Source organism: Mugil cephalus, chromosome 12, assembly GCF_022458985.1.
Source record: "Mugil cephalus isolate CIBA_MC_2020 chromosome 12, CIBA_Mcephalus_1.1, whole genome shotgun sequence".
NCBI lineage: Eukaryota > Metazoa > Chordata > Actinopteri > Mugiliformes > Mugilidae > Mugil > Mugil cephalus.
This window is the reverse complement of record NC_061781.1, coordinates 7,179,092-7,323,270: the sequence shown is the minus strand read 5'-3', so window position 1 is coordinate 7,323,270 and position 144,179 is coordinate 7,179,092. Positions and strand designations below refer to the sequence as shown.

The 144,179-nt window shown below is 40.2% G+C and overlaps 3 protein-coding genes across 3 annotated transcripts in view; 2 read left to right on the top strand and 1 right to left on the bottom strand.

Moving 5' to 3' along the window:
* The window catches only part of tmem177 (transmembrane protein 177), a 3,048-nt gene extending 1,777 nt beyond the window's left edge, over nucleotides 1–1,271 (bottom strand). Inside the window, exons 1-2 of the mRNA XM_047601984.1 lie at nucleotides 1,182–1,271; nucleotides 1–52 (exon numbers count right to left, since the gene is read on the bottom strand). The exon at nucleotides 1–52 is cut by the window's left edge and continues 205 nt beyond it. The gene's annotated coding sequence lies outside the window, so the exon portion shown is untranslated. The remainder of the gene's footprint in view (nucleotides 53–1,181) is intronic.
* Nucleotides 1,272–13,074: 11,803 nt separating this feature from the next.
* On the top strand, nucleotides 13,075–31,494 carry mrasa (muscle RAS oncogene homolog a). Its single transcript, XM_047601000.1, has 7 exons — nucleotides 13,075–13,384; nucleotides 22,886–23,145; nucleotides 24,655–24,808; nucleotides 25,853–25,952; nucleotides 26,700–26,779; nucleotides 27,985–28,062; nucleotides 31,044–31,494. Exons 2-7 carry the CDS (start codon nucleotides 22,953–22,955, stop codon nucleotides 31,132–31,134), a joined length of 696 nt encoding a protein of 231 aa, XP_047456956.1. The 5' UTR covers nucleotides 13,075–13,384; nucleotides 22,886–22,952; the 3' UTR covers nucleotides 31,135–31,494.
* A 32,331-nt stretch (nucleotides 31,495–63,825) lies between these two features.
* Nucleotides 63,826–115,314, top strand: pth2ra (parathyroid hormone 2 receptor a). The gene is made up of 13 exons (XM_047601132.1): nucleotides 63,826–64,437; nucleotides 71,434–71,533; nucleotides 75,006–75,116; nucleotides 75,619–75,743; nucleotides 77,627–77,724; nucleotides 81,148–81,331; nucleotides 85,590–85,743; nucleotides 91,468–91,528; nucleotides 92,018–92,084; nucleotides 101,302–101,396; nucleotides 103,583–103,721; nucleotides 111,410–111,451; nucleotides 112,317–115,314. The coding sequence occupies exons 1-13, from the start codon at nucleotides 64,372–64,374 to the stop codon at nucleotides 112,701–112,703; spliced, it is 1,629 nt and encodes a 542-aa protein (XP_047457088.1). The 5' UTR covers nucleotides 63,826–64,371; the 3' UTR covers nucleotides 112,704–115,314.
* Nucleotides 115,315–144,179: the final 28,865 nt, after the last annotated feature.

Below are 144,179 nucleotides of genomic sequence, written 5' to 3'. Positions count from 1 at the left end.
AGTTTTTGTCCTCGGTGGCGAGCTACGTGCAGAAAGCTTCAGTAGGTAACATCTGTGAAGGAGATGGAGCGTACGTTCGTAAACAACATGACGGGCAGAATGTTGGTGGGGAAAATAAGCAAATCAGCGCATTTAACAACTGGTGGGAGTACGTTCTTGCCGAACTGTCAGACTTATTAAACAACTCTTCCTCCACAGCTTAATGACCATCTGCACCTTCAAGATATTCCCCATCAGTATTGCAGGAATTGATCTGATTTATCGTTTCATTCATATTCTCACTCTATTTTTGTTTTTCTGTCATTGCACTATTGTTATGACACTGCCATTATTACTATTATTATTATTATTATTACCAGATCACGTAGTCCAATTTTCCAGAGCAATTTGTTTTTCTCAAATGCAAATTATCAGCATTAACGATATTCACAATGCCCACTGGGTATTCAGCCTTCACCCCTTCTACCGCGTACGCGCTTGTGTGGCTATAAAGCATGTTGAGTACTAATAGGTGGAAAAGCAGTATTTAATTATAAGGCCATTTACCAACATCAAAATGCTCTGCTGCAGGGTTTCCTCTACTCCGAACATATCGTCTGCATGCTTTGGATAATAATATACACAGAACAAGGCATAACATTATGACCACTTTCCTAATAGTGTGTAGGTCTCCTTGTGCCTCCAAAACAGTTGTGACTCATCAGAGAATGGGTCCCTTGGGTTGAGGGGAGGGTCCTCTGTGGATCATCCCACAGATACTTGATCAGTTTGGGATTACTTCTCCCGTTAGTAGTCATAATGTTATGCCTGATCACTGTATTTAACAGGGGTGTAGAAGACGGTCCTTGCAGCTTGAAGAAGCAGCTCTCTCCTGCCATCACAATCATGCTCTCTGCGGCACAGCCTTCAGTGGGTGAAGGGCTAATTCATGAGGTATCCAAGCAGATGGTGGTATGAAGCTTAACAGGTCTAAAACACTGTCACCGTTTCTGTTACTCGTTTCAAATCACCACACCGAGTTATAATGTCTCATAATATCTGACTCGGCTACAAAGCACATTAAGCTGAGCGAAACCGTACCAACAATTAAACACAAGATATGAAACAGTTCTGCACCACTGGAGGCAAATAGAAACGGGGTTTCTTTACTCTTGAGCCATAGAAAAGAAGAAAACACTTACGCGTTGTCCGCATCATTACAAGGACAGCTGCACGGCATGAAAGTTACATGACAAACGACGATAGCCGTAAAGTACTTTGGCTGCCGTCACGGCCCTTCACGACAATTTTACGACAGTACGGTCGGTTTTATTTATTTATTTAGTTAGTTAGTTATTGGACTGAATTTTTTTCCATTCTTTACCAACAATAATCCTTTACAGAAGGCACGCAATGCAATGATAGAACAATAGATAACTAACGAAGAACGTAACCACAAATTAAAATAAAACATGGGGCTAGCAAGGCTTCTGGAAAATGTTCAAGTCCTTGCAGATTCCAGATTGGCTGCTTTACTTTTTTCAGTCCTTGTAAAAGCCTATATAATATAATGAAGCAATTCATCTTGGGTGTCCTATCTGTCCATCTGCACTTGTGTATGAAGACTTCCAAACAAAATGACGAGGTTGAGTTTTTTGATCAGTGCTAATGTTCGAATAAAATATTACATCTTTTAAGTCCAAGACGATAGATGAGCTGGTCAGCGTCCTAAAATAAAATTCTATGTCCAACCAAAACAAAACGCCAAAACACAAGCACCTTCATAAAATAGGTGACAAACTGTTTCCTCCTGTAATTTGCACAGGACAGCGCGGTATGTGCATTATGGCGCATGGTGGATGTTTATGACACAAGTATTTGGATTAGTGATGTGCATTTTGTCTCTTTTCTGGGAGCCGGCTTTTTAACCACAGCTCACAAAGAAGAGCCTCCTTTATTTAGTACCTATAGGGGCTTCCTTTGTCACCATCTGCGCATTCTGGGCTGTTGTACGTGTGCCATTGTGGTACGCGCGCAGGTGTAAGTGCACCAACAAAAGGAATAACAGCAAAAAGATCAGAATATTTCCTTCTTTCTTTGTGCTGATTTATTCAAGACACAATAATGCGTTTCCATAAACTCGACCGTATGGCTTCCACAGTGTGCTCACCTACACTGGTTAACCCACCTGACCATATAGACAGAAAACCACAAACCTAAACATACCATCATACAGAAATGTGCACAAACACCCACAAGAAACTGAAACTGAGCAATGTGGCTCTTACAATATCATTTATAGCCTAATATTTTACCCCACCACTGCAAATACATATTACATTCAATGTTTTCATGAGAAGCCTAATAATTGTCTCATTTTGTACAGTTATTCTTTTACAAAGGCATTCTTACTTTTAATATTTCAATAAAATTGTAATGAACAAAACCCTGCAATTAAATAAGATAAGATAACATAAAACAGTGTTCAAGAGAAAAACAAATATGGAAAATGAGTATGATTATATATGAAAATAGTCTATTCACACAGGTATAAAAAATATATGTACATGTAGTTAGGAGGAATATGGCACATTAACGGGATATATCTGTATATAAATATATGTATATATCCACACAAGCAAAAACAGAACCAAACTTAGTAAACAAACCGTACTCAGTTACTCAGTCAGCCACAGTGTCCGTCCCTCCTCACATGTGAAGGCCACATGACGTGTCCATCAAAACAAAGTTCTGCCTGTGTCCTCACGCGAGCAGAGATGAACAAGCAAAAGGAAAAAAGAAAACAAAAATAGTGGGGAGCCGGCTCTCGATTCACTGCCAGAAATAGCCTCTTAGAGGCGGCTCTTTTGCGCATCACTAGTCTGGATTGTGGATAACACATGTGAATTTATTTAAGCCTTGTGTGCTCTTGACACGGTTTTCGATGAAACAGAATATAATCAGTGAACGCTGTAATTACAGAAATAACTAAGCTAAGCTACACTAAGATTAGTTCTGCCCGCTGTGCTGAATGTATGAAGCAGTTAACCATTAAAGCCACATGCTGAAAACTGAATGCAATTGTTAGGTAATAAAGATTCACACAAATTGAGTGTGAGAACGAATGGTTGTAGAAGATGAGATGAGATGAGAGGAGATCTTCATACATAAGCATAGCCAAACCAACTAACCAACATAATTACTAACTGAACTACCAAATGTATACAAAATACAAGTGTCCTTCCCTGACTCTCTTACCACACACGACAAAACAAACCTGACTCCTCACTCCTTCTCAGCTGGACTGTGGTGGTAAATTCAGATCTGACATGTACAATACAGTGAGAGTACGGTTCAGCTCTTTAGAGTTCACGGGAAAAGAGGGAAAAAAGAGAAAGCGTCTGGCTTCTCCAGCAACCAGTTGTTTTTAAACCAGTTCTTTAAGTCTCACAGTGTAGGTACCAGATCTGCTCGCCTTACCAGTGGTGCTCGACCTGAGTATCCGGCGCTTTTATTTATTTTTATTTTTTTTTTCCATTTGTCTGCATTTGTCTGCATAGTTGAACACCACAGGGTGTCAACATTATATGAGGTTCTTGCAGCTGAAAGCTTTATTACTTCAATGCGTGAGTGTGACCATCACCAGCCCTCCCTGGGAACTGTCCTGTTCTTTATTGAGTGTAGTGACCTTGTGTGGCAGGGAGGGCAGTCCTACACCTCAGTGAATAGAGGGGGAGAACAAAGGACAGAAAAGATGTAGAAGGATAGACAGTGGAGGAGAGGCATGTGGTGCTAGTAGGAACTAGTGGAGTGTAGGGTTCTGTGCTTCCCAAGTCACCTCACTCAAGTATGACTGGGTACAGTCATCTCTGGAGAGATGAGAGAGTCCAGGGGGGTAAGGGTGTCTCAATGGAAGGAGAGAAGTCTGCCATAGGGCACGTAGTGATAGAGTGAAAACAATAATCCAGCCCTTGATAGCCGGGACTCATCAATTCTTCTTGATGTGATCCAGCACGGGCTGGCAGGTGACAACACACATGCATGTGGGCATTCCCTAAATATGAGTGAGACCATTACCAGGGCCCAGAGTCAGGTCAGAAACTCCACCCCAGTGTGGGGCGCATGGGTGACAGGACCAGAGAACCAGAGAACGGGGCAAGCCACACCCCAGCGCAGATGGTGAGCGACGACCAACACCCCCAGACTGACCAAGCGAGCACAAGCCGGTGCGGGCCAGAGCAGCCCCCCATACCCCCCACACCCCTCAGCCACCGCAGCCCGATCCGGCGCTTTTAGACGATGTCACGACGAAAGGGATGTTGACGCTGTGTCTTAGAATTGGTTGGACAACAGGAAGAACTGGAAGAGAGGTTAGCAGTTAGCGGCTGTTATCGAAGCAGAGCAATTTATTGGTTTTCTTTTGTCCTTTTATTCTTTGGATAAATTGATAAAAGCTGTATTTTTATTTAATTTTTTTTTCAGGATAAAACCAATTAAAATCCTACTACACAAATGAATGGATTGAACTCTTTGATCTCTTTATTTTTTATGATAATGTGCTGTCATCATATGTTTTGTCATTTGTGGAAAATTAAAAATTATACATAAAAAAACTTAATCGAGCTGTCTCTTCCAGACATATTGTGAAAATTAAATTAAACTTGTGTTGTTCAACCACAAACCGATCTTGCAGTCGGAGTTGAACATGTGTGTGGAACCAAACATACAGGGTGAATATATTGTTGATCTGGTAGTCTGGTACTTACACAGCAACCCCTGCAGGGAGGGAGCACGGTAGCAGACAGACACTTGCACACACGACTCACAGTGACAAAGTATCCTTCTACTAAAGAGATCGGAAAAAACTCTAACGGAACTTCAGATGATCCCTAAAACTAATCAGTCTATTCAACAAACTCGCTGAGTGGATCAATTACGTTGATCAGCAAATGCTTTTGATTCTTTTAGAATTTACCAGCATCGTGTCACTACTTCAGGGATGTCATCCCAGGTGTTCATGTTGTTGTGAAGTTAGTACATCCATATCCCAGCTGTGCCTCCCTGAACCACAAATCTGGTCAAGTCAGTTATGATGGGCAGTGTTGTTTTTCAGAATTACTGGGGGGGTCTGACACCCTCTTACATGTGAACCAGATGTTGTAGCCAATACCTCCTTCTCCAGCAGGAGGTACTGAGCCCCTGTGATTACACAGTACGTTTTACCCACAAAGAAAAAAAACAAAAAAACATGTCCTCATCTCTTAAATGTTTTCTGATTGCATTGTTCTATGGCTAAATCTGCATCTTCTTTCGGTGCCGCAATACTGGTCTCTTCCTCTTAGGGGAAACTCCTCACCTACAGTAACTTCTTTGTGTCCTAAAATGGATTTTTAATGTCCCCATCTATTTATATCCAGTTGCCCTTCACTTCATTGAAGTGTTTCTCCCTTAAAGGACGCAGGTTTTCCATTAGGACAGGCCTCTGCAGCTTCTCTGTGTTGTTAAGAATCTGTGGAGGCAAATCTAAACATTCAGATGTCTGATTTGTTCAAGCACTGAATCTTGAATTTCAGGTATTGCAGTAGACAGACAGTCTCCGATGCTCAAGTGCTGCTCAACTATGGGAGGAAATCTATTAGCTAAATGCCTCGTTGTGCCTGTACATGTGCGTTTTGGTGCAGTTCACATCACAGTCAGTATCACACGCAGTTGGTCTCCTCAGCTGAATGTTGGTACACGCTGCAGCTGGATGTAGCATTTCTTCCAAGTCACTCAAACGTTCCCATTAAAGCAAAGGTTTTCAACCGCTCAGCTTTGAACTCTGTGATTCTTTGCACACATTCTCCGCACACATCACTGTAGCTGTGCCCACGTCGTGAGCAGATGAACTGAGGTCATATGGCAATCTCTGATCAGACTCAAGGAAATCTGGGAGAAGTTGTCATTTCTGTATCTTGGGATTCTGGCAGTGTGGTTTCATCAAATACTCTGAGCCTTGAATCTTCCATTACGAGGTATTGGAAGTCTGAGCTCTTTGTACAGCTTGACCCGAGGAGGAGCTTACTGCCTGGAAATTTTGAGCCCTCTAGCCCGAGAGCTGGAGAGATACTGATGTGCTCCGATATCAGACTCCTCATAACACAGGGTAGTTGGCTGTGGTTTGAACTTTCATACATCTTTCTGCAAGTGGTTTTATGATGTCAGGTTTCCAGGTCTGGTATTGCGGCACTATTTTGGACCTGGTCTGACCGGACTAGATGCAGACCGTGGAGGCAGTTAAATGACCTGTGTGGAGTAGACAGCTGCACTGGTTAAAATAAAAGCAGACTGTACTTTTTTTGAAATGCCTTCTGTGTTGGCATGGCGTTGACATCTTCAGCAGCCCTCATTAAAGCACAGCGTACACTCATCGGGCCAAAACATCATGCTCCGCAGACTCCGCAGGCGAGACCTGGAGGTGCGCCGTGGTATCTGGCACCAAGGCATTAGCAGATGATCTTTTAAGTCATGCAAGTTGTGAGGTGGGGGCTCTGTGCAGCTCATCAGATTGAGGTTCGACTGGACAACTTGGACAACTGCACCCTGTGCGTCATTTTTGAAGCATTTGTGCATTAACCTGCTGACTGATGCCACAGCCATCGGGGAATGCCCTTTCTTTGAAATTGGTCTGCAGCAGTGCTTAGTCAGGTGGTACATGTCTAAGTAACTTCCACATGCATCACTCTGCCCTGCTGCTTTCTTCCCATAACCCCGCAAGTAAGTGATACACACCCGCCTAGTCACCCACATGACGTAAACAAAATCATGATTCATCAGACCAGACCACCTTATTCAGTTGCTCCGCGGCCCCGCGGCGGCTCTGATGGTCGCGTGTCACCACTGCAGGTGCGTTCGGGAGTAGACAGGGGTCAGCATGGACATGTGATGGACTGTGTGTAACTCCCAACAGAAGTGAAATATAGTTTTTAGCATGATTGCATGCAAGGATCTTAGAAAACCTATAAGTTCTGGCCAGTTTTTGGCCTTCTTTAATGCCATACAACTTTATATGTTAAGGAAATAGCCATAGACCCCATAAAAAGAGGATACAAGACTATCAGTAACCTGTTGTTTTAGAGGAACATGAACAGCAGTAAACTAATTGCGATCAAGCAATCTGGTTGCTCAATTAGACATTTAGAACGTGCTCAAATCAGCATTACAGCACGGCTGACTCATCAATAAAAATATTGCTCCGCCAAGTCTGTGACAACATTGTATCCATCTCCATGGCAACACTATAAATGTCAGAGCTGGAGCAGGAAACGGCTGAAAAATACGCTACAAAATGGATCGGTTTGTTGTTAATTTCGATTTATTTGGTGGTCTCAGTTTCAATGAATGGAGGAGGATGAGAATAACCAAAAAAAAAAAAAAAGAAACCGCGTTAAAACATGAACGTCAGCTCAAAGTTCACTCATGTGGGACTAGAAAATCATTTCTGTTGCTAGGTCGTTACTAAGGTTCGGATTATTTGCTGTAGTGGTGAACTAGGTTCCATTACACATAGGAGTCTACTGGCATGACTGATTGTGTTCCAGTTATTAGTCAGACCCCATTTATTTCCATGGAAACGAGAAGCACACTCACAAAAAACTTTAAATTTTGAGAGCAAAAAGTCCATCAATATGAACATATATTTAATTATACGCTTTATTTTGTTGGTAATTGTTGTATAATTGCAATATTACCCTCGAGGGTAATATGGCTTAAACAGAACGCTGTCAGAGCATAATAAGTATTAATAAGTAATAAGTATCACCAGTGAATTTATAAAGAAAAACACAAATAGGTTAGCCAGAGCAGGGTCCACAGGTGACTACATAATCACATCATCTCAGCGTTTTCATATCGAGCAGCACACACATACGAACACAGTACCTGGTAAAATACGAGATACACCAACTCTTACTAGACAATTAATACTGTACTCATATCCCATCTCAATCCTCTACTGACTGCTTCATTTGTGTCCATCTTAATATTCATGTTCTTTTTCTGCTGTGTATTTGACAAATGGTGCAGCACAAGAATTTTCTAAAGCCTGAAAGAAAAGGATCTATTGTACATTGAATAGAAAATATCGGTTCACTTTTTCCAGTACCACAGTATTTTTATTTATTTATTTATTTTTCTTCTACAACCCAATACCCAAGAGTTTCGGTTCCAAAAAAGAAAACCTTTCCATCAAAACTAATTTAAATAACTGGGCCGTTTTAACCTCTAGAAGGGCACTAAGACCACGTCTGTGTGTCTATTCAAAGCTTTGCTCTGTCATGCATCACATCATGTATGTGCTGCTGAATATCTGCTCACGTGCCCTTCAGTACCTGTTGGCAACGTTGGCTTTTTTTAGACATTTAGTTGAAGCTGATTGTGTATTTATATGCAGAGACGATACAGGCGGATACACACGGTTACACATGGATACACGCGTTTCTTGTACTTTTTTTTTTTTTTTACCATTTTACTTTAAGGGTGTTTTTTCTATTCTGTAAGTGTTATTTAAATGTTTGCATATGTATGTGTGCCTTTATGCTGAGTCTCTGCAAAACTTTGCAAAACTTTGTTCTCATAATGACAATAAAGACTAAGATTGGAGTAACATTTTGAGTAAAAGAGAGAGATAAAGGTCAGTTTCAATGAATGCTTTCCGTTGCATGTAAGTGAAGCAGAAGGAGGTCAAAAATATCCTGCAACCTGCCGTGCATTAAAAACAGATTCTTGCCACAGGCGCGAGGCTGTCACGTAGGAGAGGAAGTGAAAGTTGTGCACATACTAGTGAGAGAACTGTCAGTACCTCGTGATGATCTCCAATGACAATGACTAAAAAACTCAAAGCGCAACTGCAGGAGACACAGAGCAGTCGAATCGTGTTCGGAGGATTTTTCATCAACGCTGGAGCCTTGGGTGAACAGAGAGATTTTGATGGCGGATGCGCAGCTGCCATCGTTGAAGTGAATGTGCACTGGGGTGTGACAACCTAACACGTCGGGTGTAGCTGTAAGCTGCAGAGCATCAGCCCCAGTTTCCCCGAAAATATGTTTTGTCTGTACAGCTTAGCCCAAAAATGCACCTAATGTTGTACAATAAAGATTTCCCTGTTCTTTTCTTCGCAAAGAGAACCCGTTATCCTCTCTAATATCACCAACATCAACCTTCGCGCTCATTTCACTCCATGCACCTGAAAAGATATTGTCTGCAGGATCTGCAGAACCCTAATGGCCTGTCACATACCAAGACTAGAGCTAGAAATAAAGCTAGCTTAGAAAAGAAAACAACATTTAGATGGTTTAAGCACAAAATTGGGAGAACACACATGAATGAAGAGGCCAAAAACTGCTTATTAAAGACCAGGGTTTCATTTTATTCGTGGCGATAGAATCTGTAACAGTTTTACATTTCTGATCTTCAGTCAAATGAAGCTGTTGGCAGGAAACATAAAGACACTTTGAATCTCAACGGAAACCTAAAGTATACTGTTCAGAAGGAAAAATAAATTCTGGATTATACAACTCAAAAAGCGTTTTTGCATTAACAATTTATTCATTTTTAAACCACGAGTGAGTGAGATGTCCTATCTCTGACATGTGAATACGGCAATTTGAGGAATTTTCAAAGAGACCATTGAAAATGTTTGCAAATTAGAGCTCTGTGCAAAGCAGACCGTGCTGTGATAGCATGAGACTGTGCTTAACCACAATGTACAGCACCACCTAGGCCTAGTGGTAGAGACTAATATGGTAAAACTGACAGCGTGCATGCGTGTTGTGATGAAGTCAAATGGTCTGCGCCTGGTAGAAAGGAAGAGCTCACTACTGTCTCCATGGAAACAGGCAGTACGCACCTTTAAGTGTGTGTGACATGTAGGCTATGTGTTTTAGATGCGCAATAAACTTCTGTTCTATTGTATTCTGTTCTACCCCTGGGTGTTTGTGTGCCATTATCACAGTTCACATCATACACATCACTGTGTCAGTCCTGTGACTGTCTAGCAGCAGACTGCAGCAGTTATCAACGCGTTTCCCAGTCAAGAGACAGAGGATGCTGCAGGTTGACGAGGACACACGCAGAGGTCAAGGAGTCTACATTATGTGCATTGGGTGCAGATGCGTCTTAACACGCGGATGCATGTGCACACACGTGCAGTCATTATCGGCGCATCGATACCGGCCGACAAACAGACGTCAGTCGTGTTTAATGATCCGTGACACTGAATGTCAGCGACGCGACATCTGCGAGGTGAACGCGATGAACACTGTAGCTTTTTGTTGCGCCCTAACAGAAAAATCAACGTACAATTTGTTCAAATTATGCGAGCGTCGGCTCTCCCAGCCCTCATGAAAGGCTCGGGCTGCACTCTGCCTGACCCTGCCCTCCATGTACCAGCAGATCCCCACGAAAAAAAAAAAAGAAAAAAAAACGAGGCACATGCAGGAGACACAGAGCAATCAATTCTCAAATTAAGATTCCGTCAACTCGCTGCCCAATCTAATGGAGTGACCTCTCAATGAAAGAATAAATCAATGGCCCAGTCAATCAATTCACCACCTCTTGATTGCTTCCAACAAGTCATCCAGAGCCTAAATCAATAGATCCTTATGTCAAACAGGGCAACTCTGACTCTTTGATCCACGAAAACAGAATTCTCGTGCAGGCCTTGATCCTGTGTATCCAGTTTGCCTTTCATGTAACACTTTTTCTGACTCCCACATGTAAAGATGTCTAAAAAATGTCATCAACGTCCGATAAAACATTGCAACATATAGAATTTACTTCCAGACGTGTGGAAAATGAAGACGTGTAAAGTGCAGGCCGAACATTACCCTGCTCATGTTATCATGTTATCTTTGTAATTTGAGACACATTAGCATGTACTCACAGCCAGTACTCCAATAGCACTTGAGTACTTGGTGCAAAAGATGCTTCACACCCTCCAGCTATACAGAGTAATAGAACAATAGAAAGAATTTTGAGATATTTCTGCATCTATAGTACAAGCAGGCTGAGAGTTAGTTTTGATTTAGCCTCTTCTCTCTAAATTTGCAAATGCTAGTCTACATATTTATTGCCACATAAAATGTTTGTCAGGAGTGAGGACTGTGTGAGCATGCATACTAAGTACATGGCTGCACGTGTACATCTGAGTATATGCTTTTAACGGGAGTGTGGCTTTCCTGGAAGTACTGCGTCTAAATACATGGAGACGGCTGGCGTGGAAGGGCGGGGAGATCACTTCCCATCACTTAGTCACTTTTAAAACATCTAATGCCTGATTACTTACAGACGTAAGTTGAACACCACACTCCCTCGTCCTTGTTTCAATTAAATTATTTACCTCTTTCTCACACACTTACACGCATTTCTAATGGTTACTGGTAATGGACTAGCACATCGGCTACCAGTAACAACATGTGTGTGTGCATGTTTTTGTTGTTTACTTGCGTTTGCATGTGGCCACACTTCCTAGCAATGCTGCCTGCTTGTGTCATATTTCTCTTTAAATCTCAGTTAAGAAATACCGTGAGATATCAGCATTCTTGACTGGCAGTCCTCTGTTTCCCCCTAGGCTGACGGTCTGAGTAGGCTCACATGCTCGCACACAACCCCGTTATTACCAGAGTTTCTACCAGGGTTTCTGGGAAGCACTTCTTTTAAGTGGCTACTGTGACTAATTAATAAGTCGGTCAGTGGGCAGCATCTGGTCGAGTGAGGCAAACTGTGCCTTCAACGTCACACGGAACTGTGTCAGTTCTGACGCAAACTGATAAGCCATTGTGTCTGCAAACCCGTCATTGCAAGTAATGAGACGTTATCAATAAGTGCAAACTGAGAATGGATTCTAATCTTGTGTTTAATCTGTAAACAAACCATTTCAAGCAGTGGAAGTTCTGTCAGCGTGCATTTCAGCGCGCGTGGCTATACGGCTCACTGAAGTTTAATTGAGCCCTGAAGTGTTGGCCGTGATCCGTGATCTCAGTTCTGCACAACCTTTTGCCACCTTTTCATTTTGTGATGCACTCACTTTAACACGCAGTCCGGCTGCTTTTCTCTTGATCGGTCGTATCCTCGTTGGCTGTAAACAAACTCACATAGGCTGCAGTGTCTACCTTTGTCTACCTTTTGTGCTCGAAAAAAGACATGCCTAACATCCCTGCATCATATGACATTTGAATGAAATCTACATTTCATAGTTGCATTATACAAAGAAACAGATATATTCTCTCCTAAGAACGACTTTTTATCAGCTGCTTTTGCTTTGGGATTTTATGAAACAGTAAAAAATATCAAAAAAAAAAAAAAAGAAAATCTAAGAGGCTTACATTACTGCATGGGCAACTGTAATGTGGCACAAACAGGGGTCTTATCATCTTATAGGCTTTGTCCATGGAAATATTCAGTCACGTCTCAGTACAAAAAGATGGCGTAAATAATAATGGGATAATAGCTGCTTCAGTTTCTTGGTGCTGCAATTGTTGTTGCCCTCATTAATGTCTTCAGCAACACGTGTGCTTTTCCTACTATTAGCAGTGAGTTTGTCTGCTGTGAAAAAAGCTCAACACCTGGCTGCTTTTTCACCAGTGTCTTGAACCCTGTTGGTGAATTTGTCAGTGTATAAAATAACCTACTTACTACTTATCCATGTTACACTTTACACTGTTTGGCATGCATTGTGGACAACAAATGAAGATTTCACAGTACGGGTAAACACGTTTCTTTCATGTGCATGTGACAATAAACACTTGAATCCTAGTATTAATGGCACATGATTATTTGATAAAAGCTTTTAGGGGTGTGCTAAATGTATGAAACTGAACTATATGTTTGTGTGAATGGTTTAATGTCCTTAACAAACAGAGCCACCATCCTCATCATCTTCCTGTCCTTCGCTCCCCTGAAATTAGGAGCGGCTAATTAATTTGACAGGACTATCTCTTTAAAGAGGTCCGCCACACAAGGGAAGAAACCATTTCGCTCTCTACAAAAGGGGAACTCTGTCGGTCCTTCGTGACATTTCAACATCCGTACTCGAAAACCTCGCAATAAGAAAAAAAATAACACTTGACTTTCCGATTTGTCTTGGAAGTCGACATCCCATTGCACCGAAAACTAATATTTAGTCGATTCACGTCTTAAGGAGAAAAAACGACGGTCACCCCTTTGGGGCCTGTCTATTTATAGCGTCAGCTGTTGCGCTACAAAGATCAGCGACTCTACGTATTGTTTCGCAGACGTGGGCAGCGAACTCCCGTCTGTGGCGAAAGGGCGGCGGTGGTTTGAAGTCGGGAAAGAGGGAGATGAGGAGGAACATGTCGGCGTGAGGACGTCCCCGAATTGTGCCCCCCGGCAGAGAAGCTCGTATCGGGTAAGCGTGGTTTTGCTGTCGAGACCGAGGGAGGTCGTGAATGCGGTGTTCACGCGCAGAGCGGGTTTAACCCGCCGTGGACGTAGCAACATTAACCATTATCACCAACTTACTGTCAGCTAGCTACCAGTCCACGCACTACTTCGACCGGTGACAGCGCCGTGGGCTGTCGAGGAGGGTTAGCTGGGTTTAATAAAGCGCACTGACGTTTGCGGAATTTCCTTATTTATTCATTTTTGCTGCGAACTTGGAAGAGGGAGATGAAGCAACCCAAATCCGCTATTTGAGGGGCGGCTACTGTCGGTCTCCACACAGACACTCACGGACGGGCCTCGGCTGTGTATCTCATGTCTGTCAAACCCCCCCACCCGTGTTAGTCTTTTCTAGTCTGTCAGAATCCGTAAAAGCTCACAGACATTTTGTGTTTCACCATGGTATATTATCAACAGCTGTGTACACACACACACAGCACAGCACACAGGAGGGCAGGGGGCGCTCTGAAGAAGAGGAAAAATGTGCACAATGTGAACCGCTGGACGGAGGAGAACAGAGAGATTCTTCATGTATCAAATCATAGGAGGATGAGATCATTCAGAAGCACCAGTCAGTCTGCAGAAAGACGGACCAGCGCGCACACACTCGCAGAGGAAACCCAATCACTATTAATAGCAAAGTGAAATCATCAGATGGTTTGGATGTCTGGAGACAGACCCCTCTTTATCTTCCCATCCTAACTTCATAGACGTGCCAGTCCCTGCTGCTGCTGCTGCTGCTGATGATGATGATGATGATGATGGTGGTGATGAGGATGTTGTTAGCTGACTCCTATGTGCAGTGTTACTAGAGCCCATTTTTGACCTTTCAACCCATATCAATTATATTTTGATGACCAGTGTTGTCTGTGCGTCCTCCTCCTTGCCTGTGTCGTGTTACACATGTCGCGCAGCTGGCACTTATTAAACGAACCATTCCAGGCTGGAGCTTGCGTGCAATGGCGTCTCACCTAGGTGACACTTCACAGTGTGACTAAAGGTCGGCCTCGAGTGTGGGAAGAGAGAGCCGCGTCACCAGAAGGAGGCCGCCGTCGCCGGATAAATATAAATGAGGTGCTCATTAGAGGCGAGATATCTTCTGAACGTCTCAGAAGCAAAAGCCCACATGAAAATGCATCCGTATGAGAGGTAATCCACGATTTAGATGCAGCCCTTTACGATCGCGTCGTTAGCTACGTTTCCATTAGTTTTTCACAAAATAAAAGTGATATTTCTGAAATTTCGATAAAGCGCTTTGCACATGTTCCCACTGAAAGGTGTTCTGCGAATGAGCTGTAACCCTCATAAAGTCTCATCTCACAGTGTCCCATAAGTCTCTCCAGTTCTTCCTCCTTCACTTTGAGGAGGATGGACTTCAAATGAACTGGTCACATGACTCCCGTGTCATCTCCGGTGATGCCATTCAATGGAAAGTGTTTCCATTGCACTTTTGCTACAGACTTTTGTATCGATCCTTCTGAAAAACCACCTCATGAGAGCGTGAAAACGTTTCCACGAAATGTGAGAAGTTTTCTGTTTCCATTACCTTTTTTTTCCCTTTTTTTTTTTAATTGTGATATTTAGGTGTTGCTGAGGTTCCTTTTCTTTTTATAGTCACTGTTTTGTTATTTCTCAGTGACTGAATAATATTTGCATAGCATTCTGAGGAACAACTGGCTGCTGGTTGAGACTCAGTCATTTGAGTCAAAGCGTAGTGGAAAACCCAACCTCATTTTTAGAAAATGCCTGTCACTGGCGACTGAGCCTTACCCCCATGCCTGAATGTGTTGCAGTATCTCTGTTTTAACGTCGTTAACCAGATGTCTGTAATGGCTGGGAACAATGCTTTATTGAGTTACTGCTAATGTAAGCTTTATACTGGGATATGTGGCTGTGGATCAGATGATAAACGATGGATTCACAGATTGTTGCTAATGCATCTCAACATTTCCTATAGCTGCAGCTTCACACGCAAAAGCAATTGACAGACAAAACAAGTTGACTGTAGATGTGACTAGGGTTGCATCATCAGTGATGCCAAATATGTAAATATGGAGAGTTCATGGTGCTAGTCATGGTTGGGGGAAAAAAAAGCCTTCGTCTGTCTCCAGTCTAATCTCAATCGTCAGAGGTGTAAGAATTCTCTCGCAGTAGTAGAATCATCTCAACAACAGAGTATTTGCTGACTTTCCGACCTCATGTGTTGTTTCACACGAGGTCGACAAAGATTCTTTAGAGCTGCTCTCCATCGCATTTGCAGATTTTCATCAGCTCAAACCACGTAGATTTTTAATGTTTCACTTCAGTCGCTGATCAGAACAAGTCGCTTCAGTCAGACCTGAAGTTAGACCGTACTCGCAGCAAGCATGATTATTGATAATTTTTTTTGGTTTCAGTTTTCGGGATCACTTCCTGACAGCAGATCATCTTGAAATATTACAGAGAGTAATGGAACAATAAAGAGTAGCTATAGTGAGCTGTGAGATGAAGAGCTGCACATCTCTGACTTCTCAAAAGATGACACCTTTCACTCTGTCCTGCTGGTCTCAGACTTTTGTTGCTTAACAGCATCAAATCAGATCACTGTCGCTTACAGAATAATTGTGAAACGCCTGTTATTGTTTGACTAGTTTATTAAAATGACATTAGTGTTTTTATTTATTTCGCTGTGAGGTGTCGCAAATATTACGTCAAGATTACATAACTGGATGTCAGCCACATTCAAAGTGCATCAAAACGTAATAAGAAACAGTGAAAGGTATTTCTTCAGACGTTTGTTGAAAGCAGTGGCCGACATAGCATGATGATTTCATCATGATGCAAATTTATTTAAAGCCAAATTTTAATTTTGAAACTGATTTAGTTTATGTATAAGGGTAAAACTTCACAAACACACTGACAGTTGCAGAAGCAATTTAGCAATAAAATTAATAATGTATATGTGTGCATTTACTAGGCAAAGCTAATTTCCAACACCAGTGCCTATTTGTCAGACAACCCTGACAACTGTACAGAAGTATTGCCTGGTCAAGCTCATTTTGTGTGAACTGACTAATAGCCACTCTAATTTCTGTTTAATGTTTCATGTTTGACCATAACTGCCTGTGGTCAGCAATGTGTTATGCAGCATGTGCTGTAGTGATGAAGTAGTGTGGGATGTATTGGAGTTTAAGCTTTTAAAAATACAATCTTCCTTCCTCGCTGCATTTCTTCCTTTCTCGTTCATGGGTGGGGGCGCTTTTTTTTTTTTTTTTTTTCACAATAATCCGACTTAATCACTCACTCCGAGTTCTTCCATTCCTGGCAGGGGTTCACATTCCCAAACAGCCAGTGAAAGAGAGCCAAATGATCAGCGTGAATGAATGCATAGGTCAGAGAAGGACATGTCCAACACACAGTACAAACAGTACACTTCACCAGTTCACCAGTACACACTGGTGAACGTGTATGAATTGTGTGCGGAAGGCCGACCGATCCAGAGAAATTCTCACCCAATATGTTTACATTAGCGTGATAAAAATGAATTATTGCCTTAATCCGACTCTAATTGGACAATTTAAGAGCAGGTTAACGCGTTACTGGAGAAAGGCCATATTGACCTGCTGAAAAGGCACATATCGCCACCTAGTGTGGAGGAGGAGGAGGACGTGTTCCCGTCAGTTATTAGATTTTCTCCGTTGCATGTAAATGCACTGACTGACAAGCAGCGTTGTATTATGAAAAGACACTGATGGAGCCTAAGGCCAAATGGACGTTAATAGACTATGCTTTGAGACCGGAGGCAGCCAAGTTAGTCACTACTGGTGACCCACAATCATGTGACACGACACTGAGCCTGATGTGTGTGGGTGTTATAAGACTTGGATGGTCTGCTGACATTTTGTCACTTAATAACTTAATTTCATGTCAATTTCTCTTTCGGATATTTATGCATTTGTTCAGAACTTAGTTTTAATGCATGGCAAATTTCTACTAAAATAATCATCCCTTTGAAGTGCGTGCTCGAGAAAGTAAACGGCGACTCGCTGATGGTGTCCATGGGTGAACTCTCAATGGTGTCAGCCATAGGATTCCTAAAGAAGGGTTTGGGTTTGAGCCTGGATATTATTTGATCTGGTGCCCTATTTAAACAATTTACCACCGTATAGTTGTCATGAATGAGGACATCGGTTATGTAGACTTGTTTAATCAGGTTGAAGGCATGGAGGTCAGTGGGCATTGAATTGTTTCTGAAGTCGGTCTCAAGTGGCCATTGGTGGAAGTTTTTGGTTCTTTCCTTCATATTTAGGCCACAGAGGTGCACAGAGACGCATCTAGACACCGCACACTGACTTGGTGAAGGAAATGCTAGAAACCTCATCCCATAAGTTTGCAAAAATTTGAACAGAAATAATTTGTCATGTTCTTGAGTGAAATAATGATATCAATACACGTGGCAAATTTCCTACTATAATAACAATTTGGATAATATCTCCAAATTTGTTGCCGTCATAGAAATGTTCATTTATTGAATTTGACCCAGTTCACTTCACATTTGAACATTTTAAAGCTTTAAGGCATCAGTCACGGTGTTCAGTACAGGCGAGGGTGTGCACCACTGTGTCCCTCCTTACTGTTGCTGTGTGAGTTATGTTGCTGCTTTGTTCCCATGTGAAGAGGGAAATCCCTTTATCCTTTTCCCAGCAGCAACTAGACACTTCTCAAGAGAGCGGCTTTATGGGGACACCGTTAAGACAAAATATGAGGTTCAAAACACGATTACCCATTTCATGTGTAAATTCACATATAAATGGTCATAATGAATTTAGCGAATGATACAGCCTTTGAAATAAATCAGACCAACTATCAGGACTCAAAGGCTCAGACAACAGGAGAGTTCTTTCGGTTCAGCTCGGTTTACATTACAGCAATCATTTCTTTGAGATTGAAGGTAAGTGGCTTGACCAGTCTGGTCTCAGGTGGTTGCCTTCTGTTTTCAGTATCGTTTTTCAGTACACAGTTTGCGTTGTAGTGGTGAGTGGTGTTTCAGAGAACAACCCACCAAACAGACTCGCAGAGGAAAATTCTGACACGCCCTCAAGGTTGTGACCTGACTTGACTTTAACTAAGCTGCCCCTCGCATGACGGGGTGAAAACCGTGATTTGGCGCAAATACTGTGATTTCATGTTGCTTCTCAAGCTGTTGTGTTTATTTTTTTTATTTTTTTATTTTTTTTCTACACAGCCCTCAAATTCTCTGTTAAGGCCTTTTGAAATGGTGTTGTGGTATAGACACATACTTGGTGATTTGGTAACAGCCAGCCACGTATAACGTCATGAATTTGGCTGAGAAATTCTTTTCTCAACCTTACTGGCTGATGCCTTCTGACTGACTGATTGGCTGGTTGGCTTTGGAAAGGAAGGAAACATCTTCCTTCCCTCCATTGTGCTGGGCAGGAAAGGATGGACCTTAGCCAGCTGACAGCTGTTTCCTGGTGGATGAAGGAGGAATGGGTGCGTGGGTGGATGAGTGGAGGGGGCGTTATGCTAGTGCTAAGTCAATGTGAGACTTTTTTGTCTGCTTTTAACTGATTCTGCAATTTAATGAAAACTATAAATCTGAAGGTTTGATACTTTAGTGGAGTAGAACGGTTTATTTTTCCAGCATTAAGACTGTAGGGTAGATAAGAAGGCGTGTTTGCTGTAACCTATTCAGTGTACAATGCATCTAACAGTCACACACAAATGTTTCTATAGCGGAAAACCTCCAACTAATCTTTTATTGTAGGTGTTGCATGCTGAGCTGCAAAATCTGTCATATAGCACAAGCTATTTTAATTCGTATTAATTGAGGTAATACGGGACCTGTTCCTCAGGCTAATGCATCAGCTGTATGTTAAACACCCATATTTGTTTTCTGTTGTAGTTTATATAAAAACTTTTCTAACCTGCTGAAATACTATTGGTGTACTCATATTTGTACTAAAGTTGAATTGCAGTAACATGCAGTTTGATTTTCTGCATGAATACACAATACAAAATGTTTCCAAAAGAAAAATCTAAATTACATGAATATTTGGCGTTGCCACCATTTGCCTTCAAATCAATCCTTGTATGTACACTAGCACAAGTCAGGGATTTTGTAGGATCATAGACGCAGTGGTCGGCCAAGGAAACTTAGCAGATGAAAAACACATCAGGCTTATTCCCCTTCAAAATCAGAAGATGTCCAGCAGTGGCATCAGCTCAGAACTGGCAGAAACCTGTGGGACCCAGGTTCACCCATCTACTGTCTGGAGAAGTCTGGCCAGAGGTGGTTTTCCTGGAAGAGTTGCAGCCAAAAATCCATCTCTCTGACATGGAAACAAAGCCAAGAGACTCAAACTATGCACGAAAACATAGGAACTGGGGTCAGAAAAAAATGGCAGAAACTGCTCTGGACTTACGAGTCAACATTTGAAATATTTCACTGTAGCAGATAGTGAGAAATACAAATACTCATCCATCATGCAGTACCATCAGGGAGGAGGACGATTGGCCCTAAATCTACTCTGCAGCATGACAAAGACCCCAAACATTCAGCCAAGGTCATTAAGAACTATCTTCAGTGTAAAGAAGAACAAGAAGTGCTGGAAGTGATGGCATGGCCCCCACAGAGCCCTGATCTCAACATCATGGAGTGTGTCTGGGATTACATGCAGAGACGGGAGGATTTGAGGAAGATTACATCCACAGATGATCTGTGGTTAGTTCTCCAAGATGTTTGGTCCTTCAAAAACTGTGCACAAGTGTACCTGGAAGAATTGATGCTGTCTTTAAGGCAAAGGGTGGTCACACCAAATGATTTGATTTGTATTTCTCCTCTGTTCATTCACTGCTTTTTGTTAACTGATGAAAGTAAACTGTTAACACTCCCATTTTTGAAAGCATTCTTAGTTTACAGCATTTTTCACACCTAGTTATTTTTTCCTCTTTTATACTGTATTTGGGTTAACTGAGAGCAATGTGTAACAGTCTCTCTTTGTCCATGTGTGCACATACAGCAAAAAAAAAAAAAAAATAGATATAGATATATATAGATTAGGATTCTGAAATGCATCAATATTTCCTCAGGGGTGCAGAGGTTTCCACTTCAGGATCCACAGCTATAGACGATATCAATAAAACAGCACTCAAAAAATGTTGCTACTAGAGTTTGAGCTTAATCCACAAATTTATAATGGATCGTGAGTAGGCTAACTGAAGGTGGTGATGCACATCCCCACTGATTATGGCTGAACCAAGTTGAACTGAGACTCTTGAAGTCTGAACCGTGTCAGCGTTTGACGCAGTTGCATGAAGCGCTGTGCAGGGATCTGCTGATGAAGTTGCTGCACTTCGCTCACGTGAATTGCACGTCTGGAAACAGTATTGTCAAAATATAATGTTTCAGCAGAAATAAAACACGGACCAAAAAACAGGAAGCAGACTATGAAATAGCAGCGTCTGTAGTGACTCAACGCCACATTGTAACATTTCTATCAACTTTGTCCTCACATGGCCCTGCATCATTCTTGTGTTTTAAGAGTTCTGTCACCTTCTCCTCCCGCTCTCCTCCCGTGTCTTGTTCTTTTTCTAGCTGCTATAACAGCTTTGTGGCTCGCTGCGATGTGAGCTGTGCCATAACAGCACAAGATCGCATGTCAGATATTGAAGCCCGTGGATTTTAGTGGACCGTAAAATGTTATGCATTATATGTAATACAGTGTACTATTCAAGCTCCTCCCTTGTGGTGGGGTTGTTCTTTCACTACACTGAGCCTTGACTTCACTGTAGACGATCTTCCCATAACCCTCTTATGTCTTAGCAAGACGTTTATTTTTGTTTTGAAAAAAGCCATAATTGCATACTACAGTCGGCCATCATATTTCTCCGCTGGCTTTTGTGGTTATAAGAGAAGATGTCATTAGTCTCGTCTCTGCTTCTCGACCAACTACAGAAACTTAATCCGAGCAGTTTGTGGCTGCTTTCACTACTTAAATTTAAAATGCTGCAACATAGGGGGAAAAAAATGCTTCTCATATCTTGGTGGATCAATTTTTGACACAAACGTTGCTGCGTTTCCTCTTGCTGTCTCACAGTAGAAGCTGCTTTATATATATATTTATATATATATTTTTTTTTCTTTTCTTAAACTGGGCAAACTCCCAGCGAGCAAAACATAGAAGTTATGGCAGATGAAATGTTTAAAGAGAGGAAGCATATATGTATTGCTAAACATTTTGTTTCCTTTTATTTAAGAACCGTATTCATTGCAGACTAGCTTGTAGCGGTTCTAGCAGATTGTCTTTTTCGCCTGGCTTGTCCCACCGGTGCTTTGGAAGCACAGACAGACTTGAAAAAATGATGCTGCCCTAACATTTTCCCTAAGAGTGTGTGTTTCCTATGTACACTGCAAGATTGTTCTTTTCAGTCCACTCGATAAACACCACCGCAAAGAGGGATAGTAGTAGTGGAGTAAGAATCCATTTGTGAATAAAAATATCAATATGTGGCACCAGTGTATTGACGGCGTATATGACACACGCGTAACTAGAAGTATCTGAAAGATGACTGCAAACCAAGTGCAAGAGAGCGGATCAGAAAAAGTTCATTCTGCATCCGTCTGAAAGAAACAGGAACACAGCAGCGAAACACAACTTCAGACTAAAACTACACTGAAGCTACTGAAGCGCTAAAGGATAAATATATAACTAGCCTTCAAAGATGACACTTCCTCTTTAGATGCACTGCCTTCACCAGTGGACCAGTTTATTGCATCAAGAGTTTGGCCACCTATGATAATGCCGTATATCCGGCTTCGTTACAAATTAGTTTCCTGACATGGCGGGTAACTGTGATCACCTCTCATATATTGCATCCTGAGGTCCACCGCACATATTAACATTAAAGGCCAGATGCAAATCTGGAATATTTGCTCAGCTCAGTAAGACAGAGTTCCTGTATGGGAGGCTGGTAAATGTTTGCACCAAGACACTATAATAGAAGCAAATAGAAAAACACTAATTGCTATGTAGGAAAAAACAAAAAAAAAAAAAAAACAAGCAAAACTTTTGAATCTTCCACTTTTACAGGGTTATGTCACATTATCCAGTCATGAACAGCTGTCACTCAGCTTGTTGACTTTCTCCAGCAGGTGCAGCTTTGGATCTGAATTACTGTGAAAATACGCTGAACTTTGTCATTTGGCCTCTTTTTCCCTAGTTACACCATCTTTTTTTATTATTATTTCATTTTCTCCATCTTTCTACTTTGATGTAGCTCCTAGCTGCGTGTCGTCTCCATGGTGATGAAAAAGCAGCTGCAAAAAAAAAAAAAACCTTCAACACCTCTCTCCCTTGTTCTCTCTCTCTCTTTGTCTGTTTCTTCCTCCTTCCTTTTTTTTTTTTTTTTTTATTTTTTTGTCGCCAATGCCCTTTTTGTTTTTCTCTCCCTTTGTCCTCCATTGCAGCCAGGTGTGTCTCATCAGCCACCCACCAGCCTGCTTCCCAACCTTTACCGCCACTGTCGAGGTAGCCATGGCGACCAGCGCCGTGCCAAGTGACAACCTGCCAACATACAAGCTGGTGGTGGTGGGGGATGGTGGCGTTGGGAAGAGCGCCCTCACCATCCAGTTTTTCCAGAAGATCTTTGTGCCAGACTATGATCCCACGATTGAGGACTCCTATCTTAAACACACTGAAATAGATGGACAGTGGGCCATACTGGATGGTGAGTAGGAAATCAACTAGACCATATAATTATAAGGCAATATTTGTTATTATTATTTACTTCTAATTACCTTCCTGCGGTAATGGTTTTGCACCCTGGTCTGACTGTGGAATAGCAGAACAAATGACACATGTCTGGTTTTTGCTTGTGTGAGAAATTGTGGGTACCTCCATAATTTTATCCTTTTGCCTGGAAAGACTTCGGTTTATGTTGGAAACATTTGGCCCATCTTAAAACACATTAACATAATACAGTAGTTTATAGTTTATGGGAGTATATCATTCTCAAAATGGTTGGCTTTCATTATGAATTATACTAATAAGCTCTGCCAAGAGAAAATCTTTCTTTTTTTTTTTTGTGACAGTTGTTTCATAAGTGCAGCCAAGGCTTGACAGCAGCACTTACGCTAAGGTCACTGGGCTACACAGTCCTAGATCTACAAGTGTCTTACTTTGAGGGAAGTGCAGTGGTGGAGGTGATCACTGGCCGTGAAGCCAGAACAACTTCCCCATCCGCAACCTTTTAGTCACCAGAAGTTGGTGTCTGCTGGGAACAAAGATCTGCCAGGTCATTCAAATTGTTTGGACGGGTTTTCTGACCAGTTTACTATGGTCATAAACTTCATCCAAATGGGTTGATTTTTCTTTCTTTGTATCCATTGAGACTCAAATTCTGAAAAGAAAATTGAGTCCGACTGCTCCTGATGATTCAGTCACGTGGCTGAAATTTGCTCAATCAGTTTATTTTGATATGATTTGTTTGCGAATTATTTTTGTTGTTTTTAATATTAAATATTGGAAAAAAATCTAATGGATTGCTCGTTTTTTTTTTATGATTTTTTTTTTTTTTTTTATTTATTTTATTTATTTAGTGAACTTGCTAAATGGGCTGTTTAAGGCTTCTTTGTTGAACTTTGAGTGTAGATATTCTCATAGTCTCATCCATACACCACTGCCATATGCAAAGATCAGCAAGTTATTATAGTTTCGTTGTGAGAGACATTGGTCCGAGGGCTGAAAACACATGGGGCTTCCTCCCATGTATGGCTTCAGTTTGTTACTTTCTTGTTCCTAGTACATTCAGAATTTGAAATGGTTTCTTTCAGTTTAATGCTATCTGTGTGTCCTTGGACTCATTTGATGACAAATCATATTGGTATAGATGACGGCAAATTTTCAAATACAGCCCTGTTTTTATGGAGCATGTTCAGTTGGTCTGCTCACAGCAAGTACACTCTGCTCACAAATGTCGTACTGCAGATGGACTTGAGCAACGATGTCCATGTGGACAAGAAATTGGGCAGACGACCGAATTAATTTCCTGTGGACTCTTGGAAACACGCTTTGACTTTAGTTACAGCCGCTAAAGAGCAATGCAAGAAATCAGTTTTAAAATGCACAGTGCGATGTGCTCGAAGCTTATGTTAAGCACACGCTGTATATTATGTGGATGATGGTTATTTTGTTAAGAAATTGGATGAAATAAATCTGTGTTTGTACATCTGCCCAGTGCTGGACACAGCCGGCCAGGAGGAGTTCAGTGCAATGAGGGAGCAGTACATGAGGACGGGAGACGGCTTCCTCATCGTCTTCTCGGTTACAGACAAGGCCAGCTTCGAACACGTCGACCGATTCCATCAACTCATACTTCGGGTCAAAGACAGGTACGATGAAGCAGCACGACGGAGCAATGCAGCACACAGCATTTTATCCAAGAAAAAATACTTGGACGAAAAGAAATGTATCTAGGTATGAGTATTATTCATAGTCAGGTAGCAGTGTCATGTTGTAACACAGTACTTGTGTAACTAATGATGTCATGATGCCTGCTTGGTGGTTGGGTCTTTTCACTGAAAGACAAAATGTCTGATAACACTGACAATCTGTGTCTGCACAACTACGGTAAATATAGCAAGGCAAAGTTATCAAAAGAGGAAGTAGCCCTGTCAGATGTAGTAGACATTAACATTAGATATGGTGAAAAGCAGGTTTGACTGCTGCTTGTCACTATGTTGCAGCATGCATTGCATCACATTCTCATTGTTTACTTTATTTTGTTCAGATTTTGGAAAATCAGGATTCAGTCGTCGCTTTCATGTTGACATCTGCTGTGGTTTGGGCCCATATGTCCATGTCCCGTTTAAGAACAAATACAATACACAAATAAACACATTCAGACTTAAAGTTTGCCCGTCCCTGTCGGCTCACTTTGAGCCTTGCTGACTCAGCGGTCCTGATTCAGTTTTCTGTAAAGCTGTAATGTTATCGCATCATTTAGGACAAGATTGTTTTCCTTTCTTCCCTTCGCTGCAGACGGTTGGCAGGACATCAGAGCAGTTTGTTACGTCGTGAATCCATAACAGTCCGGAGAGAAGAAAAGAGTTGACTGACAACAGACAGTGAAAATGAATGTGATATGAAACAAAAATGGAAGTCGCCATCTGCTCCTATTTGGCAGTGTTCAAAAACTCAAGCTCATTTTTCTACTAGATTTAAGTGTGGCAAAAATCTCACACACACAATCTCACATCACAAAGGATGCTCCTTTAACCTAGATATGTGCTTGAACAACTGAGGTCTGCTTAAATAAGTAGTTGCCACAGATCGCTTGTCACTAGAATGTGCTCACCGACCAAAAAGCCGGTACGCTTTTATCATACTCTTTGGACTACATAAGATCTTCTGCATGTGTGTTTTTGTCCTCCCAGGGAGGCCTTCCCTATGGTGCTGGTCGCAAACAAAGTGGACTTGGTGCATCTGAGAAAGGTCACATCAGACCAGGGTCAAGAGATGGCTGCAAAACATAATGTAAGTAGCAAAACGTTTATTTCAGCACCTGTTTATGTGCAGCATACTGATTTGAAAAAGGAAAAATAGACTTATCTATTTATCTATGCTTGTGTTCACTACAGAGGCTGTATGCAGCGGTAGGAAAAGGCCATTGATCAGAGTTGTGTCTATGCATCTGAAATAATTCGGTCCAGAGTAAGGGCTTGTTAGAAGTTTAATTTGGCTTCCACAGATAGACTGCTTAAATTATTCATGGCTTAATCTCAAGAACACTTTGATGATACATATTCAGAGAACACAGCGTAACCATCGACACGGTAGAACCACGACCGAAGAGCTAAAAATGGAAAACTGTGTTTATCCCAATCTGCTAAATGTATAATTTCCATACAAAATCCGCCATTTATAGAAGATGAGAGAACACTGTCCAGCATCTGAAGCCATGGAAATCTAAACGAATATCAAAGTCCGTCCTTGTCTTTTCTGAAAATGGCACTAGATATCAAATAGTTTTTCCAATTAACGTAGTGTATTTTGTCAGGCTCATCCTTCAGGCCCAGCAGGAGCACTCAGAGTTGTTGAGTTCGCTTTCTCCATGTGGTGTTGAATGAATTTGGTCCTGGAAGATTCACCTCCCTCTGCTACACACATACTTGTCCTCTAGCTCAAGGGAGATGACTTTAACTGTTTTAACACGCACTTAAATCACACACTGACCAGAATAAATTGGACTGTCCTTTTCATAACTCTTCTTTCTTTCTTTAGATAACCTATATTGAAACCAGTGCCAAGGATCCTCCAATGAATGTGGACAAAGCCTTTCATGAGCTGGTCCGTGTTATAAGGTAACAACAGGTTCATTTATTTTCCTTCTCTAATGCCCTTGAGGTCTCTGCGTGAATTATTACTAGACACACATTTAGTAAATACTGTTAATCTGTGAAGGAGAGTAGTGGCAAACCTTTAAGATAATTGCATAAAAAGCTGCAATTCAACTATTACGTGCATCCCAAATGTGTAAACTCAACGGTAATTTCCTTTTTCAAACTTCTTGCAGCGCGTATTTGACGAGTGGTGTGACTCAGAGTGTAAAGCTGTTATGTGAACGCAGTGAAAGTGTTTTTTAGGAGGAGTGGCGAGGGACAGAAAAATCCCACAGCTATTTCCTGTCGTGTAATTTCAGAAGAATTTGGTTTATGTACATGTTTTCTATGTGGTCACATCCTGTCTTAAGTCTTGTCGGACCAATAGGCAACAAGTCGCCATGTTTAGTGTTTAGCACTTGGACTCAGAAACACGGCAGTAGAGGATTGGTGTGTTTTCATATCCATTTGTAAAAATAGCACCAGAGTAAGAAGCTCTCATTGTGCATCTGTGGCTGACTCACCAGGAAACAGTTCTTTCATTGTGGAAGAAAACTGCAAAGGGCAGATTAGTTGGTCAACATTGCCCTCTTGTGGTCAAATCCAGTCGGTCTCTGTCCTCTCTGGACTTCTCCGAACTATGAAATTATTGTAGAATCTATAAGAGGCGACACATTGTATTAATTAGTTCTAAGTTTCTAATTAATAACCTTTTCTAAAATCAAACTTCCTAGGTTTAGTTTTTGTCAAGAGAGGCCTGAGGCATTGTTGGAGCAGAAATCAGATGCTACAAGCAAGACAAATAAGAATGCTCTTTATTGTCATAGCAGAACACAAGTCGTACAGTGCAATGAGATTTGTTTCCAAAAAAAATGCAAATATTTATCATTTAAATCACAGAGGGAAATGCAGTATAAATATAAATAGATAATATGACTAGAATGTACAGTAAGATCACGAGGAGAAATACTTTAATTTGTTTAATTGCTTGACATTTACTTTCACAATCAGGCTAATTGTTTCCCTGTGTTTCAGGTCTTTGTGCTAAGCTAACCAGCTGCTTGCTAAATGCCTTCATTTAACAGCTTTAACTTTTTTTTTTTTTTTTTTGACGTTGCTTCATATCAGATGATTTATATCTGAAGTCGATCTGTTTTTCTGTCCTTTTTTCCTGTCCCCACCCACAGACAACAAGTTCCAGAGCGAAACCAGAAGAAGAAAAAGAAGATGAAATGGAGAGCCGAGCGCTCCACGGGCTCTCACAGGTTCCACTGCGCCATATTGTGACCTCCCTCGTCCTCGTCATTATTCATACCATACACACACCTGCATCGACATAGCTTTGGATGTCAGTGAACTCCCCAGCAGTTGATGACTACTGGAGCACAAAAGGGAGGGAGGGAGGGAGGGAGGGAGGGAGGGCATTGGTTGATGAGTGGCTCGATAGATGCTGAGGGTGAAACGAAACATTGGACTGGCTTCTCCTCGGCCGCTCTCGATGCCTCTCCCCTCACGTTACGATCCCCGTCTGTATTCAGCCCTCAGCTGCGTAGTCTCCTAACTGTTTCTCAGTCAAGTGTAATTTTTGAATTTAATATCAAATGTGGCACAAGAGTACAAACTCGAGGCGAAAACTACAGAAATCGCAAACACCTTGATACTGGAGCTTTGATTGAGGGAAGGAAACGGTGCCTCACATTGTACGGACCCCAACGACCTGCTATTCATTGCTATTCTACCCTCACACTCCTAATTGTGGAAGAGAAGCACCCGTTTGATCCCTGAAGTGTGTTCATCGCAGGAGCACAGGGGATGGACGCGAGTGGTGACAGTGGTTTTCGGTGGTGACCGTCGTGTCGTGTTGTCGATGAGTGAATTTCTGTGAGTGCAGCGTGTACCCCCGGTCATGTGACGGTCTGGTCGGAGAGGATGGGAAGTCGTGTTGTAGCGAAGGGAAAGGAACGTGACGAGAAAATGTTTGATATGGGTTGACGGGTGAATGCTTTGGCCATATCAGCTCGGTGAATAAGTGTTTAGACGTTGTAATTGTAAAGACGATTAGTCGGTGGTTATGCTTCGATGTAAATGTGACAGGGTTTATACCTCCTACAAGGTTTATTTCCCCACATGGACACAGACAGTACACAAAAAGCCACTTTTTCTGTCTGAGTATTTGAGAATAGTTATTGTTGACTTGGTTGCCTCTACGGTCATTGTCAGTGGTGTGTTGAGTGCAATCCTTGATCAGTACTGTATGAACAATAGTCCTGATATACTGTACACACATATATATTTTTCCCTTCTTAACAAATTAACACGAGTCTTAAAAATTTACTTTCCGTGTTTTTGTTACAAAGAATATAGAAAAAGTATATTTGTGATATATATATATATATGTATATATATATGTATATATATATATATATATATATATATATATATATATATATATATATATAGTGTATATATATATATATATATATATATATAAGAAAATCTAATTATAGGTGGCTATGGAAACAAATTCAATGCTGTTTTTACAAAAGCGGAGCAGAGATGTGGGATGCTTCATGTTTCAGAGCTGAAACGGGCTGGAGACACTGATTTGCACTGGCCACTAACCAAAATAATGTGATGTCACTTTATTTCAATCTTTTCTGAGTGCACCCAGTGTTCGCCAGATGACGGCTGATGGTTTCCAGCAAAACATTTGGGAAAACAGTAAAGACAGAACAATTCAAAGCACACGAATCATTAGTTCGATATTTAGTTTAGCACTTTGTCCACCAGGTTACTTGGTGCTGGTGTGCCTAGCTGCTGCTCATATAGTGGCTTCTCTACTCAACATCTACCAGAGTGAGCATGTGCATTTTGATTTTGTTTCAGATAAATAAAAAGTGATCCGTCACAAGGATCCCAACCTGGTCCAAACTTTCCACCCACTAAATAAAATCCAAACCTCTGGCAACACTGAGTGCACCACTGAATTCAGGACTAAGGACAGAGGGAAATACTGTAGCCCCGGGAAGACGTCCTCACGGGCTGAAAGCCATGTTAGCTACACACCACCGTCATAGTTGTAGGAAAAACCACACACTCCAAGCAACAACACATTCAAGCGCATCCATGTTTGTAGTCGCGAGGTGGAGGAATGTACAATTTAATAACCTGAGAAATGGCTCGTACTGTTAACTCACTAAAGTTTCGGTGGACGGCTTTCTCGTCCGGACGAACACCGACTCTTGAAGGAATACATTTTTGCACTTTTAATACGATTTCTGACTTTCCTATTGGCATGTTGTTTTTCTTTTCAAATCTGCAAGTGAAACGTGAGGCACGGATTAAAAAGAAGGAGGAAAAAAAAAAGGTTTGAATGTAAAAAAGGAATAACAAGCAAGAGAACATCTGATTAGTGTCATAACCCCGCGTGCCTGTGTATGCCTGTTGCCTTGGTGATGATTGTAGCTGAGCAGATAGGTTTGGATTCAATCATTCAAAAGGTTTTTACAGAAATATTACTCAGAACCAAGAAGGCTGTGTGTGAAACCTCTCATTTATCAAATGGCATACGAACTCACCTCAGCGTGGAGCGTGGAATATCAGTGTCTACTGGTAAAGGGACTTTCACGTGGAGTTTCCAGAGAATGACTCCAAAATACTGATCAATCGCAACGAAGCAACAGAATCTGGATCGCGAGGAAAAAGAAGAGGGAAGAAAAAAAATACTGAATGTGTTTGATGAAAACATCGCATCATGTATGTTTGATACCATTTTGTATTATTGATATGAATTGATAATTGCAAAGTGTTTTTTAAGCAACTGAATAATTTATTACTGTCTATGTTACCTCAGTGTGTCCCAGACCTGGACAAAAAAGAAAAAAGGCTTTTGTTTTGTTTTTTTATTTTAAGGGGGACTTTTATTGGGTCGATGGCTTTTTGCATTTGAGTCCCTGATGTTGTGGACCAAGACGAAGAAACAGAATAGAACTAATAAAAGAAGTAAAGACCTCTGCTTTACTGGAGCTCATGTAGATGGCCTCACAGGTGAGAGTGCAAGGGTCAAGATAAGAAGCCAGGAAAGATGTTTCCTCATTTCCTTCCTGGATGCTGGCTTCATATTTACTGTATAGACTGGTATCAGTCTTCTAAACTCTCAGCAAAAAAAAAAAAGGAAGGAAAGAAAAATCAAATGAGATTTCCTGTGTACCAGCCAGGTGACTCATGTTTGACTTCTTGGTTTTAGGTCCAAAATAGAGTTTGAAAATCACCTTTACCTGGATGACTCGGACCAAATGCTGATAATGAAGACAATTATGACCCTGGATCATATGTGAGCTACATGGAGCACTTTTCTTTCAAGAGGTAGCATTTTGTTGTTTCTTTTTTTTTTTTGTTTTTTAAAAAAATTAAAATTATGTAATTGATTTGTGTACTTCCTGAATCTTTGTCAGTATGTGAAGGGCCGTGTAAACTTTTAAGTTTGTACTACAAACGACAATGAAGGAGAAAAAAAAAAAAGAAGTTTGGAGTTGTGTAATGTTCATCATTTTTTTCGGCAGGTCTGTTGTGTTCTAACTGGCTGTGTCAGACTGAGGAGCTAGACGAGGCACAAACAAGCTGTGGCCTTTTTATCTAGCCTCAGGGGTCGATAATATTTCAATAAAAAAAAAAAAAATGCAAGTATTGTGACTTCACATGCTTGGCTGCTTCATGTCCTGTTGTTTATCTTCTATCACTAGGGCCGTGGGGGTTGCTTGTACTCATCTCAGGCGGGGTACATCCTGGACAGGTCTCCAGTCTATCTCACACTCACACCTAGGGTTAATTTAGTATCACCACTTAGCCTAATGAGCATGTCTTGGAGGTGGAAGGGAACCCATGCAGACATAGGGAGAACATGCAAACTAGACTCAAACCTGGACCTTCTCACTGGTAGGCCGGACAGACTCCTTTACCATTCACCACCACCTTATTAGTTTCACCTTTTTAGCTGTTTATTAATGGAAGTATCTAAGCAGCCAGTCACGTGGCAGCAACCCAGTGTGTTCAGTCACGTAAAAGTGGTCAAAACATATCAAAGCTGAGAGGAAACGTGATTGAAATGATTTCGAACGTGGCGTTATTGTTGGTGCTAGATGGGCTGGTCTCCCTAGATTTCACAGATAATGGTTTAGAAAAAGAAACGCGTCCATTGAGCAGCAGACCACGTGCTTTATTGATGCCAGAGCTCGGAGAAGAATGTCCTGGCTGCTCTTTGACGACGATGGGTTCCTCTAGCAGCAGAAATCCACGACGAGTGCCGCTCCTGTCAGCTAAGAATGGGAAACTGCAATTTGCAAGGGCTCAGCAAAATTGGACACTAGAAGATTGGTCTGGTGAGCCTCAATTTCTGCTGCGACATTCAGATGGCAGGGTCAGAATTTCACATAAACAACATAAAAGAATGGATCTTGTATGGGAGGTTCAGGCTGCTTGGTGGTGGTGGTGGTGTAATGGTGTGGAGGATATTCTCTTGGTACACTTTGGACCCCTGAGTATCACCTAAATGCCACAGCCTACCTGAGAATTGTTACTGACCATTATCATGCCTTTATGACCCCAATGTACCCATCCTCTGATGTCTCCTCCCGACAGGAACAAAGAATTAAGGCAGTTCTCCAGACAACAGGGCGTCCAACCACCCTGGTACTATCAAGGTATCACGGTGGCCAGTGGGTGCACATATTAGAATTCAAGGCCTGTGATCAGAGTGCTGTTAATATCTGCTGTGAACACAGCCACATGTGTTTCTAGAGTCAGCCTGCTTGTTCAGTAGAATCTCCCCTCATTAATCTTCAGAACCGTCAAGGTCCATCGAGTGTTACGCTCCAGACTGCTGAGAGCTCCAATTTGCCTCATTGATTTAAGTCCCTCCGGGAAGAGAGGAAGGCCGGCACACAGAACAGGTGCTGCATCTCTGTAATTGATTTACATTCATGTTCTCTTCAGAATGAAATTGGTGAGGAAGCGAGCTGCAAACTAGTGTTTGAGTTTGTTAAGAAGATCGAGATTATTTCTACCTTCTGGCGGTGAATCAAGGAGAACCGCGTGATCTCTCCTGCATCACATATCTCAGACACAGATAAGTGCCTCAGCCTGAAAGCTCATTTGATAAGAAAGTTTGTCTTCACACAATAAATAATTTTATTGAAGCAGATAAAAGCTAAAATATAAAACATCTTTACCAGACAAAACTGGAAGGTTTGCCTCCATCATGCAATGTGCAGGTCGTGCCACAAGAGGTCAGTGCTTCACTGGTTGATCAGCACCTGACACATCACTTCTAAACTCTAATCTCTGGACACTGGCCTTCAAAATACAGTACCGTGATTACCTGGTACCTCGCTCATGTTGCACCTCTGCCTCTATTGTTGCAACTCAACTTAACCCACACTTTGTATTGCAGTAACGAGAGATCAATTATTTAGTAGTGCTTCCAATTGCACTGACATGGGGGAAATACTGAGCTTCGCCACATGCTGGCATAACATTTCTGTTGCTCATGTACGTGGAATATTGTAAATGATGTTCTGGGACTAAAACTCTACACTTCACCAAAACAAAGCAAAACACTTATCAGTTCATTAGACACATGAATGCACTGTAATAAATGCATTGTAATGTAACAGTCCTGCGTTAAATCCTCATTTGCGTTCAGTAAATACTGAAACAACATCAGAAAAGTGACGGTTCACACAGTTTTGGAGGCATACATTTTCACTAAATAACAGAAAGCGCCACAAACTACATCCTCCAAATAATCAGCTGAACTATGAACTACTGTGAACTTATCTTTTCTGTGTCATTCAAGTTTTTTACTGAAGCAACCTTGTTCTTTTGAAACTATTTGTTAGCCGATAACTGACAGCGATAAGGCATAACATTATGACCACCTGCCTAATATTGTGTAGGTCTCTCTTGTGTCTCTAAAACAGTTGTGACTCAGAGAATGTGATCAGTGGGGGGTCTTTGGGTCCTATGGGTTGAGGGGAGGGGCCTCTGATAATCATCCCACAGATACTTATACTGACACTAATATTAATATCAGTTTGGGCTCTAGTGAATTTGGAGGCCAGGTCAACACCTTGCACAGTTTTTCATATTTTTGAGTTGTTCGTAAACAGTTGGTGTGTGCTCAGTAAGCCGATGAAAGCTGTGTGTACTGTTTAGGTGGAAGAAAACTGTTCTGATAAGAGAACAGCTCAAGGGACTGGTGCGAACGCAAGATGAGACCACATCGGGAGGTGGCCTGACTGCTTGTGGTCGCGTTCTTTTGTCCCCCTGGAAATATTTCTCTGTACATATGGATGCTGCCAGTGTTGGAGCTCTAATGAGAGCTTTGTGCAGCTCCCTTAAGAATTTTATGCTTCTGAAACGCAAAAAGTCCACTGAGGACTGCCACTGTGTCCTGAATGATGCAAGTGTTCAGCGTGGAGCTGATGAGGTCCGTTGAAGTGGCCACACAGTGAGCTGCCCTCTTGTGATCGGATCACTCAAGAAACCAGCAGTGAACACAATGACAGTGTCCTCTTGACATCTAACAGCGCTCCAGAAAGTGCGTGGGTCCCTGAATTTAGATGACGCCAGTGAAAATATGCATAAGATGACTTCAAAGGGACCAAAAACTAATTTCCCGAGATGCAATTTGAACGTCTGAGGGAGCATTTGGCACGTTAAACGAAAAATAAAATGATAAAGCATTTGGTAAGTCTTCAGGAAAAAGTGTTTTATTTTTAAAAGCACAAGCGCCTCATTTGAATAGTAATAAGCAGTTTGGGAAAAGATTCCATTCTATTCAGAATTAAGATACGTGATGCACATGAGTACACGTTCTGACAGGATGTGCAGCTGTTGTTGATGAAAAAAGCCAACAGAGTGACTTCCTCACGTAGTGTTCCTCACGTACAGCGAAGTAGTTTTAAAACGCAGGGTCTTTGGGCACGTTCATTTGCATTCACGTCCACATGGTGACACATGTGTTCTATTCAATTTCCCTCCTAGCCATGCAGACAGCCCCCATCCTCAGCTCCTGTCATACAGACACATACATATATATATATATATATATATATATCGCTCACTCATTTGTGCAATGCTGCTGTAGGCGCTGGTCTACGCTTGTTAGCCAGCTTCACTGCACTCCCGCGCAATCTCTCGCAAAAGGTGCCCGAGTTAATCAGCAGCGTTTCAGACAGCACAACCTCGTTGCTGAGTTCAACTTGAATCGACTCTGGCCCTCTTTTTCACGAGCCTTCCAGAGGAACCAATTTTTGCAGAATTATAAGGACATTTGCCTATAAGGGCCTCGCAGCCTCCATAAAGCGCAAGCGAGATGAAATGGATCGAGGGTGTGGGGAGGCAGATTAAAACAGCAAGATCGCTTTGAGTCGGATTCAGCAGCTATTCAAATCTTTTCTTGTGTGCTAAAGCTTTGATGTGAGGCAAACACACGCACACACACAAGAACAGCTGCTATGGCGTGAAGAAAATTGTGCCGATTTTCCACAACCAACTGTTTGTTCCATTGTTTCTGACTTGCGCTCGCACCCACTTAATAAGCTTGATTAGCATGATTTAAAAGGATTTTTTATTTTTTTTTAAAAAAAGGAAGCAATTTGAAATGGCAGATGTAACATGTCAGCGACTGCCAGAATTTAATGATTTTTGAGGCGGGCCAGAGCTACAGAAGCGGAGAGGGGAGGATGTCACCGAAGGAATGTGAGAAAGAGTGAGGCGTAATAAGGTGAAAAGACGCAACAAGAATCAAACGGTGGAGCTAGGAGGAAAGCGAAGTGAGATAAAAGACAAGGACAAAAGAAAAGCTAAATACCAGGATGTAAAAAGAAAAAAGTAAAGGTCAGAGTGAGAAAAAAAAACAGTTGCTGATCAAATCCAAACTGAGACAAAACAGGCAGGGTGGCAGAGTGACGGCATGGCTTTAAAAATCCCTTTGAGCCGCTGGGTGTCACCTCATTTTATTTCTCAAGATTTAAAAAGCGGCGGTGACGAAAGATAAAGTAAGAGACAGAAAAGCTGCGAGAAGCGCGTGCAATATGTATGAAGGTCAGCTCTCTCATCACATCTCGTGGCTTCGGGTGGTATCCAAACAGCGCGCGTATTTCCTGTAGTTAAAACATGCAAACCGCTGAAACAACAGGCTCCCTCTCGGGACATTGCGAAACAAATCACACAACTGGCCTGGAAGAACTCCAACGTCCCTGACAAAACACCCACCTTTCAAAGGAAGACTGACAGTCTTGTCTGTTCATTAGATTGAGAGCTCCCCTCCAAGGTTCTCCAGGATGCGTCCAAACAAATCGTGTGCCACACTGAGTAAACCTTAGAAAGCTATTAGCAATAATTTCTTCTGAAGGTGTGGATGATTTCTTTCCCTTTCTCTGTTTATTTGGTTTGATTAAAGTCTGAATTTATATCTCCTTAATAATACGTACAATTAAAAGACAATGGATGCATTAGAAACTTGAGTTGTCAAATTTACATTTAGTTTCACATTTCAGTTGCTGACCTTTTTTCTGAAAGAAAATTCCACCTCGTCTTCTCTTTGCTTTTAAATGGGATGTTATCTCAAAGCCGGAGTACTCGTTATTTGTTTGTTGTTGTTTTTTTAACACGCAGCATGAAAGTTGTGGAAATAATTGAGCAGCGCAAAGCAGTGAAACTGATTTGTACACTTTTTCTTTTATGTGTGTGTGTGTGTGTGTGTTTTCAACCCTGACCAAGAGTTATATCATGGCGTTATTTTTGTGCCACAATTGCAAGCAATTAATGGGAAGTTTTGAGCACAAAGACATGTTTTTTTTTTGCAATAACTCCAAATTGTATTTTGTGTAAAAGTTATAACCAAGCAAAAAACAAAGCGGATTAAGTGAACAATAATCAGTAGTGTGCTCATGTAATAATTTTTTATGCTTGCGTGCAATGCATTAACATTTTTGTTCAGCTTTCGCCACGTGCTCCCTCAAGGTTTTTCCTCAGAGATGTGGTTGACGTTCCACGCTCACTCATAACCTCTCGCTCTCTCAGCCTTGCACTCCCTGTGCACTCAACTCCTCCGTTGTCCGTGCTCAACATGGCACAGCATTACAACGTACCACAAATTCAACATGTTAGGAGTTGGACCAGGCAAATTCAGTTTGGTTGTTGCATTTTGTTTGTTGGTTGTTGCAATTAAGCGGCGTGAAGAAAGCTAGCTATCTCACCATACTGTGTAGGAACATGGCTGCATCAAATGATGGAAGGCGGCACACAGCGCCAGGTGAGTTATTTATTTATAACTAGTTTTATAGCAGCACATCATTGTTTATGATACTTCAGATGAAACTTTACATTATCCAACCTGTCCAGAAAAATATTTGCTAGCGAGAAACATATGCTAACCAACCTAGGCCTTATTGTAGCTAACAGCTAACAGCAAATGTGATGACAGAAATGGTGAACATAACCAGGGCTCTCAAATTTTTAAATTTAGCTTGGAGTAAGATTTTTTTACTTGTGAAAATAAAAAAATAACTTAAGCGATGAAGTGATTACCAGATTCCAGTTCTTCTTTGACAAGTGCATATTTTCGGGCATTTGTGGCTGCATCTCCATGCGCAGCTGTCCCTTTTTGAGACAAATACTATTAATTTTCTGATTGGCTGATTGGCCACTGATATTTTCTGATTGTCACGTCAATCCCACCTCACCTTGACCTGTGTGATGTTAATGGACTGCAGTGGAAAAGAAGCCGAGGGAGAATGAAGAGGAGTTACCCATCTGGTAGTGAGAAGTGGAAGAAAAAAAAGAGAATGAATAAAAAAGACAGTGGTAAGTGGAGCAGATAATGATATAAACATAACATTAACAGTAAATGACTGCTGTTATTGAACAAATGGTGTTACTTTGAGTGAGATCGACCTGTGCTCACATTAGCTTCGGAACGGGACCACTGCATAAAACTGACGCTAACGTTAATTTACTGCTGTTGTCTCCTTGGTACATTAGTCTAACATTAAGTTTGAACGTTAAGTTTGGGCGACAACAGACTCTAGAATCGCCTCTGTTATAAGGGACTGGATATTTCTAAGGTGCTTTTTTTTGATGACTCTTGTCTGCTAGCTCCAAAGTCTGACGACAGTCCACGCTTTTGCACAGACTAAAGTCAGTGCAGTGACTGTACCGGGCTTCTTCTCTTTGCCTTGCATGGAAGATACTATTGACAGCATAGATACTGCAGAATTCATCACTAAGCTAGACTAACTAAAAGGCTACTGGCAGGTTCCATTGAACCCCCAGACCCTCTGACATTTCAGCTTTTGTGACACTCGATCATTTTTTGCAGTATAAAGTAATGGCTTCCGGCATGAGGAATGCACCAGCCACTTTTCATCACTTGATGCACTTGGTGTTAGTGGATGTGCACCATTGCAATGTGTGTCTTGATGACGTAGTGGTGTTCTCCAACAGGAGAGGAGGAGTACCTCTCTAGTCTGATGTTGGTGTTTAAACGTCTTGCTGAAGCCTCGCTGACCCTTAACCTGGCCAAGTGTGAATTCAGAAAAGCTATGGTTACGTATCTGGGGAAACAGATGGGTCATGGTCATGTCTGTCCGGTAGATGTTAAGATTACAGCTGTATTATCCTATCCAGCAGGTAGTAGGAGCTGTTGTTTTTTGGGTAGGACTGGGTATTACCGCTGCTTCTGCGAGAACTTCTCGGTAGTAGTAGCTCCGCTCACTGAACTTTGCAGTCCTACTGTTCCTTTTGTGTGGAGTGAGGAACAGGAACATGCTTTCATTGCTGCCAAATCTCTTCTTTGCAGTGCTCCTGTTTTGGGCTGGAGGTGGATACTAGTTCGTCTGGAGCTGGTACTGTACTACTGCAGGATGATGAAACTGGTGAGGAGAGAGTGGCGTAAGCCACCCAGTATGCTACTACTGGGTGAAATTCAAACAGCACCAGCTCAACTATTTAACCACTGAAAAAGCAGCCTTTTGAAAGAGCTGGGATTTGGCCGGTCCAGTCTTCATGTCAACAACAAACTGAAAGTGTTAAAAAAAAAAGCAACATTGTGCCGCCCACCAGTGTTTGTCTGCAATGTACGTGATGACGTATGAGGGAGTTAAAAACAGGCACGCAGCTCTCACAGGGGGAGGTCCAACCCGGGGCTTCTGGCAATGTGAGAGTGCACCAAAGGTGAGTTGACCCGGGTCTGACCCGGGATTTATGCTGTGAAAGCTGTATCATTTATACAACCACAGCCAACAGCTGAAGTGCTGGGTCCTGCTGGCACAGGGTTATAACATCGAGGCAACGTTGAGAGTCGACAACGTGGTGGCTGGTGCAATGTGTTTCATTATTGTTAGTGGGGGTGTTTTCTTGTTGAGAGAGTGTTGAGAGGGCCATGTTGATGTCATCATGACGTCATTAAATTACCAGAAAATAAGCTCTCAAATAAGACCTGTGGCTCATTTTCTCTAATAGTTTGGAGGTTGGGCTAGAAGGTCCATCGTTCTCCGCTGACTCTGGTCTGTTTAGCCTGACAGCCAGATGATCGGCCCACTGTGGCTGCAGGTGGAGGTCTAAGCCTCCTCAAGACACCAAGCTCATGCTCATCATGTAGCCCTCAGCCAATCCAGTGGAAGGCCATTAGTGGCCCTTATAGTATTTTTATACTATAGTAATAGGGTTTTCGAGCCCCATTCAGTTATTACTTCCATAATGTCATCCGCTTCGAAGGGCCTCTTCAGACCTTCCATTAAGATCTTGCATTAAGATGACCATCTTTAGGTGTGGTCAGATGTGGCATTAACATGCATCTCCAAATGCTTCCACTGATCCTATCTCAGTATCGCGCTCTGTATGCAAATAAACCTCGATCATCTGGGGCCCAGTAGAATATTTTAACATCTATTGTCTCTAATGGATCTCTACCACTACTCCAGAGCCAAGAGCAACTCTGTTTTATATGTGTGCGTCATGACTTGGCACACATGCACTTCTTATTATTTATTGATCTCCACCCTGATGTTAGTGAATGGATAAGGAAAAACGCTGCTTATGTAGGAGCACCCCTGTTGAGTGTAGGTGTATTGTGTTTCTATAAGCAGGAATTCTGCTGTGACTCTGAGGCCAATCATGTGTGGAAGCTGGAGACCATCCACGACCCGCTGTAGGAGCTACAGGACTTATTCTCTCTCATTTTACATGTTGTTTGGGAACAAAGTATCTTGAAAACTTGATGTAAAATGACATCTAATTTTGTATTTGTTACTGTGGTGCATTTTAAAATAAATAAAATGTTTTAAGATTAACATTACCTCTTTATTTAATCATAATTTATTTACATGTAATAGGTAACCAAAAAAATATTTACACCATACTGCGGAAATAGTAGTAGTAGTAGCTAACAATTGACATGAGTAAGTTGATATCTAACACTATGCGCTAATGAGATTAACACTGGTTAGTGTTGAATAGTGTTAAAATTTAACCAGAATCAATAATAACACATTGGGAGTGTTAACATACCAAGACTTACCATACCACACATACCAAAAAGTCGACTTACTATTCAGATTTTTAAAAATATTTCAGTTTTTCCGAAAAATTGCAATGCCATCACAAATGCTGTAAAGGGTTAAAAGTCAGAAATTCATCAAACGTTTGGTATTTATGATTAAACTGAAGTGGATTAAAAGATTTATACAAAACAAGAAATTGAAAAAAATGCTCTTTTTAGAGCATTTTTGATGACACTTTTGCCCCTTAATGGTAACAGCGAAACAAAATCAGGTATGAGGGTTAATTGAGACGGACCATGCATTGTACCTCATTACACTGAGACAGTGATTGATGTTGTTAATACAGACAAGACTTGTCGAGTGTATTTGTGACTGTCTTTGATTAATGTATGTGTCATTCTTGTCTTATTGCTGCTGTTCTGAACCTCCCCTTGTGATCCTGAGTTTTTCTTTGGCAGAGCTGGTGTTATTTTTAATGAAATTAATCAAATCACATCAAATATTATTCATTGCATAGTTAAATGCAAGATAAGCTCTCTCATTGCAAGGCTGAGGTCAAGTGTCTTTCGTCTTTGACCTTAGCTTAGAGACGCTGTAGGAGGCTCCAGGCGGAGGAGGCTGTGGATGATGGCAGAGGCAGATGTTTCGGATGGTTGTTGAAACTGTTTCGGGGGTGACTTTTTGACTCTTGGTGCTTTGGCTGGAGGTTAAAGCTGATGATAGCAGGTGGACATTGGACAAAATGGTGGCGTAGGCTGGTAGGAGGCTGTGGGTGTAGGCTGGTGCTGCAGCTGGTCAGAGATAACAGCATGCTTCAGCAGATGCTGATGTCTTGAGGTAGTAGTTGAGCTAGGAGGACTTTGATTTGATGGTGTTTTTTTTATTATTTTGGGGCTAGATGCTGGAGTAGAGGCTGGTTGGATGGACCACGAAGATGAGCCTGCTGCTGGTTGGAGGTCGATGGAGACATCAGGTTTGTTTGTCTGATTCAAGCTGCAGGTGGTGTTTTAAGGCTCAGGCTGGTTTCATTCATGAGACGGCTCAGACTAAAGCTGCAGGTGGACAATGACTGGCTTTGTCGGTGGTTTTCTGAAGCAGTGGATGATTTGTGAAGGTTGAAGGTGGATGCTGCCGGCTGTCAGAGGCTGTTTTACAATGGCTGAATTGTTGATTTCTGTTGTTGACTTTGCAGTTTTTATGAGGACTTGAATTAGAAGTGACGTATAAGCTGTGCTCTATATTTACAGTGATCGGACTCTTTACTAGTACAATATTGTATATTTCCAACAATCACTTGTCCTTGTACTAGCATTTTCAGTTTTCTTCTTCATAATGATCTCTTACTGAAGAGTCCCCGAGGTTTTGGTTCTTCAGAGACATCCTGGTGGGAAGACGTCCATACTGAGACTCTTCAATCACCAAGAGCCTATCAGGCTTTTCTGTTGTCGTTGTCCTGGACGACCCATTGTTTCCCACAGGTGCTGCTTAATCACTCTAGCGTGCTGCAGGGATATAATTCAGAACTAAATTACAATTAACCTAATGCATCAGTGTCTATATATCACTATTATTTTAAAATCCAGTTGTATTTTACAAACTTACTGAGCATGTCATCCACTACAGAGTGGTAAATCTTCTGGTACTCTTCAACAGAGTAACCGTGGATCTTCAGTGGTGTGTCACTTTGTGTGTCTGTATCCACCATCAGTGGTGGATGACGCAGGCTTGGGGAACAAACTGAGAGCTTGGAGAACGGCTGCTGAAGGCTGAGGACTGCAGCACTGGGGCAGGAGAGGAAGTCTGAGGGCTGGGCTGTAAACCTGAGACCTGGAGAAGGTCAGGAGGAGGTGTGGAAGGCTGGGACCTGAGGTCGACCTTCTGGACCTGTGGAGGGTCAGCAGCACGTGGCTTCTGTTGAGGAGATGTCAGGTTGTGTCATACCTTAAATAACACACATTTCACTTTAGACTACTCACTTACACATATTTGTAGTATATGAGTATATACTCAGAGGTCTTCCACCACAGACTGCATTACTTTCTAACCACATGTTGGGGAAGGTGGATGGATTGGAACACAGTGAGATGTAAATGTAGAAATAGTGAATGACTGTGTCTCATTTTCTACTATTAAATGAGTTTGTTATTGTTCACTAGTGGACTCATATTATTCTACAGTGCAAACCAAAGAACTTGTAAAGGTCACTATCCTGGTGCAAATTACCATCATACGTTACTTGAATAGCTCAGATTGATTCGGTTTGTTTTTGACTGACAGCAGTCAGTGAATGAGTTACTAGATTTGTTCTGGTTCACTTGGTGCTACACACTTTGGCTGTCTCCAGACTGTTGCTGGCCCTCTTCCTCTTCCTAGTGTTGGTACGGTGTCACACTATAGTTGTACAGACACATATTTCAGTGTTAGAAGGGACAATGTAACTGATAGTAAAACAAATAAAATAATAGAAATAACAAAGGTGTAAAATAGAAATACAAGCCGACTGCAAATCATTCAGTAAAGTGAAAGTGAAGTGATTAAAAAAAGTGTTTTGTTGCTTTTTGAAAAACAAATGTTCATTTAACTAAATGAAAGAGACCGAACAGCATCTCTTCAGACTAGTCTAATCCAAACATGAACTTCCTGTTAAGACTGATCAAAGCACACAGAGATGAAGTGAATATTTCTCATATATTTGTGATAATTATTTTACAAAAATATATCAATATCAACATTAATGATTTTTAATGCACATTTACATTCAAAAAACAAGTGCAAGTTTGAGACACATGATGGACTGTTAATGTACTTCAGAAATCTTAGAAGTAAAAATCTGGACTACTCTGTTGATATCTTTAAAACATAACTTCATAAAATAGCTACTTTCATGTAGAGCCAAATGTTCCAACAGAAAGTTAATAAAATAGAAATTAGTCTCATCCTGTACCTGAACTGTTTCTCCTTAAATTAATTAATCTCCATTTCACCTTAAATATTGCACATGAGAGTTAGCTAAGGATAAGATAAGTTGTGGATAAGTGTTTTATCAGCTCAGTGTAATGATACAAACAACATGTTTCCCCTCAAACCCCAATATGCTCAGAGTCCCCTCAGATTCACTCCAGCACAAATCATACTTAAAAAATGATTAGATTTACAGTAAATTAAGACATTTCAGCTGTGCTGACTGTCTCTGACTTTATTATGAAATCCAAAGCTGAATTGTTAAAAAAAACTCTCACGATCAAGATGAAATGGATTTTGTCAGTCTGTCGGTCTCTGTCGCTGAAAAAGTTGTCACTGAAAATATTTGTTTTTCAGAAATCGGGGAGTAAATGCTAAAAGCTGCTTTTTCTTGTTTGTCTGTTGCAGAGTTTGTGTATTTTTTTTAATTTGTTGTGAATTTGTTGAAGCAACAGTGTAACATCTGAGCTCAGAGTTCTACTGAGGAACCTTTCAATCAGGGTCAGAGAATAATAATAATAATGAAAGTAATGATAATAATATGAGGATCCATGATGGAAGTAGAAAATAGAAGTCATTTGCTGTCTGTGTTCAGTAGGTCTAAGGTGGTTACCATTTTTGCCTTTCAAATGTGACTGAGGGGCATTCAGGTTATTTAACTAAATGTCAACACATTTAGCTGCTCATTTTATTCCATGTGTGGAATAATTCTGTCTTAGTTTGAAGTTTAATGATAAGGGATTAATTTATTCTCTTCTGGGCTAAGAAATCAAATGAGAGGGAAATTCAGAGCTGAACGGTTAAGTAAATTCAGTTCTCACACTACAAGGAAGTAATTAGAATTTAGAATAGAAAATCAGAAATAAAACAGCTCTCTGTTTTCAGATTTAGTCAGTTAATGAACTTGGCCTATGGGTAGAAAACAGTAGTTGCTCTACAGCAGCAGCAGCTACACAGTTAACTCTTCAATCTCCCTTCATCTCCATTTGGGATGGCTGAAATGTAGACATCAGTAGAGCAGCATTGTTGCTGTAGTTACCTAGCATCATAATCCTCAGCAGTCAGAAGTGAAGTCTGTATCACTTTGAAGGTCCTGGGCAGATGATACAACAAGCAAAGCTACCCTATTCAGCAACTAAATGCTGGAAATAACACAAACAGTTGATGCTCTCACCACATCTCCCCTTTGTTTGGTTTATTTGTATTATTTTGTGGCTATACTGAGTATTATGGATTTCTGCCCCTTTCCACACAGTTAATGGAAAACCCATCAGCTCAAACCTGTATCATTTGTATTCAGCAGGACGCAGCCTGACAAACACACACACACACGGAGAGTTTAGGAACAACTCAACAAACATGAAACGGAACAAGATGTTGTTGTCAGACACCACAGGACGCCCTCAGAAGGCCCAAGTCCATTCTCTGATGAGTCACAACTGTTTTGGAGCCACAAAGGAGACCTAAACAATATGACGAAGGTGGTCATGATGTTATACCTAATCTGTGAATATGCAGCAACATACTCATCCATTACTGTTGCCTCAATGACAGCATCTCTGTTAACATGGATTCTAAATAAAATGCCCCAGATCATCAAGGAAAATGTAACTTGTTGTTTTGTTTCTGTCCCTCCTGGAAGTATATGTGCTCCCTCCCTGCCTGCAGGGGTCGCTGTGTTTTCGTTAGTTTTTTTTTAAAGGCAGGGTATGTAAAATCTTCACTGTCCCCTCTGCCACCACACTTCTTGTTCACAGCCGCAGTTCCACTCCCTCCTCCTCCCCATGAACACGCTTAAACCCAGGCTAATTTTAAGCGTGAAGAGTCCGCCATTGAGCCTTCACTTACAATGGGACGTGAAATCAACTTATGTGGAGTAACCAATAGGGACACCCAAAACAGCATACAATATGCTAACAGGCTTTTACCAAAAATAAATTACATACACTGCCTTTGAGCTTCCTGTATGCCGAGCAGTGATTGAGGGACACTGAATAAAGAAATCCAACCACTGAGAAGTAGTTTCAAAGAGACTCAAAATATGTACTGAATACTATTCAGTCACTTATTCAAGCGTTAATCTTAAGGCTGACATGACAATCACAACATTTCAGTGACAGCTGGTATTAACACCAAGTGTTAATACCAGCTGTCACTCTAACAGTAAAATATGTGAAATAAAGTGCAACTACTGAGACGTATTGACAAAAAAAATGGAAAAACACAAATTATGTAGCTTTAGCTGAGAATCCTCACCTACTGAAATATTACGTCTGCGTTGCCGACCGTTGATTTTGACATTTTTCATCCATTTCTCTATGGTGATATGATATTGGCTGTCCAATAATTTTATTGGAGTGCTGTGGCTCTGACTCCACGTGAACTACAAACCTTCCTCACAGGTAGAAAAGTGTTTTACCCCATCCTCTTCTGCAGTACAGGGTAGCAGTTATAGAAACAGACACAGAGTAATCTAAAGCAAATAGGAGTGTAGCGGCAAAACCAGAGTTACAAATGTGAAGGTTCTGTAGATTCACTGTCTCTGGCAGTATGGTAGAATTACAGTGATAGTATTTCTGATTGTCTCTTGTGATATAAATGACATAAAGTTGAACTATGTGTTTCATCTCAGAGTACAGATGACAGCACATTATGTGCAGACCAGTTGTGTCAAAACTGATCTATGACCCTTTAACATAGGTGGAATGGTGGCAAATTGGATGGTGGATGGCCACATTGTGAAGCCGCAAATAATCTTGAATCAAACAGAAAAGGGGAGCTGACATAATGGATCAGATGGTTGATGAGTGAGACAGACTGTGGTGCTCTGGTACATCGTGTTGGATTTACAGCGCCTTCCCATCCACACTCTGTTTATATGACTAAAGAGTGTGTAATCCCACATGACGAGGTGCTTGGTAAACACACTACTGCTCCACAAGCACAGTGATCAGTCGTGAGTTGAAGTCTAAAGCAAAAAGGGTTACCATTAGAAAGGTTACATAATGCTTGACTCACACATGCGCTGTCACCTCAATGATCAATGATGTTGTTCTCAGTGTACACATGGGGGCAATATCCATTGTGACTGGGATCAATAACTTTAAGGACCTAGGGAAACAATGCAGAGTGGTAAGGTATTGACTTATTTAGACACTTTCAAGTGTAACATGGTTTATGGATCCCTGGACCAACTTTTAACTTGATGTATTGATGATTGTTTTCAGAGTGTTGACTTTTTCTTTATACCTGCTCCATGGTGTGGCTTGATTGGACGGGCATAACAAAAGTTTGGTGGTCTAACCTTGTTTAGTTCTGTTACGTTCCTAATTCGGTCTAGGAATTTAGCAACGCACACAGGGCAATCATGGTAGTCGAGTGTGGATGCGAGGGTTTATTTAATACAAAGTTAAGTGAAACTGCTTGAAGCATACACAGTGCAGAAGGATATGACCATGTGGTTGTGCCAGATAAACACAAGCAATATAACAAAATAAGACCTGACTAACAAACTTCTACAAAAGAAGGTATAATCAAAGTACATCAGTGACACCAACGAGTAATCCTAGAGTGTATAAACAAAAGGTTACCTACATGAGGTGGGTAGCTGGTGGCTGCGTCCCTTTTCATGTAGGCCCAAGGCAGTGATTGGGCAATCTGGGGCCAAACCAACCAATCAGCAGGCACCACCGGACTCCCCAGGTGGAAACCAATTGTGCAATCAACACCTACAGAAACAGGCACGGGAGGGGAGAGGGAGACGCAGAAAATACGCACCCTGCCTAGCATGTAATGTCCTCCAATCTGCAAATTTACTGGTTTCATACACCTCTTTGATTAGTACTGAACACTGTATACCCCCTGCTAAAATGGAGCTAGCTGGAAGTGGAGCAGTTGGTGGAGACCAAAAACAGAGCTAAAATGTGTTAAATATTGTATTTAACACCATTTAACTGTCACAAGGCAGAACAAAACACAATTCAATTAAATGTTATTTATATATACGAAGAGCAGGAGAAACAAGATAAACTTCTGTCATAGATACATACATCGGACTGAAGGAAATGCATAGAATCTAATAATACAAGATATAGCTGATGGTCTTATGTGACAGTTTGAGAGCATAAGAGGAATCATGGGCAGGTTGTTCATCCAGGTACAAGTGGAGAAAGTAGCAGACATGTCCTCAGTGCATCGTCCTCCTGCAGCCTCGGCCTATAGCAGCATAACTAAGGGATGGTTAAGTCCAGCCCTAACTATAAGTTTTGTCAAAAAGGAAAGTCTTAAGCCTGACTTTAAAAGTAGAGACGGTGTCTGCCTCCCGAACTCAAACTGGAAGCTGGTTCTACAGGAGAGGAGCCTGATAGCTGAAGGCTCTACCTCTCATTCTACTTTTTGAAACTCTAGGAACCACAAGTAAACCTGAATGTGAGGAGGAGGATTTTAAATCTAATCTAGGTCTAAAAGGGAGCCATTGAAGAGAAGCTAAAACTGGAGTAATATGAGCTCTCTTGTTATAATTCATGACTGCTCTTGTTGCGGTGTTTTGAATCAATTGGAGGCTTTTTAAAGAGCTATTTGGTCAGCCAGGCAGTAATGAGTTACATTAATCTAGCCTGGAAGACACAAATGCATGAACTAGTTTTTCAGCATCACTCTGAGAAAGGATGTTCCTAATTTTGTGGATATTACGCATGTGAAAGAAAGCAGTCCTGGTTACCTGCTTTATGTGAGAATTAAAGGTCATCCAAGCCTTTATGTCTTTAAGGCATGCTTGGAGTTTAACCATCTGATTGGTTTGATCTGGTTTCATGAATATATATAGCTGGGTATCATCTACTTTTATGCCAGACACAGGGAGAACATGCAAACTCCACCCAGAAAAGCCAGAGTCGAACTTGAACCCGGACCTTCCCGCTGGGAAGCATCAGTGCTAACCAGAGACCACAATGCTGCCCCAAAACTTAAAATAAATAAATAAATAAATAAATTGAAAGCAAAATGTAACTAAAATAAAATTATTTTGTCAGCCTTAAATACTATTAATTGAAGTTATTTAATTTAAGGTCTAATAACTGACTCCATTATCTTATATTGAGGAATAAAAGGAATAGTCAGGTTGCCTAAATGATCCGACAGCCCGAGCAACCTTGTATTTCACATGACATGGCCACAAAACAGCAAATGCAATAGGAAATGAAAAAGGCCGCAAATAGCAGGAGGTCTAAGGTTTACCACATCTTTGGGCTCTCAGTGTCTTCTGTGTGATGAGACATTTGGCTCCTGTAGCCCTTCAGTCACATTTACAGAATAAGGCCATTGAATAATTTGCTTGTTGGCTGGTTTGTTTGGACCCTGTAGTAAATTAACAACATTCTGTTACCAGACACCACAGGACACCCTCAGAAAGACCATGGCCATTCTCTGATGAAACTGTTTTGGAGGCACAAGGGAGACCAAAACAATCTTAGCAAGCTGGTCATAATGTTATGTTATGATTGATGTATACAGTAACAAGCTTCTTTGAGTAAAACACTGTGGTTTATCTCCACTGCAGGCAGAGGCAGGTCTAGGCTGGTCTGTGTCAGCATGTGTAATTTGGCACAGCTATTGTCCATAGTACTAATGCTTGATTGGTATAATTAGCCACATTAAAATATATAATGTTTCAAACTGTTTCAAAAGAACAAGGTTATTTTAATGAAAACACTGCCCTTATTAGATTACATTAACCTTCAGAAATAGAGCTTCTTGTGGACTGCAGCATCCTTCAATGAAACCAAAAATCTGAAAGCATACAGTAGCCTTCAGCTTACAACAAATAACACCCAATAATACTTGAATTGAATTGAATTGAATTGAATCCTTGAAGATGAGGATGGTATGGAAAATAAGTTCATAGTACTTGACCATATCTTATGGCCATATTTTCTGTAGTTATTTAATGCTATAAAATAGGATGTATGTGTATGTACTGAAAGCTGCTCTGTACTAAGTCTTGGTTTGCAAACATATCCATGCCGAGCCTAGGCTGAAGCCTCTGGAAGTCTTATACAACTGTTGCTTTTACTGAAATGACTCCAACGACACAATGAACACATGAGACTGTGTGTTTGACCTTTGGACCTACTGAGGGACACCACAGTTTATGCAGTCTACGTGGCCACAACATGTAGCTACAGTGTGGCTTAAAAGTATTTGTACCAAATACCAATGGATAATAGTTCTGTTTCATTGTTTTATATGGGATTTGTGTGAAAATCTGTTTTGAGTCATTGTTATGCAGAAAGTAGAAAAATCTGAGGTACTGGGGAGGTGGAATAATCCATCTTTGGGGAGAAAAGCAGCTGTTCGTGTCACTGGCTAGCAGAGCGAATAGAGAGCCCCAGTGAGTCATTTCATAGCAGTTTGAGGGGTGACTCACATTTGGGACTTTTATGAGTCAACACCTCAATAGGACGCATAATGTACACTGCCACACTATCATTTACTGATGGCTGACTGAAAACAGTGGTCATCTTGTTCCACTCGACCAGAAATTTAAACTTTTTTCTTTCTAAACCAAAGGGAAGATCATTTTCTTTGCTATGATCCTTCCTACTTATTCATATACATCAGTAAAAATACATTGTGCTAATTCTGACCTGCCTAGATATGTAGTCTCCGAACGTGAAGTAAATGTCTGTGATTAAACTGTCTCCAGACGAGCAGTGCAGCCCTATGATGAGACATGGGCACTCACTACCACTACGCCCACTCCCTCTTCTTGGATGTCGCTCCTGGAAATTGTCTCACAACCCACAAAGCTGTTATCTTTTATTCTCACAGTTTATGATAGTAAATTGACTTTAGTTCTATTTTTTCTGACTTATTATTCATTATATCGGGATTCATTATGTGTTAAGGAAATGAGACCAGAAGTGAATCGCTCTGCTACTACTAAACAGCACACGTTTGACAAATCTTGTCACTTTAACATTAAAGTGACTCTCATGCACAGCCGTCCTCCCACACAGTAGTACACTGATGTAACGTTCAGTTGTGAGAGAAAGTGACCCCATGTTAATTATGTTTTCAGTTTATGCCACAGACAGTTTCAGTGATGTGTGTGGAAATTTAATTAGGATTTCTGCCCACTACTGCTCCCATTTAGACAGGCTTTTTTTTTTTTTTTTTTTTTTTTACGTGCGACAAGAACTGTCTCGATTTTTAACGTTTAACTTGTTGCACCGTGGGTCTTAGAGCAACACAATTTCAACCTGCTGTATCTCATCTCATCTTCTATTCCGCTTAATCCTGCACTAAGGTCGTGGGGGTTGTCGGATCCCAGCTGGCATAGGGCGAGAGGCAGGGTACACCCTGTCACAAGTCAACCTACTGTATGTGTAGCACATATACGAATTGACAATAAAGCAATATAGCATGTGGCTCCAACTGTGACCAGACGCTGTGTTTTAATTGTGAATGTTGCCAGGACTGAACGGTGTATCAGTTCATACCGAATACTGGTATTTATTTTTGTTATGACCATATTTGTTATGATGGTCAAATGGAAAGGTCCAAAAAATGAAGATGCAAAAAAGCTCCAAAAAAATGTGCGGTGTTGGTTGTTTGGGATTTTTTTAGGATGACCAGACATCCTGGATTTCTGGGGACAGTCCTGGTTTTGGATGGCCTGTCCCCCATTTTAGTGAGAAAAAAAAATGTTGTGCACAAACTACAATTATTACAGTGGTCAGTCCATTTAACTTTTTTCTGAGCTGTGCCCAGATTTCCACGTCAGACACAGGACCATGCAAACCTGTTTTACTACTAGTGTGGAATTATTATGACAGTAAAATAGTCCATCCTTAGTCAATCTACTGCATTAATTCCTCTCTTAACCAGTAGAAAATGTTGTGAACACGTGATTATGCATGAAAAAAAGAACAACCATGATATACCGTCATACCATCAGAATTTTGAAAAATACCGCGATATACATTTTTGGTCATACCACCCAGCCCTATTGTCAGGGTTAAGTAAGTAAGCTCAATCAACAATCAAAAACAAAAGTTTGACACTTTTGGTATTTTCGGTACCACAATTAATGTGATAAATTAATGAGATCGATACAGACATGAAAAAAAGGAACAGGTTTTGAAGAGAGACAGCGCTTGACTGACTCGGATTCACGTTAGAAGCTGTAGCGCACCGACTGTCAGCCTGCCACAGAGTGGACTTTAGAGCAGTATTCTGATTAATCTTTCAAGACTACACTGGACCCCTGCTGCTCCACTCCACGGGCTCAGTGCAAGCACCCCGTCTCTTCCTTTTATCCAACAAATATGACAGACACAGCAGGCACATGGAGCACTGTAGAAAAGTAAATTCTGCCTAAAGCTCCAGAGACAGATGAACTTGTGGTAATTGGACTAAACAAATTGTAGATGCATCAACCAACACTGCAGCAGCTGCCTTACAGCTCTATTACCTCAGTGGTTCAATCTGAAAACTGGAATCACAAACCTGACGCCTACCACAGTTTTTACTTCTTCCTGGAGTTGTCTGATACTTTTAAAAAATTTAGAGGCAAATGGAGCTTGGTTTTCCTCACAGTGAGAATCAGAAAATTCTGCCAACAGTTCTGTCAAGTTGGCATTTTATAGTTATGTGACACTTTTTATTGTAGCATTTTGACTGACAAGACATTAGAGACATGGTCCTCACTCATTTGACTGTAGCACAGCAAGCCAACATTGGGGAGCTGTCACTGAGTGCCTGCGGCCCTATTTATGGTGAGGAATAGGCATTGATAAGATTTTATTGATACCGATGCCATTATCGATTATGCTTATCGATCTGATTCTTTATCGATTCCCTTATCAATTGGTCCTGTGAATTTTAGTTTAGAAAAAAAGTAGGCATTCATGATTTCATGTAAACAACTGAAATTTTATAGAGTTTCTAAACAAGAGATAAGAGCTTGTCTAAGAAACAAATAAGAAACTGGTCAGTGGATCCTCACTAGCACTGGTCTGCTGAGGCTGCTGTGTATCACTGACAAAAGCTTCAGCATGTTGGTGTTGTTGCCGCACTTGCTTAAAATTAATAAATTAAATTACAGTAGCATGTGAGAGAGGGGACCTAGCAACTGACAAATAATAACTGACAACAAAATTGCAGCTGAATAATGTCATCAAAACAAACAATGCCAATCTGACGACATATATTAACATATCAATAGCACCATCGGTAGTGTTCAAGATCTCAGTATATCAAATACTCAAGATCGAAACAACAACGTGACAACAATGAAAAACACAATGCACAGCTCATGCCATGAATGGCACACACCCAAGGTACAGCAATCAATACAGGAAGTCACCACACACAATATACCATAGCCAAACAGACATTTCAGCTCCACAGACAGGTAAACAGCTCTGTGGGGAGCCCACATGAGCTTGCCCCCTACACACCCACACAATTCCATTATAATTTAAACTATATGTAAACTACATTATCAATTCCATTTAGATTAAAAATAAATTAGACTTACCAAGCACCTTTTTACAAGCTCCCAGTTAACCACGTTTTCTGCTTAAACCACTCCTGGTTGAATTACCTAGTTTTGTCTTTTCCCTCTGAGAAATCATTGAATCCTCCAGTCAATGTGGTCCCAAACCTTTTGTTTCCAAATTCTGCTAAAGTGGTAAAGTCCTAAATCCTACACTAGCCAGGTAGTCTACTCGATTCCTCATGCAAGAATAAATGAAGTGTGAATTAGCCACCGGTATGTTACGTTACGTACATTAGTTGAGCTAGTAAGACGTGTGCAGTCCCCACCCTTGCTTCAGATCAGCCAATGAGAAGCACTCTGGGGCCCTGAACTTCAGGCCCCTCTACCCAAACTGATGTGTCCCACTGAGTGGAAACAGAGGAGACGGAGCATCAGGCACAACAAACTATTTACACACAACTACTCTATAAAAAAATATCTACAGAGGGATTTGCATTCATCAAATGAAAACTGCGGGCATTTTACTGGGGACAATGTTTATTATCTATTAACTTATGCGCAAACAAAATTTTTGACACAGGAAAAGCCCCTAATGCAAAAACGGTGCAGTAATAACATTATCAGTTGGCGGTGGAGGATGTCATCTTCATCGCTGCCATCCTCCACCGCCAATTGATGCAATTGTGTTTTTAATCAGCCACAGCCTTCCCCCTGGAATCCAGATCATCTACAGAACAGATGGTAAGCTCTTCAACCTAAATAATTTCAAGGCCAAGTCCAAGATCTTTCATACCTCCACTGTGGAGCTGCAATATGCAGCTGACGATGCCATCATCGCCCACACAGAGGAAGCTCTTTAGTGTATACTTGATGCCTTTGCCCAGGCATACAAGTGACTTGCTTGTTACTTGGCAGACATCGATAGTGAGGTATACCATTCCAGTCATTTCAGCTGTGTCAGTGGGGCCTTCGCAAAGCTTCGGAGAAGAGTGTTTGAAAACTCTGACTTGTGGCCAAAGACCAAGCTCCTGGTCTACAAAGCAGTCGCCCTGCCCACTCTCTTATATGGTGCAGAAACGTAAAAGCACTGGAGTCTTATCATCAGAGGTGCCAGCACAGAATCCTGAACATCTCCTAGAAAGATACTCCTGTACTGGTGGAAGCACACACCAACAGCATTGCCACCATCATCATTAAACACCAGTTGAGATGGTCTGACACACATCTACCACTGGTCAGCGAGCTTCTGGAAGTCAGTAAAAGACGTTCATGGACAATATTTGGATCAACCTAAAGAAGTTCCACATAGACAGCATTTCCTGGGAAGACCTAGCTAAAAACAGAAGGACTTTGAGGAACATTCTTCATGAGGGAGCCACCATCCATGAAGAAGATCTCCGCGTTTGTTGCCTGTAGTTCTTTGCTCTCATTTACTCTGTGTTCAGGCTTTAAGTTCTGTTGGATGACAGTGATTATCCCTAACACACTTTTGGGCCTTTTAGGAGGCAAGATCACAATAGGACGCATCCAAACCCTCAGTCAGTACTGTGTGAACTTTAATTCAACATGACATCTTTAGCATAAGATGGCAGCATCCAGAATTTTAAGTCTAGGTTTTTTCACTCTGTTGTTATCATACATAGCGCTAGTATGCAATTGGGTCACAGCTGCACACCCACTTTCAGACATATAATCTTCCCCTCATTGCAGAATTTTTTTTTACCTCTTTTGGGAGATATGTCATACTTCATCAGAGATGGCGTTGAAAGAGGGAAACGCCATCCTTTTGCCTCAATAATGATTTGATTGTACAGGACATATACTTTACATCTCCAGTTCTTTTGGTGAAACTATACTCATAGTCCAACAAAACGTTGTAGTGACCACATTGGAGGTGGTGTTTCGTACAATTCCATGGCAATGCACATCAGATTGGATGCTCTCTGTCGTCATGGAAACATCGAAGCATGCTGGTCTGCATTCATTTCCTTAATTTTCGCAGTGTCATTGTATTTAGTGGTGTGAATTGTTCAGCGAGCTGCACTCATTTCGAATGTGACTCCATTCAGCTTTCTTATTAAATCCCAATTTTAAAAAAACAACAATCAAATGTGTTTTTCATGTAACGGTGCTCTGCCAGAGATGACAAGAGGATCATTTTAGCTACTTCATATACTGCTGGGTAGTTTAATCTGTGACCGTAGATCACAGTTTAGAAGCTGATTGAGTTTTTTTCATTTAAATTTTTCTGTGTTAACATTGTATTACTGATGTGACTACAAGAATACATACACTACCTACCAAGTACAAATTTCATTCCATTGCATAATTTGTTCAATGTTACCAAAGCATTGCATTTTTGATACCTTCAAAACAGTATTTTATCATTCATGAAAACACCCCTCCTTTGTAATGATTTATAAATTATTACAGCCTGTCACTATATTGTGACTTGGGAATGATTACTATTTCAGCAGTGATTGACAGGTGAATGTTTGTTTGTCATATGTTTTTTTTTGATAATGATTCTTATGAAATCCATAATGATAAATGGATTTGTGCTAACAGTGTTGGTGGCATCCACAGCAGGCCGACACACAGGTGCAGATCTTCAAGTCCCACTTAATCAGTCTGACAAATGAGAACATTTTAGTGCTGTTTCTGCGAGGAGCCTTTTGTTGCGTAAGTTGAAACTCGGCGAAAAACTCAGCAGGTACCCATTCCTTTTTAATTAATCTAACCCTCGACTTCTCATCCAGCAGGGTTCAGTGCTGGCTTTGTGTCTGCCAGTTTAGGACGAGCACCAACGCCGGCTCAATCGAAAGAACAAGGTTGAATTAAATTGCTTTTAGCTGCAGGTAGCCATTTAGGCTACAGTACGTATGAAACCAGCTTGAATAAAAACTTGACTCTGTGAAAGACAGCGCCTGAACTATTTACGTCTGTTTGTCTTTGTGCTCCTCTCCTCCCACTCCTTCCTGGCACTGATTATTGGCATTGAATATGAGTTTCAGACCTGTGTGTCAAAGTTACATCACTTGTTGGAGGATGGTGTGGTTGAAGACAAATCAAAGCTGCAGTGTATATCGTATGTCATTCTCTGTTAGCTTTGAGTGAGGCAAACATTAAAGGGAGCATCACTAAGACTTGTCAGTAAGTCTATGCTGTATTCTTAGATACAGTTTTAGAATAAAAGTGTAGCAGTTCTCATGAATGGCTGGTGTAAAATTAAAACTTTATGCTTTAACATAACTTCCTTAGAAAGTATGTACGTACAGTTGACACCGACATAGGTAATTGGTTATTTTGAAAGTGTTTTTCTGAAATTAAATGAACTGCAAGACAAGCTACTTCATGCATTTTGCAAGACAACTCCACAATCCCTGTCAATTGTTTTGAGAGCAGCCACAATATTTTCAGTACAAAATCGGGATGGCAAATTTCATTCGATTGCATAATTTTGTGAATGTCAGCTAGCTACTCCATTTTTAATACCTCCGGAACATTATTTTATTATTCGATTCGTATCTCATATGGAGCATCCCTCCTTTGTAATGTTTTATAATTGATTGTACGTTCTTGGAAATATGTGCTGCTGGAATTATTTCTCATTATCTATGCAACAAAGGTGGTTTACTGTATTCGATGTACTGCTTACATAGACTGTATAAAGATGCATGGCAGAACTGCTCCTCAAAAGTGAAGCCAAAGCAAGTAAAGCTCCCCCTAGTGACTGGCTGCAGTACAGGTCATAAGGTCCACCTCCATGTTAGTGGATGGGACTTGTGTCAAATAAAATCGCTTTGGACACATTATATTTAGTACTAAAAATGTATCCATCTGCTAAAGAGGAGGAAATGGAGTTATACTGCAGCCAGGAATGTTACTTAAACATGTACCACCCAGCTAGACCAGACCAGGCACCCCCACCCCGTAGCAATGACACTCCCTGATGGCAGCAGCCATCCCCAGCAGGATGCAGCCTGACACAGGCACACACACAGAAACACTTTAGGAACAAGGACCCCAAAGGCCCCCACTAACAACATCCTGTTACCAGAAACCACAGGACACCCTCAGAAGACCCATTTCCATTCTCTGATGCGTCACAACTGCTTTGGAGGCACGAGGGAGACCTACACACTATTAGCAAGGTGGTCATAATGTAATGTCTGATCTACACAATTAGCCACATGAAAATATATATTTCTCCAAGCCCTTTGTTATTTTTGTATGTTTTATCACCAGACAGATACTGTGCAAGTAAGTGCCCACCTGTGTAACGCAAGTATGATAGTAAGACAGTGATTTCATAAATTTCATTTTAAGCAATTTTAAAACATTTCAGTAAATACAATTAAAGATAAATGTAAGTCTCTATTAATACAAACTGCAATAACATGAATGTATGAATGTTTTAAATACAACAACTGAATGGCTTTTTTTCCATCTCCTTTAAAAAAATAATAATAATATAAAAAAAAAATACACCATTTGTTCAAATTAGAAATCCCACCCTTTTATTTTAGTCCACCAAATTGCCTCTTATGTATTTTTTCCTATTCAGGTCCACTGAACCAATTGTGAAATCACTGTAACAGTTTCACAGATTTCCACTACAGGAGCTGGAGATGGGACAGAAAACACAGAGAAAGAATCGGCGGGAGAGCACAACAAACCACGTCAGTGAAAATTCAAAAAGCATTAATGGCAGCTTTGTTGAACCAAACTCCGGCGTAGCTTCATGAGACCAGTAGCCTGCTCACAAAGTGACACCTTTTTGAGCTTCATGTGCTTTTCTGCCTTAAGACACTCGCACATTCAAAATCCCATTATGTATTCCTGTGTTTATGGCTGACTCACACTCTGAGTCACGTGTGTCGTTTTTGGGGGAGTCAAACATCAGCACTGTGTTTCTCACATCTCCAATATGAAAGCAAAGTCTAAAATTAGCATGAGACAAGCAGCGTCCTTTTGAGCCAGACAGGCTTTTGAGCTGAACAATGATGCAAATGCATTTGATTGAAGCTGGAGTGGGAGGTGAAGAGACTGAACCAGCATGTGACAAGGAGGGAGAGTATGCAAAGTTGGCACTCGAAGCATATTTAATATGTTAAAACCTAAGTTAAAGCAAATTAACAATGCTCATGTCATGACAACAAAAGCACGCCTGTATCAGTGAAGGCTGTATTCCACTTAGGGGAGAAGTTATTGTACGTGCTGTCCGAGCTAGGTTAATGACTTAAGTCTAGAAGAGTCTGTAAATGGCTGTGTCTGTGTCACATCTCAGCGACTGTGTAAATGTGTAAAAGTGGAGAAAAGACGTGTCACACAGTGATGTCTTTGATCAGCAACACACAAACTGATTCAGAGACAAGATGCTGAGTGAAAAACTTTTACCGGAAGGTCCAAAGAGAAATGCAGTCAGCGTCAGATGCGCTTGTTCCACAAATTGTACATATACGACGTCATTAGACTGTGGAAGTTTTGACTCCAAAGAAATGTGTCATTGCTCTGGGAAAGTTACCAGCTAAAACAGTACGGTTTGGATTCTGAATTAAATGAGCTTTAGAGAAGTTGTAAGCAGTCACAGCAGGTGGCTACATATTGTACGTCTAGACACTTCTTGTGTCCTCATTGTGGATAGATTAAACTTGCCAACACCTTGACCCCGGCTTTGTGTCTTCGCTGAAGAGATCTCAAATCGAAAATAAAAATGGATGACTGTGTCCAGTAATTGAGCAGATGAAACATTTGCTTGTTAAAGAGTACTGTAATGAGGGACTAGTCATACATTGTTTTTCATGAGAGAGTCTGAATGCACCCAGGACTTTTTTTTTTATGTTTCTGCAAAAGTGCGTTCAGAATACAACACATACTGTCCCCTTCTGTCCCTCCTCTTTCTGTTCTCTCTCTACCATTTCATTTTGAGATAATGCTGGCACTCAAATGCCAATTTGACAGCTGCATGCCATCAACAGGATGCTGTTCACAATGTGATGTCCTTGCGTATTCGCTAAGTGCATTATCTCATTAATGAATCACCAGGCAAGCTCTGCCCACAACTGGCTAGTGCACTCTGTTTTGAAATTTGAAGCGTTTTATAAACAGTTATCAGCCTTTTAAAGAGCAGGTAAACAGGCACGGTTTTTACACAAAATGAATGCTCACAAAGCATGACAATTTGTGCTAATAACTCAGGGTCTGTGTCTTAAGTGACAACCTGATTACAGCACATGCTTGACACCATGAAAGGGAATGCTGGCAGACCCGTGTTTCATAAATGCTTGTTTTGTTATTTGAGCGGGCTGCTGCCTTAAAGCATACTTAGCACCACGGACACTGTGAGAACATTGCAGTGACTCACTTAACGTGAGACGTGAGTAGTATTCAGGTCAGGACAGCCTGTCTCTCCAAAATGCCTAAACATTTAGTTATGCGTCTGCAAAATTCTGTAGTGCTGTTTTTTTTTTTCAGTTTCTCTGTGAAACATTTTCTTTCATGAATAATGAATTAAATATAAACATGCCAAATACAGCGTCTTTAAGTTTAAAAAGTTCTTGCTTTTATTTTTTCTGTGATGTATCATTTGATGAAACTACAGAACCAGTCTGTATCAGCAAATCAACTTTTACAGAATATCAATTACTCTCACGTATTTCTCATGGTTTATATAAAGATGGGACGGTGGAACAGCTCCTCAAAAGTGAAGCCTAAGCAACCAGAGCTCCCCCTGGTGGCTGGCTGCAGCATAGATCATAAGCTCCACCCCCTCCATGTTAGTGGATGTTGACTATAACGTTGACACATGTTCAAGTGTCGAGTTTTTTCGATAAATTTAGTTTTTAAGTTATACGATGCTATAGAAACAGGATGTGACATAATGGTGACCGCTAGTCGCCATGCCAACACTCTGTAAAGTGGTCCCTTGGAACCATGAGAGTTGTAAAAAAACAAAACAAAAACAGGTACAGTGTATAAGCATCTGTAGCATTTCCTTTTAACTGGTGGAGGTAGAGGAGAGTGTAGGAATAATTAAACGAAAACTTGAGTGAGTCTGGAGGAAGTGTGTTATCGATATCGTGGCTCCCCCTTCAGACCGTGCTGTGCAGACTCTCCATAGTCACAAGATGACGTTGCTTGTACTCCTGGAAAAATAGCAATAAATTAGCCGATGCAAGGAAGTGGCGAGACGTTGTCCGTATTTATACAGTCTATGGCAAGTCTCTTTTGTAAAATCTGCTTTAATGTGTTATTCAACTAATTTTAACCTTTATGGATAAATGCAATCGGTTATGTCTACATTAATTGGCTTAGTGTTATAGAGGGTATGCACTGACGTCACTGCTGCCTTGGGCCACGCAGCCCTGAGTGGAAAAACATGGTGAAATGTATCAGTAAATACAGCGAGAGCAGGGAAAAATTGTGGATTATCAGATAAAATTTAGGACAACTGGACTCAACAATGATCTATATGAGCTCGTATAGATTTGGAAAAGTATATTAGCTTCAGTTTCAGTTAGTTTAAGTTAGTTGTAGGACATTTCATTATGATAACGCTAACACTAAGACGTTAGACGCTATTAAAGCCTATGATTCAAACTAATGCTGCTAATCTTCATGCTCAACTGTCACTTTTTGCCACTCAGTGGCTGTAACCACGGAGACTTCGGTAGCTGTGACGTCACGTGCATACCCCCTATATAACTAATTAAAAAAATTGTAACACAAAGTACACAAAATGGCCACCGAGAGTAGATGTGGTTTGTCAGGCTCCTCTCCTGTGTGCTCCTTTTGCCTAAAACGCCTTTTTCTCTTTGTGTTTTTGGCTCTGTACGAGACACTGGCGCAGAAAAACAGCCAAGGCTACAGTCAACCAAGGATAATGTTAAGAAGTATCTGGAAACCTGCTCCAAACAACCACCACAGAGGGTATGGCCCACATGGTTTCCTTATATGTGGCTGCTTGTCCTTTGTTTGGGATTGCTCCAGCTGTGTCTGGTGAATGCATTTCACTCATTTTATCTTCCACAACAAGGAGCACAAGGAAAGCTTTACTATAGAAGGCGCAAACAACAATGTGGAGACACTGAGACTGTCTATTTTTGGTTGCTGCTTTGTTCATGGCTTTTCTGTGTTCCTCTTAGCCATCAGATGTGTTTTTGAACATTAACTCACAGTATGCAACAGCCATACCCAAACTTTATTTTTCTGGACTTTTTTTGGACATGGATACTTGATCATCTACACAATAGTCTGGCAAAAAAGACCAGTTTCCTCTTAAGGGTCATACAATCAAACGAAATCAGACAAAAAGAGAAATAATAATAAATATTTGGCAAGAGACATCCGACTGAACCCTGGCCCAACCATTGCTCAAGAAATCAAACAGAGTAGGACTCTCTCTCCACAAAAAGGCTCTAACCTTTTGTTAAGGACTCAAGCACCTGTATCATCTCACCTCCTTCGGCAGCAGAATATATTCAAAGAAAAAATGATCCACGGCAGTTTCAATCAGTAAACCATGCAAGGGTGATTTGGGACCAGAGGATGATACTGGGGGGTCATATGAACACAGTATCAAAAGTAGAATCTGTTGAGTTTCTCCAGTTTTGTAAACTTCTCCTTTTTCAAAGTTGTTTTTAAGTGCTTAAATGGGCTGGCTCCAGAGGTTGTGTCTCAGTTCAGCAAAAAAAAAAAAAAGACAGAAAACAGTCCAACGATGAAAAGAGGTGCAATTAAGGAAAAGTATAAAATCACAGCAACATAGGGGCAGTCATTTTTCTCAGTGAAAGGAGCAAACCTCTGAAACTCAGGACTGAAGCAATTTAGCAGCAGCAGATATGTGAACATTATCAATTATTAACGATTATTAATATTTGTACTTTATCATTAGCTGGCCAGATATTTTAACTTCTTGTCAAATGTAAATCTCATCAAGTCTTTTTTTTAATCTTTGTTTTGTGTCATGTGTAAACCTCTTTACTGCACTGTTGTAATTATCTTATTGTATTTGGGACAAAGATTGCAAATTAGCAGAAGCTAGATGGATCACATAAAAACATGTACAGTGTGTGGAAAATGTTGCTTGAAACAGAGACTTTACTCTGCAGGTCTGCGGGGCTTTATACAGTTTTATACAGCAACCTTTTTGCTTTGATTCACTTTCACACTAATTCATGGTGGCAGCTGTTCTCACCAAGCCTTTTTAGCACTAGGAGGAAGATTGAAAAAAGTCCTTTAACACAGTCCCATACCAGCTTCTAAGGCCATAAAATGTTGTGTTTAGAGTGAAAAGTGGACAAAAACTCTTCGTTTCAAAAAAATATGGCTACTTCAGCTTGTGCTCTTTGATAAACATTGTTAATAAAGCTAGTAAGTTAAAGGTATAATGGGAAATCTTATGAGCCAGTCGATAAATTGTATGTTTGCGTTTCTTCCTAACTGCTGACTGGCCTCTACCACTGAGGCCTCTTCACACCATCAGCTGCCTCTCTGTCCTATTCTCATGACTTGTGACTGGATGCCAAGTTTTTTTTTCTTCTTCTTTTCGTTCTTTGTTCGCTGTTTTTAAATTTAGTATTTGGTACTGGATAGTGTTAAGTACAAATTAATAAGGTTCTGGGTTATTTGCTATAAGTGGATTTTTGTAGTCATGGTTCTTGATGTGATAAAAAGAGACAAATATGTGTTTGTTTGTTTGTTTGTTTGTTTAATGATTTAAAATATACAGAGCCAATGGACATTAATACACTTTTTTGTAAATCAGCCAGGGTAGCAAGTTGACTAATTTTCAGTCATAATAATATATTTATCCACATAAACACACACACACACACGCACACACATGTTTGTATGTCCATCTTTGTGACGACACTTGTTGGCATGATGCATTCCCTAGCCCCTTACCCTAACCCCAACCATCTCAACTAAATGCCTAAACCTAACCCTAACCATAACCTAATTGTAACCTTTACCCTAAAACTGAGTTTTAACCTTCAAAACAGCCAAAAAGTGAGGATTGGCCAAAATGTCCTCACTTGCGCAAATGTCCTCCTCTGATAGTATAAAACTTAAGCGGGTTCTCAGAAAGGTAGCTGTACAAGTACACATATTTTAGCTGCCAAAACATGTCCAAGATATAACTATATAATCAATATGGTCTTAAAGTGCAGCCTCTCAGCTGTAATTTGAGGGTATTTACCTCCAAATTTGAAGAAGGATTTAGGAATAACGGTCCCTAACTTGTGGCTGCATTTTTATTTATTTATTTATTTATTTATTTTCAAGGGACCAAAATAAGTAATTGGCTCATTTGACTGAAAACCTGTTTGTGGACTATTCCCTCATTAATCATTCATCACTTAAGCAGTTAAAAGGTCTGAGGTTGTTTCCAGGTGTGACACTTGCTGTGACCCCACAACATGAGGTCAAAGGAGATCTTAACGGAAGTGCAACAGACTATCCTTAGGCTGACAAAAGAAGAAGTTATTAGGAACATCCTTTCCACGCTGAATAAAAACCCCTTCATACAGTGTTTTTCACAAGTGAAATAGATTAAAACAATAAAATGACAGTAAACTACAATACCAAAAAATAAATAAATAAAATACAAAACTTAGAATTTCCGTATAGTCATTTAAGAAATGCTAGAGAGAAGTGGATTTTTTTGGAGAATTTCAATCAACCAGTCTTTATTTACATAGCACTTTAAAAACACACAGCTGCCCAAAGTGCTGTACACAGACATGAGGACAGATTTAACAAGATTGAAATCATAAAAACAGTCAAATCAAACAATAAGAAGCCAAAGTGCTATAGTATACAGACATGAGGACAGATAAAGCAAGATTTAAGCCATTAAACAGTCAAGCAGTGAAAAACAATAAGACCCAACATCTCAAACTGAGTTAAAAGCCAAAAGGGGATGGGGGGAAAAAAGTGTTTTAAGAGAGGATTTAAAAAGAAGAGGTGAGTGCGTGCGCCTCAGTCACACTGCTGCGTCTGTTCACCGTGAAGCCAAACAGCGCCTGCAATGACGCCCGAGGGTAGAGGACATCTTCACATCACTAATCATACGGTGGCCGTGAGGCAGGAAGCCAACGAAGGGTGAGAAATTTTAACGTGCCCGTCGCACGCGAAGTCCGCTTTTTGTGTGTTGCGCACAGCTCGGGCGCTCTTGGCTGTCCCCCCGCGTGCCACGGCGCTGTAATAGCGGGAGCCTCCGGGACTCAGCGCGTCTCTGCAGAGGCGGCGGCGGCGGTGCCACGGGGAGCGGTGTTCTTGAGGAGTCAGGTCTGGTCTGGAGACGTTTCTGGGGAGACGACGGGAGCGTCTGAATGGACCGGCGTGGAATATGGGGAATTCGGGATGCGATGAAGCGCGCTCTCCCACCGCGCTACACGGCTCCTGCTTGGACCGCAAGTTGTGGTGAAAGTTTCGTGAAGCTCTCACCCGGAGATGCCCCGACTACACCGGGGAGTCAACTGAACAAATAGCCCGGCTCGATATCTGCGCAGCTGGGGGAGAACGCGCACCGAACAACTATGGAGTTACTCTTATGGATGTTTGCCTTAAACTTTTTCCCGTGCTGGACTTCAGTTGACGCACAGGTAAAGAAACATTAACACACATTATTGGATCAATTTCTTCATTAAATAAACTGCACTGACATCTCTCTCCCTCTCTCTCTCTCTCTCTATCTCTCACCCTCTCTCCCTCTATCTCTCTCTATCTTTATTTTCTTTCTTTTTTTTCTTTTTTTCTTTTTTTTTTTGGTCAACATGCTGAAACATGTCTCATCTGATCTCTAGTCACATCACTTAAGCTGCGACAAACACTGTCACTTCTGCGTGGAGTTAAAGTGTTTCCTCCTGCCGTGCAGCTTATCTTCTTACAGTGTCTAGGGTTTATTTACTCCTCAGATACCGGAGGAGCAGTTACAGAAATGTCAGCACCCGGGGAGTGAACAGTGTGCTGATATTTTGTGCTTAAGCTTTTCCTGATTGCAGATTCTGGAGGCACAGCCTTCCCTGTCTAATCTGTTGAATTCCGCTCAACATTTGTGTTTCCTTTTCCAGAGAATGGTCGCCAGCGACAGCACTGCAGAAGCACGCTCTGCATTTCTGTCGGACCTAACTTGTCAGGAGCTATTTGTTCCTGATATTAGGCACAGCATCAATAACCATCATCTGCCAAATTGCCTCTGCTCGCTCTTGTTGGATGCCTAACAAACCACTTTACGTTTGGATAAGCAGCCCATATCTTCATATGATTTGAATAAAGTTAATAAAACAGCCCTAAGCAGAGGAGACAGTAGCTCATGTTAAGATGTCTGATCATTCATTTGTATGAGGAGTGGCAAGAAATCGTCATTGTGTCATCAAATGTCAGACATGCTATGCTAGACGTGCTATTAACCACTGACCCACAGATTTACTCATATATTAGCCGCAGCTTGGTTGTTGCATTTTGAGCTGAGGGCAGCACCACGGACAGCTCCTTCAGCACCAGAAATAATAAATTGTACTGCAAGGGAGGGCATGGACAACAATTCTGGTGTTTTTTTGTGTGTGTGTCTGTTTATTTTATATATACTAAATCTCTCTGTTTTTTTAACTTCAATATGCCTAAAATAGCTGAATCTGTGAAAGTAATCGACTTCCACTAGCATGTCTGTAGTTCACTGTGACATACAGGTAGTAATATAGGTAGTTTACAAATTCCTGTGGTGAACTTTTGCATTTGTGTCCATGCTTGTCTTGCTGTACCCAATCATCATAACAAAAGGAGAGAGATCGTTTTCCTGTACGGCTGCATCAATTTCATTCACGCTGTCAGTCTTTCCGTCTGTATTTTGTCATGGATGTCACTGTGTAGTAATTACGTTATGAGGCAGCTGGTTTCTAGTGAGGAACAAGATCATGCAGGTATCTTTCTTGACAAGCATTAAACTATGCACTTCTAGCCGTGCCACAAATTCTTCACACTCTGCATTAAATGTACGTACTCACTGTTCTACTGTGTTGTATATCTATATATATATATATTATTTTTCAATTTTTTATTAAGTCTAATTTATGCTGTGCAGTCTTATTTTTTTACACTTATTTAGGTTTTGTGTTATTGTACCACTGAACACAGAGACCAGAGTCAAATTCCTTGTGTGAGGTCACGTATTTGGCCAGCAAAGTCGATTCTGACTCAGACCAATCAGTGTCCTGTGAGGAAATACAAGGCGTGTTTTAGATGTGATGACAGTCAGCGAGAGGGGCTTGTGACTTGTTGTATTTCCTGATGTGCCCTCTCCTGCATCAAGTTAATCAGTGTTATGCTGCGTTCACACTAATTGCACATGGCAAATAGATACAATTCAGTCACTGCCCTTTTCAAAACTGTTTCCAAGAAAGACTTCTGGAGAAATATTACCCTTTATAAGGTGTAACTCTCTCCTTCGTAATTCCGCTCAATAAGCTTTATATGTCAACCGTGTCTACATTCAGTGTGTACAAGTGGTGGATATGGACAACAATTGGAGGTACACTAGATCAAATGCACCTAAGCTCATTGGATGAAACCGGAGTTAGTAAATCTGTGGTCAGTATTTATGATATTGAAAATGATTCATATCTCTTCCTATGTGAGGCAGGACAGTGGTGTAGCAGTTAGCAGGTTTTCTCTGGGTTCTCCAGCTTCTTCCCACCATCCAAAGACACGTTTTTGTTTTTTTGATTGGTTGGTGCCACCTTTGTACATCTTACGTGAGACAGAAATGTTAGAGTTTTCCAACAAACTGAGACCTGCAGTATTGCCACTTATCCTTGGATGAAAAGTCCTTTATTGTTTCAGTGCATATGTCTGTGAGCTAGTTAGTTAATCTTTATTGAGTGGAGAGACCTTGTGTGGCAGGGAGGACAGTGCTACACCTCAGTGAATAGAGGGGGAGAACGAAGGACAGAGAAAATGTAGAAGGATGGACAGAGGAGGGGAGGCAGGTGGTGCTGGTAGGAACTGGTGGAGCGTGGGATTCTGTGCTTTCCAAGGTTTCTGTGTAGATCTCTGGAGAGATGGGAGAGTCCACGCGGATAAGGGTGTCCCAATAGAGGAGCTAAGTTAACGACAGGACACGTAGTGATAGAGTGAAAGAGCAGTCCAGCCCTCATTAGGCGGGATTCATCAATTCTACTTGATGTGGCCCAGCATGGGCTGGAAGGTGACACCACACATGCATGTGGGCATTCCCTAAATATGAGTGAGACCATCACCAGGGCCCAGAGTAGATTCAGGACCCGGCCCCCTAAAACCACCACCCCAGCTAGGGAACACATGGGCACCAAACCCAGAGAATCACCACAGCCATGGGGCACGTAACAGCCCCTTCAATGTGTACTTGTGGTTTCTAATACAGTCCATTCACAAATTTCTTTCTAATGGCCTCATTTTTGCTTGATGACATTAAATATATAAAATGTAAATATACAATTCATTTCAGGGCACACAGACATGAAACACACACGTTTAAAAATGCAGTTTGATCTGTAACTCGCTGTCTGTGAATTCTCTTTGGCCATGGTTGTGCAAGACTCCCTGTAAAATATTGTGGGTCACGGGGGAGCACTTTCCAGAATGTAGCAGCATATGAGATGTTTCCTGAAATATGAGATGGAATCCGCTAAATACATGCAATCAGGTAGTGCAAACACCTACAGTGTGTTAGTATAATAAAAATAATGAATGCAAACTGTCACTTTATGCATAATGGTATTATGTCATTTAAATGGTCTAATGTGCTTAACACAATTTGTAAGATAAGGAGTTGCTTCTACAGCATTTAATCCAGTCCAGCTTCTTGTGCTGCAGTGTAGAAATTGCTGCGGAGAATGGTTGTTATTCAACGTATAGGACAGAAGTAAATTAATTGTTAATACATGCATATATATATATATATATACATAGAGAGAGAGAGAATTGTAATATGTTTGTGTGTCCTTGTCCATGTTGTCCATCTTGTCCATTCAAAGACTGTATTGTGAGCTCCTAGGCTATTAGGAAAAGCCAACAAGTCAAAAATTAGCGGAGAGACCAGACAATAAAATGAGGATTGTGGTTATGGATTAGAGATTCTTTGAGTAGTTTTGATGCTGGTTAGCCAACAGTTCACAGTTTCACGGATAGAAATCATTTTGTACTGTGGTCACTTTTCGTTAAAAAATGGCTTCTCTTGGTGTGATTATCATATCTGTTCATGAGCCTACCACATGCAAAGCCTTAGCTGAGGCAGTGCCTGACTCACAGCTCATTAAAAAATGAGCAAAGAGGTGGAACATGAGAGAGGTTGAGGCAGACGGTAGCACCAACGTAAACAGCTATCAAGGCCCCCCCCACCCTTAATTATGGGTAACATTAGCCGAGCTATAATTTAAATGGTTCTATAAAAATAAACCTCCATATAGTTGGGGCTTCAAGACTACAAGTTTATTTTTTACTTTTTATTTTTTATTTTTGTACTGGAGTGTAAAGATATGTATTTCTTTTGAAAAGTTGGGCATTTTAAGAATTGGTTCTGGGGGGGATTGACTCACTTTTGGAGCCAGCCTAAAGTGACCGTTTGAGGATTTGCAATTTTTGGCACCATCGTATTTGGCTTCATTTTTTAGCCACAGAGCTTGCCGCTTGGTTTCTCCACACTTATGACTCAGATCGAACTCAGATCACATTTTATGGCCAATCACTGCAAAAAGCAACTCATTTGAAACCTAATCACTGTATGAGGTTTGGGTACAAAGATAGTCCGGAGAAATGGTGGTTAGGTGATGATTGCTGCTTTGCAAAAGTTTGTTAAATAAACAAGATGGCAATCCTTTGCTTTCTGTTCTGGTTTGCTGTATCTTTAATTTATACAGATATAAATCCAGTCTTGATTTTCCTGCCTGCGCACACTGGACATGGAACTGTAAAGTAAGGCTCGAAGTCATTTCCTCTTATTAACACTATGTACAGTGCAATCTTGAGACTATCTGTAAAGAACATAATGGCTGGTTGTCCAAGCTTGACTTGAAACAACATTGTTATTTCTCTGGGCAGGCTGACAAGTTGTGAGATAACATGTATCTACAGTACAATAATATCTTTATTCAAATTTTCAGTGCATGAAATTGAATTGGGATAACCGGAATAAATGCCGGGTCTGCAGACAAACAGATTGTCAAAGCGTTTAGGCAGTGGGTGCAGTGTCAACTGTTACAGGAACTTGGTGCTAGAAACAAAACATTTGTTGTAACACTTCTGCATGTGACACTGTCGACCCAGCGGAGGCACAAAAATGTCAGGGTATTTCACAGACGAAGGCCTTCGTAGCAGCTTCCACCAAACAGTCTTAAACGCAAACAGTGAAAGGAGGGGAAGGTGGACATGGATCTTAGTGATTGGCAAGACTGAAAATGAAAGATAATCTTAAAAATTAGCATGGTAAATTAGAATTTACATAAATGAAAATATGCATCTGGCAGGGCGATAGAGTAATGTACTGTATGTACTGCTCTCTTTTAACCATTCAAATGGCCCTAACATCTAGAGTGGACAGGATGGACACTGAGCCTCTTCCGGACATACGCCCTGTAAGTCCTGTAGTGACATAACAAAACATTTCAGTGTCATGTCAGAGGAAGTGCCACACAACAGCGATGATCATTTTTCCAGACCACTTTCAACGTGGAGCAATGCTGATAACAGAATTAACATAAAAGGCTGATGCAGCGGCATACGGACATGCAGAGAGAAATGTAAATGGGTCTGCATTAACAGATCATGTGACGACTGTTAAAAAGAAAATTTCAGATCGTTGAGGAGTTTGAGTTTCTCATATCCGATCAGTCTCTTCCCCTTTTACAGGTGAGTTTTAAGAAGCCATCTGAAAACTACTATAACAACCTCAGCCACATTCCAGTTTTTATTTATATCAAATGCTGGATAAATGAATCCGGGAAGACTATGTCTATGCAGCATGTTTTTTTTTTGGGTATGAGCGTGTTCAGCATTAAGCCAGGTTCCAAATGAATCATCTGTGAATGGCCTGTGTATAACAGCGGGGTTCTCTAATAATGTGATGCAAAATTGATTCACAGTGAGACGAGGGGATGAACCATTATGGTGACCACCGATTTATCCTTTAGCGTCTCGGTTTAATGCTTTGGTTTAGAATTTGTTGCATGCTAATGATGCCGTCATCCATCTCAACTGTACTTAGATGATAGTTTTGTTAAACTGTCACAAAAAAAAACACCTAAACTGTCCCAGAATATTAGCTCAACATTTTGTTTATTACTTTAACCACCAAAACTGCATATGGCAGTGTAGTTATGATCAATCCATGACTCACCCAGCAACAAACTGCAGCACAGTAACTTACATCTTCTTTGAAGTCATTTGATGATGCCATGCAGTCCACTGATGAGGCTGAGAGAACTTTTCTACCCTTTAGAAAGTGACAGCTCCAACAACTGCACCAAACACTGTTATTTTCATTTACAGGTAACACGAATATGTACTTAGAAATTACATGAAGCCACATAAACATCTCTTTCCAATCTAAGGTCAATCAGTGAGATATTACGGTGATCTGCATATTTCTCCAGATTCGCGTGGCTTGTTTGTTTTAAAGAGCAAGATGAAGATGTGAGACACATTTGACAACTAACAGAGACAGCGAGGAAATGGTTAGCAGCCAATTACACTGGAAGCCTCAGACTGGATTGATTGCATCAATAATTTAGTTCTCAGTGATGAATAGACCTTAGTTGCACAAGCTTTTCTGTCATCACACATGCACATAAACCTGTCTGCTTATCAACTCACGCACACATTCTGTTGTCAAAAGGTGAAGCAACATGTGCTCTAACAAAACCAATGAAGAACAAAAATTTGTTCAATTTGTTCCAAAGAATAAACTATGGGTGTGTTAGCATATGGGATAAGAGACAATACAATCAATAGCATCATTATAACATGTTGTTAGTGTATGCAGTAATACACTACTAACTAGCATACAGTTCACAATTGACCTCTGTGCCAATGTAAAGCACAAGTCAAACAGCTGTTCGTCATGTAAAAGTTGTGGCCAATGTCACCTTTATGGTCATATGAAAGGTTTGTTTCAGGTTTGTATCAACAGAGCAGTTGACCAGGGCTTTAGCACAATGTCACACTTTAAATGATTAATCTGGGATTCTGCTGCTGATTTATAAAGCAACAAGACTGAAACAACACTAGAATATTGTGGGATGACAATACTCATTACTCACAATAGAAAACAAAAGTGTTGCACACAAACATGACAATGTGAAAGTTAAATCTGTGATATAATGTGTGGATAAATGAAACCGAATCGCACAAATTTCAACGGAAGAACTAAAATGAAATTTGTGATATAAAGTGTTTCCTGTTCCCGTCTGTCCATTGTTTTATTTGTCTGTTTCTCGGTTTATTTCAGTCATAGCTGTCCACCGATTGATAAATTGGCCTGAGCTACAGCAGGTGGCAGACGCAAGATCTCCCCAGTGCTGTTGAAACCTCGCGGTCAACGAACTGATCTTGTTTGTTGTGCTCCACAGATGGGGTTTGACGGCCCTCTCTCTGCACAGGAGCAGATGTACATCCTGTATGAAATCAAAATGCAGTGCTACCAGAACCTTTCCAACATGGAATCAACAGGTACAGAAGATACGGACAACGACTTGTCAAACTATGCACAGCTCTGTATGTGTGGAGCAATCTGAGTTTAGCTTCCGCTCATTTGAAAACAACACTATTTTAAATAATGTGCTCTGGGAACAATGGTGTAAAGTGGCTTTCAGAAGTAATGGCATCAGTAATTAATATTTTTGGATTACATTAATACAGAGGGCAGGAGGCTAAACGGGGGAAAAAATTAATGAATTTTTATTACGATATTTTATAAAGGGAGAGCAGAGAAATGAACCAGCAGGTTTTCAGATTTCATGGAGCTTCATGGAAGTGGTTCTCACATTGGACGTGTTGATGGTGTGTAGATGGGATGCTTCAGGTCTGCTATAGACTTTTTGTCTGCTTGTAAAGAAGAGATTTCAAATTCAAATATTAACTACTTCAACAGCCTAAACAGCACACACATCTTTACATATTTACACTATTTATGTTATGCTGTCAAATCCTGGATAAATGAATACATGAAGACTACGTTTATTAAATATTCTCCTAATAATCTATGGATTAACTATGAGACAAGGAGACTTATAGAAACTCCGGATCTTTCCTCTAGTGCTGTCAAAATTCAGTCTTTGTTTGATGCTTTGATTTATAAACCATAACATGCTAAATTAATGATGCCATCCTACATGCGGACTCAGTATTAAAAAGACATGTCAGAAAGGGATCTGTGGGATCTAGGCTAAAGTCGAATTAAAAATGTTTACAACTCCTACTTTAGGAGCCACATTTAAAAGAAATGTGACCACGTACTGCACAAAACCTGAGATCCATATTACAGCCGTACTAGCTAGGTTTGAGACAGCTGATCACACTGGAAGTCCCGGACTGCATCGATTGCATCTATAATTAGTTCTCAATGATGGTAAAACCTTTCCTGCGCACACGTTTGTGTAATGAAACGCACCATAAACTCATCTGCACATCCACTTATACGCACAAGTTGTTGGCCAAAGGTGACGGAACATGCGCTCCAAGAAAGCCAGCGTAGAACGAACACTAAGCATATTCAATTTGCTCTGAAGACGTTAGACTGCGAGCATGTTAGCATACGGGAGAATACTCATTTAGAGAGAACAATACAGTGAATAAGATGTGTCGTACATGAATATGTATGCTACGCAAATGCTATTCTTCACATCAAGCCTAGAGAGCTAATTGAGTAGAAAATAGGGTTCTGAGGAGATTTGAGGAAATTTCTAGAAGATTCCCAGTGGAAATAATGAAAGCTGTTTTCTTTTTGTCTTTTTCTTCGGGGGATTTAAACCCTGAAACCTTTTCAATTCAACAAAGCTGCATACACAACATGAAATTATCTATTAAAATAGATTAATATTCCAGTGCTCCTGCAGATCATTTCAATTAAAAACAACAAACGATGGGAAAGTTGTTAATCATTATAGCAACAATTAAGGGGTCTGCTCTGTACTCCATCTGAAGTGCTTGCTGGCAGGTTGAGCAACATCCAAAACATTCACACACACTTCATGATGTGATAGCTCAGCTGTGTGGAGGTGAGAACGTAAGCACTGTTTGAATTTCTAGTTCCTTCTCCTCCATTATTTATTCCTCATGATTTGCTGTTGTTGTTCTTAGCAAACAACTATATGCTCCAAACCCTCCAGCAACTTGTTTTCGTTTGCGTCCAGAAAAACACTGTCAAACCCCGGGGGCAGCCACTGATCCTTCGCTCCGAATGTTTAGAGCTCTGCATATTTCTGTTTGTCGAAACTGGTATTTTAATGTAACGGAGCACAACTTGATGTGATGTGTCAGAGAGAAGACACAAACAGGCCACGGATGTATAGAGGCAGTGAGACTGTTTACAGTTTTCCAGTCTCTCAGGTGTTTCCTCACGTTCCTGCACAGGCATCTACTGTATAAAGTCTACAAAGAAAAGTGCAGAGAGCACAAAAAGCTCAGTTTACACTAAGAAGGGAAACACACAGACCTCTCCCACATTGCAAATGAACTTTCAGGTACTTTTCTCTCATATTATAAAGATCGACTTAGGCAGATATGGCAGTGGTAGGTTCATGTCTAAATCTGAGTCTGAAGTAGAGTTTTAATGAATAGATGCATTTATATCTTCAGTGAATACCTAACCAAACCCATTCTCCTCCAAGACCCAATGTTCCAACAATCATGCTACATAATGTAGGTTCTGCATTTTGCATCTCTTCTAGCGACGTAACTCACAGTGTATACACAATTCTGTATTGCCCCGTATCACAGATTTTATCTCTTATTAAAGAGAATTTAATTTTTTTCATGTAAAGTATTACAATTCAAGACACTTTCATGATGAAAAAAATTTACATTTCAAACGAGCGCAATAAATACCATCTTTAGTTGAGGTTTTCTAACTGCAACCAGTAAAAAATTGTCAGACTAGCTGTGATGAATCAGAACAAATAGGCTAAGTATAAAATAAACTAAAATACACTATGTTGCCAAAAGTATTCGCTCACCCACGCACAAACTTAAGTGACGTCCAATTCTTTACCCATGGAGTTTAACATGACGTCGGCTCACCTTTGCAGCTATAAGAGCTTCAACTCTTCTGGGAAGGCTTTCTACAGGGTTTAGGAGTGTGTTTATGGGAATTTCCACCATTCTTTCAGAAGCTCATTTGTGGGGTCAGACACTGATGTTGGACAAGAAGGTCTGACTTTCTGTCTTTCATTCACAATCTAACTCATTCCAAAGGTGCTCTGTGGGGTTGAGGTCAGGACTCAGTGAAGGCCAGTCAAGATCTTCCACACCAAACTATGGACCTTCATGTTGGAACAGGAAGGGGTCACCCTCAAACCGTTCCCACAAAGTTGTGAGCAAGGCTTGTCCAAAATCTCTTGGTATGCTGAAGCATTCAGAGTTCCTGTCACTGGAACTAAGAGGCCAAGCTCAACTCCTGAAAAACAACTGCCCCAAACTTCACTTTGTCAACCTCCAAACCCAGGTTCATCTGTCATGTTGCCAGACGGAGAAGCGTGATTGGTCACTCCAAAGAATGCATCTCCACTGCTCTAGAGTCCAGCGTGTTGCTTTACACCACTGCATCCAACGCTTTACATTGCACTTGGTGATGTATGGCCACAGGAAGTTTGGAGATCTGTAGTGTGGAATATTTAGCAGTGAGGAAATGTCACATCTGGTCTTGCACAGGTGGCATCCTATCACAGTACCACGCTGGAATTCACTGAGCTCCTGAGAGCCACTCATTCTTTCACAAATGTTTGTAGAAGCATGCCTAGGTGCTTGATTTAATACACATGTGGGCATGGAAGTGATTGGAACACCTGGATTCAGCTATTTGGATGGGTGAGTGAATAGCTTTGGCAACATAGTTTATACATGGCTTTAGCAAGAAAAGCTTAAATGACCGCTGCCCAGGCACCAGATGGAACTGTGTGTCGACTGCCTCTGCTTCTCACTGCAGATGAGGTGTGCCCTCCAGACTGGGATGGTCTGATTTGTTGGCCGCATGGCACCCCAGGGCGGGTTACCAAGGTCCCCTGCCCATCTTACATCTATGACTTCAATCACAAAGGTAAACAGTTTATTTGTAAGCGGCTATACATATATGATAGGGAATATAAATATATATAAATGATTCTTTCTGTTTCTGCTTTAAGTATTCTTAAGCATGACTTACTTTATACTGGAGCAGCACATTCTGAAACACAAAAAATGTATGAAAGACCCAGAGGTCTTTGTTTAAGCTTTCTTCCCTTTATTAAATTTGTTAAAGTAACACCATCTGAAGTCACTAATGAGACTGAAGGCGGGTGGAAATATATTGGGAATTACAGTGAGAGAAGCGCTGATGTAAAGGCACAAATCCAGAATCCTGAAACCTAAGTAGCCAGATGGTTTTATCATCTTACACTTTACACGCTGCTCACCGTGGATGTGCGGGGTATTTGATTGCTCCACGTAGAAAAGCACAGGGTTAATTATCTGAACTTCTTGTAATTACTTTTATCTGTGTGCAGTGTTTCAGTAATAACTTGTGCAAATGTTGATCATCAGTTAAAAGCATGACTTTGCAGGACACGCTTACAGGAAGTGTGATGTCAACGGTTCGTGGGTATTTGTGGACCTTTGGAACAAAACATGGACCAACTACTCTGAGTGTCTTCGCTTCCTCCAGCCCTTCAGTGACGAGGACGGGAGAGTAAGTGCGACTGCAATATTTACGGGCCAGCTGTCGGATGCACAGGTTTAATTTAATACATGGGAGAGTTTGTCCATCTCAGCGCAGTGTTATTTGTTGTTAGAAGTTCATGCATAGAGCTTCCATTCATGATTTTTAGTTTCATAAATGAAATATTTGTTGACAGACGTCTGAATAAGGGACAAATTTGATGTAGCGTGATGGGGTTTTTGTTATTTCCTACCTCTGTAATCATCTTCCAACATTGTATTAAACAAGAAACAAACATTTATCCTGCCTCATCACAGGTACCACCTCCTCAAAATACACAATTTTGTACTGTAATTAAATAAAAAAATAAAAGTCGAATATTTGATAAAGAAATACTGCAGAAAAACTGTGGGTGGTTGATGAGTGGAAAAGAAAAAGCAAACAGGCAAAGAGCTATGATTATCTAGTTAAAGCCGTGTTAACTTTATTTTGGCCACTTGAGGACAGCAGAACAAGCTGTGAACACAATGCGCTGTATTATTGTGTCTCTTATAAAGCTGATATAGCCAGTGTGCTGGAAGACAGTCAGACAATCATTTGGAAGAAAGCAGGAACATTTATTGACCTGATCTCATTAATTCAGGTAATGAGTGTAAACATTTTGTCAGCAACCTCATACAGCGAGGCCCCCAGATGAAGGTCCAGGTGCGTCTAGATGCTGGGTGAGGGGAACTTTAGTTGAGACCCCTTTGACAACCAGAATGAGACAGTGTTGCATGACAGAAAGACAGAGTCGTAGGTTGCACTGAATTTAAAGTAGAGGTGCCTTGGGACTGACTGTCTCGATCATCGGACAGGAGTTGTGATGGAACTGAGAATTAAGGGATTATGACAGCTCAAGAAAGAAGACGTGCCAAACAGAATAGAGCAGTGGAAATAATCCAAACTGATAGACAAACGTATTGACATTTATTGGGAGTATTTCTGTGTGAGGTGCCTAAGTAACGGTAGGTCTAATAGCCATCAAATTGCTGTTATTTGTTTCGTCTCGGCATTGGTTTCCAATAAATCCAGATAGAAATATCAGGCTTTTAGGTAATTGCTCCTCCATGTTCACCTACTGATTACTTCAGCTGTCTGCTACTCGGTTTCTAAGCAGGAAATAAAATTGAGGACCTGAGATTTAAATTAATTTTAATTTAAGACCTTCACAAGGCTCAATTTAACACAAGTCTCTTGAGTATGGAGGAGGGAAACTTTTAATTTAGATCATGGCCCACAAGAAATCCCTATGATGCATGATAAGCCTCTAGCACTTGACTTTCTTCAGCTTAGAAAAAATGTGTAACCTTTCAGCAATTTGAAAACTGTTACTGTTTTATAAAAGCACACGTCATGCAGGCAGAATATAAAATCACTTTGGAGAAAAGATAGGAAACGTCACCTTTACTGAATACTGCGAGTAAAGGTTTGAATATTTTTGGAAGTGACTGTACAAAGAAATGTACGAGTATGCCTTCACTCTTATAGATTCATCGACTGTTCATTTTTCTTTTGAGCCTCCAAGAGACAAAGACAGTTGACTGACTGTAGAGAACTAAAGCCATCTCTTACTCATGGCATCAACTGAATCTTGTTACAGCTCTGAGTTTGGCCGATTATTGAAAAGATGATGTTACCTGAGACTTTGGACAGACAGAGGCATGGCGAAAACCCCTGAAGGGATTTCTAGTTTTGAGATAACTTTAAAGTCCTCATTTGTCAGAGGTGATGAATTTTCTCTTTTTTTCTCCAAACTTGAGTATTAGTAGTGAGGGCATTCGAGTTGCCCCAGAAGCCTCCTGTTGTTGATTTTGTGAGACTGCCTGTGAAAGATTCAGCTGAATTGCAAATGTTTCTCTGTGTGTCTGCAGCAAGACTTCTTCGAACGCCTTTATGTCATGTATACCATCGGCTACGCTGTATCCTTCAGCTCTCTGCTAGTGGCCATTGTGATCATTGGATACTTCAGGTAAGAGACGAGTTTCCCTTAGTTAAGTGAAATGTCCAATGGAGGCCAAAGTACACATCTGTGGCGCTGGTTCCATACTCTTATTTTTCTACCTCACGCCAGTTCCAGGAACAGCAGAACAGCGGCAACGATTGGCAATCATGGTTCGACGGGTTTTGAAAAATCTCTGACAACCAGGCATTATCATTTTCGCTGTGATGCATTCATTTCCATCCCTATTGTCCCGCTGCTAATACGCACAATTTCAGGTTTTTGAGTGCTATGCGTTTTGTTGCGCTTATAATAACAAGATTGCAAAATTGTGTATACATTAAAATGCCAGAATGCTAATTATGTGTTTTCAAAGTGTGCTGGGGGGGGGGGGGGGTTTCGTGTTGCATGCAAAATAGAAAGGAAATAATACACAGTACAAATTATTGTATCCTCATACTGTATATAAGTCCAAAAAAATCTGTTGTCCGTTTGTTCTGGGATCCCTACTTTGCTTGATGCATTTTCATCAAATAGAAAGGTTCAGTAAAAGAATAATTATTAAGACCAAGGTCTATACAGCCACAATAGAAAATGTCTGTTCACAGCTGGTGCAGGATTTAGTGTCCCCTCATGGTGGAAATTATGGATATGGTTTGGGGTGGCGGTAGAGTTTAGTGTATCTTCAGTTAAGGTTGGACTCTTTATCATTTAAAACACTGTAAACATATACTTTAATTTAATCTTTTATGTAATATAACATGATCTTTCTCTAATAAAAACCACACAACTGCAGCCACAGTGCAGGATATTATGAGATATTATGAGACTGTTCAAGGAATAGGCTACCGTGTTGTACATGAATGGATCATTGTGTGGTATGTATCTATGCTATGTATGGTACAATATACTCAGAGGGAATTGTCCCAATAATAAGAAATCTGTTTGAAATATAACTGAAACAACATTTAAGTGACCAGCGTTCAGGAATCTGAATCTTAAGAAAGTAGGCTTTGTTTTGTTTTTTTGTACTGGGATACCTGAGAACTGGATGTGAATGCCAACATTGTGTACTGAAGTGGATGCACATTAGAAGTTTGACCAGCTTTACATTACATGCACATAACTAACCCATCAATGCAATAATTAATGAATGGGAATCAATGAATAAATTAGAGCGCTAAAGCCAAGTATTTAGTTATTAATTACTGCTGCTGCAGGTCTAGTGTCCCCCGGAACCGAATATTCTCGTCATTTCATGTTCAATATTAAAGCTTCACTGGGACGTTTCTCGCCAGTTTATTAATCCGAGCTAATTACTGATCTTGTGATTGACTGGGCACACCATGTGCAAGGTGGAATAAGAAAAAAAATGCCCCATGTCTCAGATAGCTATTCAGAATTGAGAATATGCAACAGGAAATGAAAAAGGGCTTTCTATATTTATTTTGGATTTAAAATGAAATTATTTTAGAAATTGCATTAAAATAAAAGCTTTGGCGTAGATGGAAGCATTTTCCTACTCCACCTAAGAGAGAGGGAATTAAATTGTAAGCCATCATTTTCAACAGTTAATAATTCATAATAATAATCGTAATTCCACTGGCGAGGTGTTTCACAGCAGCAGTACCAACCCTTTGAGCTGAAACTGTATGTAATAAAGACGCCCACTTACTAGAAGAGGAACTGAGTGGGACACACAGGTGATGAGGAGAGAGACAATACGACGATCATAACGGTTGGGATTTATAGCAGAATTAAAACAAATCACAGTTTATCTAAGCATAGTCAGTATTAATATGCCACTGTTCTGATCCATATAAGCGACTCCCTTGGAGTTGACTGTAGGAACTGGTGTGTGTTCAACCATCCTCCGTACACCCAGGAGATGAGATCACACCAGTGTTGCACATGCATTTTTTTTCTTTCACATAACTCCAACGTAAAGGTAATCCATCGCCGCACTGTCATTGTCAGTGAATACTCGCTTGATTGGTATGCTGTGTGGAAATAACCGTCGCCTGATTTGAATACCATGCAGTTGCAGGACTTGATTTGATTGGGAGGGATGGAACTAGAAAGTCAAGTCAACGGGATCCAACTTTTCCAGAAAGGAAAATGCCCGAGGTGATGAGAGCTGAGCACTTCACACAGAGCACATCCCCTGGATCCTTTGCAGATAAAATTTCAAAGAGCCATCAAGGTGTCTTTTGAGAAATGCAGGTCTTATATCGTCTTTCTGGTTGACTTCATAAAGCAGCTTATAAATCTTTGATTTAGGTTATTCATCAACCTCCCACAGCTCTAACTGCTGTCTCCCTTTGTTGTCTCTTCTTAGAGACACTGTAAATGCTGTGCATTACTCACTGTGAAACTTTATTTATAAAGCCGCTGTACATGAAACTCTGGAAAACCGCAGTCAACAATAAGCTCATTACCATATAGTATAGGATGTCCAGAATATCTAATACAGCATCGAATCTATAGAATAAAATTATTAAAAATAAAACAATAAGTCATGAAAAAAGCATCAAATCCTACATACTTGACGCATGTATGCCACAGGGGTTCTCAACAACAATTAAATGATTCATGAGAGCCAATTAAGGGTTAATAAATCATATAACTCCACTCCAACACTGTCATCATCATAAACCCTCAAGACCATGACCCACTAATTGAACTGGAGATTTCAAGGCATGGCTTGTACTCGAAATGAAAATACATGTTAATATACAGTATGCAGCTGTCCGCCCCCCTGCCGTTGTTGATAGTTTATTTACCTCTGTGTCCACTGAGAGCAGCAAACAGTTTACAGATAGGAGACGCACGTACAAGTGCTATCCTTGCTTCAAGTATGAAATTCTCCAGGGAGCAGGGTCTGTCAGTGCCAGACCACAAAACCTACAATGAGATGAGTTTCTCTGACAATGTCTGCGCCACCAGTTTCCTGTTTATTGGAAACTACAGCTCGGTGTCATGGTGCTGGATAAGCTGATGATTTGCAGGACTGGCTTGCGCTGCATTCACAGTTTCACTTCTCTGCCAAAAATAGTCACAGAGGAATCCTCTCGTCTGCCGGCTCGATTCAACTACTGTTTTTCAACTCGTCTTCCTGTTGGGGCGGAGGAGGACCTATACAGCACGCTGTACAAAAGACTCCTCTTACGTGCATTTTTATCGTGCCCTATGGTAGTAGGACAATAGAACAAGAACATAGGGGAGGTTGACGTGTGATTAGCACCTTTGGCTGGAATGAACCGATAACAACCAGTGCTCATGTAAACAAAAAAAATAATTAACCAGACTAAAAGCTTTTAAGTTGTTTTCCTTTCATTTCTCCTCTTTGTTTGCTTGTAGACCTCCGCGCAAACGCTGACTGTTTGTATTTAATTTTCTTTATTAAATTAATTATTCATTTGTAACTACTAACACTATTTGCTTTCTTGGCAGGCGGCTTCACTGCACCAGAAACTACATCCATATGCACCTGTTCGTTTCCTTCATGCTACGGGCAGTCAGCATCTTCGTGAAAGACAAAGTTGTCCACTCCAGCGCTGGGCTGCAGGATTTTGACTCTGCCCTGATGGACAACTTAAAAACAGTTAGCATAGCATCACTTGACAAGTCTCAGTATGTAAGTACAACACTTTCTTCTTTCCATCCTTTTTTTTCTCGTTTCCAATGTCAGCAGTTTTACATTAGGGTATAAAAAGACCCTGGTTGAGAGTAGAATGGCAAGTGCTTCGAGTGCTCTGGTCATAGCAATCTGCTCTGCTTTTTTTTTCTAAGAATAAGAGCCAAATGTGGAACAAGACACATTTCAGATGTCAGTAATGTCAGTAAATGCTACAGTAAATTTCTTCCCCTTTTCCTACTGTGTGGCTCATTTCCTACTTTGAGTTTTTCAGTTATTGATATCCCACTGAATAATACACAAGCTTACAAATTCATGCCATTTTGTGATCATAGCTATCAAAGCTCTGCATGTGGTGTGTTTACTGTTACAATATTATACTTCTGCATGCTGGGATTGCATATTAATCCCAAATCACCGTGTCAGTTCAGTGATTATTATGTCAAGCAAAGCAGTTATACCTCTGTGGACCCCCTAGGGGTCTGCCCTGTTGAAGACCTAAGATTTACACAAATATGGCATTTATTAAGGATGCAGATGACTTTTTTTTTAAACCGATACCGATAACTTTCTGCTTCCAAAGGCCGATACCGATAACCGATAACATACCTGGAGATAAGAAAGACTAATGAACAAACAGTTTTGACTCTTAAAATGAAGACATTTATTTTTTCAGATGAAAAACTTTTAGCAAGCAAACATTTGCTAAAAGATCAGGGTCAAACAAAGCTATATTGATATTTTGATATGAACATCACAAAATAAAGGCCTCTAGACCTGAAATACTTTGCATCAGGTTTAAAAGCAAATAAAGTGAAAGAGTGCATTTCATAAGTTCTAAAAAATAAATAGTGCACTGACACAACATTTATTGCACTCAGCCAGCGAACTGACGCTCTGATGCTGATGTATCTGCCTGTTACATTCTGACTCGACGGCCTGACAGACTGCATCATTGTAGAAGCTTCAGCTCAAAAACGATCTTCTCCCATAAAGACTGATCTCTGAAGGGCAGAGATTTTTGTTCATTTGTTCATTTTCATTTTTGTTCAAATGTGTTGTTACACGATCTTTAATGGAAGCGCACAGGTGAACGGTGTGTTTATATAGACTACAACTTGTATAGCGATCTCCCTCACTTTTTTTTTTAACGATCATGGCAGCGCTCTGCATCGAAAACAGGGGATTTGGCGGCAGATATCGGGCTCTGTGCAAGACACAGTGACTTATTCTAATGTCATCAGCCTTTCGAAGGAGCGAAGGCTTGACGGGTCCATTCTTCAGGTGATCAACAAATCGCAACGTCATGTGCAACGTACGCGATGACGTATGAGGGAAGAAAAAAACAGGCGCGTAGCTCTCACAGCGGGAGGTCCGACCCGGGACTTTTGCCGATGTGAAAGCTATAAAGGAGAGTCGGCCTGGGTCTGAAAAATGCCGGGTCGAATGATGTGAAAGCAGTGAGAGTTGACGAGTTGTTTTCCGACATTAGGGAGTAATGCATTTTTTTCAGTCAGAAGGCTGTTTTCATTCACTGCAGGCCGTGCAGGTTTCATGTAGGAGAAGGAGCGCCTGATTAAAAGTGCGGACAAAAATATATATTATATGTTATCGGACCGATAAGTCATGATATCGGACTTATCGGAATGACGTCATAAATTCCTGATATCGGGCCGAATATTATCGTGCACCCCTAGTATTTATATTATACTACTAAAGGATTTGGTAAATAAATCAAGGTCCTGTTATCAGACCGTTAAGCCGTCCTCATATAACGTCGCACAGCCTGAAGCACCTTTAAACAACTATAGAAACATGTTTGTGAGCTCAGGCTGCAGCAGAGGCCTGTGTTTAAATTGTGCTAAAGTCGCAGATATGTCATGTGCTTGTGTCAGTGTCTGTGTCTTGCTGATCGGGGTGATATTTAAATCTTGTCCACCAAAACTGATACGCTTAGAGCAAAGCTCAGCCACTGCTGTTGTCAGCTATAATGAAACTATGGACAGGTAGGGAAAGAAACACAACCGGAGACTTTTAAATCACAAATGCACAACAAAACTTTCCCGTAAATAGTGCACACTATCACAAAAAATAAAGAAGCAAAAAGGAATTAGATTACACCAGTAAATCCGAGTGCGACCTGTGGCACACAAAATCTTTAGTTTCAGTGGAGGACAACAAGAAGCTTTGGCAGTAATTTTAATGGACACACTTGTACTTTAAATTAAAACACCAACTTGATTTGTACATCCTTTCACATTTCAGACTGCCGAAACTGCAAATACTGCCAATTAAATAATGTCTATTAACCCTTTGCACGAGTATATTTTCCAGAGTAAAACATTAGGCAGTCCATGTTACTCTTTTCCCAACAAATGGTTTGCATGTCAAACAGATACCCTGAGGCCTGACCTCAAGGTCTCGCCAGTCTGTTGAGTCCTTTTCACCCTCATTAAATACTTTACATCCACCACTGTGTATCCACATGTTTAGTTTTACAAAAACTAAAATAAAATAGGTTGCAGTTGTTGGAAAAGAAATAACAAGTAAAAAGTGGAGTTAATAGACGCTTTTTGTTTTGGTTCTGAACCGTGTGATTAAAAAAGTAATTTGTTTTCAGCTGCAGGAATCTTCCTGATTTTCCGATGCTGTTTCGCTGGGAAATTAAACTAAACTTCTTCTTTTTTTTTTCTCTATCTTCTCTACAAAACGTTTGCTGTTACCTTCGATGCAGCTTAGATTTGTAGAAGAATTACCTCAGAACAATGGAAAATATGTTGTTTTTTGTCTTGTTTGTCATTGTTAGGAATGCTTTCACCAGTTTCATTCAAATAATGAAAATAATAAGAAGAAATTAATGTCTACCACCACGCATTGACAGATAAAGATACAAACATGCCCGTGGAGTCTAATGAAGCGTCTACTGGCTCGGCGTCGGGAGGGTTGCGTAATGAAAGCCGAAATGAAAACATTTCAAAAATGTGGACACTCTGACAATACACCTCCATGGTAAATGTCATATTTGGACTTTTCTGACTAAAAGTAGCATGTGTGAGCATTTTAGTGCAACGTTCGACTAAAATGCAGTTCATTCATATTATTTCATGCAGATTATACAGCCTGAGAACTGACCCCTTTATCAGACAAATATCACAAGAACCTTTAAGTATCAAACTCTGCACATTCATCAGAAAGCACTGTCAAGGTAAAATGTGCAAGTTGAAGATAAGAAAAACACATCTTGGAGAGGCACATCTGGGTTAGACAGCTTGGCACTGATTATTTATGAAATAAAAATGTCAGGTTTACAACCTGTAAACATGTTATGTATGTGTCAAATACTGATTATGAGTATTACCAGGCATACAGTGTACTTGCTCCATGATATATTAAGTGTAACGACAGGTAATGTGTGTGTTGCAAGTGCCAGAGGAAGAGTTGTGTGCACACGGATGCACATTCAATATAAAAGGAAACCCATGTATCTAGACGATTAACACGTGTTATCTAAATAGCAAAACTGACATCTTCTAATGGATGGATGGATATAAGAATACCATTATCTTCAATGATTGTATCCTACAGAAGCTCCAGTGATTGAAGGGAAAGAGATTTATCTGTCACAGATGGTATTGCACTCTTTAGAGAGGGTGTGTTCTGAACAACCCACAATGTCTGCACGTCATTTTTGTACATTGTGCTACTGAAGTGGTGAAAGACAAGTTCAGACTTTCTGAAAAACAGAAGCTGCTTTATAGTGGGCAGGTAGCTTGTTTTACATTGTATGTGTGTGTTCAAATCATCAAACTCAAATCAAATGAAATCAAACTTTATTTATAGAGTACTTTTCATACATGAAAAATGCAACACGAACTCTCCCCAGACCCTCATTCAAGCACACACACTCACACGCACCAACACACACGTGCGCAACACACAGCATACCACACACAGTCACACTCCCCAAGCTCCCCCACCAAGATAAAATACAGCATGGCTGAGCACTGAGGGACCAAGTGAAGAAATACCATGTTAACTGTTAAGTGCACACATGAAGAAATGTTTCATAGAATCCTAATGTGACTTTACTGTATGTTCCAATTCTGCTGGATTTTCACTTAGTGAGATGCATGGACTAAAAGTGGTGTCATGAATTATAATAGACTTTACAGTAGTTTGTGTTAAGTACTGTGATCATTGCAGGAAAGTGAACATGGTGGATGAATAGGTAATGAATGTTTTTTTTGTTTGTTATCAGATTGGCTGCAAGGTGACAGTGTTACTGTTCATCTATTTCCTGGCCACCAACTATTACTGGATCCTGGTGGAAGGCCTCTACCTCCACAGTCTCATCTTTATGGCCTTCAGATCAGATTCCAGATACCTCTGGGGCTTCATACTTATTGGATGGGGTAAGACATAATGATGCCTGACGTGTCTGCGTTGGCTCCAGACACGTCAGATTATGATTATACAGCACAATATAGCTTTTCTGCAACAACCCACCCTTTAGGTGGCATGTGTCACCAGTCCTAATATGTCGGTCGATCATTAAAATATTTAAGCAGATCAAAATCAACCAAATAAAATTTTGAATAAACATTTTTGACATTTGCTGGTGCTGTTTATTTCTCTCCTTTTGCATAAAAATGTGACACTGTTAAGACAGATCAAAGGTTTCCATTCACTAGAAGAAACTCTTTTGTCTTTTCCTTTGAAGCCGTATGCATGCATAAGGAAGGAAGAGGAGACCCACGAGTGCGGCGTAGTTTGCATTTCAATTCTTGAAAATACAATGTAATTGAAATGACAGTCAAACAGGAGCAAAATGGCAAATGTTGATCATAGTGGTTTACGTAAGCGCTGAACGCTAGAGCACAAACTGTAACCTGAAAACTGATGATGTGGTGATGAATGTAGAATCTAAATAGTAAAGCAAGTGTGGCATGGGATGGTTAATTAAATACTGTGTATTCAATGCTTTACATTGGCTGGTGCACTCTGGTACAAAGTCGTGTCCAGGAGTCCACAATGGCACTTAAGCTATCACATGGTGTTTCTTGCCTTACGTCTTGTGTATTTTCCCCACATAGTGCAACACATCTGCAGAGGATTATGTGTCTTTCTGCAACACTGTAACTGTAAAGCACACATGACTAGAAATAATTTTTCAATTAACAGGGTAGAGCAGAAGAATGAGCACATGTCAGTAATTTAACCTCCGTTCCAGTCCTGGTGCTTTCACCGCATCACACGCCAAAGTCAGTTGAGGCAGTTTATCTCTAGACTGAGCATCATGGTTATGTAGCAGTAGGACCCAAATGCAGGACACTGGGATGAGGCAGAAGTAGGAAACAAAACAAATTTAATGAAAACCTACAAACAAACACTGCTGTTGAGAGGCAGGATAATCCAAGAACACAGGAAAGCATCAAAATCAAAGCGAGAACTTGGGAACGCGAGAAACAAGAGGAACAAACAGGGGGATGATTGCAGGACAGAACAGAGATAAAACAGCGGACGACTCAGCAGAGCACAAATGGAAAGACAGGGCTATATAAACACAAGGGTGGAGCGGGAAGAAACACCATGAAATACCTTACAAAATGAAATCAGGAAACACAAGGAAACCAAACAGGGTCACAGAAAATCCTCAAATTTCAGAACCATGACACTGAGGTGAAGGTGAACATTGAGAATGGGGATGCACAGGTTCTTAATTTGTGTGACTTAATTTGTTGAATACATTATGTTGTGAAAATCAGCATTATGTTCAAATACATTTTATTCATTGGAGTAATTCAGGATGCAATTCATAGTTTGCCAGTTACACAAAGCAACAGGCGAATAATGGGAGAACCGGCGCATATTTCTTTTCCAGTGTGTGTACCTGTGCTTCTTTGTGTCTCTGCATGAGACACAAACGGGGACCTACGCACATGTAAAAACGTTGCTCTGTAGCACATCGTGTTTTTGACTCACTCCTTCTTCTCATATGCATATGACCCACTTTAGATGGAATCTAATTGACAAATGATGCATCCAGCCTCTGTCTTTCTCTGACGACATTTCTCCTTAGTAAACATTTGGAGCTGGTTTGGCTTGACAGCATCAACAGATAAGAGGAGAAGTGTTTCCCAGCACGGCAGAAACACTTTGCAAACAAGTTGGACCTGATGGATTTCACTGTCAACAGGAACTGCAACTCATTTCCATCAGTTAACTTTCTCTAAACACTAACAGTTTTCATATTTATTTTCCATCAACTGCCTATTGTAGAGTTAATATAAACCTTTCACTTTAAGGGAATATAATCGGAGCTAACACTCCCGTTAAACTGCTAGCCTTGCACTCTTTTCTTCATTTTCTCTGTTGAGTTACAGATAAGATAAAGAATGCACTTAAAATGTCTTTAGTTAGCAGATTATATATTGAACAGTTGTAGCAGTGATGACCCAATTGAACTTCCACTGATTCATTTTGTTAACTGTGATGAGGCTGCCATATTTAGTGGAGGGTTTTAAGACAATGATAAAAGGAAGTTACATTTTGTCTAAGGGAGGTCACCCATGTCTAGCCCCAATCACAATCTTATCACTGCTCTTTATGATGCAGTACATTTGGCTGCTCCATAAGTAATTTCCGATGTAATTTACAGACCCTAAAGTCTCTTTATTAAGTAGTGGCTTACTCTCTGCTGCGTTGGCTTCTGTGGGTACACTGCCTTCTTCCACCTCGTTGAATTGCTTTAAGCTTCATTGGAACAACTCTATCTATAACCATTTGAAAGCTTGTTTCTAAACGTGCCCAAGGGCACCAAATGCTGCAGCATTATAAAGATTTGTTGTGGGACCTGAGTTAAGTAAATCCAAACTGTGTCTTGAAAAACTGACCCAGAGAAAAGGCAGTGTAGTTACTTGTGGTCCCCGTTCTGGCAATTTGCTGAGAAGTACATTGTTAATGATTTACAAATTGATGGGACAAAAGCGGAGTGAAAGAGAAGCCAAGAACTCGCACAGCCTAAAGAAATTAATGGTGGAGTCGTACGTTTCTTTGGGAAGGTGTATTTGCTGACTTTATAAGTGGTTTTCAAAGTATGGCAGCTCCTTTCATATCCTGTGAAATGACAGTGGGAATGTTCCACAGGCCAGAGGAGCATGTTTGTTTGTGTGTATTAAAGTGCAACACATAGTGGCCTTGTCACATAGAGGTCTGGCATTTTACAGCAGAAGAACACACCAACACAGGCAGGGGAAGTGCTCATGATAGGCCAGCCTGAATGTGCTGCGAAGGGGAAGGGAAATTGGTGCTTCTTTTGAGACTGGACACACTTAAGGCCTGCTGGACAGACAGCACCGTGGGTGTGTCATGCACAAGAGTGTGTTCGATTACATGTGTCAGTATGCTAACAGCGTGGAGGAGTCTTTTGTGTGTGAATGTTTAAGGGCTCTCAGGGGCATTATTCAAAATTAGCCTTTATGCACAGGAAACTGAAATGAGTGTTTTTAGTTGTCCCAGTCGACCCTCATATTTAAAAGCACCTCATATGCTGTGTGTGAAGAGGCTGTTAAAAAAATTATGAGACCTTGCACTATTGATGATACGATAACAAATCGCATGTCCTTTATTTATTTTTCCTCCCATCACTATCGAATAGCAGGTAACTGGACAAATGTGTGGTCTGTGGTCAAGTAACACAACTCCAGCACATTTTGGTGTGGAATTCACTTTTGCACCACCGATACATGATGTCTTGGTATCTGCTAAACCTCTACCAAAGTGGCGGACTTGTGATCAAAAATTAGCCCTTACATACTGTTTGGGTCAAATCTGACGCATTTGACATTTGACAGTAGTAAAAATACCCTAAACATCATTATTTTAGCCTAAAATTTGATGACTTTTCCTGAAGTGACCCAAAATAATAATAATAATCAAAAACTTTTTTTCTTAATTTAAGTTTTTGTATAGATGCTACACATTTTCATGCACTGATGCTGTTATGGGTCAAATTTGACCCATATCTATTCAGATGGACTTTAGATCTACTGGTGTGGGTCAAATAAAAGGAAATTGTTGTTTTAGGGAATCAAGCTGTACGAATGTTCTGTACATGTCATGCTTGTGTGCACTTTATATGCGAAAGAAGTGACAGAGATCAAGGGGACCTCACCCCTCTCACAGGAACTGTCTGTGTTCCCGAAACATTTGCCCAGGTTCCTGCAGACACAGACACCTGCTGGTCTTTGTGGGGGCAGAGGGAATCCCAATATATTGAAATACCACCAACTAACATAGGACTGAGCATAAATGGTGCATAAAGGGAACAGAAGGAGTCAGACGGTGCCTTCACACAAACACAAGATATGCACCTGCACCTGCACCTGCAGTGTAAAAAAATAATGTACAAAGTAACACATTGAAATGTTTGTGTTGGGAGGGAGGTGGGTGGCAGGGATCATAACATTATAAAGGCAGGTATGTGTTGCCATTTTGATGACAGACATCATGGCATCAAGAGTGAATGTCCAACAGGCCCTGGATCTACTCTTCCCAGATGAGTCTGATACCGATTTAGAGGAGGACGTATCAGAGTACACAGTAAACGTGGAAGAAAACTCCTCATCTGATGAAAAGGAGAGGAGCAGACAGCAGGGCAGACATTCATTTTTAAAAAACAACAACAACAACAACAAAACAGTCTTATCTGTTGGTTGTCACTTCCACATCACGTTGCAGGGAGATGTGAGAGAAGATGACTCTGGACCCATAAGACTGGCCACCTCCCATGCAGCTGACATCTTGTCAACATTCCATCTCTTCTTTCCTCCAATCACTGAAAAAAATGATTGAAATGACAAACATGGAGGGGGTTAATTGTTACAGGCAGGAATGGAAGACCATGGATGTGACTGACATGCATGCCAACATGGGGCTTCTAATACTAGCTAGTGTGAACAGATCCTGAGGGGAGGCTGCACCATGTCCCTTGAATTGTCTCACCTGTGCTTTGACTGCAGAGAGTGGTCCACAATAAGCACTTTATATCTTACGATATACCAGTGAGAACAGTGTTCAGTGGTTATATATTATAAAAGTTCCAGAATGTTCACTACAATATATTCAAATCATTATGGCTTTTAGATTTTTTTTTTAGTTCTTACATATATTACATAATATTATACTGTGTCATGTTTTCCACCAAAAACAAGTGTAAAACTTAACTGTGTTAAAACTTAACTCTGCTCTTTGAAACATTCATGAAGGATTAATCATTCATTTTTTTAAAGTGGCATAGGCTTTTTAAATATTCTGAATAGCTTTGTAGTTAAACTTTGGTGGAAATACTTGCTACAAGGGAATCCTTGGACCAAACTGTGGAGGTACAGAATATGAACAGCATGTAAGAGATTGGAGATTCAACATCTTTGCTGACACAGCCAAAATTTAGTCAACTGCAAGAACACAAGTTTTAGCAAGATTATATTACTTATCAGTCCAGCAGCAAGAAGGCGGATGTCTGTTTTGCAGCCTTATATTTTAAGCTCTTGCTGACAACTGAAGGTCAGATTAAGATTTACTCTTGTCCAGCGTCCTACACAGTCTCTTCTCTTTTTCCTTTCCTTTGCTTCGTCTGTGAGCATCATCTTCTCTCTTTGTCTTGAGCATAATGCCTATATTGAGAGAACAGAGTTAGCTTCTGCTTATACCTTGCAAACGACCCACAGCTGTGTGATGCAATCCTTTAAAGCACATTTCTTGGGGTTGATTTTACAGCTCAGTCCAAGCTACACAGTACTGAAAGAGGCATTAAGGATGTGCAGTGGGAATGAAAGATGAGTCAATCTCCTCTTTCTATTTTATTACAAGTCAGCGTACCATCAAAGTCATTTCAAAGCTGATATTTCAGATTTGCACAGTGTTGATTTAAGTCATCCTATTGTCCCTAAGAGACTCCAGTTTCCATTTCTTTCATGGACAATGTGGGTTATTTGAAAATGATGAAAAAAAAACTTCAACCATTAACTTGGGTTATCATCCCAGGGGTATCTTTAGTTCCATATTTACTTTACTTCTTACTGATGTGTAAGAAATGCAATGTGTAATGTAAACGTTTGTGTTTTGTGTAATTTCAGGTGTCCCTGCTGTTTTTGTGGCCGTGTGGGCGATTGTCAGGGCAACACTGGCAGATGCAAGGTAAACGCATCCAAGAGAGAAGAATGGAAACCACAAATGTTGGATGCAGTGTCAAGAAAATGAGACTGAAAAGGGAGAAACTTCATCCAACCATGATGTAAAGCGAACCTCAAACCCTACAGTGAACCACATTAAGGGCTGAAGCACTGAAACTGTGGTCAAAGAACATATTCATAACACAATCATAATAGTCTTATGACAGTCAGTGTCAACAAGATACACAAACTGTAAAACATTTCAACTCAAAATTATAATTTGATCCACTAAAAACAGAAAAAAAGAAAAAAATGGCAGCAACAACAATAACAATGATAATAATAATAATTTATACAGTATTGATCTCAGAGGGGAAAATTATGTTCCTGCTGTTTGACTCATCAGTTGGTTCACAATGTGTGTACAGTTAGAGCAGTGGGCTGCATTTACACTTGTTTTTCCTGCCTCCCTAACTTTATTATCCTCTTTCCTCTGTATATGTGTCAACTGCAGGTGCTGGGAGTTAAGTGCTGGTAACATTAAATGGATCTACCAGGTTCCCATTTTGACAGCAATTGGGGTAAGCCTGAGTGTGAAAGGAATGCAGCTTGAGGTGTTTCTAAGTAATTTGTAGCTCTTAATGTTCTCTGACCAGTCAGCAAAATGTGTGTCTGAGTCTGGGTATTTAGTAATGAAAGTTTTCTTCCCTTAAATGCATTATACAAATGCACACATATAGTGTAACCAAAAAGCCGTACTTGTATTAGCTAGGTAAAACCTAGAAATCTCATCAATTCAGAAGTTTTCTACTTTAGCAAAAGTCTAATTAACCCCTGAACTCAAATATTATAATTAGTAACACCATCGCTAACGTCAGGTATATGTCAACCAAAAAATACTTCTCATCAAAATATATTGAAGTACAACAATGCATGGTAAATTTAAATATGTTTCTTTTATTTTCAACTGTAAAAGGTGAAAAAAAAGAAGAAAAAAGAAGGTGTTGCAGTGGTGCCCTATAAAATATGGCTCTAAAAGATAATCTTTTACAAGCAGCTCCTTAAAAAAATAATGGAGCTAAGAACTTGAAATTTAGTCCACCTGTTCCCAGGGCATATGAGACTTGTCCAGACTTGTCTTCCTGCATCACTGACAACCATGGGAGAGCTAGTCAAAACATACCACTTTCTGAGAGGGTAAAAATGACGAGCTGACTATAAAAATGTGTTTGACCAAATGAATTCCACTGGAATTTACCACTAAATGATATTTATTAATTACACAAAACAGAATTACATGCAAATTCAAGAACCACTTAGCTAGCTCTATTATCAAAAAATACATGTCAGTAGCGATTGTTTGATTTAATATACCAACACTAACATTGGGTGAACATCACCGTAGAAAAAAAGTGGGAAAACATAAGATGCCCAAGCGCTCAAACAAATCTGACAACAGCAACACAATGACCGAGAGGGAAACAATCGCCCAATGTTAGTGTTCTAGGGTTAAGGAAAACAAATTAAAATAGCCGTTGTGATAATCATGGTCAGATATGATCAGATAATCCTTCATTTATCCCACATTGGGGAATGAATATGAGTAATTAAAATCTCTGTTCCCTGAGCAGCAATGAGTTGGCAGGTAATTTATTATTTCATTCACAACTATAACCCCATGTGGGGCTTAGGCCATCAAAATGGCATCTCAGTCCTGAGCCAACTTCTCCAGCCAGGTGTGGCCCGTCTTCTTAGTATTTGTCTCCAGGTCACGGCGCCAGATGTTACATGGTCGTCCTCTCTCCCTTTTCCCTTGGAGGTTCCACTTGAGGGATTGCCTTGTGGTATTTGAGGCTGGTTTACGGAGAGTATGACTTATCCATCTCCAGTGGTTTCTGATTTGTACGTTATCACAGGTCTTTATTACTGAAGGTGTTAGGCCAGCAACATGCATCCCTGCCTCATTCCTGTTAGCACATGGAAGGCGTCAGTGAGCTGGCCATCATGGATCACCACGCAGGTCATCCTCTCATAGGTGTGATGATGTTGGTCAGCTTCTCTGGCACTATGTAGTGGCTGAGAAGCTTCCACAGGGTCTCCCTGTCCACACTGTCAAAGGCCTTCTCATAGTCAATGAAGATGAAGTATAGCGGTGTGTTCCAGTCCAGTGACCACTCAAGGATGATGCACAGTTTTGCAATCTATTATGCATGATCTGTCCTTGCAAAAGCCCATACCGTTGGTCTCGGAGCAGAGGGTCTACAGCATATTTTATCCTTTCCAGTGTGACCCTACAGAAGACTTTTCCTGAGATGGATAGTAATGTAATCCATACCTTTCTTTGGGACATGGATTATGTCGGCCTCCTTCCAATTAGATGAGATGGTTTTCCCGTCTTCTGGGAAGCACAACCAGGTCGCTGTCTGCTGGTTGTATTTGTGGTCGATCAAGTGGGGCTGATTTGCAGGTCTTTCCATCTACTCTCTTGTCCATCTTATGGACATATGCTTTCCCTCTTTGTCTTTCACAGGTCTTTCTGGTCTGCTGGTCTTTCCTGAAAACTTTTTAAGTGGTGGCATACAGTTCCTTCGAGTTTCCATGTCTAGATGCTGCTTCTGCTTCGAACGCGTCTCTATGTAGTTGATCTTGTCAGCCTTGATGGTTTTCTTCACTCTTGTGTTCTTGTTGCCTTGCATGAGCATGAAGGTCATTTGAAGTCATTCTGTAATAGATTTTTCAATGTTTGGGAATTTTCCTTCTGTATGATGCAACTGCCCCTTTCACCTTTTTCACCATTTATATTTTATTTTTCTATGCAATACATAGTGCTGCTGTGTATTGCGATTTTTTTTCACTGCTGACTCATGAACATGGCAAATAGCCTATTGTTTACTGGCTATTTTTTTTTTTTTTTACCTATTGTCAATCAAAGCGCTCCACATTACAGTTTGACATTTACCTACTAAGGGTCTTGATCAAAGACTTTTCAGCATGTGGTCCATGTAGCTGGGTTCAATCAGCAAACCCTCAGTTTTACCTTCTAAGCCACAGCTGCTCAGGGAACAGCAATGTTGTTATAGTACTTGCCATTCTGGGATATTTCTTTACCTCACTGGGCCTTTCTGCACCTACTTCTGTGCAAAAAAGCCACACATTTACATTTATGGACATTTTTTTTCTCACTGTGGACTCTGAATATCTAAACTTTTTGAGATTCATTTCTAAACCTTTCCCGTCATCCACATCAGCTATGAAACTGGATGAGTTTAATGCTGAGCTACTGCTGCTTGCTGAGTCTACTTCCCAGTGGCACATCCCCACAATCACACAGTGTGTGTAGCAGCGAGCAACTGCAGGAAGCAGAATAATCTCATCTCATCTTCTACTACCCTCACCCTACACCCTACTATCCTCACTAGGGTTGCGGGGGTAGCTGGAGCCTATCCCAGCTGTCGTCAGGGTACATCTTGTACAGGTCACTAACACTGAGACAAACAACCACTGAGCTCTAGCTCAGGCATTTCAAACATACGGCCCGCGGGCCGGACCCGGCCCGTTGGGTTATTTAATCCGGCCCGGCATAAATTTCTGAGTATGTCAAAAAAAGAAGCGAGTCTCTAGCTAATTTCTATTAAAAGTTGTTATTTTTTAAAATAAATACAAACCAAATGCTCCCTCCGGCCGCTAGAGGGCAGTAAATGTGTTAAAGCGCACACGTCAAGCATCCGGCACTGACACGAGTTAGTCACAGGAAATAAACATTCGCAACGTGATGTGTCCGAGTAAAAATAAACCGGCAATCTTGCTTCACCATTCACCACTACTAAACAAGTTATCGGTCAACACACCCTTCCCAAAATGGCGGTGTCAAAAAAAAGAAGAGTGGACACGGAGTGCAGAGTTTTCCAGGAAAAATGGACCGAGAAGTATTTATTCACAGAACTGAATGCAAAACCAGTGTGCTTGGTATGTAATCAGCAAGTTGCAGTGTTCAAAGAGTTTAATATTCGGCGCCACTCATCATAAAGACAAGTATGTCATATTAAAGACAATTAATATTGTGCAGTATATTCTCAACTTCAGTAGGCCCAGCCTAGTAGTTTGATCTGATGTAGTCTAATCCTATTGCCCATGCACTGCCATAACTTTTTTATTTATTTATTTATTTTATTTTATTTTGTATTTCTTTTTTCATTTATTTCAAAGCAGTATGACAATTAAGGCGAAAATATTTTTTTATAGCTCCCACTTGAGTTTGTTTAGTGTGGTGAGTTGGTTCAGGTGTAAAACTGCATTCACTCAACTGTTAAAATAAACCAGTTGTTAACACATTCACGGCCAAACATGAAAAATCTTTTTTTTCCCATTGTTTTTGAATAAATGTGTTGTGCTTAGAAAAGATCCCTTGTCATCCGTGATTATAATATGTAGGGTAGGCTACAAATGTAGGCTGAATGATAAAGCATAGTACTGAAAAACAAAGCTAAATATTTAGAGTTGACATTCTTTTACTGATCCGGCCCACCTGAGAACAGAAAGTCTGGATCCAGCCCCAGAGCCAAACTGAGTTTGACATGCCTGCTCTAGCTGGACTTGAACCCGGACCTTCTTCCTGGGAGGCATCAGTGCTAACCACAGAGTCACTGTGCCACCCTGCAGAATAATTTTCATTGACATCTTCAGAAGCACATTTTATTAAGAAAACAATAAATAAAATGAATGAATGAATGAAATGAGAAGTAAATAAAAGAAAATAAATATATGAAAAATGTGGCAAAACGTTTAAACCTTAATATTTAGACTGATATTTATTAAATGAATACAATATTAGAGGCAGATAGTTAAGGTAGCACCGTAATTGACTTCTCAGACATGATTGATGAACACTGTAGACTTTCATTGCAAGAAAGATTTCAGGATCAAGCACTTCCTTGTAATTCTGAAACCCTTTCCTACAATACTGAGATCCTGAGTCAGAATTTCAATATAAGACCTCCAGATTAGTTTTTCTTTTGTGAATGCATTGTAACCCACACAAGTCATGTCACTATCTGAATAAAGGTGCAAGAAAGATTATCAGAAAAGCCAACCACACCAACTAACTAACAAAATCACAACAGATGGCTTTTAAAGACAGGCAAGGAGAAGAAGGCAGTGCTTGATTTTACTTGAAGTCTTAAAGCTGGGATTACAAGGGTGTTCCAAGACTTTCTGACATCAATCATGCTTGAATCTAGCATTTCACATCTTCAGCCTCCCCTTTAAAGGGAGTAACTGACATGCAAATATCCAAGTCTGCATGAGATATGGTTGAGATCTAACATAGATTCACAAGTCAATATGTAGACCTTCAGAGAAGCATAGTTCCAGCTTTTTATGAGCACACTTTGGTTCCATCCGTCACTATACTGATGCTGGAATGCAATCAGTACAATTATAAGCAAAACATAAAAGCATGACTGTAACACCAGGTGCTGATACCCATGGGTTCTTCTCAGCACAGACACACTGGGGACTGGTTTGAGCATCACACAGTTTTATTTGTCCCAGTGCACATGAAAACATAACGCCACCTCCGAGGCACTGGGGAGTGTACACGAAGTAACAAAACACAAAAGACTTTTCTCAGAAGTGCTGCGCAGGCTGTCGTGACTGTGTTCTTGAAGTGCCTGGCAGAGACTCTGTGAGTCCTGGAACACTACTGCACAAGACAGAATGAAGCTTATCACAACAGGCACAATAGCTACACCAAAATACACATGCTGGCACAGACCAATCCGGACCTGCCTCTGCCTGCAGTGGAGATAAACCACAGCGTTTTGCTCAAAGTGGCTTGTTACTGTATAAATCAGTCAGGCATAACATTATGACCACTTTCTTAATATTGTATAGGTCTCAAAGTGCCTCCAAAACAGTTGGGATTCATCAGAGAATGGACACGGGCCTGCTGAGGGTGTCCTGTGGTGTCTGGTAACAGACGGTTGTTAACGGGGGTCTTTGAGTACTATGGTTTGAGGGGATGGGCCTGTGTGGAACATTTCACAGATACTTGATCAGTTTGGGATCTACTGAATTTGGAGATTGTTTTTTTGTGTGTGTGTGTGTGTCTGTGTCTGTGTCAGACTGCATCCAGCCAGGGATGGCTGCCGCCATCAAGGAGTGTCATTGCTATGGGTTGGGGGTGTCTGGTCTGGTCTAGGTGGGTGCCACATGTCTAAGTAATATTGACGTGAATACCAGGTTCAAAGGTTTCCCAGCAGCACATTGAATTGTCACAAGAAGGTCAATGTTATTTACTTCTGCTGTCGGTGGCCATAATGTTGTTTGAGTGCACACTTCCTGAGCTAAATTGGAAAGCTGGAAGTGGAAAACTGTTTAGCTCACTTAAACACCGGTGATGGGATTAAGATGTGGTAGAGGTGTTGGCTGAGAACAGATCCACAAGGCATCTGAGAGTAAACAGAGCAGGGAAAAAATCTTGGGTGAGCTTGGGTGTGATTTTGTATGACATGGAAGTGAATAATACTTTCAAGTATGAGGAAAAAATATAGGAGAATGTAACATGCCACCGAAAAGGGCATTTGAGCTGGAACATGCTCCATTTAGACAAATGGACACAGATCTATAGTAGCGACGAACTAATAAGATATGTATGCCGTGCATGCTTATAACTTCACTAGGGCATAACTGTCTAAATCAAATGCCATCAGAGCGCAATGAGCCCTAAGCCAGAACGTACTGTCACAGTGAGTTGAATGCACATGTTGTAATCATCTGTCCTTTATTCTTATGAGAACAGGAACAGACAGATAAGAAGTGCAAGGAAACCGCAAAAAGCGGGGACCATTACAGTCCATTATTGGAAGAATGTATTACTTTACCTTCAGCTAAACATGCATAGACATACACTATGTGCAACACTGCATGAAATAAATAATCTGTACAGAAAAAACATCAGTAACTCATTTAAATATTCAGTGTAGACAGAAGTGTACTTTCAGGTCATTAAAAGTATGCACTGATAACTCCGAGTACTTGCTTGTCCTCTTTAATCTTCCTGTATATCAAAATCAAATAATCAGCATGACACGGAACAACAACATTTCAATCATTAAATTATTCAAATCAATGTTAACAACAAACTCTGCTTGTCTTTGATCCTCTGTACTGTAGAAGGAATCCTGTGAAAACGCTAATTAACACCAAGTGAAGTTGAGGAGACTATCTGTTCCTGCTGTGCCTTGCTGCGAGGGCCACTTTTGTGAAAGTTCTGAATTAAGGACCAAACTACTTTTGGAAAAATTAAACATTTGACGGCTGATATCTTCTGACTTTTGTAGTTTGAGGCGGTGTGGCGCGTGAGTTAAGTTCCCACGAGCTGTGACTGTGTCCTGCAGATTCTAATCAGTGGCTAGGACTAATGCACTGCTGGCTGGGATTATAGAATGAAAAAAGAGTGCCCACTTTGTAGAAATGGGGACATGTGCTGCGCTGTAACTATCCTTGCACATCAGTCACTTAAAATGTGGCAAAAGTATGAACGTTTTAATTTGTGTGCCATTATAAGAAAAAAAAAGCTCGCTGAGAAATGGGCTATGATTATTAAGCAGACGTAACAGAGCAACATAAGATTTGGTTCAATCTATGTGTTTCACGCCAACCAGCAATAATAGGTTTGCCAAGGGAAACATTCGTGGCGACTGAGACAACAAAGAAGAATTTATGTATCTAAGATACTGCACAGTGGTCAGAATGAATGAAATAAGACCTGGAAGGTGTTCAAGAAAGACTTGTGACTCTCCAGGTAGAGAAAGAGGTAGGTAAAGAAACTCAGTGGAGGGATTACAACAGATAAAAAGATCAATGGAGAGGGCAAACATGGATTTGTGTTGGTGTTGACTTTGTATGACCACTGAAAGAAGAGAAAGGACTGAGCGGCTGTGAATTATAGGCACGTCGTATGAGTGCAACCAAACGTGTTTGTGCGATGACTCTCACAGCCGATAGGGTGACACAAACGTTCCACACTCTGCACTTTGTCCACTTGGCAAACGTGGGTTGTGCTGGAACACGTTCTGTGTGACAGTAACACTGAATTCATGCAAGGGACAGCAAAATACAGCTTGACATCTGAAACTAGGCGCGAGCACTGTAACAACATACCGCACAAAGAAAAGGGATTCTTAGAAACCAATTTCAGAAAAACAGTGTAGTGTATGTAGTTCCTTGTATTAAGAATGTCAAACTGAATATATTTAAAATATACATATTTAAACCTCTACATTTAAATTATGAAGTATTTTACATGATATGTTTAAATGATTATTTCCTGAAAGGAAAAAAAAATCACTTCAGCTTCAAACATATTCAGATTTGTTTGTCTCTAAAGCAGCGCTAGTTCTACTACCTGAGCTCTGCACCTCATTTTCAAAGTGCCTAGTAGGAGATTGTTCCAACATCTTGGACAAACATATTTGAACACCTTGTTACTTAGGAACCCTTTGAAATAATATACTAAAAATGAGTCTGCTCTTTGCCCATATTCATCTACTTAACTGTTAATTCCTTATCTTTTTTTAGACTTACTTATAAAACTAAATACAGTCAGTGTCCCAACATATATGGACTTAACAGTACAACAAGGTTTTATACTGTATCTCTTATTCAGTTTACGACTGGCACAGACTTCAGACACACACCACAAACACATGCACAGACAATTGAATTGGATTCATTTGGCTGTGAGTGAAATTGCAAACACCTGTCACATAGAGTTACATTTATGAATATTGGAAGAGACATCTCAATTTTAGGTGTTAGGGGCGTGGCTTAGGTTCATTTAGGAAGATGCGGTTACTCGGCACGGACGGCAAGATTAACAGTCATCAAAGTCCTTGACGACTAACGTTCCTGGAAATGTGATAGTATGGTGATGTTTGTCAGTTGATTACTTTGAAATGCTACTTTAACATTCATCACACAAGTGACAAATTTTATGGGTTTCTCGTTAATATGCAAAATAAGAAACATTTTCTTCCTTTCTTTACTTATGATAACAATGGTGGAAAGATAAGGAGGAAATGAAATGTTTAGGTGAAGTCATTATTTCATGACTGGTTTATGTGTACCTTTAGAGGACGGTTGCTCCTGGCATGTATGCATGTTGTATTTGTATTCTGGAGTGCATTAAGGCTCATGAAAGGGCTGAATAGTGTGGAACTGAAAGCATGATGATTCAGGAGGCCAAGTCTTTGGCTGTAGAAAACATAAGCCTCTATTTGCATTTTCTCATTACAGTCCCTAAAAAGAAATCCCCAAACTCGGCAAAGAGGCTGTATTTTTTCTGCTTCTTTATCTACTGCCTCCGAATTATTATTTTTTCAGTACTGTTCTAAGATCTACAGCCACTTATTAGTTAGTTCCAGGATTTAATGCTACCTCATATTACAGACTTTAAATAAAGCTATAATGGATCAACAAAGAAAAGGGATTCTTAGAAACCAATTTCAGAAAAACAGTGTAGTGTATGTAGTTCCTTGTATTAAGAACAATTTAATCTCAATAACTTTTTTGTGTTCATATTTATTAATTAATGTAACTTTAAAAATCTGACACCCCGTCCATTTTGTTTTGATGAGAAGTGATTATTTTCGCTGTCAAGTGTTACCAGATTTGTGATTCTGTTAAATAGAGTTGACTTATTATTATTATTTTTCCTATTGTAATTTTTAGTCACAGGAGTGACGGTGCCTATATTCACACAATTCGAAGCATTTTCTGTCTTTTCTCCCGTTTCAGCTCAACTTCATTCTGTTTGTGAACATCGTGCGAGTGCTGGCTACTAAAATTCGAGAAACAAACGCGGGGAGATACGACACCAGAAAACAGTACAGGTTTGTACCGAACCACAATACGTTCATCACCATTCATTCATTCATTCTGTTTTCAGCTAGCGGACAAGACTTGGAGACTGTTTCCAGTGATGAACTACATACAAAAAAAATGTCCATTTCACTGAGGGAACGAGGTGTCAGTGTAATTGTGAAAACTCTTTATTGATACTGATTCTTTTCATGAGTTCGCTGGGAAAGTGAAAACCATTGAATTTCAGTCATCTTTCCCAATGAGTTATCACTTAAAGGTTTTTATGCACAAACGAAAACTCTCATCTATATATGAAATACACACCTAGAGTTATTCACAGATTCATAACCACTAAGTGCAGAACTCTGTCATATAAACATAAAGAAAGATCGTTATGAAAGACCCCCCACTCCACACACACAAACACACACACAAACACCACATACGTTTTCACATCTGTAATTATCACTGTTATTGCCCTGCTGCTGCTGGCATTTGTGTGTCAGATAGAAACATTATAATTATAGTACATTATCAAAGAAGAGTACAGATTTGGACGCTGCAGGCGAGTTTGTTTGGTGCGGATGAGCACACGCTTTGTCAGAAATTATGATAATGATCAGGTGCAATAAACCACAAGCCAGATACGACATATTTAATTCATAGAGAAACATCTGATTGAAATCAACACAACATGATTGGAGTTAGGACTCAATTTAACAAGCAACAATATATGTATGACAAAATAAGCAACAACTGTGGTTCACACCAACATGGGTTTTATCCATTCCAGTAGTTGTAAAAAGGTTGTACCCACCAAAGTCACTCTTGAATTTTAATGTAGCAGAAGATGGAAGACATACAATCATTGAGACGTTCGAGGCTATAAACCAACCCATGAATGAGGCACACCATTTTCTTTTTCTTTTTTTTTTATAAGGGCTGCCCGACACTTGAATGTGCTTTAATGACTGTATGGAGATTTGAGTTTGAACATTAGAGATGGATGCTAATGAATGTAAATCAGCCAGCTGGTTTAACTTAAACATTTAGTAGCGCTCGTCTCTTTCATGTTTAACTTGAAAGTGAAGCTGCTGTAGAACACTTCCCTTAAGAGTGTGCTATGGATGTGGATTGTAATGAGCTATAGTGTTGGACTTGGTAAGACCATCAAGGTATTTCACACCTAGCACACACACACAAATCTGTGCTAATGCTTTCTCAAGTCTCTAATCATAACCTAATTGTGACCTTCACTCTCAAGACATTATGTGGCCCAGTGAAAAGGATCCTGCAATGTTAGTATTTCATGCCTGAACTAATATTCATCCAGGGAAAAGTCCCTGCAGAGTCAAAAGTAATAATTAACGAGACCAGTTCAAACTTTAGATGAACAACTTAAGTGACTGGATTCAGACTAAAGTAAGAATGAGTTACTTTGCCTCTGCACCAGTAGCAGACATTTCTGGAGGAATTACATTGGTCTGTCAGTCTCAGTCTTGTGAACGCAGTATCTCTTGTGCTAGCTCATGACTTCATCCTTCATTATTTATACATATTTCTTGCGGGATGAAATTATAAAGCAATAGTATTTTCTATTTTAGGTCAGGGATCATTTTTCTTGCAACTATAATGTGATATAATTGTCCCAATATATACAGAATATACTATGTATGTATTTCAGATATGAGTGTAAACTGCAACTTCGGTGGTTGGTGCAGGCGTACATCTGAAGGCAGACATCTCCGTTAAAACCTGCTATATGCTTTGGGGAACAAACTCCCACAGTTTCTTTAGAGAATTTCTAATGTAACATACAACATTGAGCCTATAAACAATGAGCATAAAAATATCCAGCACTTCAAGTCTAGTTGATCTGAAGAAACAGAGTCAGGGTTCTTCAAATCATGCTCCCTCAAGGACACGTTTGAAATTTTCTCTTGTGCTTCTGTATCGAGATCAAGAATCCGATCTCCAACGGTGCAAGGCGCGTGAACTTGGCAACAAAAAATCATTAATTATCTCAGTGTCTTGAGAGTGGGAAGCTGTTGACTTGGCAAACGTCTAACTAATATGCTGCAAGTTTCTATCCCTGCAGTTTTGTTTTCTTTCAGTTTGATGTAAGCTAACATTACTCTCTTATGTGATAAAAGTTTATTGCGAAAAGGTGACGGTACTTATACATACATATTTATATGCGTGTATGTCTCCACAGAAAACTGGCAAAGTCGACCCTTGTGCTTGTGCTGGTGTTCGGCATCCACTATATCATCTTCGTTGGGATGCCTCATACATTCCATGGACCAAGCTGGGAGATGCGCATGTACTTTGAGCTCTTCTTCAACTCATTTCAGGTAACTTCCGTTTTCTTTTCTGTTATGTCACATTCAGAGAAGCACAGTGTCTTTGGTTCATGTCTTTTTTAATTACATGCCTTTCGACCAGTCAAGTTAATGAGTAAGTGGATTCATAGCTAGCCTATGCTAAAAGTATTTATTTACTCCGGTGAGTCTATTTATATAGCGTCCGTTGGCTGCAGGCATCTGCTCCGTCCCTCTTGTCTAACTAGATGGATGTTGTGCGGTTTCAAACCACAGTTGCACAAAGCAGTACTTTAGATTGTTACATCGAACAAGGGTCTGTCCCTGTCATTCTGATTAACAATTCTATTGTATTCTTGCATACACGTTACAGTTTATACAGACCCACGACAATGAAATGAACAAAACTTAAATTAGTTTTCGCTACAATAAAAATGTGCGTGTAGATGTTGTAGATGTTTTACAGTGGTGGGCGTCTCAGAAACAAAACCACAAATGATCTGGTACGTGTTCTGTTTGGTACACTGATCATTGTGATCGTTGTGCTTCCCAGTAGGAAGAGATGCACAGCAGTGGGTCTCCATCTCGTTTTATTTACACTGGTTACTCTCTCCACAGCTATGGGAGGACGTGTCACTTCTGTCTAGTTAAAGTAATGTAGACCACAAAACTCAAGCACACCGTAGGAACAGGGCGTACAGTACATGTGTAGTTTAACACTGGGAACAAGGCAGACAAGGAAAAACAACCTTGAAGAAAACACGAGCGACGGCTGGAAAGTCAAACTACTGACACACACTTTGTATCTGCTTTCAATGGACATTACACATGTCTGTGATCTTTTTACTCTTCTCACTGTTGTGACAGAGCAGTGTATAATTAAAACACTCTGGTGTCGGGAAGTCAACATCTTAATGCCGGAGTGGGAATGGTTTTGCGAACGCACTCATAACAAATTTAGAATTCACAGATCATAATCCGTGCTCTCCTCCACTGGCAGTCCCCCACTGTGGTCTCCGGCTGGCTCATTGTAACCTTTACTTTTCATTTCAGGGCTGCTGTAATTATCTTCAATAAATTAATCTGGATGAGTGACAGCGTCCGAGCCACGGCCGAATTTCATTATTTAAGGAAGCACCTTGATAATGGCATTGATTCAAAGTCACATTTCAGCTCTTCCTAACTTTAAATGAGATATTGCGAACTAATGTGCGAGTGTGAGCTTTGTTAGACATTAATTAACTTGCATATTATATTGCACGCAGCAGCAGCATATCATTGCCTCAATTTTGTGAGTTTAACCATAAATGACTTCAGCGTAATGAATTAATCAAGGAAAATTGATACCATTTGCTATATTCTGATCCTCATACTACTAGTGCTCATTGTGTTCAGGATGATTCAATGGCTTGTGATGATTGTGACCGAAAATACATTTGAGCAAAGCGTTACGATGTCGACTACCCACTAGCGATTTGTAAATGAACTGGAGAGTAGAGTAGCCGTACTAGACATTATCATCTTTCCTTTGTTGAGTTTATGTCAGACAAATCTCACACTACCCTCTGGTTGTTTTCTGCTCTGAAAGCCAGCTTGTCTCCTCTGTTGAGTTGGCTGCGCATTTTATTTTATTTATTTTTTTTCATTTCAACTTCAAGGTCCATTATACAGTAGGGGTGTGCAAATGATCCAGTATTTGATAAAGGAAAAAAAAATATTTGTGTTTGTATTCAAATAAAATTCATAATAGGGCTATTTTTGTGAGTGTGTGTGTGTGTGTGTTTTTGTGTTACACTTCCAATTTAGGATACGTAAGTGCAAAAACAAGTATTCTTTAATTATCCATTATAATAATTATGTTGAAGTGTTGATGAGCAAGACTCTCAACCTCCAGTTGCCCCCAGTGCATGACACTGGTGTGTGAATGTGTGTGTGTGTCTGTATCTGTAAAGCACTTTGAGTACCAATAGGTACAAAAGCTCTATTTAAAAACAGGGCCATTTACCATTACCAGTACATAACAGTCTGAATTACCAAGCTAACGAATGCTAAGTAAGACAAATGAGAAAACATGACTGCAGACTTTTCAATACAAATGTAAAGTAACGGAATAATCTCCCAGTCAAATGCAAGATTCAAGAGTCAGTTCAAGACTCAAGATCACTTCATTGATCGTCACAGGGAAACTGTTTTGTCCAAACTTCCCAAGATAACAAAGAATATATATGAACCAGGTAATTTAAAGTGTCTCAGTCCCAAAGTGTCCAAAAGTTATACGCTGCCTCCGCAGCCCGGTTAAGGTGAAAAAAAAAAAAAAAAACTCTATTCGATAAAAATAATGATGCAGTTAAGTCATGTTTCATCCAATCAGAGCCTCCTCTGTCACGGATTCGATACTTCTCACTGAACATCACTCAATCCAGGCAAAGCCACAAATATTCACTACGGTCACATGAGGAAAGGCAGCTCTTTGATAGGATGTTTTTCTTCTTCTCAAATACATATTATTTTAAAATTATTTGTTCAAAAAACATGTTGATCGGGCTTTTCCGAATGCCGTATTCAGGTTTCTCTACCCTTATTATGCAATGTTATTGTTTATCGTAGCTGGCTGGTGCTCTTGCCAAAACTGAAAGCGTGTCGTATAATTTTTTTTATTATTATTATTTGAAAGTCAGGTCTTTTTTATAATTTCTTGACAAATGCACATTGCCTCTAACATTTAATTCATCATGTCCGCATCATCCAGTAATTAACGGTCTCAGAGGTTCGAATAAATACACTAAATTACTCATAAGTGCATTTGTCAAAGCAACCCATAATAACAAGTGTACTCACATGGCTATTAAAAGGCCAGGCTCTGACGATGGCACCGTGTTAAAATGCATAAGCGTGTTTTTAGTTTTGTGAGTCAGAACAAACAAGCAAAATACGCATATGTTGTCCTTTGTTTGAGATGTGCTACCTTTTTATATTCTATGGCTGTTGAAAGCTTCTAAAAGTTAACTGTCCTTGGCAATGAAGCGTGAATCAGTATAGTAATAATAAGTTCCATTTCACCGTCAGTCTGTGTCTGATGTTAAAAGTACCTGAAACTCAGCACTATACAGTACTGTGCAAAAGTTTTAGGCAGGTGTGGGGAAAAAAAATGTAAACTAAGAATGCTTTCGAAAATGGAAGTGTTATTAGTTTATTTTCATCAATTAACAAAATGTAGCAAAATGAACAGAAGAGAAATACAAATCAAACCAATATTTGGTGTGATCACCCTTTGCCTCAAAGACAGCATCAATTCTTCCAGGTACACTTGTACACAGTTTTTGAAGGAACTTGACTGGTAGGTTGTTTCAAACATCTTGGAGAACTAACCACAGATCATCTGTGGTTGTAGGCTTCCTCAAATCCTCCTGTCTCTTCATCTAATCCCAGACACACAAACTGCCTTCTGCTACTAATAAGAAAATAATCATTATTTATATTTTTGAATGCCTAAATGTCTAACTTTTGCACAGTATTAAACCAATAACATAAAGAAGCTTATCAGCTTATTTTCCTACAACATACTGTAAAATCAAAGCTCTAATTATGTTAATTTTTTTTTATCAAGGGCGCTGAAGTTCTGGGAATAAAAGTATAAGTTTTAAGACTAAAGAAATTAGATGTAAAAGATGTTCAGTTCAGTCCTTTTCAAAGGCTGACTGGATCCATTAGAGCAAAATCGAGCATGGACCTCTCAGTAGTTGGCCACAGAAGGACAGGCTGAAGTAAATCGGACTGAAAGAGGCACCCCTTTGCTTGCCGTGCGTCATTACGAAGGACAAGTTAAACACAGTATGTCGTATTGACCCCGGCTTCACAAAAACTTAAGAGAACTGAGTTCAGAAACAGGAAGCATGACTCATATTGACTTTAGAAACAAATTTCATATATATCGACTAAAAAGCATAGACATTTATACAGTCTAGAGTAAAGAAAATAAATAAATAAATAAATAAATAAATAAGAGTGGTAACTGTGTTTATAGCGTACCTCCTAAATGTCACAGAATGCCAGGCATCTGTCTTGGTAGATGCCTATGGGTAGATTCATCTTATTATTGAGTGTACCCAATATGTCAGCCCCATGCGTGTGTATGTATATATATATAAATTATTTTAGTTAATACATATTTTATTTACAGAAACATGACAGGATGAAACTTCCTCAAGCAATTAAATAACATTTTTGGATGAAGCTGATGTGAGCATCTCAGCCAACGAAAGGCAAAAATAAATAACATTGTGATTGAATATGACAGGCCGTTGGGGAGACACAAGTAAAACCCAATTTTATGCCAAAATAAATACCAAAATTGCACTGTCTCACCTGACAAGTCAAAACATCCTCATCTGCATCCTGTCAAAGAGATGCCAAAACAAGGAGTCTTTCAAATAAGGCCTGAAAACTAAATCTCAACAATGTGAAGGTCTATATAATTATACTGTTAATTATCTAGTGACATTTTTTTATAACAAGAGAAATTAAAATATATACTGTATGTATTCCAATGTGATTTAGAATACAAACAAACACGGCTACAGTTCATCCACAAGTATTTGGTAGTAAAGCATTTTATCCAACGCCTGCAATACATCTTTATAAAAAGATAAGAATGGACAGCCTCACATACTCACACTGGTGGTCTGACTCACTTAGACAAAAAAACAAAACAAAACAAAACAACACAAAAACAACATCGGTATTTAAAATGTGCAGTGGGGAGTTAGGATTTTATTAGGGACATCTGTGGGTGGTGCCAGCCTAAGACTCACGACTGAGATCTGTAAGGACCTGGTGTGCACCACCCACAGACATTCCTAACACAAACTTAACACGTGCAGTTGCCCTTGTTTCAGCTTCGTTTTTTACATGACCTACATGACTGAGAACCTTGACAGACAACAACAACAGAAACATTACTGGTCTACGTGTCAGTTTCTAACAACAAAATATTATCTTTTCTTGTACATTGAAATCATTACATGATTGTACATCTAAGTTTGATAAAAAGTTAAAGGACCAGTGTGTTGGTTTTTGATGGAACTTTTACCAGAAATGCACAAACATGATGGTGCACAGCAACAAGTGAACATGTAACCTTGAATATAGTATTCAAGTGTGTGTATTCATCCATGTATAATCAATCATCACTAGGAATATTTGTGTTTTCATTAGTTTATAGTGACCCCTGCATCACTACTGTGTAAGTTGCCATCTGCCATGCTACACAGCCTTTTTTTTACATTTGCCCAGATCGGACAAACCAAACACTGGCTTGCATGCTGGAGACGTATTCCGTTGGTTGCAGTCTGCCATCTCCCCACTAGATGCTACAGAATCCCACATGGTCCTTTAAAGCCAAGCTACAAATGCTTGAAAAGAAGGAAGTACGGTCTGATATCTGTTGAGTGACACTATAGGCCAGGTTAACCCTGCTAGGAAACTCTCTTTCTATCCAGTCTCTATTCCATGTTTCTGGCGTCCATGTTAGGTGTGGCATTTTTTCGGTTCTTAGGCCTGATGAATTAATGAATCAGCAAACTGGCCTTTTGAAAAAGTATATGTATTTGAACAGCAATAGTTGTTTACATATGACATAGTTTTAACTTGGTCACAATGTAATAAAACAGAGGGCAGACAAATTATGCTGATATTGCCTCTAAGAATAATGGATCATAACAATAGATCTGTCACCCACAGGTCCCACAGGTTCATAGTTATGAACTTACTAGGTTCACGGAACCAGGAATAGGCAAGAGGTGGTCTTCTCAGTTTTAAAGAGCAACAAATACTCAGTGCACCACCCTTCTCATGAATGATGCAGACTATTTAGGAAGTTAGCACATATTAATAATATGATTTATAGAGCACAGTTGCTGTTTTAGTAGAATCTTTGGTGGATCGTTGCTCCAGCTGCCAATGCTCAAACCAGAAGCTCCTGCTAATGGTGGAAGTGAGGTGGCTGTGTACATCCAGAAATATAAATATCAGCAATTAAGTCTCTTCCCCTGGACAAAACACAAGACATAAAAGTCAGCTGTAATTCATGCAACCTGCGCCAATGAAATAAGTCACCATGATGAAACCATAGAGGACCATCTCACTCACGAGGGTGAAGAGTCTCAGTCATCCAGGTCATGGTGCCTCTGTGAATCACCACTTAGATGAGTGGTAAAATATCTTCAGCTAGCTTTTTTTTTTGATATGCCAACTCACTAGACTACAACTCAGACTCACTGCCACATACTGTGGCATGACACAGACACAGACAACTCCTATAAGCGACTCCTATGCAGTGATAATGAAGGCCTCAAGTTATTAAACATGTGTACTTGTGAGAATAGGGCTTCACAATGAGACCCTTAACATGTCAATGTTGCACATTTCTATAGTATGTACAAAACAATTAGTGGCAGTAGTCTTCAGCACAATGTATGAGTGAGTTAAATGTGTCATGCAAGCCCAAGACAGTCACTCTATGAAAAGCCTTGAAACATACTGACTGTTGAGTTGATGAAAGACAACCTTGTTGGTTCATGTATGTAGGCACAACGCATTATATGTCAGTACACAATGTTCTCACGCTGATCGCTGCCTCATGGTCACGCGGCCTAAATAGCCTATTGTTGCATTTAATATTCGCTTGTTGTGTAATATTACATGATATGTACCTGCAGTTACACAGTTTACCATTTAGTTGGATTCAAATATTTTGAACCCCTTCTCCTGAAATGACAATGTCATTTATTCTTGATAGATAAATTGTGTATAAATAGGAATAAAAACAGGAATAATAACGAAATTATTCCAACTTTGTGGCCAACAGTGTATATCAGCCAATGGCCACTTTGATTTAGAAAGATGTTTTTAGCTATAACTATGTCGATTTGTGGTAAAGCATGCTCTGGTGACACATCGTTAACCGCTGTACTGTTAATGTTGTGTTTCAGGTCTTCAAATACAACTTTACTTACTCTGCTAAATCTCTTTTGTTTCTGCTGATTTCTAACAGCACTGTGAGAAGCTCAGCTGTGTCAAATTGCTCTTTTCCTGAAGGAAAAAAAAAAGGCATGAGCAGTTTTGCAATTTTATATCGATTTTAAGGGCAGTGATGATAATTATAATGGCAGGAAGCCTGATGTTAAGATTCCTTTATTGCATGTTTCTGTTCCTTAGAAAAAACAATCACTCAAGCTGATCTTTACTCCATGTGGGGCCAATGTGCCTTTATTCCATCCATACAGAACCCCCCCCCCCCCAGTGTGATTGAAAATCCCTTTCAGGTCGAACAAGGCTGTTCAGATTGAGGCGCTTTCGTTCTGCTGTTTTGACTGGGCTGTTATCATCAGAGGAATACTAATGTCCATGTCATTCAGATCTGATTCTTAAGTATTGCATTAGAAAGTTTATCATTGTTCCTGTTAATCCTGTTAATTGTTCCTGATACTTGGGATTTGGGGCTGTTCTTCATCTCACAAAGACACTTTTCTGTGTTACTCGATCTTGGCATGGTGCGCAGTAAAAACAGAAGAAGCCACAGAGATTAGATTAGGTTTTTTCAATTTTTACTAGACAAGCACAATTAGAAGTGATAACATTAGACACTTACAACAATAGAAAGCAATTGTTTTGTTCTCAGATAAGAATGACTGTGACCTTGTGCTTCAATGTCTCCTTTTCAGGGCTTCTTTGTGTCCATTATCTATTGCTACTGCAATGGAGAGGTGAGTGGACACACTTTTCCCTCCTTTTAAATGACATTGATCAGTACAAAACTAAACCAAAAACTGATAGAATAACCACTTGAAGTGATTTAATTAAGCCAAGGGTTCACATACTCCCGGGCCAGGCTGATGAAGTAACTTTTATCTCTCCATCAGCTTCAGGTTCTGTCACAATATCAATTTTTATCCCTTTGTATTTCTCTATTATCTCATGCACTTTGTACTCAGCACGCTCCGTTCACAGTCACAATTCCCGCATCCACCAGTGTTATCTTCACAAAAACGGTTCATTATGCCTCTTCTCGCTTTTCCTTTTGTGGCCCTTATTGTCATGTGGAGCTCTTCCCTTTCATCATCCACTAGCTTTCAGAAAATCAAACAACTCAAAATGAAACAGTGGATTTTGTTAAAATTTCATGTTTAATCAAAGCTCTGCGAAGCAGGATTTCGTTATTAACATTTGACTGTGTAATGCGAAAGGGTCTCCACCAACACTTAGAATTAACACCCTACTCTGTGGCTCTAGAGAGTTTTAAGCTGCAGTAATGTGCTGTTTCAAACAGTCAGCCCACACATTGTGTGTGTAGCTGAATCGGTGTCAGGCAGCCAGTAGAAAATTGTAGGCAGCTGTTTTTAGCAAACAAGCTTGGGAAAGCAGTGTTTAAAAATCAACGTGATGTGAGTGAATACGCTACACTACGTCCGACTTTACATTTTAAGCCCATAAACGAAACTGAAATTGAATTTGCAAACACTTAACATGGAAACAATTAAAAAAGAATATCTTACATGTTTGTATTCTTCACCTGCACTCATTTTAAAATGACAGATGTCCATGGTTCCACTGTTCTTGTCCTAATCACAGGTCCAGACAGAGATAAAGAAGACGTGGACTCGCTGGAACCTGGCCTTTGAGTGGGAGGGCCCAGTAGTCTGCGGCCGTTACCGCTACGGCTCTGTGGTTGTCGGCCTGAACAACAACAGCACCAGCAGCCAGTCCCACCTGGCTGGTGGTGGGCCTTCCACGCGCTCCACCACGCTCGTGTCCAGCCGTGTTTATCGCAGCGCAGGTCCCTCCGGGATCAGCGTCCACGCCACCCTCCCAGGGTACGTAATCAGTAACTCAGATCCTTCCATACCCGAAGAACCGGAGGACAGTGGCCCCAAGCGGGTGGATGATATCTCACTGAAGGAAAACCTGCCTGTTCTGAATACGAGTGCGACGGCTGAGGACGAGGAGGAAGCACTGTAGCAGTGGTCAGAAGAGGCTGAATAAAAGGTAGCCCAGGTGGGGCTTTGCAACCATGTGACACTCCTGTTTAGGTCAAAGTCTGAAGAGGACAGCGAAAGCAAACCAAAAGTCTGACTGTACGAAGAAGACACGAAAATAAGTGTAGTGTAAATTCTGATGAAGCTGTGTCCTGTATGAAGATGAATCCTAGTTAATGGCTCTGTTGTCATACCACTCTCTTGATACTGTTGATAGGAGTCACCAAAATCTGAATCTTTGTACACACAGGCTGGTTATGGTAAAAAAAAAAAAGAAAAAATAGTAATAATAATCAGTACTGATATGATAATGACTGAAAGGCTAACTGCAGTTGTTGGAAGCATATGCCAAGCTCTCCAACCTCCACACATCACAGTGCCGTCTGCTTTGGCTTTCAATGCTGCTGGTGGTTGATGCAGGTTGTAAATAATTTGTACTGAAGTCGTGCAACATGAGAGCACCATGGGTGAAGCAAGCTCTCAGAAAGAAAATAAGTCGCTGGTAAGTAAACATGCAGAAGAGAAATCTTCTTCTGGAGTGTTGGGAACTGATGAAACTTCTTTCAAACAAGTCTTCATGAAACTGAACGCAGAGTAAATTACTGTATATCATTTTCTCCACCTAGCCAAAACAGGTGTAGAAAAACAGCACCCCCTTAAACCCTTTCTATTAGAGTCTGAACGCAAAGGTTGGATCACACATGGGGTTGATGGAAACAATATATAATCCCTTTTGAGTTTCACTTAGTTGACAGGTATCATAGTTGATCATATTTTGGCTGTTTTCAGGCCGAAAATCAACATGGCTGCCTGTAAACAATCACCACATGGCATTTTTATGGAAATATTTTTCTAATTATTATATATACAAATGAATAAATTGAAATTGAAAGTTATTTATAAGTATATTGTAGTCACACTGTTGACATAAGATAAATCTACACTTGACGCACACACTACTTTATAATGAAAACCTAAGAAAGAGGAGGAAGAACACACCTCGGAGCAGATCATGTGATTTGAATTTAACGCACTTACTTGACAGACGTAATATAATATGTCTGTAAGGGGTAAAACTAATTTTGAACAAACTCATTTTATTATTGTCTAGCTAATTAGAAGGTGATTGTTTTAAATCCCATGGACTTCAAAAGTCCCTCAATTATATATTGGCCTGATGGCTTTAATTGGCCAGACTCATAAAAATAGTTTCTTGCCTTTTTCAACGTTGAATTTGATTTCCATTTAGCTCTCACTATTGGCTTGTATCAAAATACAATAATTAATGTGTTTAATGAGGAAGATTTTTTTTTTTCTTGACCATAATAGTATTGACATGAGCCAAACCGGGAGCTCCGGGGCAAAAATGAAACCCTTGGATAAATGAGTTGCCACCAGCAGGACTGATGAACGAGTCCTGAAATCCATCAAATCTTTGCAGACACTTTTATTGAAAAGCTAAATTACAAGCTCTGAGTCATGTTTCTGTTTTGTCACTTCCAATCGCAGTTCGAGATGTGCGCAGTTATGTGCATGGGTGCGTCATTGATCACACAAAACCATCTCTACTGTGTGCGCTAAATGATAAATAATGATAATAATGATAATAATAATAAATAACGATAAATAAATAATAAATAATAATGATAAATGTCTGTGGGAACATTCACACATGAGTGAACCACTGAAAACTGCAGATGATGGAGGCAGAGACACCTGTGTTTAGAGTGAATTGTACTCGCTTGAATTTTCGTCTGTGAACCGACTCAGAAGATGTCAGTTGATTCACACCTCTGCAAAATGCTGTTTTAGACACAGCTGCCACCGCATAGGGACTTTCATTGATGATATTTGGAGAGATAACTGGAAATAGAGAGGCTGCATATGCATTCTTTATTCCTCCTACTAAAAATTTATTCAACCTCCTTCAGGAAAATTGAGCTCACTGTCACTTTTGGCAATTTATACAAGCTTCTAACCGACACCTCTGCATAATTACAGTTCCAGAAAATGTGGGTAAATGTGACTCAAGAAGAGGATACAACCTCACCGTGAATGCTGTTTATGGACAGACTGAGTGTCATGGTGATCTACTGTGATGTGCTTTCCTCTGCATTCAGACCACATTGTGAATAATCACCTATTTTGTGAAGACCCTAAAGCAACATGGACTGGATCCAGAATTTTGTGCGACCTTAAGCTGAAATGGATTTTTGACAGAACCACGCTGTGCACGTGACTTATTTGTAAGGGTGCACCAGAATGCGACATTAAGGCAGCATTAAAATCATTTTCTATTTTCGACAATCAGCTACCGCGCTGTCAGTGAAGCTCTACATTCGGTGGTGCTTAACTGTTTTGTGTCTGCTTAGTGCATGGGCATGTTTGTCAGTGCATTAGATGCAAACGGAATTGTGTGCCTCTCCTGCTCCGGCAAAAACTTAAAAATACTTGACCTGAAAAGATTCTTTTTAAGTTGTCTGTTCAAGTGCTGAATGCGTTTTCCCATTTTTCTCTGTGATACTTGTTTGTGCTGCTCCTCTTCCCTGTTAACTGCTAATAAATGTTTTCAGCAACTACCTGATCTACCTGAAGATGGGCTAAAGATATTGTGTGTGTGTGCTTTTTTAGTTTGTTTGTTTTTGTTATTTACCCTTACTAACAATTACCACACAATATGCCATTATTCTGTTTGTATGAGTTCACTAGTCCTTTAGTTGTATTCACACATTGAATGAGGCCAACGTCATTTGCCACTCATTTTAAATATCAAGTGGAATGATGCAGTATCAACCCACTCACAGTTTGTCCAGCAGAGCTCTTCAAACAGCACCTTGGCAGACAAAGTGACTGGTGCCACCATAACTGAAGGATCACACACTGATCAGACCTGCTGCACCTGGTTGGACCAAAGCAGACATACAAAGCTCAGTATAGACATTGTGTATATTCATCTCTTTTAGATCTTCAGGCCAATTAACCTTTGTAGGTGTCTGCAACACCAACACTTGAGTCTTTTTTTTTAGAGCCCAAGCTCATCAAACAATTGCACACACACTGTCATGAACTGGAAGTTTATGAGCATAGTATTATAGGCAGATGTGTCACCAAGTGGGCAGAGGGAGGGAGACAGGGGCATGTGGCAACTCAAGAAGACAGAAAGTGATTTTGTGACCTTGCTGCAGAATTGTTCAACAGTTGTGCCGTGCCAGAATGCCTGAAGATACACTCACCAGCCACTTTATTAGGTACACCTTGCTAGTAAAAGCCCCTTTTGCCTTCAGAACTGCCTTAATTCTTCATGGCATACTTTCAACAAGGTGTTGGAAACATTCCTCAGAGATTTTTGTCCATATTGACATGACAACATCACACAGTTGCTGCACATTTGTCGGCTGAACATCTATGATGAGAATCTCTTGTTCCACCACATCCCAAATGTCCTCTATTGGATTGAGATCTGGTGACTGTGGAGGCCATTGGAGTACAGTGAACTCATTGTCATGTTCAAGAAACCAGTTTGAGATGATATGAGCTTTGTGACATGAAGTAGCCGTCAGAAGATGGTACAGTCTGGTCATAAAGGGATGGACATGGTCATTAACAATACTCAGGTAGGCTATGGAATTTGAACTTTGCTCAGTTTGTACTAAGAGGCCCAAAGTGTGTCAAGAAAATATCCCCCACACCATTACACCACCACCAGCCTGAACCATTATACAAGGTAGGATGGATCCATGCTCTCATGTTATTTATGCCAAATTCTGAGCCTGCCATCCAAATGTCGCAGATGAAATCGAGACTCGTCAGACCAGGCAACGTTTTTCCAATCTTCTATGGTACAATGTTGGTGAGCCTGTGTGAACTGTTGTTTCAGTTTCCTGTTCTTAGCTGACAGGAGTGGCACCTGGTGTAGTCTTCTGCTGCTGTAGCCCATCTTCTTCAAGGTTGGACATGTTCTGTGTTCAGAGATGGTTTCTGCATTCCTTGGTTGTAACGAGTGGTTATTTGTGTTACTGTTGCCTTTCTATCATCTCCAACCAGTCTCCCATTCTCCTTTGACCTCTCACATCAACAAAGCAACACAACTGCCACTCACTGGATATTTTCTCTTTTTCAGACCATTCTCTGTAAACCCTAGAGATGGTTGTGTGTGAAAATCCCAGTAGATCAGCAGTTTCTGAAATACTCAGACCAGCCCGTCTGGCACCTAAAACTATACCACGTTCAAAGTCACTTAAATCTCCTTTCTTCCTCATTCTGATGCTCGGTTTGAACTTTAGCAAGTTGTCTTGATCACCTCTACGTGACTAAGTGCATTGAATTGCTGACATGTGATTGGCTGATTAGCTATTAGTGTTAACAAGCAATTGAACAGGTGTACCTAATAAAGTGAGTGTAGGTGTCCGGTTTATATTGCCTGCAGTTTGTGCAGATTTATGATGCAGATCCCAGTTTTGCAAGTGCTTTGGTGATGATGTCAGCATCTGATAAGGGAAATTGGGCGGTATCTTGAGGGTAGTGATGGGTTTGTGAACTACTGAAATTGTGGCTGTATTCATGGTTGGTGGTAATTTTGCGGTCCGTTTGATGAGTCTTATGAAGAGTGGGGTGAGAATGGGCCAGAAGTGCTTATATAACTCAGCAGGGAAGCCATCAGGTCCAGGTAATTTGTTGTAGGGCATCAGTTGGAGAGCGTGAGATAATTCTTCTTTAGTTAAGGGTTTTCAAAGTATGGTAATTTGGTCAGGGGAAAATGGTGTAATAGTGATATTGTTAAAAAAAGTTGATCCAGTCTTGGTTTGGATTTATTTCTGATGAATAAAGTTTTGAATAAAAGTCCTTAAAAATTGTGTTAATTTTCAATCATGATTGTGTTCAATGGCTTCCCTGCTGAGTCCTTGATGACAGGGATGGATGTTTTTTTGTTTGATTAGATTTGCCAAGTATTTTCAAGATGTGTTTTCATGGTGAAATTGTTCTTGTTGGAGTCTGTGTATAAGGCATTGGGTGTTGGGTGTTCTTGTTTATTATATAATTCAATTGACACTGTTATTTCCTGAGTTTTCTCTGTATCTTCTGATGAGTTGTTTATAATAATATTTTGTGTGATCTTTGTTCGTTCATGTCTGTGGAGTCAGAACAGTGGCATAATGTTCACAAATATTCTCCTGTCCCTTGAGCTTAGTCAGAAGCTGAGTCCACCAGCAGATCTGCTAGGTCAGTCTTCTCAACCTCCCCTTGTTCTTAAATGAGTCTGCTTTTCCTCTTGCTGGGCCGTTCTAAAAAATTGGTGCAAAGTCAGAGTTGGAAACCTCTTAAAATAAATGTGTCTTTTCCCCAAAACTTTTCATGTATTTTAATTATATAATATCCAGGTACACATTTTTGGCATTTGTGCAGTTAATTCTTATTTTGTATTTTCAGAAAGTTTTGGAATATTTTTCCTCTCTATTTTTCTGAAATTTTATTTTTAAAAATTCACAAGTAAATTAAAAAGTACATAATTTTAACATATTGTTTAAGCGTGATTTGTTAGAATTATTGGATTTTGAATCATAAAGGCATAAAGCTCATAATACTGATTACAGACTTCATGATTCATTAGTTTTAAAATACACTGAACCAAACACCAGCATCTTAGTTGTAAATTTAATATACTTTGCTTTTGACAAAACACCCCATGTTTTGATAGTGATGGCACAGTTTCGGGTAATGACCACAATATCTTGTTTGTCACGGCTGGTCATCATTTTATGTTGATAAAAATAACAATAACTCATGAATGCTGAACACTGCTAGTCATCACATATAGCAGACACACATTTGACATTAAATATCTGAAAATGACACATTACAGTGCTGAATTTCAGGTTACACATCACTGGTAGAGAGGTATTAGATAGTTTCGATCTTAAGGAGACTGCAAGTAAGGAAACATAACTTGTTAATTTTTCAACCTAAAAAGAAAACATCTCACAATGTGAACAGCAACACAGACATTAAAAAGCTTTGTAGAGCTGAAATAATGAGATAATAATTTTCTGTATGTTTATCACTACAAGCAGCACCTTCCACCACATATGATTTGTAGAATTTGTAGATTTGTATGTTTAGAATGAATGACTAACATACTAGAAATACAAGGTTTTCTAACAATGTAATAACACTGACATGTATTTTCATTTCTCGGTTACTATAAGCACACAGTTGGATTTCATTTCTAAAAGTCAGAGTCAACAAAACAGCATTGCCACTGTGAGGCTTCCGTTCCAGTCCACTGAGCCGCTCTCCACTGCTCCACTTCTTCTTCTTAAACGACAGACTAAAGCCACAGAGTGCATTTCATCAGTCTGGTGTCCTGTCTGATTTATATGCGTGTGTGAGTGAGAGATGGAGTGTGTATTGCAGGTTCAATTCACAAAAGTGAAACACTGAAATGATGAAGCGTGTGTGTGTGTGCACACTGAGAACACTTTTGTTCTGTTCAGCAGTCTAACTTTTCACATGCACGTTGTACACTAGTGGGTTTATTTGAACATGCCTACTTGTGACCTGTTCAGGTGGACAGATTAAGGTCAATTAGTGGCCAATAAAATCAAATAAGGGGTGACAGCATATCTGAGTGATTATATATATATATATATAGACATAGTTTATTGGCATTTTGATAATTAACACGAAACATTGCTTAAGCATGAGCTGTTCCAACTGAATCTTTTCCAGTACACATTGTATCACGCAGTGATGAAGTGGTTGATGGAGGCGACAAGTTCTTCCATAGAAGTATTCTATGACAAGCTATTAATGAAGTTAATGAAATTATGTTTGCTTGCTTACAATCTGTGGACATGGTTCTATTATTTGCTCTGATGTGACTGAAAATATTCTGAAATGAGACTCTCAGTAATCCCTTAGCCTCATGCATGGGCAATACATATGAGTAAGATATATCTTACTCGTATATCTCAGAATCTTGGCAAGCCTGGATTTGTTATAGTGTATTCTATGAACTATTTCAAACTGTATGAGTTGAAATTTTGCACAAGTTCTGTTTCTAATTTAGCTTCAATCTTCAGCAAATATATGTGGATAAGTACTGGAAGCTGAATGATCACAGAAGCAGGTTGGTCGTGCAGTAGATGCTACATTTCTCGAAGGTTGGTGGACAATGGGTCGAAACAGGCAGGTGGCTTCTCTGTTGCAGGAGTAACTGAGCTCTCTAGAATGGACTGAGTCTGGAGTCATGCAACTTACCTGATGGATGGTTAGTGTGTCTTTGATGGTGGGCAGCTCTTTGGGCAAGAGTGCACTGACTCTCAAAATGTGTTCTTCTTCCACACAAAAGAATTTGACTTTGGTGACAGGAAGGAGCGTGTCATACAGTGCTTTTGCTGTTTTTATGTCAGTACCTCTGGCTACCCGTGAATCTGCTGTTCTCTTTATGGTGTTCTCTTTATTCACAGCAGTACAACTCACCTGAGGCCTCATTTATCAAACCGTGCATACAAAAGGTTCTAAATTCTGCCGTAGGAATGAAATTTAGAATGTGTGTAAGTACAAAAAAATCCAGATTTATCAAACATGCAAACACTTGTCCTATGCACGCTGTAATCAGTGAAGATAAATCCCATCTGTTCTTAACTAAAATGCTTGTGAATGGTTGATTTGCAATCAGAAACGCCCCAAATTGACCATATATGGTAGCAACAATCCCTTTAAGAATGTGTGAAGGGATTTATTTACCCTCACCAAAAACACGGTTAAGAGGGCACCACGGTTCCATGTGTGTGCCAGAGCCAGAAGCTGTGGAGGAGTCAGAGGAGTTGGAAGAAACTCACTGACCCACCAAATCCATAAATGAAATGAAGGATCATCTGACCAACATCGCAAAGACTTTACTGCAAATAAACGAGTCACGAAAGAGATTGATGCATGCACAATGCAAATGTTAAATGAATATAATTAGATCAAATTAAAATAAAGAAAATTTTAATTTCTCACTTTCTAAACATGAGATAACAGTCAGACTTAACTAAAATGTTAAGTTTTTGAGGTTTACACTGAGGTGTGTTTCTACAGCAACAGCAACGTTTAATAGAGATGCAGTTGCATCCCACATTTTGTGTATTGACTGAATGAAATCCCTTTTGTGTGGGTTTTATTGCGATGTGGGTCAATCTATGGCTCCAAATTATGTTTGGGATACAGCAGTGGCCTGAAATCCTCGTTTAATTTGGGCTTGTTGGTAATGTCTGTAGGGGAACTGGATGTAAACTGAAGCCAGAGAAATTATTTCATCCAACACAGCCAAAATGATTCTGCTTAGTGACGGCTACATGTCTCCATTCTCTTGCTGAAATGATCTGGTGGCCAAACATCTCAGAGTGGACAGGAGCTGGATGTGCACTGGGACGACTTTGGTGCAGTTTGTCTTAAATCATGGTATAAATCCATCAGTATGTTTTTGATGAAGTGTGTTGAACAAATCAGAACCCTCATTGAAAAAGTTCTCAAAATCCTCCAGTAGCACAAGACAAGCAATGGTACTTGTGCTTCAACTTTCCTTTTCAGGTTGTGTTTGATAGCTCGTCACACCAATTATTCAAAATGTCTGAATAACTGAATGAGTATTTTTATTATTAGAGGAGAGCAGAAATTTGTGGTAACATGTGAAGTTTGATAAATGAGGCCCCAGGAAAGGAATGGTGCTCATGAAACAGTTTTTGAACTTTTGGATGGTTCACCCTCAGGAACTGAAGAACTGACTTAAGCTGAGCCCAAATGGCAGCAGGACCATGTTTTATTGATTGATTTCTACATAGTCATTGTGAAGAATACCATCTTCCTTCAGAGATCTGTGCAAAGACTGTAGCTGTGTGTATTGATGTTGAAGAGATGCTTGCACACCTTTGTCATTCTTTTTCAAACTATTGACAAGTTCAAAGTTAACAAGTTAAAAATGATGAGACCTAACAACAAAGAAATACTTCCGGACAAAAAAAATGAGAAGTTTGACTTAAATCAGTCTCAGCCTACGTACTAAAACTTACAGACTTTTGATACAAGAAAATGAGGGACTGATTTTTTTACATCCATTTTCATGATTTTCAGAATCAATTTATTTTTTTATACTTCACTTTAAAAAAAAAAATCAAACAAGAATAGAAAATAATTTCAGTATCATTTTCATGAATTGAAATTTAGGAGTTGGGGCTGGGGAGAGCTACCTCTCAATGTAAAGTACACTATAGATGTTGAAACGATGGAATATGAATATCGTTTCACCTGTTTTTCTTGTCAAAACTTTGCTTTCCCAAGATAAATAACTCTATAATGTTGGTATCATCTAGTTGCAACTTAGTTGGAGTTGTTTCCAACATTTTAACCACTTGACGCTTTTTCTTTATATTCTGATTTAGCTCTGCTCTCCACAAACCTCTGACAAAAGTAATTGCTTTTTCCAGTTAAAGTCTAGTTTATTTGTGCAGACTTAGAAAAGCAAATGTATCTTATAATCAATGTTGAAGACATTGCTAGTACCCATGGTTGAATATGAAAGGTCCTTAAAGTTACTTTGACATGAAATAATTTCTGCTCCTTCCTGAATTTTTATTTTGGCTACACCTTTCATCCAAGCTAAACCATAATAACTGTGTATGATGAAGTGAGAGACACTTTCAACTTCAGTTCAACTCAGTCTATTTTTTAGGCTTCTCAGTGTGCATTAAACTTGAACAGTTTTTTTTTTTTCCAGTATTAACAAACACTCATCCAGAGCATGAATAACAAGTGCAGCAGCCTGAGTGGTCATAGAGTGTTTACCTTGTAGGCTGAATACCTGACCAATGAAAGATTGAAGTTATATTTACAGAGTCAAGCACTTCTTGCATCACACAATGAAACCAGATGCTTCTGTAAATCTAATTAGTTATTATACAGCTCTGGCACTCCTGTAAAGGTTAATGGCAAGCAGACATAAACAGTACAAAACAATACAGGGAACAAATGTGGAATAATACATACATGGAAATCCAGATTTCCATGATTCATTCTACATGTCTGGAATTAAATTTGTTAGAATTCATATATATTTAAATATTGCAGATGGCAATTCTTTTGTTTTCTCCCTGCTTTCTAACAGAAGGAAGTAACTTGGTTTTAGAGATCCCAAATCATTTGGGTTATAAAACAACTTGTTGATCTACAAAAATAGTTTCTGCTACACATATTGAACTTCATGGAGTCCATTGTCAACATTTTCAGGAGTGAGACTGAACTGGCAATTGGCTTTTCCACGCAAACCCTCCAAACGCCAAAATGATCAGATCCCCCTGGTGGATGCTAGATAGCTTAACAAAATTCAAAAACTCTGATTCTCACTTATAGATTCATGCTACTGCAATGAACGTATGTTTCCTATAGGACACGTCACTCAGAATTGTAACTACACATTCTTGAAATGCAAACAGAAATGACTGTGCCCCAAGCATGCATGCAGCCACATCTGCATGCCATGCAGCCACATCTTGACGGCTGTGTCTGATTCATGACACAGCCTTTATAATTCTTTGAGGCAAAACAAAACAAACAAACAAAACAACAGTGAATGAAACATTTCATTAATTTTCATCTTCTGCTCATCTGAGGTCGGGTCACGACGACAACAGGCTAATCAACGGGCTAGATGGGATATATAATCCCACCAGTGAATTCTGGGTCTATTTAGCTGGCATCCTAACGAGATGATGGCCTCTTTCAATGTGAAGGAGCATCAACCCTACTTTGAGCTCCCTCCAAATGTTTGAGCTTTTAACCCTGTCTCTAAAGCTGAGTCTAATGACCCTACAGAGGAATCTCAACTCAGGCGATTCTTGTGGTCACAGTTCATGATCAGGTGAGTGTCAGAAAGAAGATTGGTATGAACACGGTAAATCAAAACATTTGCCTTACAATTCAGCTCCCTTTTTACCTAATAAAGTGCCTGCAGTCCACCATCGCATCATCATCGGCTCATTACTCATGCCATCGTACCATCTCAGATACAGAACATGATATACTTTAACTCCTATGCTTCGGTCAGGACAACCTTTGAACAAGCAAAGGTCCTTGCCTTCAGCTACAGCCCAGCACACATTGCACCAGATCCCAATGCCTTCTCCTGCAAGTGGTGCGTCAGCAGGGATGCAGATCTATGTTATATCTATTATTATGTTATATTTTTTTTTGGCTGTCCCCTATCCTGAGATCAGTTTACCCTGAGAGACCCTGCCAGGGTGTTCCGACCACCTTGACTGACTCACAACAAAGTGATAGAACACAAGCAGAAGTTACTTTAAACTTTAATTAATTATGGTTGAACAACTTAAACATGCAAAAACTCTCAAAGAAACAAGATGGGTCAGTCAAATAAACTAAACCAAGGAGAAGACACTCACTTCTATACCATAATCTCCAACATTTTTTAGCTTTTCTACATCCATATTTCAGGAAAAATAACTACTGACTCCTATGATCCACTCAGTCACCATTGATAACACAACAGCAGAGAAATCACAATTTACAGAGAACAATGCTCACAATGGCATAAGCCACTGTGAGTAGGTTATGATGGCTAGGCTGGACTTTACATAGATATGTCAAAGAAATATAAAACAAACTTGATAGATTGCTACATGGATAATCGTAGTACCACATGGGGGGAGGTACTGGGGAAGGAGATCTGTTGTCGTTCCCATTTTGAAGCAAAGGGTTTTCTTCTTCAGCCTATGTTAAGATATTTGTTAACAGAAACTTTTACATACCAGTTATAAAAAACAATTAAGCATCGCTTAATTCCCACCACACTTTGAGGTATCTTGCCCTTCTCAACCCTGGTATCCTTTCTTGCTTTTAAAGTGCATTAGAGACTCTCCACCATCTAACAAACAGTCATCATGTACAAGACAGGGCTATAATTAACTCCTGTATTGAGCGCCCAGCTTGAGTTGAGTGCACAGGCTACAGAGTGCATTTGAATCACTGTGAGCCGACCTTTATGAAACATAGAAACCGACAATGCATTAGCTCAGCTGTGCCAGTTTATGCACCAATGTTTATCTATTGCTCTCTTGTCAATGAAGTTTCTCATAAAGTGTATCGTAAGTCTTAAAAGTTTATTCAGTGCCTTTATACACTGATCAGCCACAACATTAAAATCACTGACAGTGGAGGTAAATAACATTAACCACCTTGTGACATTCGCTGCGAAACTTTTGAACCTGGTATTCACATGGATGTTACTTAGATATGTATCACCCACCTAGACCAGACTAGACGAGACACCCTCACCCCATAGCAATGACACTCAAACTCAAAAAACATAAATAGCACAAGGTGTTGACCTGGCCTCCAAACTCACTAGATCCCAAAATGATTAAGTATCTGTGGGACACACTGGAACAAGCCTGATCCACAGAGGCCCCTCCCATCAACCCATAGGGTCCAAAGGCCCCCACTTATAATATTCTGTTGCCAGACACCACAGGACACTGACACAAGGCCCGTGTCTGATGGAGGCAGAATCCGTTTTACAGAGGCTCTGCTGGAATGTGACTTTTTCACACTTTTATATTGCACTTTTTTATTTTTATTTTTTATGTGAACTTTTCTTTTGTTCGCGAGCACTCTATGGTGACAAACCAGAGGAGAGGGACGCTATTAAAGCAGGCCGCAGCAAGCACTGGCTATCACCTGAGACGCGATCCCCTGATCAGCCAGATGCCACCTTGTTGCTGAACATGAAGGAGATGATGGCCGAAATGTGCTTGGACATTCTGTTAGTTTGAAACCAGCATCTCAGTAGCAGTTAAAAGAGAGATCATGGCAGCATTGGAGCCTTTTGAAAACAGGTTTGTCTCATATGGTGAAACAACTGCGACCTGGAGCACTCGGCTAATGCTCATGATACGGAGTTTTCTGGACTCTGAGCTAATGTTAGCAAGCTAACTGCTACTGCTAACTGCGACTCCCTGTCAAAGAAATGCGAGGACCTGGAGGTTTGTTCAAGGTGAAACAATTGGGCCTGCCTGAGGGCAGAAAGGGTCCTCGTCCTACCGAGTTCACTGCCCAACTCCTTCAAGATATACTCGGTCCTGATAACAAGATCCCAAGCCCAAAGACGACGAGCCCCCTCATCATTCAGGTAAACCTATTTTAAGTCCGGAACCATATCCATGTCGAGCCAATGAAGCTTCCCCCCTCTCCTACATGGGCAGGAGGATCTCGATCTACCCGAACTTCACCCCGGTGGTGGCTAAGAGGTGGGCCGCCTCGCTACAGTAACAAGGAAGCTCCATTCCTGTCCAAACGTCAAGTCTGGCCTTCTTTACCCGGCAACGCCATGCACCGCTCTGCCCAGCGGGCAGACCCCCAGGTTTGAGGAACTATCTTCCAGCTCTGAATTTCATTGAGAAGAACATTAAAAAAGGGAGTTAATCCTGACAATATTTAGCAGACATGTTCTATTTGGCTGCTATTGTTGCTAGCCTTGGAGTCTACACTTGCTCGCTTACTTACTTACACTTGCTCTGGATGCCTTGTTTTCTTAATTTGTTCTGTGACATTGATTTTGTTTGCGTTTACTCTTTTCATTCTCTCCCATTATGGCTCATGGTGAACATCTGAGTGCTTTTATACCTCAGGCAATAAACTGCCTTGCTACTACGGAAGATTTGATTGTAAGATGCCTCATTGTGATTTTTTTCCCCCTCTAATTTATTTTCATTATTGTTCAACAAGTTTGTTTTGTGCATTGATTTATTGGCCAGTTTTAGCTACCTGGCTGATTTATAAGTACATTTATTATAGTGTTATTTCATTGACTTAACTCCCTGTCACAATTCCTACGCCTAAGTAGTTATAGTTTATTAGTTGTTTTGCTTAGGCTCTGTTTAGAGCTATAAGTGGCGTGACAGGGGGGTATGTTGCACGCATCCTGTTTGGGGGGATGCTTCTACTTCTTGTGGGTGGTTGGATGGTTGGGAGGGATAAGGTACATATGTGGTTTTTTAAGTGTTTGTCTCCATTTCTCTCTCTGTAGCATCATCCAGCGGGTGTATTATTAGATTAATTAGTTGTAACTGTAAATAATGATAATAATCCTATAAAACAAAGTAAGATACTGCACCACCTTACCATCTCAGTCATTTTTCTGCAAGAGACCCACCTCAAGGTCTCTGACCACTCTAAACTGAAGAGGGGATGGGTAGGTCAGACTTATCATTCCACATTTCAAGGCAAATCTCGGGGTGTAGCTATCTTGTTACTTAAATCTGTGCCCTATGTACATTCAAGTACTATCGCTGACCCTAATGGTAGATTTATTATAGTTACTGTTCAACTTCATGACACCTTGACTAATATTTATGCTCCCAATTATGACGATGACACTTTCTTTAAATGCCTTTTTCTTACTCTCCCTGATTTGTCATCACACCACTTAATATTAGGTGGAGACTTAAATTGCTGGCTCAACCCTCAACTGGACTGTTCCTCCACCAGAGCTTGCGCTCCATCCAAGTCAGCTTAGGTAATTCGGCCTTTTATGGAGGAATTTGCTGTCACCGACGTCTGGCACTTTTTAACCCCTCTTAGAAACTTAGACAAATTAACTAAGCTGATGCAACGCATATCTGAACTTGACGGATTGTATGCTATTTACTAAACTCCGGATCTCTATAAAGAGCGCCTCTGTCTACAGGTAGAATTCGATGTTCTGGCAACACAACATACTACTGAGCTCAAGGTCCCGGTTCTATGAACATGGAGATAAGGCCAGCAAATTGTTGGCACACCAATTATGTCAGGTGTCAACATCTCTCCTTAGCCCACAAATTCATTCTGACTCGCGTAACACCACTGAACCCATCGAGATTAAAAATGTGTTTAAGGACTTTTACAAGCCTCTTTATTGTGAAAATTTTTTTGAAAATTTGGACGTTCCCTCGCTTGGTCAATCAGCCGCGGAACAGTTAGAGAAGCCTATTACCATTGCTGAACTTAATACGGCTGCGTCATCGTTGCAAAATGGGAAAAGACCTGGGCCAGATGGCTTTCCCTTAGAATTTTTCAGAAGGTTTTGGCCCAAGCTTGCACCTTTGTTATTGGATACGTCCAATCAATCATTTAATTTGGGTCGCCTTCCTGAAACTTTCAATCAAGCCTCTATCTCCCTTCTATTAATAAAAAGGCAAGGATCCGTTAGCCTGCTTCTCTTATCATTCAATAAGTTTATTGAATGTTGATTTTAAATTGGTATCCAAACTATTGGCGCTACGTCTGGTCCAGGGAAATTATATAAGGAAGAGAGGATTCCAAACGGGATTCATTCAAAACAGGCATTCATTCTCTAATCTTAGACTTTTGTTTAATGTATTTTACAATGTCTCCTCTTCTAACACCCACGAAGCCGTAATATCATTAGATACCAAAAAGGCATTTGATAGAGTTGACTGGAATTACCTCTTCTATGCTTTGGAGAAATATGGTTTTAAGAATACTTTTATTTCATGGATTAAGTCGCTTTACTCTATCCCACAAGCTTCAGTCAGGACAAATAATATCCAATCAAAATGTTTTCGCCTTTATCGCTCCACTAGACAGGGTGCCCTCTGAGCCCACTATTATTCGCAATCACCATTGAACCTCTTTGGATAGTCTTTGGGTCCAACCCTCTTATTACAGCTATATTTAGAAATGATACTCAACTGAGAGTATGAATATGAATATGAATATACTTCCAAGACTCTACTACTTGCTCCAGTGCATACCACTCTTCCTCTCTTAGTCCCTTTTCTGTAAACTGGATAGCTTGATTTCAGAGTTCATCTGGAATAAGAAGGTTTCTAGGCTGCGCAAACATTATTTGCAAAGACCGACGCCACTGGGAGGACTGGCCAATCTTAGGTTCTATTACTGGGCCACTAATATCAGAATTCTTAAGTACTGTCTTCAATATGAGGCTTTTGATCCTCCCCCAGCATGGCTAGTTATGGAAGCAAGCTCAGTAAATCCAGTCTCCTTGAAAGCCTTGGTGCACTCCCCTATCCTCTCCTCCACTTTTCCCTATACCACCAATGCGATTGTTAAAAAAACCTCACTTAGGATCTGGGTCCAATTTAAACGCTGCATTGGCCCACATACATTTTCTATTTATGCACCACTAGTAGCTAACCACACTTTCTCTCCTTCTCTTAGAGTGTGTTTTTAAGGTGGACAAATCTCAGTATTCATAACTTCAAAGACTTGTATTTTAATAATGTCTTTGCTACTTTCCAGCAACTTTCAGATAAATTCTCTCTCCCCAAGCAACATTTCCTTAGATATTTACAAGTCCGCAGCTTTGTTCGTGGCACATTTCCTAGTTTTCCCAATTTACCCTCTGACTCAACTTTGGAGTTTCCTGTCACCAATCCCTACCCTTAAAGGTTATCTCCTATATCTGTAATCAAATTAATCTTTTGCGTTCAATGCCCCTGTGCTCAATAAAGTCACTCTTGGAACAGGACCTGGAGCTAGCGATATCAGACGAAGTCTGGGCAGAGATTTTGGGACGGGAATATAAATCTTCTATTTGTTCAAGACACAGTCTTATTCAGTGCAAAAGGTGTCAGCAATATCCTGCGAACTTAATATACACGCTCTGGCTTTGCCCATCTTTATATAAGTACTGGAATGACATTTTTAATACCCTGTCCAAGATAGTTGGGGGGAAAATAGAGCCAAATGCTCTGAATGCACTATTTGGAATTGCCCCTCAATCCCTCTCCAAGTCTAACAAGGATGTACTTGCCTTTTCAACCCTGCTGGCCAGACGATTGATTGCAATTAACTGGAAATTCACAATACCACTGTGTCATACCCTCTGGATTAGAGACATCCTTTACGTCCTTAAACTGGACAATATCAGGCTCTCTTTAATCAGCTGCTCCAATAAATTTGGGAAATTCTGGGGTCCTTTCCTTCAGTTTGTTAAGGAGGCAGATCTTCCACTCACTCCTGACTGACATGACTGAAGCCTGGAGCAGCTTAATGAGGTGGATACGTTTTATTTATTTATTTATTTTAACTGTTTGTTTTTTGACTGATTTGCCTGTGTGTGTGTGTGTGTGTGTGTGTGTGTGTCTACCTTTCCCATAGTTTCTGTCCTAGTCCTGCTTGTAGATTTATTTATTTTATTATTTTCATTGTGGTCATTCCATTTCTATAAAAGTTGTTCGGGTATGCAGTAATAATTCAGTGACCACTTTTTTCTTTTGTTCTCCCTAAAAGTAAAAAATGTATACTCAGCTATATGTAAATGTTCTCATACAATTGTACACATCTGAAAAACCCAATGAAAAAAGTTGGGAAAAACAAAAATTAGGAATGTGGTCATAATGTTATGCATTGCAGAGATTTCAAGAGTAAGAGTTAGTTTTCAAGTCTAATTATTGAATTATGACTGTGTAGTATCAGAATTACTAAACCACAACTCCCGATGGAGTGAAGAGGAGGACCATATTTGAGGCCAGGTTGCAGGTTTGATCTCACATATTTGCCATATTTGCATCCTCTGTTTATATGAATCCCTCCTGTCCGCCTCTTTGTGGTCCACTTCATTTCAAAGACATGCTCCACCTCTCTTGGAGTTGGTTGCTTAATTGCAGACATAGAATTGAAAAGCAGAGCACCCATGCCTCAAAGACAGTCACACAAATAAGATCCCTGTTAAGCATACACACAGACACACAATAGCTCAGTGCAGTGATTAGGCAGGAGCATGATCCGTGAAGCTTGTTAACTATTCTGTTGCGCCTCATTTAAAAACCAAAGGGTAGACAACTGTGGTCTGGACAATATGGGCTTTTCAGAATCAGCCCCCTTTCCCTTTGACTCACACCACACAAATTCTGGATTTTCACATCACATTTATGCTACCCACAGTTACTATGGCAACTTTGCTTCTCTTGAGGTGACTATAACTTCTATAGAGCATCTGAAGAGACCAGTCTGCAAGCTGGAACTATGTATGCACTTGCACCATTTTAAGTTTATTTGTGTTTATGTGGGACACTCGGCTTGCAAAAAAAAAAAAAAAAAAAAAAATCTACAGAATGCAATGACTTGAGATTTCAGTGTACTCATTAGTTCAGTTATGGATTGGTGGACTCTACATACCTGTCAAGAGGATAAGAGGATTATTTGGAAAGGTAATCTTCTCAGTGGGACAGTCTGTCTCCGTTTCAGTTTTCTAAACGAAACTCCGCATTTACTGTAATTACAGCTTCTGTTCTTCAATGTCAAGATAATAATAAAGACTGTCTCCTTAAGAGTGGAAACCTGCCAGACAGGCACAGTGCATTGCTATCATTTATTACATTTATTGAACTAATAGAAGTTCTTCAAAGAAGAATATGAAGATTTCATCCTCAGGAGTTAAAAGTGATGGTGTCTTACTCCGTGACAGTATAGGTACAGTAGGTTTTCTCTGATGACCATTTCATTCTTAGCATTGATCCTGGCCCATAGATATATGACCCAACTTAAGTTAGAGTTTAAATAGTAAAGACATAGATATCCTGTTCTAGTACCCATGGGCTGGGGCTATTCTCTAAAAGTTCACACATCTTTGTCATTTATTCTTCCAGATCAAACCAAAAGTTCAATAAGGATGATCTGTCCCCTCCAGTGGATATGAGCTATCGCTCTGTGTCTTTATCTCTTCCAATGCTCTACGCTGTCAAAATCACTCCACCCTTAATTTCTATGTCACTACTTTCATCCAATGAACTATTTTCCCACTTTCTCTCATCATTCCATCGTCTCTGTGCTTTAAGTTTACTTTCACTCCGACCACAGGCCATCCATCACGCAACCTTCCTCTTCCCCAATCCCCACCTCTCTGTTTGCATCCCAAAAGTCTTCAAGACCTCACCAGAGTCATGTCTCTGGCTACCTTCATCATTTGATTTAGCTCCCTGGAACGGTCGTGCCTCGGATTCTAACCGCCAAGCTATTACCTTGCATGCAGAGATGTTTCAACAATAAATGTTCATTCTGCACTTGGTCTCTCCTTTTGAAATGGCGCACACATTGTCCCAATTAAAGCTACAGCTCGCCCAATAAATTAACGACCTTCAAACAAGAAGATATGTTAGCCTGACAGCCATAGCAGCTTCTCCAATTAATGCACTGGCAACAAGCAAGACCACACTCACTTGGCAGTGGTGGCAGCATAGATATACAAGTAAGACACTTTTTTTTAAGTACAACAATCTGCTGGTGCCCAAGTGGTTGCATTTCTAGTTTGTCTGGATCTTCTGTTACCTATGTAATCCAGGTGAATGTGATATCTCTCAGTTAGTGTTTGTGTAGCTCCTTTGGGTACATACAGACACATTTTAGAATAAAATAGATTTATGCTGCTAGGTGACTGGAGCATTGGAATAACAAATTAGAAAGAAATTAGCAGGCACAAAACATACAAAGTCTCTAATGACGCAGAGATGATTTTTGAACTAGACCCCTTTCACCACAAAACCTGACCATGCATAAGAAGCAGACTGTGCCTTTGGAATTAAAGCTACAGAAACCATCTGTTCTGGGCTGCTACGACATGCTAAAACATATGTTGTGAAAAAGCTCTGCGGTGAGGGGGGCTCAGTGGTGGATGGATATGGCTCAGATAGGCTCAAACCAGGTAAAGAATTAATTTGGAACGCCGCAGCAGCACCAAAGGGAGTATTCATAATTTCTTATTCATTTCTAAACACTCTCTTCTGCAGCCTCCATAAAAAGGGTTTGTGAAAAAAAGCGTAAATGAGTGTAAGAGCTGATAATTTGTAGTTGTGTAAGTGATTTGTTGAGATGAGAGAATTAAGTAAATGGTGTTATGTCCAGCTTCACCATAGAATAGATTTTCTTTGTCCCCCGTCCTCAAAATGTGCTCTTTATGACAACTGTGGACCCTCTTAAAAGACACTAGCCGTTTTCTATTAACTGTTCAGTATAATGTGGTAATTAATTTAGCTTTTCATTCGGTCTCTTTGGTGAAGGGGATTATAGCTGCTTGTGTCTGTCACATCTGCCATTTGAGAACAACTCATTGTACTCTTCCACAGAGTTTACTCATGAAATTAGATTCAATAGGTAATTGAACACTTCTGTCTGCAGAACGCCAATACTGAAGCACAACATTTACCATCAAGAGTCAATACTTCAGTTAAAATCTTTATCCATTCACCCATTTCTGGAAGCACTGTTTGAGGCTTCAGTGTTATCTGACATTTACTGGTAGATATTTAGGACGTCCTGCATCCTCCTCATGCCCAGTGACAGTCAGCATGTGGCCTTAACATCGCACGTTTTGAAGGCCTTTGATAAACCTTTGAGGATCAACCACAACCCAGGCCTCTGATACATGACGGCCTGATCCTCTGCTGTTAGTCCATGGCACTCTCCACAGCAATGGCAGCCTACTACACATTGTGCTCCGCAGAGCTTGCACACATCTGGAAAACACATAAAGTACCCCGTGGATCACATCCTTTGTCATATCCCGTGCTTTCAGCCCAGTGCGGACGTTCCAGCTGGCTGATAAGCTCTCTCCGTGATGCAGATGGCACTGGGAGCACTCATTATTTAATCTGCTGACAGTCCATGGCAACGGACCCAGACTGACGCAAAGTCAGCTCAAATTGGTTTGATCAGTCATCATGCCCAAATAATTTTCATAATTGGCTCAGCAGTCGGCATAGATGTTTTAGGACACAAACACCTGCTGAAGCGCTGGAAGTGGAAGATTTTATTGGCAATGGAGGAGGCTTGTGAAATAAATACTGATGGAAACTACGGGGTTGTTTTCCAGTGAGGTCAGTCCGAGGTAGACTCATGTAACCGTACCACTAAAAACAAAGACATTCTACGACGCTGCTTTAAAACATTCTGTTGTGTAAAGATTGGACTTTCTTTCGGGGAAGGTATAATGATGTTTCCAAAAAACAAGAGCTGCAACAAGGGCAACTTGACATCACTTGAAAATGCATCTCCACTAGTCTGAGCAGTTTCTGATGCGGAGTTAAGGCCATTTTTTGTGGTTTGTTTTTTGAAGGGGGGATACACCGTGACCTGGATGACTGAAATGCTTCAAGCTTCACGTAATTACATCCTGCCTAAACACTACATAAACAAAACAACAACACTATGAATTGGAAGCAGTTTTCATTAAGCAGTTGAAAGTGGCTGGATATGAAACGAAATCAAAATTGGCACACACTCAAAGGCATTATGGCTCCTTTCCAACTCCGAGCCCTGCAGTGAGATTTAATCGCCACATTGTGTGCTGGAGTGTCTAATAGCCACAATGGCACAACCCTATCATGCAATCAGTTTTTTCTTGTCTTTACTCCACGTTAAGCTGATTTAGGTCTACACCTGTAGTGGATGTTGTGGTGAATCAATACCAGCTGAAATTAATTTCGGGACCCTGAATGCCCTGCCATGATCATGTGTTGATGAGTGTTTTTGAACATATTGCACGATTTAATTCCAAAAGAGTTTTTTGTAAACACTGAATTGGTTCATTGTATTTTTTGTCCATCTTGTGCTGTGTAGAGTGGTGAGCAAGTGGGACGGGCATCAAGATTGACCTTTAAAAAAAAAAAAAACGGTTCCAACTTGTTCAATTCATCAGCATAATTAGCCTTCATGCTTATTGATTCCCCTTGTCCACTCTTTGTGTCTTTTGTGTCGAATCTTTACGTCGATGCACGTCTTTGCATGTCATTCACATCACGTGATGCTCACATGGCGACAAGGAAGACGCAATGGTATGGTGACCGCAACGGTCCAAAGTGGCTTCACTTCACCAGAAGGGAGTGTAATAGCGCAACACGCCATTTATGCAGCACCGTAATTTCAAGAAAGGGCAGCAACACCTGAAGCATTTGTCGATGACGGACGGCATTAAATACTGAGAGTGCCATGTGTTTGACAATCTCTGGTCAACAAGTGCAGATCTCAGATGAGCAGTGCAAGTGAGGATCAGGTGACTAATTTCCTATTTGTTTACTTACACAAGCTCTCATCTCTTGTTCAAAAATGCAATAAAATTGCTGTTTGTAATAAAATCTTATTGATGCCCATCTCTAGATGGGACTCAAATGCAGACACAAGAGAAGGAGGGATAAGGAAAAAAAATGATAAAAACTGGAACTATACAGAAATTACTGTATAGCAGGCAAGGTAATCCATAAAAAATAAAAGGTCAGGAAACAAGGAAAAACAAGAAGTGGAACAGGTACACAAGTAGGAAACTCAGAGGTAACTTCACAGGGATAATTTACAGAGAAAGAGAAAGAGAAAGACAGGGCAGTACATATTCACACTAGGGCTAGAGGGGTTGACAAGATATGGGTGAAACTAATGAGGATGGAGCACACAAGATGAAACCAAAGCACCAAAGAAACTTAACAGAAAAATGAAAACAAAAAAAACAAAAAAACATTTTGAATAGTTTTTATTGAAATATTTGCACAATCACATTGATTTCTTTTACTAAAAGCATGTGTTTATTCCTCCATAGAAAAATAAATAAATCATCTAATGATGATTTGAGCAGAATTAAGTGAATATTAAGTGAATATTGTTAATTGAATGTTTTGACACTGAACATTTCATACGACAAATAAGGTATTGACCAAGCGTCATGATATGTAGCAAGGGAGGAAGAAGCAAAGATTAAATAAATAAATAAATCATTTGCGAAGCAGGTAAATCCAGCTGTAAACTAAAAGCAAGACGGGAACACGGAGAGCTAAACAAGAATGCAAGAGAACACACAGAGGGAGCAACGGACGACCTGACGAAGAACATAGGGAAAGGCAGGACTTTATATAGACATGGGCAGAGGGGTTGATGGGACACAGGTGAAATTAATGAGGGAGGAGCGCAGCGGGGGGGAACCAATCAAACAATCAAAGAGGAAAAACAGGAAATATAACAGTGCAAACAAGGAAGAAGATTAAAAAAATTTAAATCAAGAAATACAAAAAACCCAAACAGGAATCCAACAGATGTACCAAAAACAAGGTCATGAGGACGATCATAAATCACTGGATAATCACAATACGTATAACCATTTCTCAGTAAAGAACCTCTATTAGAGAACCCTTCTCTTGTACCCTCAGGTATTTGAATGCAAGAGGAAACCTTGATCTCAAAGTAATGCCTTTTCTCAAAACACACGCTTTCCTTCACCCTTCACTTCCTCATACATAAAGACAGAGCCTGAGGCCATTTATGATTTAAAAGCACATTTCCTTTTAGTTCCCAAAGATTCTCAAGTTATTTCAGGTCTGATTGGTAGACAAATGGAATGGGACTTTGAATCACCTTCCACTATTATACTTTTACTTCTGTAAACTGAAGAGAGCAGCACTGAAATACTGAGACCTCCAGTCCATCGCCTTTGTCCTTCTCTTTGAGTGTTTGGTGTTTGTGAGTCATGGCAGTGGGAGTCTATCCTCCTTGGGCTCCACCAGTGGCTGCCGCACATGAGTTCTGTAAGCTCACCCACCCGCATAAAGTTTTCAAAGACGGTGCATTGTGTCGCCTCAAGTTGTAGTGAATGCTTCAGGCCAAATATCTAAGATTCTCACCGTCACCTCTAACACCCTACTCTCAGTCGATGAATCAACCAGATCTCTTGCTCAATTTCTTTGAGTGCTCTGATAAATCATCCCTTTCAAACTTTATTTCTGAATTTGGATCCTTAGTCCAATAACCATACTGAGCAGCAGAGTTTTATAGATAGTGAGGGTCACATGAAGAGCCAAGAAAGTGTTTTACCAGAGGCAAAATCAGACATCCCTGGGTGCAGGGTGACTCACCAAGATAATTTATATATATTTTCCAGTTTGTAGTTTTGTATCACCGGCCCCTGCTGTAAATGGATGCTCTTTCTCCACTAGTGTGAACCATTGTCTGTATATACATGTGTAAAGAGGTTTTATTAAAACCAAAAAAAAATTCAGTCATGGATTGCTACAACATCCCGGGGCATGGCAGGCTTTTTTTCTTTCATGTGGAAAATCCTTGTGCTTTTCCCAATTCATCATCCACTCAAGCTACACATTACTCCTCACTCTCCTACTCATTGCCAGCTCTTCAGTTACCTCTGTGGTAGTTACTGCGAACCAGCTATCGGCACTGAGTCTATAGTTGAAGTGCTCTTTCTAACATACCTGCCCCCTCTGGTTGCTCCAGGTGCGCTCCAGTTTTCTCACCAGCCTCCTCCTGTCGATTCCTTTGTTTCTTTTTTGGAACTTCGCTCAAGCTTTTGTTAAACTTTGCTCATTAAAGCCCAGTCTTTGTACCTCAACACTCGAGGCCTGCACCTGGGTCCTTTCCTTGAGTTGTCTGTAAAACAACATGAACACCTTTACAACAAAATAAATCAAAAAAAGATGGTTTTAATGTTTTTTTTGTTTTTTTTTTTGCCTGACAAGGGTTACATTACTCAAAGGAGCTTGCCGTCATACAATGGCAAAGGGAAGCTATGTACACAGAGTTGTGGTACAGAGAAGCTCATTTAGATTTTATATATTCCAAGACTAGGTTAGTTCTTCATCAGTTTTTTCCACAGAACACAACACTCAGTGTTTACAAAATGAAATATATAATGAAACAATAAACCTTTATGCTCTGCTGCTCCAGAATCAGCAGTGGCTGCTTCATCTGAGTTTGACCCAGCAGCACATCTTCACCTCCCAGTTATGGATACAATAGTATGCAAATCAGGGAAATGTGAATGAGACAACTAATAATAGATAATTTACGATAATAATACTCTGACTCATTGTTGAGAGGTTAATTTTACAAAATAAAATAAACTGGGTATATTACATTAGGCACCTACAACAACACTATAAAACGAGGAAAAACATCATAATGCACAATTATATATAAAAAATCCTGGGGTAGAGGGTCCCCTGCCGATGTTCTTTCAGGGGCCCAGAATTCCTAGCAACTGCCCAGAATGGGTCTGGTTGCACTGGTAACCCTTGCATATTTCACATCCAAACTGTTTCCAAATGAAACAGGTAAAACATAAGATAGCTCGTTTATGGACGAGGCTAGCTCTTTCTATTGCCATTCTTTACTTGCAAAGGAAATACCATTAATAATGCTGCCACTCCATTTGGGTTTAGCTAACGCAGAACTCTACGACCCTGTTCTTTTCATAAGCATCTCATGGTTTCCTGCCACATCATTGCTAGTCCTTTCTGTGTGTAGGGCCCTTTAATATTGACAAGTCACTTTCTATTAATGTTTAGAGAAGATGCTGCACTCTTTTTTAAGTGCTTGTACAGCTTTGTGCACCGAAATAGATGATAATTTGAAGTAAATAAGAAAACAAAACAGAGTGTATTTGGGTTGGCATGTGAAAGCAGTTTGCAAACTGATGTCTTCCAATGATTTCAAAACAAAACGCTTCTTTTTCTCTTTTTTCTTTTTTTTGCTAAGCAGCACTGTGGTCCATGCCCCGTGCTGCCGAACTTATCACCAGTGTAATTTCTTTACACAACTAATTCACAACACTCCATCATTTAGATCAAGCATGTATTAGACACGGTCGACCGTGTAGGGAAATCTGTTCACATTTGCCCCATCTCAATGACCTTGCATTTTTTTTTTATAATTCTAATTTTTTATTCAGAGCAGAGAGGATGGAGGCTAGTAAGGGGAAGGCAAGACAATGGTAAGAAGGTGCATTAAGATTCAGCTGGTTCCTTAAATCAGTTTGCTGATCTTTCACTAAAATGCCACCACTAACACAAATCCAGCAACACTGGGCTTAATTCAATCGCCATAAAACCGTTTCATTCTTAACTCAACACTGTGTGCCACTCAGTAGGAGAAACTCTATAAGAACTAAACTTAATCTGCAACATAAACAATCCAACACTGTAATGTTATCAAAATGAATAAAACTCTCAAGATTCATGTCACCTGCTTCTCTCAGCACTCACATATATACATTGTCTGTAAGGTTGTGTTGTAGTTGTTTTGTTCATTATTTGTATGCATATCAAACAAAGCAGCATTTGCAGCACTGAGGAGATGCAGAATGGAAAGTAACTGCTGATGCACACTGTTTAGCTCCGGGCATGAAGTCCACAATAACACATCTAGAAGTACACAGTAACTCCACAATAATTCCACCGACTTTATCACTTTGTTGCTTAATTCATCCAAATAGGATAAACAGGAACACTGTCAAGCTCTGGTTGTACAAAGACACCGACAGGACTTAACAACAGAACAGGCCAGGGAGTTTTTGAGATGCAGGAATGAAAGCCTTCTCCGTGCACACCTACACGCAGACTTGAAGTCAGCCCACACAGGAAAATATCTTCATCGCCCATGAACTGCAGAGCAACAACACCTGAGTTTCAAGGTTCACCTGGACTATAATGTTTGTGTTTTTTTTCCCCCTCAGTGGGTTCCAAGGATACAACCATTGTGCACACGCATTCAAGTACGAGTTTTAGTACACACCTTCACATCCAGTTCAACATACAAACCTTTTTTTATGGTGCAGCACCCTCACAAATAATCAATTTCATCTCACATTTTCCTTTCATCTGTGTAGCTTTCGTTCTTTTTGATGGACGCAACTGGAAGAAACTGCAAAAGCTTCTTTTCCAAATTTATTGGGGTTTTTTCGTCAAAGTCAAAAATATTTTTTTTTTCTCATTTCTCTATGGCCCTCGTTGCTGGGTGACCAACCTGCAGACCATTTTGACTGAGCTGATTTTCTTTTAGTTTCCTTGATTTTCCAGTTATTTGGACCCTGCACTTTGGAGTCTTCACAAAACAAGAGTCACGTATTAACACTGAAGTTATTCTGATGAGTGACACAATCAATATCAACCAAGTGTAAAATTCCATAGTGAACAAAGATGACAGACTAAGATCTAACACTTATTTTTCCAATGGTATGCAATCTACCCAGACCATTAACCTTTTACCACTGAATACGCCCAAGAATCTTCCAGACCTTTGTTTCATGTCAGTCTTCTGCTCTCTGTCCTCACAATTTCTGCACTTATCTAAGAAAGACGGTATTATTACCACAGTAAATCACTGGATGGCATTTTAGAAAGATTGCCTGATGCCCAAAGGACAAACTATTAAGTTTGCTTATTTGAGTTTTTAACTTTTTAGAGAGGTTGGCAGGAGTGATGCCACCAAGTTAAGTTTCTTGACTGCTGGATGTGTTGTCATTGTATTCAGTACAGGGCTGGGTTATTCGCAGGGTGATTTTCACCACATCAGAGTAGACTCTACCTGCTGAGGACACTTAGGTCTGCACTGTGGAGTGCAGGGATTCCTGAGGACCTTTTACGATTACGTGGTTGCATCAGCCATCTTCCACAGAGTGGTCCACTGGATTGGCAGCATCTCAGCGGCAGACAAGAAGAGACTGAACAACTGACACTCTTAAGCCTGTGGAGGTGGTGGGTAATCAGGAGATGAAAGCAAAGCTGTCATCTGCTGATGGAAAACCATCCCTCTTCAATGGGCACTATACCAACACTGGGCAGCGCCTTCAGCAGTCGACTGTTTCGTGCACACTGTGTGACTGATCATCATCCTTCCTTCTTGCTGCTGTGAGACTGTGCAATCAAGTCTGCTCCCACCGGACAATCACAACACATACAGTCGTGTTTACATCCTCCAGTCGTGTTTACATCCTCCATAGACGATTCAGAAAGTTTCAAAAATTTGTGGGATAGTTTTTTGTATATAGTGTTTATTATTCTACTTTTTTTTGTTGTTGTTCCTTAAAGCTCACATGTGCCTTAAATTGCCCCCTGAGGAAAAAATATTTCATTTTAAATTTTTTCTACTTATCCTATGTTTACTTTTTTTTATCCCTTGTTTGCACTGTCTTTTCAAAATGTCTGCTGTTGCAACACAGCAAATTCACCCACTGTGGGATAGTGTGAGATAAGATAATACTTTATTGATCCCCACTGGGGAAATTCAAATGCTACAGCAGCACAAGTAATGAAAAAACACAACAGTGACCAAAAAAAAACAAAAAAAAAACAATTAAATAGGACACAGAGAGCAGGCAGCCAAAAGACATTAAATAGGACAAACACAACAGTCAACAAAAAACACTACACAAGAACAAAGTGACGACAGTTGTGGATAAAGTGACTCAGTGCTCAGCGAGGTCAAAGCTGTGTGCTGTTGTACAGTCTGATGGCGGTGGGCACAAAGGAGCGTCTGAAGCGTACAGTTCTGCACCAGCGTGGGATGATCCGCTGGCTGAATGAATGATAAATAAAGCATCATCTTATCTTAACCATGTTGGCATGCAGCAGACCTGTGCTTCACAAAGCCGCTAGAATTCCAGTCTTGTTAGACTTGTTCAGTGTTTTATTTGCATTTTTGTAAGTATTCAGGCTAGAGCTGGGCGGTATAGCATTTTGTTTGTTTGTTTGTTTGTTTTTGTTATGATATGAATTTTTAACATGCCAGTGTATTCAACTGCACAGCGTTTTAGATTTTTATGAATGAGAAAAATGTTGTGCACAGACTACATTTATTACGGTAGCTGAACGCACTGCTATTGACACTACAGACATAGCCGTTTAAATATGAATATGTCAAAATAAATGTAATAGTCCATCCTTAGTCAATACACTGCATTAACTCCATTCTTAACCAGTAGAAAATGTTGTGAACACATGATTAAGCATGAAAAATAACAAGTAAATACCTTGATATACCACGATACCGTATGAATTTTTTGAAAAACACTGTGATATACATTTTTGGTCATACCACTCAGGCCTTAAGAAAATATGTAAAGCCTGATTGTGAACTACAACAACTGCATGGCCTACTACACGTTTGTTTCCTTACGATTTTCTTGCCTTGTTCTTTGTTGGGCTACTTCCAATCAGACTGAAAGATCAGTACCAAACTCTTCGGCACACAACGCAGCACATCAGCCCAAACCATCACTGCTTGATTTTGAAATCACATGTCAAAAATAGACTCGTCAATTGTTGCTCAGTAGGCAACGATTGACTGAAAGAAAGAATAAAAAAAACAAAAATCAATCCTTTGCCATTTCTGTGGAAATTACTTTGACCTACACATCTCAAACATAAAATGTCAGATATGCATGGTGAACATATATGTGTTAGCAGCTGCTTTCCAGACAGAGTGTCTTCAACGGTCGTGTGTTTCACTTTTGTAAACATGTGATAGAACTGCTGGAGAAAAAGGGTGGAAACCCAGGCAGGGACATATTGAAATAGCTGTGCACTGGCAGGTGAACTTTGAATCAATCCATTCTAATATGTGTTGTAGTATAGAAAAGGGTACAAAAGAGCTGCATTATAGCTGTAGGTGTTTAGACTTGCACAAAGAAATAGCATGCAGCCTTTCAGTCTTTTCTTCATCTGTGTCAGTCAGTTGAAAAACATGGCAACAAACTGGTCTATGATCATTAACTATGACTGCCATTGCAGGGTAAAATTTAGATAGCAATTTCAAGACATCTCTCATTTGTTTGATTTCCATTCTCTGTATGGTTGAAAACCTTGTTTTCAGATTGTAAGTGACCACACGATGGATGAGAAAAAGAGGGAGATAAGGGAATGCTGTGTGTGGTCCGTGTCAGGTGCAGTGATGGGAGCAAAGTGTTACAAAGTGATGTGTTACTGTAATCAGATTGCATTTTTCTTTCACGCAGTAATGTTAAGGAAAAATGCAGTATTATTGATTACTCTTGATAACGTCAGTAATCACATTATAGTTACGCATCAAAAATGAGGTCAACAACAGAACAGAAATGGAAACAACTACCATCAGAAGCATGGATAGGCTTATAGCCTGTTTCCATGGTGGAATCACCATCTTTTTGACGAATACTGAGCAAAATACACACAGGGCTGGATCTACTAAGATCCCAAATTGCATGTGCTAATTTGCGTGTGTACTCATACTGCGGTCTGCGGTGACTTACGATGACAGTTTGCGTAAATGAAAGCGGGTGCAAAAATCTGTAAATTAGGGTTTTGTTTGCACTGTTGGTATTCACCGTTGAGACACCGTCGAGACAGTAGAGTGACTGTACGCGCAAAATGACATTTGCTGCCGTTACATCGAAGGTGTCAGTTGAAGAGGCAAATATATATTCACCGCCTAAGAACAAAAAACATCTGAATATAATTATAAGACACAGCACAGTGACGGATCGCCAAATAAAAGAGCCCAACACAATGGAAAAGACATTGTAGACCACGGCAAGCTCAAATGAAACACGCAAAGTATTTACTGGATACATCTGATCCGTTTGGACATTTACCTGCACAAAAGAATGTACTTCATGATGTAAGGTTTAGCTGCAAAATGACAATGCGTGAACTCCATATTTGCGCAATTATGCAGAGGACGCCGTCTGCACGTCCATTTGACACGCGTTAAATATAGTACAGATGAGTATCAAATTTTGCTAAATATTTTAATTTGGGTGCACCCTAATAACCTGAATTCTTTGTTTCAATTGTAAATTTCAGTTTCTCTGATCCAATATAACATTTTTTTTTTTTCAATGAACCAAAGAAAAAAAATATCAGTTAAATTACATCACAACACCATTCCCTTGAGGAGAATTATCCTACACAACAGCCATGTGTTTCCAATTCCAGAAGAAGTTCAATGTCCAAGAAAAAGTCAAAAAGGGAGTGGAAGTCCAGTGTTCCAGGGATGGAGAAAATGTAAGTCTGGGGAATTGAGGTTAGGGGGAATTGTGTAACAGTGCTGTGTGTGAGGGTGTTCCAGATGTTCGACCTACCACACTAGAGAGTGCTAGTTAAACGGCTTCTTGTAAATAACCTTTTCAACATCTGTATTCAGTATAATACAATCATGAACAATACAAGTGTAAAATAAAACAAAATAATTCATTAAAACCAATGATCACGCTCACCGATCTCTGTGTTCGGCGGTGGACAGGCAAAAAACGGCTCTGGGACCTGGTACATGAGGCTTCACAGATGTAAGAGGATACAGGAAGACAGGTCCAGATGAAACACTCAGGAGGTTTAGAATTAGCCCAAGTACCACTTATCCAAGCTGTAGTGGCCATCTTCCTAAAATAACATCACGGGTGACACTAATTGAACAAGCAAGCTCCAGAAAATAGATAAGCAAGTGTGTTTCAGGTTTGTCACAGCGCTTATTAATGGAAATGTGCCAACGCATAACATCCTCTTAATCCCTAAAGACACTGCCCAGTGCTCTAAACCTCTAAACCTTAAGGATAAACTATTTGAACCATAGCCTGACGGTCACTGGGAACACATTCTTTGTTCAAGTGAAGCAACGATAATTTTTTTCCCACTCAAAC

Bases quoted from the DNA above. Each gene is read 5' to 3' on its own strand.
- mrasa (XM_047601000.1), top strand. From the start codon at position 22,953: ATGGCGACCAGCGCCGTGCCAAGTGACAACCTGCCAACATACAAGCTG. The intron at 23,146-24,654 runs GTGAGTAGGAAA...ACATCTGCCCAG, and splicing joins ACAGTGGGCCATACTGGATG to TGCTGGACACAGCCGGCCAG. The intron at 25,953-26,699 runs GTAAGTAGCAAA...TTCTTTCTTTAG, and splicing joins AGATGGCTGCAAAACATAAT to ATAACCTATATTGAAACCAG.
- pth2ra (XM_047601132.1), top strand. From the start codon at position 64,372: ATGGAGTTACTCTTATGGATGTTTGCCTTAAACTTTTTCCCGTGCTGG. The intron at 75,744-77,626 runs GTAAGTGCGACT...GTGTGTCTGCAG, and splicing joins TCAGTGACGAGGACGGGAGA to CAAGACTTCTTCGAACGCCT. The intron at 92,085-101,301 runs GTAAGCCTGAGT...CTCCCGTTTCAG, and splicing joins CCATTTTGACAGCAATTGGG to CTCAACTTCATTCTGTTTGT.